Source organism: Anser cygnoides, chromosome 27 (genome assembly GCF_040182565.1).
Source record: "Anser cygnoides isolate HZ-2024a breed goose chromosome 27, Taihu_goose_T2T_genome, whole genome shotgun sequence".
NCBI classification, from domain to species: domain Eukaryota; kingdom Metazoa; phylum Chordata; class Aves; order Anseriformes; family Anatidae; genus Anser; species Anser cygnoides.
In genome coordinates, this window is record NC_089899.1 from 5,108,826 (window position 1) to 5,213,749 (window position 104,924).

The following is a 104,924-nucleotide window of genomic DNA, read 5'->3' on the forward strand; positions in this document are numbered from 1 at the left end:
TTCTTATTTCTTTGATGCGTTCAATGGGAGACATATTGAATGTTAAGGAAATGAAAGCTGGATAGTTTCACGATGAAAAAAAGAGAGAGAGAAAGAGAGAGAGAAAGAGAGAGAGAAAGATTAAAAAAGGACCCTTGGAGTTTACAGATTTCGTATTTAAACAAGTCCTTTTAAAAAAAAGAAAAAAAAAGAAAAACTAATAATGATGATGATACCTTTGCGTTCAGATGTGTTACTTTTCTCTGAGTCATGTCGTACAAGAGTATTTATTATATGTGTTCTGTGTTCAAATGTAATTTAAAGAAGACAAAAAAAAAGACAAAAAAAAAAGACAAGATGAGAATTTGATTTATGCATGAAAAAATATACTCTTTCTTGAAGTAATGTAATAACTATTCGGGGAGGGGTGGTCGGGTGGGAGCGGGAGGGGACAAACTGTGCTTTTTTTGTCCACGATTTTGGGTTGATTAGGACTTCTCTGCATGGATCACCTTTTTTTTGTTTTTTTGTTTTTTTTTTTTCCAAATCACACAATCACGGGAGAGTCGTCCTTTATCCCCTCGTTGGTTTGCTTACCTCGTTTCTTCCTTTTCCTTTCTCTGCCCATCGCGTTGCCCTGGTGGAGGGGCTCTGGGGGGATCAGGGGGACGCTGCCCTGTGCGTACCCCAATCTGGGTACAGGCGTCTGGGGCACAGGACCCCACTGTGCGCCCACCTGTCCACCTGCGCCAAACCAACCCGCCAGGTCCCCCGCCTCTCGGGGTTGGGGCTTTTTTTTGTGCTTTGTCCAGATCTGTGTGTCAAACCCCAAGTGTCTTCGTGCAGAAGAGAGACAGAGACAATCAGCCGCCGCCACCTGAGTTTGTGAAGCCCCAGGCTCCTCGTGTGCTCTGAGACAAGGGAAATGGTCCCGGCGCCCCAACGCTGCCCTCCTCCTTGTGCTGGGACCTTCTGGGCACTGGAAGCTTTTCCTGTTGATGGTGACAAGGTGCTGGATCAGGCTGCCCAGAGAAGCTGTGGATGCTCCGGCCCTGGAGGTGTTCAAGGGATGGGGCTTTGGGCAGCCCGGGCTGGTGAAGGATGTCCCTGCACATGGCAGGGGTGGGACTGGGTGATCTTCAAGGGTCCCTTCCACGCCAAACCATGCTGTGCTTCTATGATCGCCCCAAGTCGCTGTCCCTTGGAGTGGCCTTGAAGACCTGCCTCCGTCCTTGCCCTCCATGGGAAGAGGCACTGGAGGTGGTGCTGCATCAATGTCAACCTGCCCCAGAGATGGACTGGAGCGACCTGTTTCCAATGGCTTTCTACCCAAGGATGTGTTTGGGTCAGTGGCACCATCCAGCTCACGGCATCTGCCCCTGCAAGGCTCTCCCATGCCACCCGGCCTGGCCCCAGCCCTTCACAGAGACACCTTCTGCATCTGAAGAGGTACGAAGAAGATTTTGGCCAGAAGAAGTGGTCCTGGAGGACCCCATCCCACCAGCAGGTCTCAGAGGACATTGGGATGGCCCCCTGCCTGCCCTGGGGAGCTCTCCCCAAATGTCCTCCTGAATGGGCTGCATCCCCTGCTCCTCTTCTTCCTTAGAGATGGGAGGAGTCGTGTCTTTGGGGGACAGGAAGGTGATGGGACCTGGAGAAAGCAATGTTGACTGCTTGTTTCTGCTTTCCCAACATGAAAACAGCATTTACTTGAAAATGCTGATTCTTCAGTCCCCTTCTGCCTGTTCACCTCTCCATCCTTCACCTCTGTCACCAGATGCGGCTCCAAAGCTCAGCCCACTGAGAGGAATGAGATCTCAGCTTCTTCAGGCCGCACCAACATGGCCCCCAAAGGCATAGTAGGGTTTTTATCTGCATTTAAAGCAGTGTCCCTGCAGCCTTCACCTTCGTGGCTGGCACTAAGCAAGATGCTCAGTACCGGGTGGAGGGGGGACAGACAGGACTCACTGACCAAAGATCTGGGCTTTAGGAGATGTGGTTTCTTCCAGCAGCACCATCCATCTACTAAACATCCCTTCTCCTGTCCTCTGGGGAGCTCTGCATCCCCTTGAGCCCCAGCTCTTCCTGCAAGACCTCTCCCAGGGAGAGAAGCTTTGGTGTTTGGCTGCCAAGACCTTGCTTCCCCCCACAAGAAACTCTCACCAAGGCTGGCGTAACCCACAGCCACGAGTCCTCGGCCCCTGCAGAGACCGGCGGGTTTCCACCTCCGGGCAGGAACTGAGTGGCTTGGGAAACCCTGGAGGAGCTGAGCACTGAGCGTTGTCCTTGTCCTTCAGCCTACCAGGACCCACTGGACCAAAGCTCTGCCCCACACGGGATCCGGCCTTGCCTGCTGCCCACACCTACCAAAAATGCCTTGAGGAGCAACTTGCCACGATACCAAAGATTTTTTTTTTTTTCCCTGCAGGTAATGACAATCCAAACTCTGTCCTAAAGACAATTCTCTGGACCAGGGTTGCCCCAAAAGGCATTTTTGTGCTATGGGGAACAGGAGCAGAACTGGGGCCCCATGTGGCACCTTGGAGGACAACGAGAACAGCTCCTGCCCAGTGGGGACCATGGGTGAGCAAAGCCTGGGGCTCCGGCTGCTGATGGAGGGCAAGGAAGAGGAGGGAGCCCGGGACCTCCTGCCCCGCTGAGCCCCGTGGTTCAGTCCGGCCATCGTGCCCTATTCCACTTGTGGAAGTTTTCAGGGATTGGGGTCATTTCATTACTTGTGAAGCCTCAGGCTGGTTTTCCCCTTTGGTCTTCACTGTAGGCTTTCGCGCGTGCCAAAAACAAATAAATAAATCACTAAATTCACAGCAGTGCAGCAATGTCTCCAGCCTCACTGGAAGGAGCACAGGGCTTGTGGGGCCTCAAAGCTGGGCTTTAGGCATAGATATTCCATTATAACACAGCCAGAGCTGAGCTTTCCCAGCTCTAACAATGGCTCTGATGATGGGACACCAGCACAGAGTGGGCCAGCAGCTCGCACCTCTCCATGCCAAGCCTGGGAGTATCGGGGCGAGGTCCTTTTTTGCAATGCCTTTTCCTGAACAGAGCTGAAACCCATGGCCACGTCCAGCCCTGGGTCTGATCGGGAGGGCGATGGGGACAGCGTGCAGCCAAGAGCGGCCAAGCCTCGCTGGCCAATTCCCAGGTGCAAACCCCGGGCGTGCACTGGGGCCTGCTTTTGGAGAAGACTACACCAAAGCAGCCCAGGACTGTGGGAACATCAGCGCCGTGCATCCCCGGTGTTAAATTTGCTCCTTTTCCCTTGTCTCAGAGGACACCTGCAGCAAAAGAGGCGCTGGAGCTGGGGCTGGGGCTGGATGTACAGATGCTTCAGTTCCTTTTGCATATTTCTTTGTTCATGGTTTTTAAAGAGAGGAAATTAAAAATGCAAAGAAAAATCTTTTTTTTTTTTTTCCACCTCTTAAATTTCTAAAGGAAAACAAAAAGTCAAGCTGAATTAATCCTGGCCAGGAAGAACCCGCAGTGCCGGGCTTGCCAGTCCAGCCATCTCTAGAAAGCATTGCTCATTTTTCTGCATAGCAATAGGCAACGCTTGCCCCATCCTGTGTGGTCTGGGGGCTGCATCCCTGAGTTTTTAAATGACTTTTTCCTTCTAACTAAATTGGATTTTTTTATTTTTATTTTTTGCCGCTGCTTCATTGTTAATCTCATGGGATAGGTTTTACTCTACAGCAAAATGCAATTGTTACTCCTCTGTGTCTTGCAATTATATTTGTTTAAGCTATTTACAAATGCTAAAAAAGAAAAAAAAAAAGAAAAAAAAAGTCTTATGTGTCAGGCACTTTATCCAAACTGTGCTGTGTGCTCTGGAGTTTGTTCCTTGTCCTTTGCAATGACTCATGCAGGGGAAGTTATCAGGAAACTTAACTCCAGCCTGTCAACAGGTTTTAAAAGAGAAAAAAAATCTCTATTTGTTCATCCTCTACTGGTCATGACTGTGTTGTATTTCTGCAGCTTTCTGTTTCTTCAATAAATTATTTTCTAGTCATTCACTCTGGTGTGCGTGTCCCGCACTGGCATGAGGGCCCTGGCCATGCTTCCGAGGCTGCACCCACGTCCCCAGAGCATCCTCTGGGTCCCCTGGGACAATTTGCTGGAGCACTTACATGTGTCCACACTCAGAGATGAGCGGGGGGGTGAATCCTTTTTGCTTTCAGCAATTTGCACAAGGGGGAATTTTTCTACCTGCCTGGGGAGGGAAACCTGCGTTCCTTTTCTACATTCTTTTGTTGCTTTTCCTTGCACTCGGGCAGTGAAGCACGTGGGTCGGTTCCCTTCTGACTGCTCCGTGCTCCGCAGAGGAGAGGGAGCGATGTCGGCGAGGAACACAGAGCTTGGCCCAGGAGAACCCAGCCCAGTCCCATATCAGGCAGCCCAACTGCCCTCCATGAGCATCTGGGTGCAGATTTGGGGAACATCCCCAAGCAGCTGGGAGAAGTTGCTCCCTGGGATTTCCCAGCATATATCTGCAGGGGCGAGAGCTTTCCCACAGAAAGCCTCAGATGCATTTATTCCTCTCTTGGCACCACCCAGCACCGTCCTGGCCAGAGCCCAAAGGAAACACTTTAATTCTCATAAATTCAGTGCAGATGAGACCAAAGCACTTGTTAAACAAACACATCAAGTCGTGTGCTGGAGGCAGGTCCAAAACCCTAAGGCTGATATTTTTTGATATTTACTTGATTATCTCTTCCGACCATGCATTGTGCCATGGCACGAGCATTGGTGAGTGGCAAAGAGCTGCCTGCACACACCAAGGGACACCAGCAGCCCCTTACTTTGCAGCTTTCTTCCTGGGAAATATGCTGGTAGCACAGCAGAGAGTTATAGGAGAGGAGAGAAAAGCCAGAGTCCTTTTAATTAAAAAATAAGAATAAAAAACAAGGTGATCCGGTCACCAGTCAGTTGTTCACACACTTCCCCAGCAGCCGCTGCTGTCCCCGAGTGGTGGCTCTGCAGGACACGCATGCAGGTGCCTGCTCTGCAGCATCCCTTGGGCTGTGCATGGTCCCTGGCCACCCCAGCCCTGCCGGGGGGGCTTTGGAGGTTTTGCAGCAAACAGTGTGGGGCCACAGCTGTCCCCAGGATGGGGACATTGGTCCTGGGGAGCAGGATGTGGTGGGGATGGGACATGGTACAAAGGGCACAGCACTGCTGCGGGCTGGGGCACTGCTGTGTGTATCTCATGCGGAGATTGCAAAGATGTGGAGGGATAAGGAAAGGACACCTGCAACATCCACCAGCTGACGGCTGGTTTTCACAGCTTCCCAGGCTCCAGTGAAGCCACAGAGTTGGTGCAGGAGATGGAGCTGCTGGCGGGACAAGCCCCAGGGTTCTGCAGCAGACCACAGGGGCTGCCCATGCAGCAAACCCATCCAACTTGGATTAAAATGCCCCCAGGAGGAGGAAGCCCCCCTGCCCCAGCAGGACGTGGCCGGGTTGGCTATGCTGAGGGGCCGTGGCAGGAGGGTGAAGGCGGGGCTGTTCCCTGGGGATGGAGACCCCCGGTGGCACAGGTGCCCTTGGTGCGCAGGCTGTCCCCGCGGGTGATGAGGCCGGCGTAGCCCTCCTGGTGGGAGAAGGCGTAGCTGGAGCGGCGGCGGAAGGAGCCACGGTGGACATGGGTACGCAGCTCCACCGAGGGCTCCGGCTCACGCCTGGCCTTTGAGCAGATCTGCTGCAAGGAGAAAGGGGACATCAGGGCTGTGGGCACCTCCTGGGCAAGCTCTTGCCCTGAAGATGGGTACAAAGCAGGGACACCCTCCATCGAGATGCAGTTTGGCTCCCGGCTCCACCATGGCCCAAGCTTCTTGGGGGGGATCTGTAGGGTGGGAATCTTCTTGGGGGTCTCTGAAACTCACAGATCTCTGGAGCACAATCCCCTCTGTACCACCGGGAAGGGATGACACATGGATAGAGATGGACCCAAGGCTGGGGGGTGGCAGTGGGACCTGCGCCAGACCTGATGCCTCCTAACTTGGGAGTCCTGGAGGCCAATTCCTGCCTGCAGGCAGAAGCAGACCTTCTCCAGGAGCTGGAGCAGCCTGCCCACAGCCTCCTCCTCATGAACTGACTCAGGGAGAGGGCCATGGAGCCAGACTTGAGCACCAGTGTCCTGAGAGCAGGGTGTCCACCAGCTGTGGTGCCATCAAGCAGAGGTGACATAGCCCTGGTGGCTTCCCTAGGGATCCTCACCCTCCCCAGCACCAGCAACCCCCTTGCCAGCCCCAGACTGGCGCTAGTTGGAGGCACATCCTCCTCCCCGGAGCCCTCACCTGCTGGATGCTGTGTCTGCCTGTGATGGCGTGGTACGAGCGGACGGTGAGCGAGGGAACAGTGTTCACCACCAGGGACAGCAGGACCACGAGCAGGATGTAGGGATCTGTCAGGGCGTTCTGGCTGGCGTCTGTGGGCAATGGTCAAGCAGAGGAGGTGGAGAGGAGAGAGAGAACAATGGGGAGGGAACAGGCCCCCACCTACAAAGGTGCTGAGGGGTCTAAAGAGGAGATGGCTCCTAAACTAGAGTCAGAAATCAACACAGCAAGATCAAGAGCCAGCAAGTTTGTCCCCAAGAACCATGCAGCAGGAGGATCAGGCCAAGGGATGTGACCCAGGCAAGAGAAGCCGTGATCTACAAGGTGGGGGGCAGCCCCTAGCGCTGAGTCCAGGCTGGGCTGCCCTGGCTCTGGGAGGGAACGGTGTGCAGGGATGCTTGGGGTATCCCACCTGGGAAGCGGAAGATGGCAGGGGCTATCCTGAAGGCATCGATGCTCTGCGTCAGGTAGGAGAAGAGGCAGAAGAGCAGCAGGCTGGCTGTGACCATCAGGAAGGACAACACCGTCCAGTGCTTGATGTCCAGGATGATCTGCAGGGGCAACGGCAGAGCACACTGTGCCTCGTGGAGGCTGGGGGGACCCCCCCTTTCATTCGGACACTCGTCTCTAATTCCTCCCCAGTCTCCTCGGGGATTGTCCCCCAGCCACACTGGGCAATGTTGGAACATGCCTGGGGTCCATCTGTCCCACAACCCACGTGCCATTTGGCCTGGTGGCCTTCAATTCCTCGTCCTTGCCAGCAGCCTCCAGTACCACCATGTTCCACCCATCCCCAACTCGGGCACCAGGGATCAGCGTGGGGAAGGGCAGACCGGTGCTCACCTCCACGAGGACTGACAGCAAAGCCGAGGTAGCTACCGTGACCGAAAAGGACTCATAGTCACCCACGACCTTGCTGCCAACACAGTCCTTGAAGGCCCAGAACGCGATGTAGAAGCTGGCGAGCGAGGTGCTGACACCGTGCAGGAGCGTCACGCCGAAGATGCGGTAGTTGAAGAGCTCGTCTTGCTGCCCGATGGCATAGAGCTCAGGGAACTCCAGGCTCTTCTTGGCACTCACGTCCTGCTGGGACAAGGAGGGTGCTAAGCATCACCCTGCCCACCAGGATTGGGCCACACCACCCATGACACCCTTTGGGAGATTTGCGGCGTGTCCTCCGCCTGCTTGTCCCAGCGGGGTGGGGAACTGGAATCCAGCCCACTGCTGGGCTGATTTTCACCCACTGAGGATGCAGCCTCCAGGTACAGGGGCTGGTTGCAGCCCAGGGAACCCGTACCTGCTCCAGAAGGCCCACAGAAAGCACGGGGTGGGCAGTGTAGAAGACGTTGTAGAGCGCAAGGAACCAGCCCTCATACAGAGGCTAGAAGAGAGAATAAAGCGGCTGTGAGCTCAGTGCTGCTTTGGAAAGACTCGGAAAGGATGCCCAGGCACTGGGGAAGATGCAAGTCTCACATCTAAACCCCAGGGAAAGCCCTATGGACTTGTTCTGAACTCTGCATCAGCCCTGAGTTGTCCTCAGTGCTCTGCAGGTCCATGGGACTGTGCTGCAGACTCAGGGAGCTGGAGTCACACCATGGTGGTCAAGTCATGCTGATGACCCTTGTCCCTAGGTAAAAGCTTCCATTTTTTGGGAAACCAGATTAAGGCAAGTGGCATCTTTCCCTACATCTGTGTAAGGTTGAGCTGTTGCTCACAAGAGCTGCCACTGCCTCCAAGGACACCCTGAAGCTCCTCAGGGTGCTTTTCCCAATCCCACCAGCCCAAATGCAATTAACCAGCTACCCAAAAAATCCAGGGAGAAAGGAGACCAGGGAGGTGACGGGGACATGTGCCCATCAGGTGGTACCAGGCGTGAAACCTGCACCGGGTCCCCAGCAGGTGAATTGCGAACATCCACGGAATGAATGCCAATACACTCCCAGCGCACCAGCAGCAGCCCTCACCTGAGCCGTGAATCCGCTGTGGAAAGCGAACCAGACCTGGGCCATGAGACCGGCAAAAGTCTTGTAGAAGAAGTAGCGGAGGAACTTGCAAATGCGGAGATAGGCCCAGCGGCCGTGGACGAGCAGGAGGCGCTGCAGGTAGGAGAACTGCGCCAGGGCGTAGTCGCTGCACTGCACGGCTTGCATGCCCTCCAGCCCGCTGATGCCCACCCCAATGTCAGCAGCTGCGGAGGACGCGGGAGGTTTTTGGGGAGCCCCTTGCGACGTTTGGTTTCCCAGCAAGTTGCTCCCAGGCTGATGGACAGAGGGGGAATCCAGAAGCGATGGGCAAAGGGAAAAAGCCCTCCTGCGTGTCCCACAGCTGCAGGAGTGATGCCAGGCACAGCTGGGCAAGCAGCAGCCCTTTATCAGGGGCTGCTGGAGGGGCAGGGAGTTCTTTGCCAGCTGCCCAGGCTGGGGCTTGAAGAAACTTCAAGCCATCTCCACTGCCAAAGCAAGTGGTCTGCCCTGCTCCTGCCCTAGGCTGGTCCTGGCCTCGTGCCTCGCGCTCCCCCCCCAGCACAGCCACGTTGGGGACTGGGATGGGAGCTCCCCTCCCAGCTCTTCACCTCGGAGGAGTGGGTGACAGGGTGGGGACGGCAGATGGGACACCCCACCCCCATCAGAGGGCCACGCTGGCCAAAACCCGGTTCTACCACAGCCCCCCGCCTCACTTTTGATCATGTTCACATCGTTGGCGCCATCCCCGATGGCCAGCGTGGTGGCCTTCTTGTGCTTCTTCACCAGCTGTACGATGAGGGCCTTCTGCTTGGGGGTGACCCTGCAGCAGATCACAGCCTGGCAGCTGGTGGCCAGGTCCACGAAGGCCTTCTCCACCAGGCTGCCCTGCTCCTGCGAGTCCGTGGCCCCGCGGCAAGGCAGCCACTGCCACAGCCACCCCTCCTCCTTCATCAGCACTTCTCCCGTGTGGAGGATTTTGTCCTTAGGAGAGAGCACACGTGGTTGGGGCTGCCTGCCATGGCCAGCCCAGAGGGATGGGGCCCAAGGGCTCTCCCACAAGCAGGGAGGGGTGGAGCTGGTCTCAGCTCCTGCACATTCACACAAGTTTTGGGCAGGTACAAATGCGCTTCTTCATCCCCTCAGGTGTAGGGACACAAACATGGGCAAGGAGGGAGGATAACATTCAGGGCTGACTTTTTCTGAAGACCACCAGGGGTGTCACAGCATGAGGGCCCCCAGGGTCTCAGTGATGCTCTTGAAGCTCAGAAAAACAACCCGTTTGCTCCAAGTTTGTCATGCATTAGGTACTATGACCATGAGACCAGTTTGTCCCAGTAATGACCAGCAAAGCAAGATATCACCCACCAGCAGACCAGTTGGACATGTGTGGCTGAAGCCCCCCCAACATCAAGCGATCAGTGTGAGGTCATCTCCTCCTCCATCGTCCATTCCCCAGCCCAAAACAGGGTTCCTGTGGCTTTTCCCACCCACCCCGTGCAGGAGGGCTGTCACCTCCTCCAAGTGCTGGTGCCACTAGATGCTTTGATAGCCCCGGGGCAGAAACAACCATCTGCCAGCAAGGACAGGAGCAGGGGTGCCTCCCGAGTGCCACCTTACCAGGAAGTCCCCACTGACGACGAGAGCTCTCTTCTTGTGGCACGAAGTCCCTGGGTGCTGCTGGGAGAGGCGGCCGCTACCCGGGGCTTTCCTGCTGCTGCTGCGGCTGTTTCTCACCCAGTGAGCCTCGAGGATCTCGCTGCGTAGGAGGGGACATTGGGCACGCTGAGTGGCTTTGGCCAAGGAGCACAGTTGGCCTTTGCCATCTCAAAGCCAGCTCCAGAGAGAAGGGGCTGGTACCCAGTGGTGGGAACAGGGGGGACAGAGATGGGGCACCCTGATATCAGAAATCAGCCCTGGCCCATGTGGTTTGGAGGCAAGAGAACCAGGCTAAGCACTTTCTGGCCAAATCCTGCCAAGAAGAGAGCTATAGGGGCAAAAACAGATGGAGAGAACTGAGAAGGCATCAGCAGATAGTGATGGCCATGGCCATCTGGGCTGGGATGGGGAAGAATGAGTGTCTTCAGCATGGACAACCCATGCCCCCCCACCAACCTGATGTCCTGAGCCAGAAGGTCATGAAGCCTCACCTTACTTCCTTCTCCTCCAGGATCTCCATGTCATCTGTGAGCAGCTTGCACGCATAGCCGATGTTCATTGCCGTCTCTGCAACATGGGCATCAGTGGCCTGTTGTGCCCCCCCATCCCAGCCCCCTGCCCTGGGGTCCATCAGCCCTGGGTGGGCAGCAGATGCTGGGGGCTCTGCTCCAGCTCTATGCCAACATGCAGATGGCTTCCCCTGCCTCAGTTTCCCATGGGTGACATGATCTGTGGGACATGCTGTTGTTGTATATTAAAGGCAACAGCAGAGCCTGGTTGTTGCCTCCTCCCAGGGTCTCATCCACTCTCTGGCCCTGGCTAGGGGAGAAGCTGAAATGCATTGGCTGCTTCCACTGACCTTGTTTGTCTCCCGTCAGCACCCACACTTTAATGTTGCCCAGTTTCAGCAGCTGGATGGTCTCAGGAACTCCGTCTTGCAACTTGTCCTCAATGGCTGTGACCCCAAGCAGCTGGAAGGAAGGTTGGAGGGGGTGTCATGACATGGGGCAGGGTGCCAGGGCAAGAGACGGAGGTGGGAATTACCCCTGCATCCAACCAGGGGTCTTGTGTCCCTGCACACTCCTTCCCATGGGTGGACATGACCCTGCAGGTTTCCGTCTGGGTGTCTACTGGCATGTCACAAAGTCACCCCAGGGGTATCTCCACCTGCCCTCCCACCCAGGGTGTGGGTGTTGGGCTGAACACCCCATCACCCCAAATAGCTGAACCCCACCCTCCTGCCCTTCATGGGGTGTGGGGACCAGTGCAGGTGCTTCCTCCTAATCCCCAGCTTCATCCCACCTCCAGGTTCTGCTCCATCTCCTCGTACAGGCTGTCCAGCTGCCACGCGCGGTCCTGCAGCAAGATGCTGGCCTCCTGGTGCCTCCGGCTCCACTCGCAGTACTCGGCCTCGCTCACCACCTTGCTGGCCAGGCATAAAGTCCTCAGGGTCTCCTCTGCAAAGCACTGCAGGGACGAGACATCGTGGCTCCCTTGCCTTGACCGGGACGACTCAGTGTCTCCATGGGCAGAGCTGGAGACCCACCAGGGTTTGAGGGTCTTCTCTGGGTGCTGGCTGTCCCCCCACCCACTGTCATCCCCAGATGCATTGCAGGACAATGCAACCAGTCCGTGCAGAACCCCGAGGGTGGATTTGATGCCCTCTTAGCCGTTGTCCCACATGCAGGTGAAGCTCCTAGAGCAGAATGGAGCAAAGAAGAGCCAACTCCTGAAGCCAGAGTGGGAGGAGAGCAGCAGAGGATTCCAGGGCACCCAACCCAAAGCCAGCAGCAGGGACCAGCCCAACCCACCACCCCTGGCTGGCATGGGACTCACATCCAGCGCCCTCTCGGTGAAGGTCTCACTGGGCCCTCGGCTGCGCAGTCGAGCCAGAATCACGGTGTCAGCCCCCTTGGTGTAGAGCCGGATTGTGCCCTGGGGGTCTCGCACTGGGAGGAGGGGAAGGACAGAGAGCTGCCACCCCATGCTCGTCACCGTCCCCATGCAGGACCCTGGGGACACAGGCCAACCTGGCCGTGCTGCAGGAGGCACCTCGGGTGACACTGGTGGTTTTGTACCCACAGTCACAGGAAGCACAGGAATTTCTCCAGACCTACATCACCATGAGGCAGAAACAGGCCTCAAGGGCTGTCAGTTCCTTACATACCTCTGCTGGGCCCCTGCTTTACTTGCTCTCTCAGCTCTTCAAACCCTTCTCTCTTGCCTTCACCAAAGTATCAGGGCAAGCAAAACCACAGAGATGACCAGCACAATCTTTTGGGGTTCCCGTGCCAGCTGCCATCACTTGCAGACACCCTGGTGCCACCCCCTGTAGGGCTGAGAAAGGAGGGGACCCTCCGTAGGTAGGGAAGGTCCCCCTGAGACACCCCAACCCGCTCACCCAGGACAGACATCCTCTTGCGATCACTGTTGAAGTCCAGCATGGCCAGCACTTTGTAGGTCCTCTTCACCCCCAGCTCACTGATGGTGATGGTGTCTTGTGTTCGGGACAGAAAGACATACCCCAAGTCCCTGGCTGCCAGCACCAGCGCTTCTTCATCCGGTGAAGCCGCCTGGTAAACCAGCTGGCCTGTGGAAGAGGAACAAGGTTTGGGCAAGGAGAATCCCATCCGAGCATCTCTTACACACCTGAAACATCTCCTTCTTGCCCAGCACCAACATTATCTATGGAGAGCCTGAAGTCCAAGCCACCAAGCTAGGGAATCTCAGCCCCTCTTGTCTCTCTTCTTCTGCTCCCTGGGTGGGAAAAGTGTCCAGACAGGGATGGATTATCCTCCCTGTGCTTCTGCTCCAACTACGTGGCTTTAAAACAACCCCAAAATGCCCATGTCTGGGCCAGAGGCTCAGATGCTAAGACTGGCCCAAAGCATCCTCGGGCTCTTAGGGCACCTTCTCCTCACCACAGCAGAGCTTTGCCATGTGGTGGAAAAGCCACCATGCCCCACAGTGTCCTGAAGGGGAGCTGGACCCCGCACAGAACCGACAGCGCAGCCAACCCACCGCCCCTCTCCTCAACCATGATGGTGTGGCAGAGGGCCAGCAGCCGCAGGAACTCCCTCAGCAGAGGGTCGCTGTCCCGCCGGGCGGCTTCCAGGAGTGTCACATCGTTGGAGTACGACATCTTCTCCCCACGGTGGCTCCAGGTCATCCCCGACCCCTGCAAGAGACACAGGCACCTGAGACACCAAGAATGGGGCCACCCTGCAAGGCTCTGCCATGGGGGTGCTGCTAGGGTGAGATACAGCAACCCTGTGCTGGCATGGTCTGATCCAAGTCAGAGCCCATGAACCTTGCTTTCTGCTGCCGACACTAGGGGGGTGACTATTAAAAGGCTGGAAAAATCAGATCGGAGGTGTTCTATAACCCTGTTCCCTTGTCCTTTACCGGCAGCTGAGGAACAGCAAACCTGCCAGCCCGAGGAAGCACATCCCTCCATCTCACAGGATGGTACCCCAGTTGTCAGAAAGCCATGCTCCACAGCAAAAGGCTGCTCCTGCTGCTGCCGTAACCAGTAACTGCTACGGCTTTGGCCCCAGTGACAAGCAGCGTTTGGCCCTGAGTTACGCAGGAGAGGGGAATTACGCACCGATGGCTGTTTGTTCTCACGGCCCGTGCCCAAACCTGCCAAAATAAAAATAATTCAGTTACTAGAGAGCTGGCAGGGAGCATGACTAGCAAGGGCTTCAAGCAGTTATTTCTACAATGGACTGCTTCTTTTGCTGGCCAAGAAGGGACAGATTTTCAGCACCTGCTTGGTGTCTGTCCATTGTGAGCCACGCTCCATTAGGACATCCACATTTGATTTATTTGGCTCTTGGACAGTTCAGACTGTTCGAACTATATGTTTTTCCTGTTAAAAATGCAGGTCTGGCTTTCATCCACATTTCCCAGGAGACTGGAAGGATTATGGCAATGCTGCTATCAGAGGTGCAACATGATGCATCAGATGGAGAAAAACTGTTTTTATGCCTGCTTAAAAACTTTGCTAGATTTTTTTTCCCTTCTCTTTGCTTTTGTCACTATCCATTTGTCTCAAGTGGTTGATAAGTATCTCAGGAAAAAGAAGCTCCGTACTAAAGCTCTAGCTCTCACTACTTTCACTAATTAAGCACTGTGGCAGCCCCCAAAAGGCAGCCAAGAGCTCAAATAAATGGAGCAATAAGTGAAGGAAGGACTTGGAAATTCTTAGGATTCTAAGGGGGAAAAAACAGGCAAAATCATTAAAAAAAAATCATTACATGCATTCGCCATAAAGAAACAAAAGAAAGGATGACTTCTTCACCTCCTCCATAGGTCACCCGAGAGTCTCACAGTACCCAGACTTGGAGACAGTGCCTTCAGCCCACACACCAGGCCACCAAGATCCACCCACATGCCCCAAGCTTCCTAGGAAGCCAGGAGGATAGCAATGAACCAAAGCATCCTAAATTCAAGGTCTACCTCACTCAGGAGTCCCCACAAACTTGCTACCAGCAAAAGTTACCATAGACAGTCCCATTGATGCAGCATTTCTTGAAGCTCATAATATTTTGTGTCAAGGTGCCAGTCTTGTCCGAGAAGATGTATTCGATCTGGCCAAGCTGGTCATTGAGGCTGGTGCTTCTGGCCTTTGCTGGAATGTCCTTGACAGCGTAATACATCTCCAAGTCCCAGTTGATAAAGAAGCTGTTCACCAGATAGATGAATTCAAACCTATGGAGCGAGAATGGAAGAAAGCTTACACCAGGGAAGGAGATTGCGTTACTCACAGCCCAGGGGGACTTGGGGATCTGCCTCCGAGAGAAAGGGCAGAGAGGAACTGCCTGCCTGGGTCCTGCTGATCTGAGCTGGGGATAAGCAAGTTTTTGTTGGTGGCCAGATTTCCAGAAGGCACATCACACCAGACAGGGAGCCCACTGGGTCCCAGGCAGCTGGACTCCTCTGGAAATCTGGTCCTTGATGTCAAAATTCATAGATGTGGAGATCTGGTGAAGGGTCTAAAAGTTTGTCAAGGGCTTTTCCCAGCACAAATTGTGATTACCACCTGCTTGCAATGCCTGTGCCCTTCTCTTCCCCACCCCTGCTGCTGCTCCATGGGGAAACACCACCTTTATCAGTCTGTCCTCTTCAGTCTGGCCCCAATTTCCAACATCAGTACACGTCTTTACATCTCTTTTCTGGCTTTCCTCTGAGGAGACCTCAAAGCATGCTATCAATGTTTGTATTCCACCCATACCCTCTTACAGCCAACGGAACACACGGGAATGACTTGCTCAGCTGGGCCTTGCATGCATCCCCATTTTGTGGCTACAATCCAAGGCGCCAGACAAGGCCCAAGGGCAGGGAGAGGGGTGCTGAACGCTGATTGTTTGCAATCTCTGTCGTTCTTACGTTATATACATGGACATGGGTATGATGATGCTCAGGAGGATTGCGAAGCCCCAGAAGCTGAAGAAGGCCTGCTTGGCAGGAGCAGTGTGTTTGTAGAGAGCAGAGAGGTAGGTGTGCTTCTCCTGGAACGTCTTGGCCCAGAACCCGGAGGCAATGGCGAGGCACAATGACATGGCCAACAGCACCAGGAAGATCTGAGGTGGGAAGCCAGGATGAGAGCACCACGTCACACAGAGCCCACCAGGCTCTTCTAAGGCCAACCACTGCCCCTTCCAGTCTGTCTCATCTAACTGTGTGTTCGCACTGCACTTACTATGATCACCAGCTGGTCCATCATGCGGTCCAGCTTGGTTTTCTTCCGCTTGATCTTCCCACAGTTCCTCATAATTTTGGAATCAAATCCTGTGCAAGAAACATTTTAGAAGTAAAGACAAGTCCGCAGTCCCCAGAAGGTCACCTTGCACCTAAGAGATGTTGCTTTCCTCCATAACATTATCTCCCCAGCTCTGAAGGATTCAGAGGACCATGTCCCTTGATCAGTGGTTAATGCAGCCACGTCTGCACGCTCAAAGTGCTGCTTATACCAGAGCTCATCCCTCCTCTCTGTCCAGAGTTACCCATGGCCAGGCTCTCAGCTGTCTGAGCCGTCTGTGCAGGAGGCCACAAAGTGAAGTGGAGCCAGGACGTGATGCAGGTGAAATATAACCTGGAACAGGGGGATGTTTGGAACCACCACACCACCTGCCTACCAGTGAGCCCAACACCAGGAAAGCTTGGGAGAAACTTTTGGGGGTCTGTTTACTGCAGCAAGTTCTCCTCACTTTGCATCAGCAGAGAACGGGACCTCCTGACACTGAAAGCACTTGGGCAGCTTAAAATCCCTGGGGCCCTGGATGTTTCCTGTCCCCCCTGACCCGGGCACTCACCTGCATAGATAACTAAGCCGTAGCAAAAGTCAGTGTTGCGAAGCTTGCAGCCTCGCAGCAAGATCCTTTCACTGTCAAGCGCGTACGTCTCGCCCCGCCACTGCAGCGTGCCGGTAAAGCTGTGCATGCGGCTGTTGGGCTCCTCGCAGGTCACTCTCCCTTGATCAGAGGATACGATGCAGGTGTTGGCTTTGGGGGAAACACGAGGTCCTTCCTCTCCTCCCCATGCCTGTCCCCTCCAGGGAAGAGGGGAAATTGAGATTCCTCCAGTGTGGTTGTCATACGGGTGACTCAGGTTAAGGCTGGCTGAGCTGGAGCACCAACCTGCAGTACTAGGAGGGTGCTCAGCCCAGGGACCACAGTGGGCTAGAAAATTGGGCACAATCCCCTTCACTCCCAGAGCCCCTGACAGCACCCTATGGAGGACCAAAGGGGAAAAATCTGGGGTCTGAGCTCAAGTTTGGGAGCTAAGTGCTCGATTCTGGTAGGGAAAACAGAAGCCAAGGCAGGGGAAAGGCGCACAACCCCATCGCAGAGCCACGCTGCTGGGGAACGGCCTCCACGCAAGGGCCTGCAGCTAGAGCCAGCCTCCAGCCTCGTGGCAGGGACACGTGCAGCCTCCTGGTGGAGTGGTGGCACTTGGTGCCCCAGGGGACAGCGTGAGGCCAGCGGGAGCACGGAGACCTCCCGAGGCTGCACGGGTGTGATCCCGGGGGGACGGACACATCCTGGCCTGTGCGGGGGCTCACCATCAAAGGCGGCCACGCTGCCCTCGCTCGTCAGCTCCCGGTGGGTGACTGGAAGGGCCTGCCTGAACTTCAGGTTCGTTTCCCTGCGAACGAGAACCGGGGAGGGGAAACTGAAACAACCCTGCAGGGTGACAGAGCTGTTAATTGTGCTGTCAGACCCATGGGACAGAGGCTGGCATTAATTATCGGGCGATTACATGAGTGACAGTAGTGCTTGGCGATGGAGAGCGAGATAGGGACCTATCACGGCAGACATCGAGCACTCATGCAGGGAGAAAGGCCTGGCCCCGAGACCCTGTCATTAAATCACCCTGCAGACAGGCAGGGCGGACGGGCAGGCAGTGTCCCCGTGCGGCCGGGGGGAACTGGGGGATGATGAGATAGACCCAAGGTCACGAGCTGCTCGGGATTTTCCCCAGCTCTGGACAGGCCCCAAACTGTTGCCTCAGAAATTTCTTGGCCCTCCATTTTCAAAATGTGGGGCCCAAGATTAGGGTTTAATTGCATTTCTGCAGTGTCTATAGATTCAGCTTTTGGAGGAGCCCCCCCAGTGCCCTGACGTCTGCTGGACTTGGGCCTTCCCAGTATTCCACCCCCCCCCCCCCACCTCCCAGTGCTGGTGGTCCCCAAGGCTGGAGGCTTCAGCTGGGACATCTCCTGCCACCCTCCTCACCCATCGATGTCAGCGGTCTCCACGTAGCACAGGCTGCTGGGCTCAGAGCTGCACAGCAAGAGCATGTCGGCCTTGGAGAGCAAAGGGAAAAGAGCACGCAGCTGAGCCTCTCCTTGACGAAACTCTCTCCAGGCATGCTGCTGGCCCCAGGGCATCACTCACCGGGACGAAGCTTTCCTTGCGCAGGCGGACGATGTCCCCAACACAGATGTCACACCATTTCTGCCAGCGGAAGCTGAAGGAGAATTTAGGGGAAAATATGAACATTGCAGACCTGGAGGCTGCGTTTTACCTTCACGGGGCAGTGGGAACATGGATCATAGCAGGGCAAACACTGTTTCTGCCCTCTGGACCAGTGTGTCTGCCCCAGCTTCTTGCATGAACTGGGGCTGCAGACTGTTGGTTCCTCTGCCATCGTGGTGGCCTCCTATTTGTGTGACCAAAACAGCTGAGCTCTGAGAGTGGCATGGGACCCATTTGTCCATATCCCCTGTACCTATAGAAGGCAGTGACTTCCAGCCCTGGCACCTGGTGGGAAATACTGGTCCTTCCCTGGACCAGTTCTTTTGCTAGATCAGAGTTTAGCAGAAATGCAGCAATGAGTTAGCTGTGAAGACCTGGAGGAAATTCTGTGGCTGGAAAACTCTCCTCCCAGCTTATCACAGCAAACCAGTGCTTCTTAGACCTGTTGTCTGTGAAGGGATATGATCATCCCTACAGGGAAACACCTGGACCTGCAACAGATTCTGGGAAGTGGTGCTAGTTTGCAGAGTCAGGCACGGTCCCAACAAAACCCTTCATAACTGCTACACCAAAGGGTGCTCAGCACCATGATGATCCATTGTTCCACACGTCTTCACTGCAAGATGGTAAAGAAAACACAGGTAAAGCTCCCCAAAGCCCCTCACCTCTTCCCAGACAGGATTTCACATGGCCTGCTGTTGATGTTTCTGTCACTTTGGTGACGGCCCTGCACAAAGGAAAGCAAAAGAAGAGGGCAAAAGAAAGGTATGGGCCACGTCAGACTTTCTCGTTCTATGAAAACAACCCTCTTAAATGTCATAATCTCTGGGTTCCTCAGCCCTGGGACAAGATTTGATTTTTGAAGCAATTTGAAGATGTATTCTGATGAATAAAGAGGCAGAAATCCCCCAAGATATTTCTGGGGACCAAATTGGGAATACAGCCATTGGCTGGGATATTAAAGATTACAGGGTAACAGAGATGGAACTCCAAGTCTTAAAGGAAAGCAACTGTCTGGTCATGTCCTTTCAAAGGGAACAAACAAAGCACTTTGGACATGGTAGAGTTGATGGTACCTCAAATGATGGCATCTCCCAAACTTTCCAGTTCACCTCAGAGCAAAAGGGCCCTTCCTGCTGACCTGCTCCCCAGTAGCTGTGCCTGACACTTCCAGCCTCCCTCCAGCCCATACTCACAATGTCATCGATCAGGTCTCGTAGGGCCCGGATGGTGAGAAGACAGCTCAGGGGGAACAGCAGGGTGTACCAGGGCAGCGTGGAGATCTCAGGAATGGTCTGTAGAAGAAGAACACTTGCAAAACTTTCATCCCTCCTTAGGACACTTTAGGTCTCAACTCTCCTCCCTAGGCAGTGCCCAAGGATGGCTGGAACCTAAAATGAACCAAATTAGCATCTCTGTCTACACAGAACTGCTTTGTTAAATTTCTACCTCTTTTAATGTGGAATGTATGTGGATCACTGAGTGCGGAGGGTAGGAGTTTTGTTTAGGAATTGTCTATGTGATCTTAGCTTATATCCAAACCCAACCAGTTTAAAATAACCCAAAATAGCCAAATAACGAATATTTTCAGCCCCTCAGAGTTCCCAAAAGGCAATGAACACCACTGAAAAGCAGTATGTTTGACACCATTTTATACTATCAGTGCAAAAGAAGAACTGACTTCAGCTCTAGTGAAGCAAACCAGATGTACCAAAATTGTGTGAACTAACTGCAGAACAGAATCTTAAATCATGAGGCTACTATCATTGTGAAAAGCTCTCAAAGCACCGTGTAACCTCTCGAGCGATATTCCTTCAACATCTGGTTCACCTCCATGCACCAACAGGACTTTGGTCTACTGGCTTTTGCTGTGAACTGTGCTTTCTTACTCCTTTACCTGCTCTGCAGTCATACCTCAAATGCCTGGAGGGTATATGAGTTTGTCCTGGTCTCAGCAACTGATCTTGTGAGACACAGATCTTCCTTTTGCTCCTCACACAGAAGAATTGTTTCTCATAATGAATGAGGTGGTTCAGTGGATATAGTTGCATATTTTGGGGCTGCATCTAATCAGATAGAAAGCCCAGGAGAAGTAACATGTTGAGATCCCACTGTGGTCCTCTAGAAAGGTTGGAGAAGGGAACCCAAGCACCCTGCCAGGCAGCCCCCTACTCTAAACACCAGCCAACCCTCCTTTGCTGGACAGCCTCTCACACAGGAGCTTTTACCTTGGTGTCCATCTCACCTGTAAGAGGATGACAAAGACAAAGTAGACGTTGGCCATTCGGTGGAACTGCTCATAAAGGTTCAGCGGCAGGAAGGTCAGGATGTTGTACTTGGCTGTCTTAATGGCATTGCCCTTCCGGGGGAAAAAAAAAAAAAGGTTATATGACTTTATGACTTAAAAGTGAAACGAAATATTGTGCCTCTGATCGTCTGTAACTTATCTAATTGATCCCCAACAAAATGCTCATTATTTAGCTCTGAAAAAAAATGTTTTTGTTCAATCAAAACTTTTTTCATAAATCTTTCTTTTGATTTGATCATCAGATTAAAGATTGTCCTTCATACAGTTCTGTTCCTTGTCTCAGAGCCCCAGAGGGCATTTAGGGCACAGGGCAAAGAGCAGCCCTTCCTCTTCATTGCGGATTACGTTTGTGACTCTCCATCCTACTGGGGATCTCTGTGGCACCTCTGTCAGGTCACCCCCCCGACCACCACCAGCTCAGGGCATCAGGGGCTGGTAGAGAAATGGCCCAGGACTGACACAATCTGACTCACCGCATACTTCTTCTTGGTCAAGCAGAAGGCAAATTTCTTCTTGAACTGCATGTGGTAGCTTCTGTTGTTGGCCCTCACTTCCCAGGTGAAAGCTGGAAAAGCAAGCGGTCATCAGCCGGGCCCTGGCCACCAACCTCTGGCCTCCAGGGACAGGAGGACCCGTTTTGGTGTCACTGGGCTCTCGGTGACATACTTCTGCTGAGATGGGCTTTCTGTAATGCAGCAACACCTTAGGAGCAGGGTATAGGTGGGACAGAGCTGGGTCTTGGGGACAGCTGGGTTTGTGGAGTGGACAGAACAGGCAGGAGAACAGAAGTTTCCAGAGGTGTAGGACTGCTGCCCACGCTTCCCCTTGGAGCCTCAGGGTAAGCATTTGTGCTCAGGTTTTGGTTTAACAGTGAATAATCAGGCCAGGTTAATGGCGACTCCTCCAGGCACAGCTCTTGCTATTATTAAAGTTATTTGTTCCCCTCCCAATTTCATTTTTTGCTATCCCAGTGCAGATAGCACCAAGCACAGGACACCACAGCCGTGTTCCCTGGCTCCTGCACCCCAGCTGATGGCCCATCCTTCCAGACCATTTCCCCTGGACCTTTTTGCCCACCTCACATTCCCTGTCCTATACTCAACCACCTCTAAATAAAGAAAAACCCCAAGCAACACTCATTGCATGCTGACCTGGCAGCTTCTTTTTTTCATGCAGGCAGCCTGAGGCTGGGTCATGGTCATCCATGCTGGCACCTCTAGGAACAAGCTGGACCTCAGAACAAGCACAAAAATATTTGCAATGCTGAGCAAAAACAATGTGGGCCCACCAGAAGGCTCTAAAGCTGGGGGCTTCGCCCCTCCAGGGCAGGACATCACACAGAAGGGACATTTCTTCTGAGCACAGCAGGGTGACTTCCCTGAAGCTGCAAACTAACCTAGATCTTTCTACTACTCCAGATTATAACTGCACTCTCAATATTGACATGAGGTCCTCAGTGCCCACTTGAATGCCACAGAAGGGGTGGTGTCAGGCTGAATATTTGTTATGAGAAAACTTCCTTCTCTCTTTGAAGCCTGATTTCCTTTTCCTTGCCTTTTGCAGGACCAGCAACAGCTAAGATCCGAAGTGGTGTGAAGCCTCTTTCAGACCCACCTTGCCCAGTCCCAGCTGCCTGTGACAACTCAAAAATTTTCTCTCTGAGGAAGTTATGGGAAATCATTGAAGTCAACAGCACAGAGGAGAAATTCTCCCCATCCTGCCATCACACCCAAGCATCCGTCATGCCGAGGGAGCAACCACCTTCATCAACGACAAGAATTTCCCCTACACTCAGTAGCTCAGTGACCTCCCCTGCAGGGATGTTAGGGAAGATTAATTAATGTTTGTGAAGTGCTTTGTGATCCTTACATGAAAGAAGCCAGTGAGGTGTAAAGCATTAATTACCTTATTATTAAATAATCTTACACAGAAGTCTGTGCCTGCCATTATTTCTTATCTCATACCTTTGATCACGTCTTTTTCCATTCTTTCACTGAAGTGGCTACTCCTCTCCCTGTCACTCCTCCTGGTACGAGGCAAACTTGATATCAGCTGGCCCTGACACACACCGCTGCCCTGAGGTGCTCTTGGGTGACACCAGCATCTCCAGCACTGCCACCTCACCCTGGGTCAAGGAGACCCCAAACACGGGCAGCACCTCAGCCCCAGGTTTTGCCCGTGTCCAAGAGCTTGGCCAAAAAAAAGTTTTATCCACATCCTACTTTACCACTAAAGACTCTGCATTTGTACTTGAATCCTAAATTGCACCCGTGGAGTCAGGACATTTGGGTCCCGTCAACATTTTCACAGCATGATCGAGGAGGAAGATGCTGCAGAGAAGAGCTGCTGCGCGTGGTGGGACACTCGTGCAAAGTCCCACAGCTCCAACACCCTCCCGTAAGAGGGAGCAGGAAGAGCAGGGATGCCTGGAGAGATGAGATTCCTGCACAGAATGGGAACCGGGTGCCCAGCCCAGCTATTTCCACTTGGTTTGGGTAAAATAAGTTGGCGAAGGATTTGACACAGAGAAACGCAGAGCTCCCACCTTCCTCCCTGAAGCTGAACACTCATAACCACGAAGCTGTCAGCTGGGGACGTTTTCCCCTGCAAACAGCCAGTTCTGGGCTACACCTGGTTGCAAAGAGACAAAGGAGGCACAGCGAGGTCCTCACCAGCTCGAGCCCCCCCTGCGGTCCCCAGCGGACCCAGGGATGGCAGCCAGGATCAGCCCCAAGCCCAGCTCTGCAGGCAGGTGATGAGACAGGTCCACAGCCTGGGAGTCAGCAGGCAGGTCGGGGTCGGCTCTGGCCACGGCAGCCAGCTGAGGCCATTAACCCCTGTGAGTGCCCTTGGGACCCTGACCCATCGCTCACAGCATCTCCCGGCTCCTTGCTCCAGGGCATAGGCAGGAAAGCTGAGGCTGGCAGAGGTGCGTGCCGAGGTGTTTGCTTGGGCTTGCTGCCTCCAAACTAACAAAACGTGTGATTTCTTCGATCAAGAGTCTAAGTCCGTGCTGCCTTGAGTCTCACTGAAATGCACTGGAAGACCTCAGCTCCGCTGGTGGCCATCCCTGCAGAAGATGCCTCTGCGCTAAGGATCAGGCCTGAAGGTGGATGTCCACCACGTCCCCACGTGCACGAGCCCCCTGGTACCATCTAGTGATTGCTGTTAACCCTTCCATGCTTTGCTCCTTGGCTCCAGAGGACCCATGCTCCTGGATGATGCCAAATGAAGGTGCGGCTAATTAAGCACTGGCAGTCGGCGGATGTGGGGACCTCCGAGGAGCTGAGCACTGTGCACAGACAATCTGGAAAACAACCCCTGCATCCGAGCCGTGAGAGCAGGCGAAAAGCAAAAATAGGGGAAAAAAACACTGATTCAAAGCACAGCAGAAACAGTTCCAAGGAGGTACCAGCAGCGAGCTCACATTGATAACTGAAAATAAAAATTACACCTTGGGCATGTGGGAACAAGCATTAATCTGGTGCCAGGGCAGGTGGCAAACCTGAGCACGAGCTCCATCCTAGGGCAAGAAAGGGCTGGAGATGGCCAAAGGCAGAAGACAGCCTCCGGCTGCACTGACAGCGATTAACGAGCCCACGGGAAGCTCCGCCAGCTGCCGGCGCTCTGACCCGGCGGGGAACGGCCAGTCCTGCCGGTCCCCGGGGTCTCAGCAGCAAAATGCAGCTGCAAATCAGCGAGGCGAGGCTGCTTCATGCTGACAAGACACTGCACTTCGCCCTGGGCAAGAAGCAGGGCTTTCTCACCCAAAACTATACTTTTGGGCTAGTGGAGGTTTGCATGGATGAACACAAATAAACCAGATTTAAATGGGAAGAGGCACTGCACCAAATGGGACCGGCTTGGGAGAGTGTAACACATGGAGGTGACTATCGGGAGCTGAAGTGCCCTAGCTCCCTGTTACAGGGCCGTACAGCACATTTTGTGGTGGTTTTGCCTCTGAAATGACCCCATAGATGTTTGGTTGTTGCTTTGGTCAGCACGGGTGTTAGTATGAAAAGCGCTTGCTTCCCTGGGAGCATCTGTCAGACCCACGGCAGCCACCGGCCGGGACTGGGGGTTTCTAGTTGTGTTTCTTCCTTGCCTGCTCCCCCCAACAAAAAAAAAAAGCTCCGACAGTGCTTGAGGGAAAAAATGACAGCATGGTGTCAGCTTCAGCTGACCTGAATTTTCCATTTTAAAGAAATCTGTGGTTTTAAATCAAGCATCTGCTTAAGTTGTCTCCCTGACTTCCCATGTTTTGGCAACTTCACTTTTCATTGAGGGTGAGCCACCTCCTGGCCGAGATGCCGAAGGATCTCCCTGGGAACCTCACATCCCCTCGGGACAACAAGGGGGTGAGGGTCTTGGTGCCAACCCCCCAGGGACCTCACCTCTACCGGATCGTGGGCACTGCCGCAAGCAGCCTCAGCATCGCTGAGGTTGTTTACCTGACCGCCATGTCCCTGTGGGGCCCCGACTGGTGTCCTGCCCCCCGGGACCCCGACCCCACAGCCCTGGGAGGTCCTCACCTGCCCGCCAGCACCCCCAGCATCGCCCCGTTCCCGGAGCAGAGGGCACCAGGGGCTTCTCCAGCTCCATTTTTCCCACAGGCTCAAAACAGGGTGATTTATCCCAGCACACACATTCAGATTTTCACCAGAATTAATCACACTTAGGTTTCAGCTCCCGGGGGGGCTGCATTTCTGGAGGAGGCTCAGCAAAGTAGGGTGACTGTGTCAGATCAGAGCCTGCCCGCTGCTGGACATGGCCCCACTGAGCCCCATACATGGGGGCCCCTGCAGGCAATGTTTAAAAGAAAAAAATATGTATATATGAATACATAGGTTTAAAATATGCTGAATATATGTATAAATACATAGGTTTAAAATATGCTGCTGGTTAAATAGGGTTAAAACAAGCCAGAGATGCCCTGTCCCATGGGCGACGCCGTGCGATGAGCAAGTGGATGAAGATGCCTGGCAGCAGCCAGCTCATGCTTATCGCACCGGGCGGAAACGCCCCCGCACCGCAGCCAGATCCAGCCCAGCAAAGCCTCTGGGGGCTTCCCAGATGTGCCCAGGCCATAAATCTCCTTCCACACACCGCTTGCTCGCCCTATTATTCCACCTGCCTGCTGCTTTGATCCAACCCCACGGGAAAATGCAGCATCCCTGTCCCCATCCCGGTCCCTGTCCCCATCCCGGTCCAGGAGAACCCCAAATCCTCCCCTGTGCCCAGCAGCCAAGCAAGGACCAAAGTGCTGTTAGAGGGGGTCTCCCCCTTCTCCCCAGGGTCCGCAGGGACAGACACAGCCCCCAGTAGAGCACCCGCCGGCCACGAGCCCCCCGGCCCCCGCCCAGTGCAGGCAGCACCCATGGGTGCCCCAAAGGAGGCAGGATGAAGGGGGGCTCATGGGAAGAGTAATAGGGAAAAAGCAGAAGGGGTGGCTGTGCCACACTCCCCCAGGCTCCCCGTACCTGCACCGATCCTGCCCGTGGCCCTGCTGCCAGCTATGGCTGCCACCGCCCTGCCCACCGGGGCCGTGGGACAGCCCCTGCCACACCTCCGGTGCTGGCCTCCCTGGGGACCCGCCTGGCCCTGGCACGGACCCAGTCTGCACAGCTTGGCCCCAGCACCTCCTGCTCCAGTGAAGCGTCAGCACCCCCCCAAACCACAGCCAAGGATGCAAGGGGTGGGCAAAGCGTGGGGGTGTTCGGGCAGTGAGCACGCAGAGGGGGCAGGAGGGCACTGGAGTGGGGAGACTGGTTTCACTGGGAGTGCCCCAGTCCCTCCGAGACCCCAGGTTTGGCACCGGCTCCACCGCTCCACGAAGAGCAGGGAAGGAGCATGGGCCAGGCATGACCCTGGGGATGGGGGGTGGAGTTTCAGATCCCTGGAAGAGGGGAGAGGATAAAAATCAGCTCTTTGGGGCAGCTCAGTGGCACCAACCCCAGAGGGCATCCCCGAGGGGAAAGACAGCCCGGTGGATCCCATACTCCCATCCCTGCCCCACACACGTCCCCCAGTATGCTCCTCCCGCGTCACCAACGTCCTTGAAGCCTCATCGTGGGGCTGGGGCTGGTTCTCCAGCACACCAGCAGAAATGCCCCGCTGTGGTGGTCCTGCCTTAGCCATTGTTAGATTAATTGCTCGCTGCAATTAACCACAGAAACCTGGAGGTGATTAAGCAAGTGCTAGGCTAGCAGTCCATAAAGCATTTACAGCGCAGCCATGAGTAACTCATCTGAGGTCCATAAACAACGCATCCACACCGTGTCCCTGTGTCCCCATGTCCCTGCTGTGCACTGGGTGACACAGCCCAGCACCCAGCCTGCGTGGTCAGGGCTAATTTGGGTGCATCCCTATCTGGGGTGACATAAACCCATCCCGATGCTCCTTGCCTGCTGGAAAGGGAGGGGAAAAGCTCACCGAATGACTGCTGTGAGCCAAATTAACAGCTTACTGCCATTTCCCACCCAAATTTGGTGAATATCATCATACAGCATTTCGAAATAAAACCACGGGGCTGCCCCGGTGCTGCAAAAAAACAGGTCAGGCACCATAGCAGCGGGCAGGGAAGTGGCAGTGAGTGCCTGGCACCACTCCGGCACGGTGCGGGGCCGGTGATTCACACTTCCTAGGAGCTGCTCTGCTCTCAGGCCGCTTCTCCCAGCCCCTCTGTGCGGGCACAGCCTGGCCCCTTCCCGGCACCGCTGGCTGAATGCAATGAGGCAACCCCGGCGTGATTCATGCTCTGCGCTGCCGGGGTTTGCTGAGCTCGGGGGTGAAGCCATGCCGGATAAAACCACGGGTGAGCGTGCCTGGCCATGCCTTCCCGTGTTGCACGTGCAGTTTAACACACCCCAGCAGAGCAGCATCCCCCTGTCCCCCAGGGCTGCTCACTGCTCTCCCACCTGAGCGAGGCTGGCGATGGGCACGGTCCCTGAGCTCCTTGGACTGGGCCCCCTGGGGAAGGAACACAGCGGCAGCGGGCGGGAGGGGAAATTGTGGTCGGGTGTTGCAAAAAGCATCAGTGACAGGAGGATACCGAGGGGCAATCCCCATCCTTGGAGGTGCTCAGCCCTCGATGAGATGCAGCTGGCCCAGCCAGGAGAGGTTTTGGGCAGTTCTGCAGCCCTGAACATTCACCACTAGACATAACCAGCCCCTCCCCACAAACAGGAAGGAATTTCTCCCTTCCTGCCCCCCCGGGCCCATCGCTTGCCTTTGTACCCGCTCTCACCAGCAGCTCCTCCGGCATCGCAGCCATTCCTGGTGGCTCCTAAGGCCCTGGAGCAGCACCCAAGACAAAATTCAGCATTTCAGCCCTTTCCTGTAGTCCCCCATCTGCTGCCCTGTCCCTGCCACTCTCCTTTCGCCCCTGGGACTCTCCCATTTGCCCACGCGCTGGCTGCACTGCACGGCCCCACTCCGAAGCAACCTCCCTGTGACAGCTCCCTGCTCTCTTAACCCCACCAAAAAATCTGCATTTTTTTTCCCCCCATGCAGCCTCCCTTTCTCACCGGCACAAGGCTCAGAGCTGGCGCTCCCACCTGCAGCTCAGCACCAGGGCATGCACAGCTCCGGAGACTCGAAAGAGCCACTGCTGGGACAGGCCAGCGGCCACGGGGACGTGGTGGGGACAAGCCTGTCCCCAAGCCTCCACGCCCCCCCAGCTTTCACCCTTGCTTCCGGCTGAGGGGGGCAGAATCCGGAGGAAGGAAAGGGCTTCCCACATCCTGCCCCGACACCCCCCGCAGGGACACGTGGCGGGTGATTTCGGGCCACCATGGGCACCAATAACGCCGAGGGACAACGGCCGAGGTCACCCTGGTAACGGCAGCTGGCAAAGATGACATTTTTACTAATCGATCGCTCCCTGCAATTAGCTGGACCCACCCAGAAGCAATTAAACAAGTCCTGGGAGGCTGCGCACAGCGCTGTGCTGGGGTGCAGGGACACCCGTGCGCTGCGGTCACCCTCCCCCCCTCTGGGCACAGGGGACCCCCATCCCCAGGGCTGCCCCGTGGTGGCAGCAACCCGTGCCTGGGCGGAGAGGAGCTGAAGCTCAAGCCTGGTTCGTACCAGGGGAGCTGAAGTTCAAGCCTGGTTCTTACCTTCACTCGTGGGTGCCTCGGGCAGACCGAGCAACTCCGGGTGCCCTGCTCCGAACGGCCGAGCAGCTGCCGAGCCCCGTTTGCACGGAGAAAATAATTTAGGGAAGATCCCCTGCGGCACAGAGGTTGTTTCTCAGCCCGGAGCAGCCTCGAGCCAGCACCTCCCCAGGCTCTGGTTAATGCAGATCCTGCCCCAAGCTTCAGTTCTGGTTCAACCCCCAGCAGCTGTGCCCACGGGGGCCGTCACCGTGCGATGGCATCGCGGCACTGGCCCTGGGCATGGCTGCGTCCGGCCCCCGCCACGGCCCCCCAGAGGCTGCGGGCACCGGGGCTGCCCCATGCAGGGCGGTGGCAGGAGCACGCGACGCCCGCGGCACCCAGCAACCGCCTGCACCACCCAAAATCTCCCCCCCAAACCTGCACAACCAGTCGGCAGCACCCTCCTTCCGGCCCGGTGCCCGCACCCTCCTCTTCCTCCTCCTCCACTCCCGGCCACCCCGCTGCCACCCGGGGACAGCGATAGAAGGGCAGGAGGTGACACGGTTCCTCGGCCGCCACCAGCCCCTGCTCCCCCCTTCCCCTCTGTCACCGGGGAGGTGCAGAGAGACCCCGATCCCTGCAGTGACATCGGTGTCACCCTATCTGGCTCCGGATTTAGGGCTGAGAACAGGGACCCCCGTGTCTGGGCACTGCAGGGCACTTTGGGGGTCTGGGCCATCGGGGGTGTGACTGTCCCCACACAGACCTGCACCACGAGCTGTGACACCGGAGAGTTGGAGCCAGAAGAGACCTGGCAAATCCGGGCCCCAGAGCTCCCGGGGAAAGCAGGAAAATCCATTTATTGAGCTGCAGGAGAGGCTGCAGCATCGTCCCAAAGGCCCCCCAGGCCATCCCCCCCCAGCCCTTGGGGAGGGGACGCGGGGGAGCAGGACTGGGGCTGTCACCGCCCTTCCTGCCCCCACAACCCCACTTTGTCCCTGCTTGAGCCCTGGGCAGCAGCAGCCACCCCCCCTCTCCGTGCCCCCTTGCACCAAAGGCTGGATTTGGGATTTGGGTCTCTTCCTCTGCAAAGGGACTTGCAGGAGTGGCCCTGAGCAGGTGGCACTGTCACCACCCAGGCTCTCCCGTGCCTCAGTTTCCCCAGCAGCAGCACCATCCCCACCTCCTCCTCCTGGCTTCAGAGGCAAAGCTCCCCCAAAGAGCAAAAAATAGCAAGAAAGACCCTCGCTGTGGTTTCCTTGGGTAATGAACAGTTCTGGCAGCGTCCCCTGGGGCACAAGGTCTTCCAGGGAAAAATGAGGTGGTTCAGACCAACAAGACAGACATCAAACACACACCTGCACCACCAGCGTCCGTCCGTCTGTCCAACTGCACATCCATCTGCACGCCCGAGGCTGGGTGACCTGTGCTTTCCTGGGACCAGAGCTCTTGCAGCCCTAAAATCCTGCCTGGCTCCACCCTCAACCTTTGCAGTTTCCCCGAGATGAGACAGCCTCTTCCGTCCACTGGGCTCCAGAACAGCAGCTCCGGGCACCACAGGGAGTTCCCCTTGGGGCCGATGATGGGTCTCACCTCGAGGCATCCATCCCCTTCCAGCCACACCCCCCCCCCCCCAGCAGGTGACCTGCAGGAGGGGGACACCGGGGAGGGACAGAGACCACCCACCCCATATGGGATCACACCAGGGGAGGGGACGCCAGAGCTCAGCACCTCGCAGGCCCGTAGAGGTGGCTGAGAACGCAGCTGAGCCGTGACTTTGACAGCAGCCTAAGTAACCGCTGCCATCGCCAAGCCATCACCAGCACGTTAAATAAAACACATTGCCAGTGAGGTCATCTAATAGCCTATTATTTTTTTATTTGAACTTTTTACCTTCACCTCTTCCTCCGTGCTGAATCAGCTCCTTCGCTTGGCACTTTAATTCCTGCCCCATTTGTGAGATTGATAGGGGCTCTCCCGAGGAGCCTGGTCAGGCGGCGAGAGCAGCGGGGCAGGCGCCAGCTCCCCGGGCTCTCGCCCCAGCTCGGGGGCAGAGGTGGGATCCGGGACCTGCCCCGCTCGGGGCTCCATGGGCACCACCTCGTCTCGGGCACCAGCTCGCAGCCCCAGGGGCGCCCGGATTTCCGCAGCAGCCGAGGGGCAGGGATCGCTCAGAGCCACAAAGCCGGTTACAAGGCTGGCAGAGCCACGTCGGCAGGACAGGGAGGGAGTGACGGTGGCATCAAGTTCAAGGGATGCTCCAGGGAAGCCTGTCCAGGCTCCCCCACCTCTGGGCTGGCTCCAGCTCCCCTCCCCAGCCCAGCTGCAGGTAAAGCAGAGCCAGACTCAGGAGCATGCATCTAGTCAACACCCTTTTATTAAAAACAATTACAAAAAGTTACAGGTTACAATATTTATATACAACCCAAAAACCTCTCACCAACCACAAACCTATTTTACAGTGTTACAGCGCCCAGGGGTGCGGGGGTTCAGGGGCTGCCCATCATCACGCTACAGGGAGGCAGTGACAGCACGCGGGTCTGACACTTGCTCTGACCCACACCAACAGCGCACGTCTCCTTTCCCACCAACATGCCACGGAAGAGGCAACCTCCCCCCAGTTGCATCCCACCCTGAAAGCCTCATTTTAGGGCATCTCAGCTGAACCGTGGGCAGACAAAGGGGAAATGACCGAGAGCCCTCCTGCCTGCCTTCACGTGCGCTGCAGAGACACTCTGCCTTCCCCGAGCCCAGACGCTGGGATAAAGCTGGGGAAACGGCTCCCCAGCAGGACACAGAGCACGTCCTCGTCGGGAACAAGGGTGCTGGCTCTGCTGGGGAAGACAGCTGCTTGGGAAGAGGGGAGCTGGGCCTGCATGCCCAGCACCTGGGGAACCTGGAGGCTTTGAAATCAGTGGGCTGCTACAGACAGGCACCATCGCTGCAGCCAGGGGTGAAGATAAACGGGGGGATAAACTAGGGAAAGAGGCAGAAGCAGCAAAAAAGCTTCCTTCCCTGGTTAGGAAGCTCTGAACTGTCCCTTCGTCTCTCCCATGGCCTGGACAGAGACAGCATCGTTCCCTGCAACTCGCAGCTTGCAAGGGCAGGCTGCAAGGACAGCCAGGTGTGACACGGCCTGCGAAGCTCTGGGGAAGCAGCAGGGAGCTGCACGGCCCCTGCTTTGGGAAAAGAAGAGGCTGGGATGCCAAGCCGCTGCCCACCAGTGGAAACAGAGCGGGGATCACCAGCAACAGGAGCTGGAGGCATCCCACTTGTACGCAAAGGGACCACAGCAGCCAGCGCTGGGAACAGATGCTGTCCTGGGAGGGGATGGGGCGATCTCTGCTCTCACACCCGCTGTCACAGTGCTGAAAGACCTCATCTACCAGGGAAATCAGCGCTGTTGTCCACCACGAAAGCAATTAAGCCTTGGCAGAGAGAGACCGCCAGCACCTCCGAGTCTGCCCAAGCTGCTGCAAGCACAGCAGACACTCAGCAATTGCTTTTGTCCAGGGGAGCCAGACGGACAAGTGGGTCTTCTGCTCTCGTTAAAACTCCCAACATGTAAACTAGTTTAAAAGAGTATTTTCACCTATTGCTTTTGGTCTGACCTGCATCAAGTCCCTGCTATCAGGAACAGCCTGGTGAGGAGCTCTGCGTACCTGTAGATTGTTGGGGCCACGAAGTACAGTCTTAGCTGCCCCCACGTGCCCCCCAAAACTTTGATCCCTACACATGAGCTCGCGGGGGATGCTCTGGAAGCTCAGGGTGAGAGGGAGGACTGCTCATCCTGACCTGCAAAGATGCAGCGCCCGCTTTCACTGCTGTCCTCCTCTGCACAGCTCCCACCCTGGAAGGCTGCACGTCCCGCCTGGGCGCAGCGAGCCCAGCTTGTCACAGCCCCGCTGCCCCTCACCTCCCTGAGGTCCGGGCAAGGTCTGAGGCTTGTCACTTCTCCCTCATCCAGCTCCTGCAGAACCAGGACGCCAGCACTCACCGATCACTTGGGTCACAGCAGCTGGGCACGACCCTGACCCAGGCTCGTTCCTCAGGCCTGCTGCTCCACACACACTCTCAGGAACTGCTTCCCTCTCTCGCAGCTCTTTCTCCTCCACGGTGGGTCTGCATTAGGATCTCTTTCAAGATGGCTTGGTCCTCGGCTCTCTCCACACCTCGCTCGCCATTCACACACCAGCTACATAATCCACTCACTTCACAGCTTCCTGCCAAACTTTATTCCATTTCCCTCCCTCTCCAAACCCTGCAGGAAGCTAACTGCTTTGGAGTACAGAGGCAATTTAAGTTACGTTTGAAAAAAAAAATAAAAAATAAAAAAGATCTACCTTTAACTGAACCAGAAAGATCCTTCTGCATGTATCCAACCTACCTCTAAAAGCTTCTCCTACCAAACAAGGAGTTCTCTCTGGTTGTGCTACTCAAAACCACCTTGCCATGCCTACAAGGCAACTGCTGTACCACAGAGTACCCCTCGGGCAGAGTAAAGAGGATCTGAGAGCCACTACCTGGACACAGGGACCTGCAAGCAGTGAGCTGGTGCCTTTCAGCTGCACCAGCAGCAGTCCGTAAGTCCTGTAGATACCTGCAAGTGCACGGGGAGTCTGGGGTAGCATGCTGCTGCGTACAGGTGGACAGTGTTACTCTGAGCATTTATTGCACTGCTTCGAAGAGGTGGAGGAGGAACAGGAGAGAGAGAAAGCGCAAGTCATCGTTTCACTTTAGCATCTTCTTTGATCTTCCAGACCATCAGCTCCATGCAAGCTCTGGCATCCTCGCTGGAGTCGTGCCCTTCCACTGGGGACAGAAAGACAAGGACAGCAGTTACCTCCCCTGCTGCACGGGGCTGCTGGCAGCACAAAGCCCAGGGGAAGGCTTCCCCAGACCGGGTCCTGCCCGACACGGCTGGCTCTGTGGTGCATCTGCGATCACTGTGAACAACACACGGACTTGGAAGTGGAAGAGTTTTCACTAAACACACTTGTGCTGGACTTCAGCCTTGCACCATTCTTGTTTAACTAAGGGCTGAAGCGCTGCTACTCTGTAGGCCCTGAGGCTACTGGCCAGTGAGGCCTCAAGCTGCCCAGCAGCATGGTTACAGCGCGCTTGTTGAAGGCTGAAGGGAACATTCCATGCTTCAAACAGAAAGGTCAGTCCTACTTTGCCAGAGAGAGAAGAGAGACCACGACGTGGCCTTGACAGAGCTGCCTCTGGCTCTCTCACCCCTCTCCCCCGGTCCCCTCTTAGGGCAGAAAGGGAAGAAGCAAGCGCTGCTGGCCCTCAGACCAGGGTTCAAACAAACTGGCAGAGCCTTCATACGCTGGCCCTTTCACAGCTACTGGCAGGCACTACGCAGCAAGAAGTTCAGGAGCAAGAGGACGGGGCCGGGGCAGAGGAGGGAGGGAGGCAGGTCCAAGGAACCGCATCCAGGTGGGATGGGATGGCAGACCCTCACTCTCAGCCCTGCCTCAGTCTCACCGTTGTCCTGGATGATGCGCTTGAGGTAGTCTGCCATCAGCGTCCGGAGAGCCCGCTTGTAAGGTAAACCCAGCCGGTGGGGAAAGACAATCGCAGTATCCACCACTGTGCCATGGATAAGCTGGAGAGGGAACAGGAAAGAAACGTGTTTATTTTCCCTCTCCCACAGGGATGGGCGCTCCTCAGGATTAACCACGCTAACGCAATCTTCCGGTCAGCCTTTCAGGCCCTGCGCAATGCTATTGCCGAGCTCCAACCCGACCAGTTTTGCAAGAGGCTCTGGCTGAATCAAAGATGACTCCCCCTTCAAGGCTGCGTGCAAACCAGCTTCCCAGTGCTCTGCCAGCCAACGTACGTGCCCTCAAAGCCCTGCCTACCCGGCGCGTTCAAAACGGCAGAAATTCAGGGCTGCTTCAGTTCATGTAACTCAAATTCAGGACAGGTTACTCCTTACTACCCTGGCCTGGAGAAGCTGGCAGACCTCCAAGGTTGTCTTTTGCAATGAAAAACAAAGCCAAGGAACCAGTTGACCCCACAAAGCTTGTTACAGCCTTCCAACTGCTTCTCAGGATGTGAACCGAAGCAGGAAGGATGTCCAAATGGTACCCAATGGTACCCACTGCGTATCACACTGCTTCTAGAGGAAAGGCCTAACCTTCAAGGTGCACACCCGCCTGAAAATTGCCAGTCTGTCAGCAATGAAAGTCAACAGGAAGTTTTTAACCAGCACAGCTGAGCGAGGCTGTAATGGGACAAGTACATCTTGTACTCCTGGGCATACAAATATACAGTAGATGGGAGGGAGGCCCTGAGCAGCCCCATGTTCAGGTCCAACTGCCTGGGGCACGCAGGGAAGACAAGAGGCTTTCTGTCCTCCAGGGTACGAAGTGTCATCGCTCATCACGCTTCGCGAGGAACTGAGGATGCTGAACAGGCCAGCACGCTGCCTTACCCTGCGCTTAGGGTGTCTGTGGAAGGCCTAAAACCCACATCTGACAGACACCATAAACATAGGGTAAGCTGATTTTTTTTTTTAAATACAAATTTCTTACTCTCAGGCTAAGACAAGATTAATCCTCTGTTGACCAAGAATGTATGCTCAGTGACAGCTAAAGGAACCTGCATGCAAGCAGTTCCACATAACGAGCACAGGAGCAAAACACGAGGTCCAAGAGATAAATTTACATGCCTGACCAAAAGAAAGCTCTGTAAGGCTCAGCACAGCGTGACTCAGACAGGACACCGATAATCCAGTCTCCTCATCTGCCTCAACTCTTCGTAGGCACCAGCTAATGTTGCGTGACAATTTGTAACTTCGTCATTAATAGTTTCATAGCCCAGCTCCATAAATGCCTGAAAACAGCTGCAGTTTAACAGAAACAACCTGCTACGCTCTTTGGAGTGTAAAACTGCCAACATTATGGATAATCTCTCCTAGACTGCAGTCAAGTTTGGCACCCACCCAGGCACAATGATAATTACTTATGTAGATCAGGAAGACTGAGGAAACGGGATAATATAGCTTTAAATAAAAATTGAAATGCTATCACCATTTGGAGCTTGCCATGGCCATTAGCGAGATGTCGACTTTACTGCCACAGCCCTCAGACATTACGACTTGACATGCCACTGCCTGTCACGCTCTGCTATATTGCTCTCGGGTTCGTTCTCTTGGCAGCGTCTGCGACGCTAAGAGAAAATCATGCTTCTAAGAGGCCAACAGTCATCTTGTGCTGATAAAACTGTAAATAATTTTTTTTTTTTATGATGATGACGAGCTCTCTGAGAGGCTGGGATAAAGGGTACCACGGAGAGGTAAAGCGCTTTGCAGACATTAAAACCCCCTGCTTCCACACCGCTGCCGTGAGTTGGCAGCCCCAACTTCTTCATCGAAGAAGCTGCATGACAAGGAACGGCTGGAGGAAGTTCTGGCTTGTGAGCACAGACTAAAGCCTTGGCTCCTGCCAGCCGCATGCTTTCTCAGTGACCCTAGCCAAACCCCCTGGGACCCGCGTTCAGAAGGCAGCCCTCCCTCCAGGACAGCAGAGATGGCCGAGAGATGCGCAGAGCAGGCTGACGCAGGCCAGGCAGGAAACAAGACTGCTGAAAGGTCAAAATAGCTTGATCAGAGTAATGCCACAAATCACAGCAAACAAGGCAGAGAACCTCAAGGACAGTTCACAATTAGAAGAGAAAGGCAGTTATCTCCAGTGCAGAGGCAGAGAGACTTGTCCTGTTCCTACAGCAGTTACTGTGGACATCCAGAGGGCACAGGGGACTCCTGAGCCCGCCCTGCTCATGCCCTGATCCTGGCTGAGCACCCCTTCAGGCCAGTCAAAGGATGCTGACACCACTGGAGGATGCTTGACTATGTACACAGGTGAACAGCAAATGATTCGAGATCAGTCCTTCCAGCCAGCCCTGATCTACTCACCCCTCCCAGTCACCCCAGAGAGGTCTGTCCCCCAGGGCAGCACCAGTCACTAAAAGCTGGGGGGAGATCAGAAGCGATGCACACAACCCACTCCCCTACTCTTCTGTCATCCCACTGGCTCAGAGACAAGAGAGGCCCACTGTGTCCTCCAGGTTCTTCCGACAAAAACACTTCCTAAATTAAAAGATGACACGTAACAGTCACCGGGGTGGGAAAGAACCAGAGAGAGATGCAAACACAAGACATGCGAATTACCTTTAGTGCAAATAAATCGCTTTCCAAGCTGTGCCCTATCAATATGGTATCTGCACTGAACATGTTCAATAGGACGGCTTGGACATCCCGCAGGGTGATACTAGTGTTCTCCAGGTCCTCTTCTGTCACACCTGAGAATCTGCAGTGTAAGAGCAGAGAGGAGGGCTTCCTTCACCAAAGGAACACCTCAAGACCCAAAAAAAGTTCTAGCTTTTAGGAAGTAGCGCTCACTGGAGTTTCAACAAGTTCTTCCAGAAATTCCTCCTAAGTTCTTGATGCTGACCACAGAGCTCTAACCCAAGGAAGACGGTCCTTACCTGGTGTTATAGTCCACCACCTTGGTGTCCGGTTTGACGAAGGTGTCATAAACCACTTTCAGGTCAGAGTTGATCACAGTTACTCTTGTCAACTCCAGTCCTTGCTTAGTGTAGCACTGCAAGTGACAAAGCAGACATGACGACAAATGCATGCCGACCACAGCATGGTATCTACAGGACTGTTCACCAAAGCACTGCAGATCCCAAAATGCAGTTGGTCCATTGCAGCAAAGCCAGCCAACAACCACTGCTCAATACAGGCCAACTAGCTACTGCTTTTCAAGGGTAAATGTGGTCCCCAAATGAAGCACACAATGCCCCAACTAATTAAATTTATATTTCAACTAACTCTTATTAATGTAAACCTCTGTGGCTTAGAGTCCACAGCAGGAAGGAAAGAAGATGGTAGGGAAAAAGAATTTTCCTTCAGACACAGCCTTCCTCAAAAAGCCTCATTTTGCTTGTGCATTGGCCCTCTGATTAGGAACCCACCATTTCACAGTCTAATGCGTAGATTCCAGGGTAACCATCAGTCGTAGGCAACTTCTCAAAAGTCTTCACAAAGCCATCAAGGCTCTCTTTCCGCCCATCATGGACATGTTGCTTAAAGGAAAAATAAAAAAGGAAAATGATTTGTTGATGGAAGGAACAAGAAACCCAAAACTCCACTTCAACAGAACCACCCACTTAAACAAAACCATTTTTTAAATCATTTCTAACGAGAAATAAGACTTGCCTACCAGTTGGTCTGAGAAGTTCACCACAAAAGCAATGTAGTAGCCATGTGTGAACCCAATTCCAAAGCAGGATCAGAACTAGAGGCACTGTATTAACAGTTCACACAGTAGCAGTGCATCACACATCAAAGGACTAGGAGATGGCAGTCTCAGGTAGCTTCCAACTTTCAATTCAGAGTAGAATTACTCAGAAAGGCTCACTTGGTGGTCTTACATAGATCTACTCCAGCTGCTGGTTCCTGGATTAGCCTGTGACTGAGACATGCCCAGCTGCAGGATTCTAATGTCAAACATCGCTGTCTGAGCTTTAGTATCAAGCGTGTCATAGCCCACAGATGACATGAGAAGCTAGTGAAATGAAGCAGCAGAAAACGTCAGTGTGTACAGACAAATAAGAGCCACTATATTCTGAAACCAGACAGTTCACAAACATGAGCTTACTGCCTACCAGCACTTGAGGCAATAAATGGAAACCATTTCCAGCCTCTCCTCATCATCCCCAGCTAAAGCTCTAGAGTCAACAAGATTCAGCGCAGAATAGCTCCCCAAGCTAGCAGGAAAACTCAGGGAGTGTTTCCATGAGTGGCTTAAGCCAACGCAAGACTAAGCCACTGTTGCAAGAGGCACTCCCACTCTCCTCTCCTCCACAGCCACAGATCCCACCCTGCCTGCCCTGGTACTACTCAGCCTGAAAGCCTTCTTCTCTGGGGTGTTTTAAACTGGATCATTGCACTGAGCCAGTTACCTTCATCACTGTGCCTGCAAGGAAGCAGGAACACAGAGGGCAAAGCAGAGGTTGTGACTGCCCACTAGCATGGTTTTAGGTCAAATTAAATTGCTGCACCACACCCAGAGGTGACACGCTCTCTCCCTTAGTTCCCAGTGGTTTCCTTTGTTTAAGTTTTGTTTATCCCTAGATCTCAACATATTTGTGCATCATCACAGCAGCCTGCATACAGCCTCCGCCATGCTTCTGACAAATCTCACCCTACAACGGATCAGTCTGCACATGGCATCATCTCAGAACAGAAAGGCTAGAGAGGACAAACCCAGGCAGTTGTAGAACTGAAACCTGTAGGCAGAGGGATAACTGAAGTGGGGATTTACATAATTTCCTTCACTGGTCATTACTGTGGGTAATACAGTACATAATAATAAAACCAGCCAGAGTAGAGAGAACTGCATCATTTGAGGTTAACAAGGCGGCTGGGCCAACACCGGGCCTGACCTCTCCCTGCATCCAAAGCCAGCACTGCTCAAAAGGCTGCATGGTTCAATTCCCAGGAGCAAGAGGCCACACTTGTCAATTCTGCATCTATGCCCATGAATCTGATTGTTTTGCTAAAGAAATGGGTAGAACAGACTACCAGGCCGACAAATAGTAAAAATTCTCTCCCGTTCAGCTTGATCCTTTCCCTTCTCTGCTATGCAACATAACTGAGCAGTGAAGGAAAAAAAAAATGAGGTGTTTTTCTACAACAGCTGATGTTCTACAACTGTCCAATTCTTCCTCGCTGAGAAGGAAGCAGAAAAGTTGTTTCGTTTTTTCAGACCCAAGAAAGAAGCAAGCAGACTCTGCTGTCACAAAAAACAGCAGCTCGACTGGTCCGCTCCTGGGGAGCTGCAGCTCCACGCACAGCTCCATCCTGCCACCTCCTGCCACACGCGCTAACTGCACCATGATCCAAACTGCCACATCTCTAATGCGTTTGGAAGCAAAAGGCACGGCAATGCTTTTCTAACCAGCTATGCACCCAGTTACTTAGAATAGTTTATTATAAATATTTGCTATTTTCAATGCCTTCAAAGCTGAAAGACGCTGTGCTCTCCAGTAGCCCAACCATCCCCAAATCCCATTGCATATTCTCATCCTGAGCAGACTGGGGACTCTGACCTTAAATTTACCAAAGAATTCATTTGGATGAGAAAACCAAGAAAGCCAGAATGTAGTGATCTGTAGCAACACAACAACTAGGAGGCAGATGTGAAAGGATGCCTGAGCCCTGGAGCACTGACAGCATGCTTCATTGAGTAAGAGGCTATTAGAGAAATTGTGTGTTTCTTAAAAGGCCATGAGGTTTTATGGTCTACAACAACCACGTAAAAACATGCAGAGAAGTCATGTTTTTATAGCCCCATCAATTTCTCCCGACTTCCCTGCTGGATGTTTTTTGGAACACTGATTAAAAAGAGATCCTAATTTCAAATGAAAAGGAAATCGGAGAAGCAGCCGCCTGCCTGATCCCATCCGTGCTTCAGACTGGGCAGGACAGGCTTTTAGGGTTCATGTGCTGACAGTTCTGCCTATCTTGACAAGCCTTGAATTTTGCCGCAGAATTCACTTCCTAGTTCTAGCTTTTGGCCAGAACAATGATGGCACACACCTCACCAGAGCTCTGCTGGCTCTGTATCACCTGAGCACTTTCAAACAGCAAGACAAAAAGATGCCCTACAATAAATAGCTGTGGGAGCCCCTTCCACTGGACGTGACCCTCTTAGATCATTTGGTTCTGAACCATCTCTCTCCGCATGGCAGCTGCCAAATGTAAAAATGCCACTGAAACAAGTGACTAGGAGCATCCCCAGTCCTTGGGCAGAGGCCAGAGACAGATTGTTCCCTTCAGTCAATGGATTGAGAGAGCCAATGGTGCCAGGCTGTTGCATAAGGAAACAAGAAAAAGCACCTGTACAAAGGTATCCCCGACAGCATTCAGCTCGACCAAAGGGCCAAAGCTCAATTCCTGAGCAGGTTTTAGATTCTGCTTTCTACTGCTGTGATCCTTTCCCCACCCTCCTCAAGAGGAAGCAATATTTATGGGTTACAACAGGCTCCTTGGGAAGGTTCCTCCCCTTAATACAACAAAGGGCATGCAATAAATGGAAAACTAAGAAAGGATTTGGCCTACAGCAGAAGGTTACCTTAGCACAGGCATCTCAGAATAGAAAAAAAATGGGAAAAAGGTTCTGGCCACTGTTGTCAAGGCCCCAAGCCTGCTTCTTAAAAGGAATTCCCTTTTTTCTCACTTTTTCAGTGTTTCCCTAAAGAAGACTGTATCCAAGTTTTTGCTGGGCAACTTAACCCGCTGTCATTTGCTTAGAAAAAGTGCTTACGTTTTACTTAGAAAAATGTTAAAAAATTTGCATCTGCAAAATTGAAACCACTTCAACTCCAAACATTTGAGATTCTTCCTTCCTGCGAAACACCAAATTTTCTTACCTTTGCATAGCAAAAGGCATTTAAGAAGTACTTGCTTTTTCCCCCCCAGGGGAATCTACCATTCTTCTAAAGGCTCGATGATCACACAGCCACCACCATTGCAAGCAGAGGACAAATGTCATTGAGAATAAAAAGGTGTTGCTCAATAACTTACTTTAGCAACCTGGCAGCCTGGTGAACCCACAGCTCCTGAGCAGCAGCTGTAATGAGTTTCCCATCCACCTGGCACTGAAAGAGCAAGAGTTAAGAGTCAGAGAGAAGAGTCCTGTCAACAAGAGACCTAAACTTCAGCTGACAAGTGCAGAGATGTCCTGAATGAACACAGCAACAATAATTTGCAAGCAAAGGGAAAAAATAGAGATTCACAAGTCTCTCATATTCAAACTGCAGAAGCTACCTACCAGCAATGACACAGATGAGCAAAGCAGTTTGACTTATTTACCCAGCACAGCAGATTCACTGCTCATGGATGCACTGACAGAAAACTACAGGGTTCCAACCAGGCTACTGTCTTGCTGCAAACGAGTTTAACCAAGACCAATAAACTCACTCAGGCAGCAGAGGTCTTAAGTCTCCTAAAAGAACGATTTTTGAAAAGGCACAAGATGGTTTGTGCCTTTTACTTTTTTTTTTTTTTTTTTTAAGCTAAAAAGATGAACCACCTCAGCTCCAGACACATTTTCGTAATTTAGGGACTGTACCACTGCTCCCCAGCAGCTCTTTACAAGGCTATGCCACCCAGTGACAAAACTAGGAACTGCCACCATCTGTGAGCGTGACAAGTCCCAAAGCCACAAAACGTTTCACAGCAACTCCAAGCCAACACAGACTCTGTTTTCAGATCTAGAGTACGTCTAACACGTAACTGAGCCCTCTTTGAAGAGATATACCTCTCTGCTTGCGTAGCCTTCCCCAGTGATGGACACACTCCTCCTTGCGAATGCAGTTTCCAGAGGCTGAGACCATGTACTCAGTGCCACAGCGACAACAAATCCTGCAGGAGGCTTTAAGAGAAGAGAGAAGTAAGGGTCAGGCCTCTCTAAGTCCTGTACCTGCTTAATGTGTCCAAAGCACAGGTAAATCAATCTCACTTAAAGCCCCAAACACTGTTGAAATCGGCAAACAACAGTTCCTGTTAAGGGATGGTAAATTTCTTTTCAAACTCTCAAAGACAAAGCAATCCCTTTGAAAATGGCAGTCTTAATCATAGAATATCCCAAGTTGGAAGGGACCCATAACTCCTGGCTCCCCAAAGGACCACACAAGAATCAGACCATGTGCCTGAGAGCGATGTCCAAACGCTTCTTGAGCTCCAGCAGGCTCGGGGCCGTGCCCGCTGCCCTGGGCAGCCTGTCCCAGTGCCTGACCACCTCTGGGTGCAGAACCTTTCCCTAACCCCCAGCCTGACCCTCCCCTGTCCCAGCTCCGTGCCATTCCCTCGGGTCCTGTCGCTGTCCCCAGAGAGCAGAGCTCAGCGCCTGCCCCTCCGCTCCCCTCGTGAGGGAGCTGCAGGCCGCCATGAGGCCTCCCCTCGGCCTGCTCTGCTCTGGGCTTAGCAAACCAAGGGACCTCAGCTGCTCCTCATGTCTCCCCTCCAGACCCTTCACCATCTTTGTAGCCCTCTTTTGGACGCTCTCTAACAGTTTTATAACTTTCTTATACTGTGGTGCCCAAAACTGCACACAGTTGCAGCATTTACTCCAAATCACTTCTCAGAGGCAAACATAAAACTCCCTGCTGGTCTTGGTGTGTGTCTCCAACTCCGACTGTACACGTTTGCTGTGCTGTTTCTCCATCCACAGCAAATTATGTTGTACTCTAACATGGTTATTTTAAGAAACAGGATAAGTCATTCTTCGGACATGGGAGCTAATGAGGCCTGGTTTCCAGGGGGTCTGTGACTTGTCACTTCCAAGTGACATTCGGGTTCTTCCTGGGCACAGCTCTTCCGCAAGGGTTCCCTGGCATTTAAAACAGGGAACACTTACAGCACAGCCTGGCCCTCCAAGAGGCAGTCAGGGACTTCTCCGTCCTGTCCCCTGTGCCCTCAGTAACGCCCAAAATTCAGAGAAGGGCAATGCAGAAAGACACAGAAAAGGAGCTGACTGTCACACACCTGCTCTCCTAGCAATTCCCTGAGTTCCACTGTGAGCATTTGAGCTGCCAGCACATTGTCAGGTCCCTGACAGCTTGGCATACATAACACCAGCTTAGTCCATTTTCATCCACTGACCACAGTCACAGCATTAGCAGACTGGCAAGAGATTCTTTCAAACAGGAACAACCTCAAAGATCAAAAAATATCTGCAGAAAACTACAGAAGCAGAACCAGCAACACAGCCTTGGATCCCCTAACAGAGCTGGCTGGGTAACTGAAGAAAAGGGCTCTAACAAATACAGTACTTAACAGTGTTAATGCAAGAGAGCTTTCGTACAGGTTGCTTCAGCAACCACAGGACAAATGTAGACACAAGGTGTTAACATGGATGAGCACTTAACACACTTTAGCAAGGTCTCTCCAAAGAGATGCTCAGAGAAGTGTGGAAAAGCACCTTAGAAAAATACCCTAAGTACATATTTTATCCCTACTGCATCACAGTCTGCTCTATTCAGCATTTGAGAAGCATAAATCCTACCACAGGATACCAAAAAATTCAGGGAGAGGAGGACCCTACCCTGTCCAGAGGAAACCAGGGGGATTGTTTTGTCCAGCTGCAAAAAGGGCTGTTGGGAACTACTTTGCCCAATGCCATCAAGTGACCAGGCCAACATCTGTGCAGTCCAAACCAGCACAGCACCGCCCACTGCAAAACCAGCCTGGCTCTGGATCAGTCACTATCACACCATAACAGCAATTTGTATGCAGAGACCCCAAAGAAGCCTTCCCCTGGAAGAGGGGAGCATCACCAGATGCTGAACAGGAGCTTCTCTATGCATTTCCCTGCGCCGGCAGCAGCCAACCTCCTGGTTGGTGCCTGGGGTTTGTCTAAGTCCTAAAACCTGCGCTGAGTGAGCAACTGCAAAACGTGCCCTCACAGGGGGTGGCCAAAGGCAGCTTGCTGAGGGAGACAACCTCACAACTCACAGTCTTTGGCAGCAATTAGAAACCTCACTGAGCCCCACATGCCACAAACTATAAACCTTGTGGCAAAACTAACGCTCTCATGGCATGCTAACCGAAGAAACTCATCCTTCAGAAAAGCAGCAGACTCCTGCAGCCATGCTCCTCTCCTCCACAGCAGGCTGGCCTGCACAGGTCTCAGCCAAGGAGACCCATCACAACAGGAACACTGTGCCAAAACCAGTAATGTCTTTATGCAAAAAGACCGGTTGCAAGCAGGACAGGCATCTTCACCTGTAATGTCTCTAGCAAAGGCTGCAGAATGAAATAGCCAGCAGAGCTTACAGTCAGTGGTTTTCTTCTCCTCTGCTGTGAAGAGGACGGCCCGTCCTGGCTTCTCCGGGTGAGGCATTGGGTAACCATTTTCCTTTAGCTGCTCCTCAGTCATGAGATATTCCTTCAGTCGCCGGTACAAGGCAGCTCCTGCACATATCAAAGACAATGCTTAAGCCAGACCACAGAAGTGGATGCTGTTTCTCTTACTATTTTCTGCTTTGTCAAGCCACCTGGCAGAAACTCCCTCTATTTTCAACTTGCTTTCACTGCCTTTGTTCAGTATCGAGAGGGAAATAGGTATGGGGTTGCACTTTTCACATCTGGTCATCGGCGTACAAGCGTATTATTAACTTCAACAACAGCCAGAGTTAGGTTAGTAAGTCTGGAAAATGCAACTGAAACAGAATTCTTCCACAGGGCCCACCTTCAGGTCTTCTTGTTAAAATGGGAGAAGTCTCACTCTAGTAATGTTTAAAATGCTTCAACAGATCATTTGTAACACAGCCCAAAGAATACCCCTCAAAGGCCACCCACGGTGAGCTAAAAAATTTCTTATCAGAAGCTTCTTCCTGCTGTTGATTTTATTTTATTTTTTCATTCCACAGAATAATTAAACTTCTTGCACTCTGCTCAATATCTCTTCTTTCACTGCTATGCTAAACTCGTCCAATATTGCCGTGCACCCTTTGATGTTGCTTAGCTGAGCTCTACAGGCCCTTTTAAGCTTTCTTCATGTCAATTCCTTCTGCTCTGTGGCATCTCCATCTCTTCTCTGATCTCCTCAACAATTTGCCTATATCTCCTGGCAACCTGAATACCCATAACCGATTTGACCCCACGTAAATAACGCTCGTGGCACAATCCTTTGGCTGTGATATGACCTTACTATGACATTCCTCAATGTGAAAATGAGCCCCGCAGAGCAGATGGAGATATCAGCATGTTTGTCTTGGATGTGACAGGCACGTTGTAAAGTACTCCTTCAGGGCAAGAAAATTAAAGTAAAATCCAGACAGAAGAAAGCCTAAAAGTCAGCAATATCCAAAACACAAGAGGCAGTTCTGAACAGCTATTGATGCTACATCAAAGCCACATGGAGTACATCAGTGAACTCAGCCCAAAGCAGGGAAAGCAAGGAAGGTGCTAATCGGTGTGGCGTATCATTTACTGAGCAAGTCTGCAGCACCGCACCGCAGCTGGGTAATAACTCATAACGTTATCCACAGATAAATCACAGCACTTCATACATCAGCAAGATCCTGCTCTACCCAGTCAGTGTGTTATACCTCCAGCTACAATTGACAGGTTACAGCCTCGTGGGAGCAGGGTCTTACCTGTTAAATCCTCTGCTCTCAAGCTCCCTGACCGGTTTAGGGTAAAGCTGGTCTTAGCAGCAAGCTTCCCTCCCAGCACAGCTTCATGGGACACCACTTTCTTGTTACTTGTCTCTGCAGCGAGAAGAGGGAAGAAGCAAAACAGGACAGAGATCAAGTACCCAGGTGTAATCCTGGAAGAATCAGAGACTTCAGTCCTAGAGTTCGGGGCACTATACATAGGCAAAAGGAGGACTGCATTTATCTTCTTGAATTCTTGCTCTGCTCCAGAAATTGGTACACGTACAGTGGTGACCTATTCCTAGCATTTCATTCCAGCGCTACAGGGACCTTTCTTTTCGCACTGTCAGCCAACAGCAACTTTTTAAGGACATACAAGGACATTTTTACAGTTTCCCCAGAGACTTTGGGAGCTCTACCTGCTTACTCTGCACACCAAGCCCCCAAGCAAAGAGAGAACTGAGCACAGAAGCAACTCGACCCAGTCAGGTGCTGCACGGCGGGATCATCCACCCCCAGCGAGCAGCTTTGTTGTTAGGTCCCCGCAGACCAGACTCCCACACTGAATCTTTCAACTTGCTTTAGAAAGGCCTTCAGAGCTCTAGAATATGCTCAGCACATCAGATAATGGCAGATAGGTGTTTTTTACTAATCATTAACTGGCAGCCCTCTCCTAAAGGCCAGCCTCCCAAGTTCAGCCGCTCTGACTAATGGCCACAAAGGTAATGAAGACAGAGGGGAGAAAAAGGAAGAGACCAGGAAAAAAAAAATCACAAGAACAGCACAAATTGATTGTTTAATGTACCCTCTCGAGAGCCAATAATGAAATGTCTTAACCCTCTTCGTTTCTCTCTTGAAGCTTAATGTGTGTAACAGATTTCTGCGGTGATGGACGAGTCTATCACTTTGAAGGCATCATGTGAAAGTTACTCCATTAGCGGGGCTTTTCATTTTAAAGAACTTGTGCTAAAAAAAAAATCCATGTGGCATTATCTCCATTTAGGCTCAGACAGCCAACAAAGCATTGCAGGACTTGCCTCTTGAAGGCCCATTAAAGCTTGCCAGACTATAAAAAGCTAACTGGAGTTGTTTGCCTTTCAGCATAATGCTTCTGAGAAATGGGTCTGTCTTTTCAACAAGTTTCTCTCCGTGGCTTCTAATCCAAGCAGGGCTCCAATTATTAAACCACGAACGTGGTACGTACTGTTCGTACTGGACGGGGAATTGGGCACTAGGCTTCGGAGCTTCTTTAAGGTGTTCACTGCCACGTTCAGGTAGATGTTGCGACTGGTGCTGCGTTCATAAGCTACCTTCTCTTCCGCCAGAGCCTGCAAACAATGCAATTCATTACCACTCTTTCCACTGCTGCTTTTGGAGAAAAGAAGCACTTGCATCTTAAAACACAGAATCCAAGTAAAATAGCAAAAAAAAAAGTTGTCTGTCACATGATCAAGTAATAAACTGGAGCACGGTACAAATATATCCTGGTTCTTGGGCCTGCTTAGGTGAGTCAGGGAAAAAACACGTTTTGAACTAAGCACTAGAAACATTTTCACGCTAAACCTTCCCTGACAGATTAACACCGCAGTTCTGGAACTGCCTTGGAAAGGCTGTTTTCCCCACTTCATTGGCAGTACAAGGGAAAAGCAAAGCTCGGAACTGGACAAGAAAAAGATGACTGGTAAACAGCCACTCCTTGAGTGCGATAGGAACACTGTCCCTAAGGAGCTGTGAAGGTGAAATACCACAAAACGTCCTCATAGCATCTTTTTCGGTTACAAAACATGTTGTGATGTCCCATACTTAACCAATTCACATTAATGCCAACGTTTTCTAATAAAACACATGAGATTCTCAACTCTGCTTTTGGAAATCCTACTGTAACATTTCCCTATTGTTAAAAGGCTCCTTAAATGCTGCACAGCTCATAAACAGCAAGTTTTGCCAATTACATCTACCTTACACCTACTGCGTGCTCAGATTCCTGCAGGTGTTTGCTACTCTACTAGAGCAAAGGGACTTTTGTCTACCTTGAACATAACGTGCATTCCCCCTAAGCCCCTCTTCTGGGCTCATTAAAAACAGCATGCATGCTCTCCTAATAAAGAGAAAGATGTTTTTTTCTACTGGAAACCTCCACTGGAATTTTATTTTCTGTTGTCCAGTCTGGAATTATTTAGTGCCTGTCTCCTCTGACATGTGGATAGGAGAGTTTTCTGGGTTTGCTGCAATTCTGGAAGGTTTTGGCCAACGCAGAGGACTTCATACTCTACTGCAGATTTTATTCATAAGAAGCAAGCACCGGTACAGACCTTGTCAAACGCTTCCTGGGAGGAGGAACAGAATTTCAAGCACTCATCAATGAAGAGATTGAGATATCTTTGACGAATGTTTGTTGGGACTTTAGCACCAAATTCTGTGGGAATAACAGGCCTCTGTAAGCTGGCGCTCTAGAGACGAGACAGAGAGAGAGAAAGAGGCTATTCGGGGTTCAAGAAGCATGTTGCTTCAAGACTCTCACATTTTCTATTATGTTACTAACAGCAGCATGACTTTCTTTCTCAAAACCTGCTCAAAGCTGAATATAACATGCATCATTTTGGTTCTAAAAACACTGCTTGAAGCTTTTGTGCTCCCCCACCCCCCCCGTCAATATTTGAACTACTTCAAAAAGCAACCACATTTCTTTATGCAACTCATCCAGCAGCCCAGGAGTCCCAGCGGCATTAGTCACAACACAACATTTACATATACAAGCATCCCAGGCCATGAAAATGATGACATTTACATTAAGAGAGTCAAGATTAGCATAGTATGAAGCACCACAATTTGAGCTGAAGGCATGACCACACACCACCAGTTAAGTGCATGACAAACATGTTTTTTCTTGCCAGTACTCTAGTCGTAACAAGAGGATAGAGGCTCACACTTCTGGCAGGCTGGCAGCCAGCTAAGTCATCACGCTTTCTATGGGATTCCTGTAACTTTTCTGAAGTGCTTTTGTCCTCCTTTTTACTGCCAATCGTGATGTTCCTGAAAGGATTTTCCCTCGCATGACACGTTCTTTGTGTACAAAAACTGCATGTTGCAATGAGTTACGACCTACCACTGTAGTTTTCCCATTTAACACCAGTTTATCTTCCAGATTACACACTTTGACTCTTTTTTTTTGAGGAGAAACTGTATGTTCACCTCTAAAGCACCCAATTGTTTTGTCAAGTCTTTCTTCACCCCACCCAAGAGACGTACGTTAACTAAACCATCTGCTGCAATCTGCAATAAACATAGCTCTAAGGAAGATACAGGCCTGCTTGAAGGGGAGCAACAGGACCTAGCTTAGCAGGAAGAGTGCTCGTTTTCTTCATGAATCTTCTGCTTCCATCTATCTCTTTCTATTCCTTTATCTTGTTTAAACCTGTTCAAGGGGCTTGGTCCTTTTCATTATATACGTACACACATTTTCTCAGCCTCTAACATGACACTCTTAAGAACCTCTGTAACAATGGCAAGTATTTTATGCTTTCAGCTCTTTCTTTTATTTTTCTTTAGCTTCAGCTTACACGTCACTATCAAAAGTATGCTAAGGTTGGGCAGGTATCAATAAAAAGGGGAGAGAGAGAGCTTTTCCCCCAAATATTAACTGCGGCATGAAGTTTACATGATCACATTTTAACTACAGATGTTACTGTGGGACATTATTCATAAACGCCTTCCTGAGTCTGACCCACAAAGGCTGGGAAGGCCTTTAATCCAGCCATGCCATTTGAACATGAGACTCCCTGATACAAACAGCTACAAACCTAGCCAGACAGCACAACAGAAGACTCAAACTGAAAATGAGAGATCAATATTCAAAGAGATCAGAGCAGCACTTAAGTATTTCTATCTTTCTAAGCTCCTACCCCTCAAGTGTTTAATTTTTTATACTATGCTATCGAGGAAAACCACAGGAAGAGAGAAACCCATTTAATCAACCTAATCAAATCACCACTTCTCAGAGTGCTAAGTTTGGAACAGCACGGTTAAACATAGCACTCTCAATGGGGAATGACCAGAAAAGAAGCTGCAAAGGCAGATGTCACATCTCTTTTACCTGTAAGGAGGGAACGTGAGCTATCCTTTTCTGCACAGTGGTGCTGGTAGTCTTTGAAGCCATCCCAGCTAAGGTGCAAGCCTTCAGAGAAAGGGTGGGTGCTTCAGAGTCATTGGAAGGTGTGGGACTCCTGCCAGCAACAGCCTTCTTGCCGCTCACGAGGCCTGCAAGGAACAGAAAACATATTTAGGTAGAAATCCTACCACTAGGCATCAAGTTGTGAGAATGAACTTACTGTGCTGCGATTTTCAAATGGAAACCTCCCAAGGGATAAAAATTGGGTAATTTTACCACCTTCCAGGCAAGGATGAAGGAACCTTCTGCCAGGAAACATGCCTTGTTTTTTTTGTCGTTGTTGTTTTGGGGCAACTGAGTCAGTCGAGTTTAAAGAGTTAACCCTGTCACCTACAATGCACTACCTGCCCATCAGGTCAGCGCTGAGCCTTCCGACCACAAAGGGATGCTGACGAGCATGAATTAGTACTTCCCCTCTGCTTCAGCCACCTCCTCAAAAGCTTCAGTGGAAGCACGAATGAGGAGCAAACACACTCCAAAGATGAAACAGGAAAGAGATGCACACTTAGCCTGTTGCTTTTCAGAAAAGGATGGCACTTGTCAGTGGAAAGACCTTCCACTGGTCCCCAAAAGCAACGATTAAAACTGTGGCCAGTACTACACCTCTTCTGATAGCTTAGCATCTCTATCTTGGGAGAAATTTAAGCAGAAGGCAGTGTCTTTTCAACAGCGGGGAGGACAGGACAGGGATCACAAGTATTGCTGCTGGCTTACTTTGTTTGACTGCTGCGGAAATGGCTACATTTGGCACATGAGCAATCCTCCTCTTTTCTCCTGGCAAAGAAAGGGACGCCTTTTGAACTGCCACAGCCAGCTGTGCCGCCTGCTGCTGAGCCAGCTGGATCCTCTGGTAGCAGACCTCCTGAGCGGTGGGCGGACGGTACGGCCGGACTACGGGCTTGCTCGGCACCTCTGCCTGCACAGACAAAAAGGTTTCTACAGCCACCAGTCCCCACCCTTTAGCTTTCATCCACCCAAGCAAGGTCTCTATTCCCTGACCCTTCTGTGTTAGCAAATACGGGTTTTTGAGAGGAGACCCCAACCATCTCCCAGAACAACTTAGTCACCCACCAAAGCGCAGCATTAATGAGTTGCCCTCTGGCAAGACCTCTCATCGCTGTGGGATCTTCCTAAATTGGTAGGTGGCATTTGAATTGCTTGTTTAATGGCCAGGGTGCCTGTTCTCCGTCACTGTGCCTAGCCCACTTCTGGGCTCCATCGCCACTCTCAGCTCTACATCTCGCACTAGAAAACCAATCCGGCCCCGTGCTCCTGAGCATCCCTGCGTGCTTCTTTACTTTACACCGTGAGGAAAAAGCAGCCAACTGTTCTTTCCTCTTTGCTACATGATGGGGGAGGCTTGCAGCTCACTCCCTCTCCTCCTTCACTGTCTTCCCCATGCTGAATTACCAGTGTCATCTCCCCTTGCAGCAGTTCCCCACCTCCCAACAGCTTTGTTTTAACACTCTAGCTCCTGTAGCTAGCTAGAAGTTGCACATGCGCGCATTTATGGGATTAGACCATTACATAAATGGAGCTCTGAATTTTGAGCAGCCTCTGCCCCTGCCTGCTTGTGGAGGCATTTCACCGTGCAGCCGTTACCGGCACAACCACATTACACATGCATTTCCTCTGAATTTTCCAAATTCAGGTTGCAGGAAAGGTGCCAAACATTATGTCAACAAAGAGAGAAGTTTTCTAGTAGCAGAAATACAAGAGAAGCAGCAGTAGTACAAACTTCCCCACGTTACTCAATAACCTCTGGTATCTGAGAAATGGGCCTTCCCTCCTGAAACGCCTTCAGGGAACAGTGCGCTTGCTCAGCCCGCGTGTAACACGGCATTTCTGAGACCGCAAATCTGGGGCAAGCTGGCTCCTCCTGCATTCCTGGCCTCTGATGCTGACACCAGCTTCTGGAAACCAAACTGAGCGCAGCCAACCATTAAACGATAATTACAGACTTCCTAGCAGGACAGGACACTCATTTTCTGCCTCACCTTCAATTCCTTTGACCCACCATTCCCCCCCCCCGAAAATTAAACTCAAACTCACACAGAACAGAATCACAGAATAGCTTGGGTTGGAAAGGACCTCAAAGATCATGTAATTCCCACCTCCCTGCCGTGGGCAGGGACACCAGCTCGGCTCCCTCCCCTTCAGGCTGCTCAGTTTTTGAGCTATAAATCACAAGCAAGGCTGAGCAAATATTAAACTTGGAGGGACGTGGCAAAGCACGAGCCTCAACTCTGCACGCAAAAGCAGCACTTCAAGTCCTACAGCACCTCCTGAACAGACTTGGCAGCGGCAGCGCTGAGCTGAGATACTCCAGGGCAGGCACGTCCTGGGGCATGTGCACAGCAGCTGCTGCTGAGCACACCAGATCGGCTCTGTTTGCCCGTGCAATGACTGCACTGGTGCTCACATCTTTGGAAAGCATTCTGGGATCAGTTGTCACATTAAGAAAATGCATTTAAAGATTTGTACACGTCTAAAAGGCACCTATTTGCAATAAATATTTGAGTTAATGAATTTCCAACCCATTTGTTTCAGTCTCTTATCTCTTCACTTTGGAAGAAAGGGTCCTTATCAAAGCACATGGACTGGCTGAAGATATGTAGTTAAATAAACAGCATTGTATTGACCTCAGGGCTTCAAATTATTAAAAGCAAAGAAACCTTTTTCAGGCAGAGCGGAAAGGAAGAACAATTAATTTGGGTTTCCCAACTCAAATCAGCGCTTAAGCTTCCATTCTTATCCTGCTGGAACATAAAACTGACTATCTGTACTCAGCACCTGGAGGGAAACACATTAAACCCTCAGAGAAAACATGAATTAAAATCCTAGTGAGAAAGAAAGAAAAAAAAAATCAGAATATCGTTTTTTTTTTCTCCTCTCTACTTAAATTATTTTCACAATTGCAAAAGAACAGTATCAAACAAGATACTGTTGGTATCTTTCTTGAATCTGAACAGATATAAATGTAGTAAAGGTTTTCAACATCTGACAAGATTCTTACAGCTATCTTTTAGTTCCACAAGATAAGGAGAAGTACCATCAGACTCAGACTGACCTTGTGTAGATTTAATTATTTAATCTTAGTGATTGAATAAAGTTATACTACAGAAAAATGAACTCCCCACACTACCCCAATGAGTTACAAGGTGCACTTACTCTTCCTCAGCTTGTACTTGTTTTTATGAGAGCTTACTAGAGTTCTGCTGCTGTTTGTAACAGATGCCTAACCATGTTTTTCAGAAATCAGAAAGGGGAAGAAAGACATCTGATGTAAGAGGATTCCAGTGCAAACAGTTCGTGCGATACCATCACGGCAGGGGGGTGAAACTATACGATCTCTAATGTCCCTTCCAACCCAAGCTGTTCTATGAACCTGGGACTACGCCCTTTTCCAACGTCATAACAGGACAGAAAATGCTCTCTTTAGACATCTAAACTTTTGCTCCTGAGAGCTGCACTTACATTTCCTTGTTTGACAAGATGAGAGATCCTTCTTTTTTGGCCAGGAAATAAGGTAGTTAAATTATCTTCTGTTTTTTCTTCATTTACTTCCTCTTTCGACAGCTGGAAAACAAAACAACAAGCTTCCAAAATTGAACGGACTCGAAGATCCCTCCCAAAAAGAGCTGAAAAGCCTCCTTTTGGGTTAACAGAAAGTCCTTGCAGGTGGCAGGTGAAAACAACACGTGGTCGGCTGCTGAACTACAGAAATAAGACTTGTTTGGAAGCCCAGAGCCGCCAGCAAAGCCAATGAACAACAGCACCACCGTTCCCACCCGGGCAGCCGGCCGGGAGCCGTGCAGCGGGCAGCTCTGGCACCGCTCAGTACAGCCCCTACCTGCCACGGAGACGGGAGCGCCCTTCCCTGCCAGCCGCTCACACCTCACCTTTCACGGCATGCTTAAAATCCAGGATGTTTTGTTGCTTAGTTTTGGGGGTGGCTTTTTTTTTTTTTTTTTTTGGAAGAACTTCTGAGCTGACTCATTTTCCCGTGGTAAGCGTGCTTCCAGAGCAGGTCCTGAAAGGGTGCCCAGAACCAAACCACCCTGCTCTCACGCCACATTTAGGGGAACCCTTCTCTGCAGTTTTATCTGTGGCCATATCCACAGAACGGCTGCGGTGACAAATGCCCAGGTAATAGGTCTGAACGGCCAGAAAGCCGGGAGAACATAAGAGCACCTCTCCAGCTACAGCAGCTTCTGAGCTAACGTCTCAGGCTTACTGCCAGGGGGGGAAGAGAAAGAACAAACAAAAAACAAACTTTAACATCTTCTTTGGATTTGACTGGGCTGTTCATTTATATAGACATACTTCACGGGTTTATTTCTCAAAACTCTAGCTGCTCTCCCCTCAATCTCTCTTTCAGTTTTCCAGCGCAGCCTCTGGCGAGGCTCTGAGCCGAGGCAAGGCCGGCAGCCCTTCAAAAATCGGGGACAGAGCCGAGGGCGGCTTTGGGACGAGCTCAGACACCTCAGCAGAGCTGCGCTCGTCACCACGAGGGCATCCTGGAGGAGCACTTCACGCTGAATCACTTCGCTCTCGAGGAACTTGCTGGGCCTGTTAATTCAGTCGCATCCCCTAACAAACTCTCACAAAGTTATCCTTCCAAGTGGAAAAGTACCGCGCTGCTCCTAGGGACCTTCCCTCCAGACCAGCTCGTGGCTGAGACCAGGCCGCAGGGGCTCCAGCTACAAATGACTGCAGAAACAAAACCAAATCCCCAAATCCCCAGTGACCGGTGCCACCCTCCCAAAAAGCAGCAGGGAAGCAGGTAACCACCGGCAAGCACCCCCCCAAGAAAGCACCTCCCCACTGCAGCGCGTGTTCCTCCCCTCCAGAAGAGCACGGAATTAAACTTGGGTGCAGGAATATAACGGGAACTGGTGAGGAAAGGCCGGTTGCAACGGGAAACGCAGGTGGCTGCTGACAGCTGGGCATTGCCACCAGATGCCCGGAATAACTGCTCGAAGAGTACCACAGCCCCCGGGTCGGTGCTTTCTGAATCCAGCCCATTTCGAGTCTTCTCACTTTTGGAAAGCCCTAAATGAATAACTGTTTCCCCTCTATAGATGGCGGCGTAAGCCCTTAAAATATTCTCGCTTAAGCCCTTAAAATATTCTCGCTTAAGCCCTTAAAATATTCTCGCTTAAGCTGGGCAATTTGAAGAAACAAATCCAAAAATAAAGCTCTCTTTCCTAGCCGAGAATTACCCTGAACTGAAAAAAAAAAAAAAAACAAAAAAGAGCAGCTGAATTTTAAACAAGCAAAATCGAGTAACGCTAATAGTTCGGAAGAAAATCGTTATGCTGAGAACTGCTTTATACTTAGGCACTTCGTATCAGTGTAAAAAAGGTCTTTAGTAGTCAGCAGGACAGAAGAAGCGTGAATGCTCCAGCTACTCCCCTCCCCACGCCGCAGATCCCAGCTCGCTTCATCCTCCACGTACGGAGTCGTGCCTGGGAGAATTTTGTTCACGGCCACTTCACCCTCCCAAATACCAAAAGCCTCAAAACCAGCAACAGTTTCTGATGTCTTTATCAGAGAGAATAAAACTCAACAAACAAAGCCACTGGGAGAAATGGGTTTTCGACCACGCAGTCGCGAGGCTCCTGCTGCAGTCACCCTGCCCCTCTTCCAGACCAATAACCCCAAAGGGAGCCTCGCTGGGTTTGAAGGGGTCTGAACTGGAACTCACTGGAAGCCCTGGTGGAGTCCCAGTACCCCCACTACCTTTTGGATGCGGGACTGGTGCAGCTGAAGCTGCTGAGCAATTCCTTGTCACTTGGAAGCGCTCGTCCTTCCGCGCCCCCCAGCACGTCCCCTGCCTTTGCCAGCTGCCCCCGTTAAGGGAGCTCCTGGGCGACACAGCTGGCCCGGCCACCTCGGTACCTGCGGGCTGCAGGCAGATGTGCCAGCTGGGTAACACCAGAAACACATCTGGGCTCTTTGCTCGACAGAGCCAAATTTGTCACTTTTCTTTTTTTAAAGCTCTTTTCACTCCAGCTCCACGAACACCTGCTGCGAGGGCAAGCACAATCATCCCAGCCAGAAAACCCGGGCTCGACAGCAAGCCAAACAGCCCTGCCCGCGCGCTGCCAGGTCGGAGGCTTTGCTCCTGCTGCCCGGCTGAGCTCGGATGTCAGGAGATGAAGGATGAGTTTTGCCTGCTCCTACTTCCATCTCTCGGAGGCTGGCCGAGGATCGCCGCCAGCAGCTGCTTTCCAGCCTTTTTTACTTGCTCAGTTCTGTTTTAAACCTTGGCAAGTGAGGTCCCCCCTCTTCCTCTGGGGACCACCTCACAACGACAGAAACCTTTTTAGGTAAAGGCCGTCTTTTTACCTCCTTCTTCCAAAACCCCTTTCTACCTTTTGAAGCAGTTTTAAAGCTAATGTCTTACCTCCACCCCCTGTGAGGTACCCAGAGATCCCGACACAGTAACTGCAGCACGCATTTAGAACAGGGAACAGCGATGTGGGGAGTCCGAAGTGCCCGGCGCTGCCTACGCCGACTTGCTCCAACACATCATCCTTGTCCTAGCTGCCATCACGTTCCCCAAACTATGCCACAACAAGGAGGCATTACTCAGACCAGCAAACCTGAATTAGCTTTGAAATACCCAAAAAAATACTCCCCAAAGCCTCTTCTCCAGCCAGCCACAGATCTTAGGCCAAATGGAGACAGAAGTACCTGACAACCCTGAAAGGTAAAGGCCTTCCACACAAAGGGCAGTTGAATCCTTACATTTCCCAGTGGCTTCCAATCCAGCAGGTAAATTCAGGTGCAAATTCTTCAAAGCACTCAATCAGGACAAGGATGAGATTCGTCCAACATGTGGAGTCTCCCTCCGTAGCCCTCTTCAGCTACTTGAAATCAGCAACACCGCTAAACTAAACCAGAATCCTCTCACATTTAGATTTCTCTCACATTCAGATTTGAGACAACCAACCAACTCAAACAAGCATTACCTGCTTCCCCAGCCTCCCCTTGTCTTCAGTTTTCACATCTGTAGATTCATTAAAAATCCTGAGACACTCTTCCATTGGGTCTGACTCTAAGTCCAAGTCTTTCTCAAGGACGGAATAATCGATGTCATCAGATGTTGAGGAAGAAGATGACGACTTTGACAATTTAGACCGCTTCACTTTCTTTGTCCCTTCATTTTCACTCTGAGAGCTTGAACCACAGTCATCACCATCCGAATCTGAGCTCACGTCAAGTAAAGTGGATGGCATAGGTTTGCCTTTGTCATCGTCGTCCCCGCTCTCATCTCCGAACAGGTCAACGTGACTCAGGCTCTGCTGCTTCCGACTCTTCTTCGGCTCTCCTTTTTCAGCAGAGCTGACCTTTTCTTTCTTTCGTTCCAGTGCTGGGGTCTTGGTCCCTTTGTCTTTGTTTTTACGACCAGAGGTTTCCTTACCATTTTTCACATCGGCTGTTTTCAGTTTGGAATCCTTCTTGCTGCTGCCCAGCTTTTCCGTGCTAGAGCCTTTGATGACGCCCTCACCCTTGCTTTTCCCTGAACTACTGCTGGCAGACTTGGATTTTTCTTCCTTAAGCCCATCCACTTTTTCTGACTTCTGTTTTTCAGGTTTCTTTAAGTTCCCATCAGTTTTAACCTTGACACTTTTATCTTTGCAGTTTTTCTCCTCGTTCTTTGTTTTTAATTTTTCTTCCTTCTTGAGTATTTTGTCTTTTTCCATATTTTTACTTTTCTCTTTCTTACCAAGCTCACTGAGGCTAGGCACTTTACTAACATCTGATTTCCTCCTCTTTGTTTTGTCTTTCAAGTCTTTGTTTTTATTTTCAGTTTCCTGGTCATTCTTACCAGAACATGATTTCACTGCTTTTGCATTCTTGTCTGATAAGTTTTTGGCAAGGTTTTTCTGTGAACTCGAAAGGTCCTCCATGCCATACTGTGCTGCCATTTCTTTGCTATCCTGAGAAGCAAAGTCATCCAGTCTGGTGCTCCGCTCTTTGCTGGATATTCCATCGTTTGATTCACTTTCAGAACCAGCTTTTGATTGCGAACTAACAGAAGTTGGCTTATATTCTGCATCAGCCTCATCTTCAGAGGAGGAGAACCTGGCATAGACTTCATATTCATCAGGTATTTCACACAGCTTCTTTCGTGAAGGAGAGTAAGATTCCTCATAACTAGGGACCCTACCTCTTTTAGACCCCTTTGACTCCTTTGTTGAAGCTTTGCTCAGAAGCCTGGCTGAGTAATTTGAAAGTGGGTCATATTCCAAGTCTGTAGAAGGCTTAGAGTCATCAATCACGTATTTATTGTTAGTGACAGTGCTACTGTATTTTTTAGTCTGCGCCACAGCCTTGGGAACATATTCCAGTGAGCTACCTTTAGATCGCGCAGTATCCAAAGTATATTTACTTGACTGGCTAGCAGCAGCGAGAGGAGTAGGATTGTAGTCTGGGTTATTATTAAAGTTGTAGCTACCTGGATTATACTCTAAGGAGGTAAATGAATCATTTTGTGTCACAGCAGCTGACACAGGTGTTTTGGAAATGAGCGAGGAGGCCTCTGAAGCACTGAGCTCCTTTGTTGTTTCCAACAGCTCCTCATACTTTTTCTGTTCTCTCTCAACTTCATTTTTGACTGCCTCGATGGCCTTGTTGACCAGCTCTAGCTCCAGAATGCCAGGTGGCATGTCTGTAACGTCAGCCAGGGCATCATCCTCCGCCTCCAGCGAGGGCCTCGGCAGCTCTGGGTTGTAGGGATCATAGCCCCGTTCTGTAAAAGAGAAGGGAAAAAATAATTTATCTAAACTGCTGGCAGTGAAACTTTCGTTGCAGTACATTTTGAAAAGGTCTTTTCTAAGGTTTACTCTCATCAAAACCCAATCCTGACAGACAACGCAGAGAGCCGTGCTCTCCTTACTACACAATACACATTTGAGAGTGAAAGCCACCAGTGACATTCTCTGGCCAGTGGCAGGTACGTGGCTAGACTAGGTTTCCCAAACTTCCTGGGCCTTAAGGACTACAGATCTGTTAACAAAGCGCTGTTATTATTCATGGAAAAGCTCTGTAAGTGAAATATTCTTTGGGGCATTAAAGGATAATCACTGTATTAGGACCAAGAGGAACCGAGTATGCGCAGAATTATCTGCTTAATTCAATGAAGTGAGCAAAGAAGGACAGAGGATTCCAGTACGAGAACTGGGGATTAGGTTCTCATTTATCGATGCCAATGCCCAAAGCCCACTGAAAAGCCTCCAATATTCCTCGAAGCTCAGCATTTCTCACAGCAGCAGCAGGAAAACAAGCCTTGCTTGGACCGACAAATCGAGTGCTGCTACAAAGAAAAAAATGCAGGTACAGAGGGGACACCAGAACTCAGCGGCAAAGATCCGCCACCGAGATGTGCACATTGAACACTCCCGTTTCTCTTCTCACACGAGCCCTTGGGCGGCCTGCCTTACCCAGGCACCTCCCGGACTGCAAGCCGTGGGGTACCAGAGCACACATCAGCTCAGCAGTCACCGCTCATCACCAGGCCTGCAACACACCTGCTGTTTTCTCTTTTACTGATGAGCAGAGAAGAGCTGCTGAGAAAGGATCCACCCCTCGGTGTTTTGGTGTCCCTTGCAAGCTTGTTTATCGAAGTGGGAGTGACTCTGCCTTCAAAGGAAGTGCGGCAGAACCCAGCAGGTCAGAAAGTCCCCACGCAGCTTCACGAGTTCCCAATGCCTGGAGAGCAAACTGCACCCCCCTCCTCTCCGCCCCGCCAGCCGCCGCTCCCCCATCTCTTTTTCCCCTCGCCATTCTCTCCTTGCTCTCACGACTTTGCTGCCCTCCGCGGGGTGGCTAACCTCACCATCAACTGGGCTCCACTCTGGGCCTCGTGCCGAACGTCGCAACCGCTCGCAAGGAAGCTGAGCTGTCAGCTGGGACCGGCGCTGCACCCGGGGCATGCATTTCCATAGCAATTAGGTGATCAGCAAGCAACCACCGAGGGGTATTAGAGCGGTATTAGCAGAAGCTCTCGCAGGAATTCCCAATTACCACTTGATTCAGGAATATGGTACGGGCTGCTTACCCCCGTGTACCTCTAAGGAACAAATAAAAGCTCTACATCACAACGAGTCTCATGAAACCCTGACGGTCATCTGAAATACTCGATGCTTTACAGTGAAGGCAAAGTGCATTTTAGAAGGAAAACAGAAGAGCTTGCTCACGTTCAGAAAATGAGGGCACTGCAGGATGAAACCCATTCTGTTTGCATGTTGCTGGCTCAGCAAGGACAGCAAACCGGGACAGCAAAAAAAAAAAAAATAATAATAATCATCATACCACAACAGGAATTGGGGTGTGCACCAGGCATCTAAGTTTCTTCTCTGCTATGGGCTAAAACTTGGGCTGCACTATGTCCTATTGTCATAGCACAGGTTTATTGCTTACAATCAACAATAAAACACAAAATACAGACTACCCTATGGCAAGAAGCTCTAAAAGCTAAAGCTGTCACCCTAAGCTAGCAGCTTCAACTCCTCCTGTTCTGGCTGACCAAGGACCATGGAGAAAGCTCAGAAGAAAATGCTGAAGAGGGGGCTCCCCCGAAGCCCCAGAGGACAGGACACGCTCTGGCCATGCTGCATGGCCCTTCCAACCCCAGCTCCACAGCAGCGATTTTGGCAAGCAATGGCCCACCCTAGGGAGCCAGCATGAAAATGCTAAAGCAACCCATCCATGGTTACTTACGTCTGGAGGGTCTGTTAAAGCTCGTCCTGCAACGTTACTCTTGACAAGGAGATGGAAGCGGTTCACAGGTATAAATGCTCTCTATGCTCTACGACACCCTCCCAAACTTTCCCACCTACTTTTCCAACTCATGGTGAAAAGGAAGGGCCGGAGTATCTCACGTGAATGTGTAGAGCAACTGGAATCCGCCTGCCCCAGGACAGGCAGGGAAGTAACTTCACCTGGAAGGACTACGATAGTCCTGGAGGAACCCAGCAATGAAGATGTCTGCATTTAGCAAGTTACCGGCAGCTAACTACTGCTTTTTGACTTTGAACAGTTCGCAATGCTTGTTTTATCGCAGTGCCTGAATGCTAGTGTTCCAAAAGAATGTTGTGTTCCTTGCTAGGAAGATAGGAGTAAAACTGACTCACCCGACATGAATATGTAGAACTGAACAATAAACAGCCTGATAAAAGATGGGAAAAAAACCTCTCAGGTCTAACAGGGATGAGAGAATTTCTTGCAACAGCCGGAATGAGCAGTGTTTAACAGGAGTTATTTCTACCATTCTCACAAGACTGAGGTTTCTCCTGATTTATTTTTTTGGCAGCTCAGCTCCCTTTGGCAGTAAAAAAAAAAAAAAAAAAAAAAAAAAAAAAAAAAAAAAAAAAGAGAGAGAGAGAGACCCAAGAGACCCTGTCTAGCAGTTGGCAGAACTAGCCTCCAGCAAAGAGAACAGTAGAGACTGGGTTAAAATAAAGGCTCTGGTTTCATAAAACACTTTTTACCCCCTTGGGTTTGCAAAGGTTTTTTTTGCAAGCCTATTAGCTCCTGGTTGAGCAGAGACTCTGGGCAAACACCACGTGGTGATCACCTTCCAAGTGACAGCCAGAGCTGGGCTCAGGACCAGAAAGGTGGGAAAAAGGAGCAAGGCGGTGTATTTGTATAACCACCCACCGCAAAGTGCTTTACAACCAAGACACGAAGAGGATTCCCGAAGCACAGTCCTCACAGGCACCATGGACTTCAGTCCTTTCTTCCTGGCTCAGTTGTGCAGGGATCTGAAACCACCACCTCCACCCGCTCTGCGGAGGAGGAGCTGCTCCCTGCTCTCCCCATTGCAACACCCGGCACAAATCCCGCAGGAACGCGCTCACTGCCTGGGGGAGAGAGGGAGGGCCAAGGTGGCAACCCTGAACATCTCAGGGGATGGATGACACACAGCAGGCAGAGCAATACCCAGAGCCTGCTTAGGAGAAGAAGCCATGAAGAAACACGGACAAAACAGGAACAAAAGTAGATGCAAACAGCATCGTCATCAAAGCAAGTATATACAAACAGAACATCAAAGTAGTTAGGTATAAATATTAGCTGACAAAGAACTGGGAGCCCTCCAGACCCCCACTTCATTTCCCACCAGCTCTGCCGTGGTAGAAGACCAGCGCAGTGACGTCTGGAGGAGGCAGCTCTGACCCCCTCGCTCAGGGTGGGGACCTGAAGTTTAGCGAAAGAGTTGTTAGAGGAACAACAGAGAGGCTGGTAATTTGTTCAGTGTGAAGTCTTTGGTGCCCTGTGAACATAGGCGAGAACACAGTCTGGAGCTAAAGATTTGCTCACAAAAAAAAAAAAAAAGCAAAGCTACTCTATGAACAGCATTTTGTCCGCACAGAAAGGAAAAACTGTTTTAAATCTATCAGAATACAGAGAAAGTCGAAGACAATCTGACTCTGGTGCCCTGAGAGGAAAGCACGCCCAGCAGAACAGCTCTGTACATAAATGAGAATAAACACCACCAGCACAGCTGCATCCCTGCCAGGAACCATCCCAGCCAAACTAACCGTAGAGGTTAGCTGCAATTGCTTTCCTGATGTAGCCCGACATACATCAGGATATATCCCTACAGCGGGTTTTCCATACAAACTGCCCGATTCTGTCATTCATCTAGGGTATAAAACTCGCACCTCGTCTTTCAGTGGAACAACCAGGTGTAAAAACACATTACAAACTCCGAGAACGCCAGCGGGCTTTGAGATACCGTCATGAAAGAGCTCTTTTGTAGGTGTGTAGGAGGCCTGATGGATTACCCCAGCGCCGCCGATCAAAGGCTGCCTTTTCCATGAAAGCCACTTGTGTAAGGGGGCCCCGCAGCACTAAGCAGGACCGTCACCTTTGGCCACGATGCATTTGCAGATAATGTAGCGGAAACGCACGCGGAAGGAAATTTTGTATGCACGGAAAGCCACACAGACATACACGCGGGTCCTCGAAGTCAGAGGGATTAAAAACGCCATCTGAAATCAGGCCACCTTTTTAGGTGCTTAATTACACTCCTGGGAAGCCGGGAGAGGAAAGGGCTGCGGGGAGGGCTGAGCCTCGTGCCGCGCAGGCAGGCACCCCCGGCCACGCAGCCCTTCTCGCAGCCCCGCAACTCACAGGAGTTTTCACCGCCTTTTGTATTTATTGCTTTCCATTCCGAACACTAATACGAAGATCCACACGGTCACGGCAAGGAAAATTACTAAAAATTGAACTCTGTTCTTCTTGCTGTTCCGATACGCGCGATGCCCGCAGCACTTCTGCTACAGCGAAATGAGTAAGTGAGAAGCACTTCGCAAAATGACTCTTTTTGGAGGATGTAGAACTGAGAGTCTGCGCTCTCCTGAGAGTCACGAGATAATGAGCCTTGAGATGACAACTCCTTGTAGGACTGGGAACTGAACTGTGATCGGGACACTCTAAAATGCAAACTATTTTAATAAATTAACGTACCTCAGAAATATGGAATAGTCCCTCTGAGACACAGAAGGGTGAAGTTAACGTCAACACTATAAAAACCAAGTTATTAAGAATTTACATAGCACCTCGGGGAACAATTTATTTAAACCAGAAGACAGCTTTAGAAGACACCGAAACGAATCATATTAAAATCAGCCGGTTGGGCAAAGAGTACGCAGAAGCATAAAAAAAAAAGATCCTCCTAAAAACCCAAGGCCGCTTGTTTTGCCAGTTACGGCCATTTTGGTGCTAGAAAACGAGGCCTCCGCTCTGAGGTGGGGGGCTTCTTACAGACCTCCTCCAGGCCAGCGGCTCCTTGCTGCGCCCCAGCCCTTCTGGGTTTTGCAGCCGGCGAAGGCAGCCAACAAAGGCTGGAATTACAGAGGCAACGGGAGGCATCCAGTACAAGGTCACCTGTTTGACGTGAAAACTTATTTTACGGTGAATCATTCTGCAGAAGAAGATGTCTGTTTTTTGTTTTTTACCAAGCACCCTGGCAGAGCGCATATTTCAGATGCTTTAAATACACAAGAGCCCGAAAGTATGACGGGTGCCAGTCACCGCAAGCCTGCAGGTTTGGGGAGAGGAGCGAAGCTCGGCACGCACGTGGGCCGCGGACGACAACGCCTTCCCTCCGGACAGATCACCAGCCGGAGCTGCTGAGCAGCAGCGGCTGCTGCTAAACGAAACGGAGACGAAAATGAGAACCGTTCACATTGATGGCGACCCCGATCTCGAAACGGACAAACTGCAAAGACACCGGCACAGGGCAGGCAGCAACCACTGCCGATCGCCCATTCCCCTGAGTCGCTGGGAGCCGGCGACAAAAGGTGCATTCGACAGGAGATGGGGAAGGTGGAAACTGTTGGGAGACCTCTTCGGAAAAAAAAAAAACTTTTTTTTTTTATTTTAATGTTGTCAGAACAGCCTTGTTAGCTTAACAGCTTGCCTGTGTTTACCGTGCCAGTACTTAGCAAACGGCCAAGCTTTGCGATTACAGAAAAATTATCACCGTTGGAAAATTATTTAAAGCTTTTCGTCTTCAGCCTCACGGAAAAGACAGTAGTTTCACGGAACAAAATGTTTCAGAAGAGCTTTGCCAGCAGGCTGAGCTTTTGCTATTCTTCGCTATTAAGCGGTGCAAAAGAAACGGCAGTTTTTGGCGCAGACCTCATTCGCAAGTGCCCACAGCAAATTTTCAAAAATTAACAATATCCAACTACTTGGAAATAATTAACATTGAGATTTAAAATAGCACATCTCGACCACGTACTCAGAGTAAATGGGCTAGGCGGGCAGGTGAGAGGAACTAAGAGAAATGTTTATTCCACTTTCAACATAACCACGGTCCTAACGATTTCTCGCGCCGTCTCTCTAAATGCTAGCTTTAATTATTAACACTAAATAATAAAAACGTAGGTAACTTTGTACCAGCCTAAGGAGAGCAGGGTAGGAGAGGTATTACTGTCAGTCCGGTCAAAGCTGGCCTCTCCCCACGCACCCCACTCCCTGCGCCTGTTACTCCGTACGAGGGATCGGGTGCCAGAGCTTCAAAGCACGTTATGAACCCAAGCGATCATTTCTTCGGTAGAAAAAAAGGAAGCAAACACGAGAAAAGAAAGTCTTATATTAGCAAGGCCAAAAAAAGGTTGAACAGTCATCCATCACGCTGCGGTATTTTTAAACCGGCTTGTGACAGAGCCCGGGGATGGTTTCACCAGATGGTGCCAGCCTCCGAAGGGCCGTCTCGGCGCGCCGAGCTGGCCGGAGCTCCCGCGAGCAGCACCAGGACGGGTGGCTCGTGCCAGGGGCCGAGAGCGGCCGGGGACGATCGTCCCGGCACAAGCAGCAGCACGCTGCCGAGCGGAGAGGAGGCGCAGCACGGCCGTGTCAAAGCCGAGCATGCAGCGCTCGTGTCGGGAGGGACACGGCGGGGCACAGCGCGCGCGGCGGCTCGCGAGGCAGGACGCGGCTCCTGCTTTCATTCAAGAAAACGCGACTGTGCAGAGGTTTGCCTCCGGTGCAGCAGAAGAGGCACCTGGAAGGTCCTCGAGCCTACCGCGTGTGATGCTGCGCCCTCCTGACAGCCTCCCTGGAGGTCCCGGAGGGAGCCTGGGACCTCCACTGCTTCCCTCGGCGATGCCAGCTAACTCTAGGATGCAGAAGGCAGAACAGGATGGTCTGGCCCGTGCAAAAGCCATCGCTCACACTCCCCTATTGCCGCAGTGATTTACAGTCCCATCCGCACAGGTGCTACAACAGGCAAAGAGCACCAGAGGCACGTCGATATCTGTGTTAAACGGAACGTTTTCCGAAGGGGAAACAGCACGTTAGCGCGTTTTTCTCCCCTAGCCTCGGAAAGGACACGGGAAGTAACCGGTGTGTTTACCGGGGGGCGGCAGCAAGCCGAGGCTGGCACCCGAAGTATTGCGGTTCTTCCCCAGGCTGCCACCCGACCCAGCGGCACGGCACCACGCGGGCTACAAGGCGTCTCGCTGCTTTAAAACCGACGGGACACGAATCTGGACAGTCAGTGTTTGGACTCTTCGGAGAACTTTTCCATTCCCCTTCTCGTTTTAGCTTTAAAGTTAGTTCTCAGTATGCAAGAAAAGTTGGAATTCTGTTTGGAAAAGAACAAAATAACAGACTTTTTCTGTTTCCAAGAAAGACACAGACCGGAAAACATTTCCACCTCTCTTGTACAAGCACGAGGTAAAAATAAGGATCTGCTTCACAATGTAAACAGCAGAGCAACTCTCCTTTCAAAGAACGAAGAGAAAAAGAAATACCGCCAAGTATTCTGGTGACCAGCATGGCCACAAGCAGTAATTCTACCCCTGACCCTCCACTCCCTCCGTTTTCCAGCCTTTCTCTGACTTGCTCAAGATAAGTTATCTTCTCAGCACCTGTCTTACTTCTTTAACTATTTCGAGGGAAGAACTCCCATTTAAGAAAAAAAAAAAAAAGTATTTCAAAAAAAAAGTATTTCAATACAGTCACAACTGGACGCTTTGAAAAACAAAGTTAAAAACTAAAGACAAAAACCTTTTAGGCTATACAACATTGAAAAGCTTCAGCTGTGACCTACAAAGAGCTAACACCAAAATATAAACTGGTTTTAAAACCCGTCCAGCTTTAGTTACCTCAAAAGCCTAAATTAAAACTCTGCAGCTCCTTTACGACGCAGACACCTGCGGCTCCCCGGGCTCTTTTAGCCAACACACTCCCTGGTTCTCAGCACGAATCCTCTCTCGACACAAAGGCGAGCTCTCACCGTGAAACTAAAATCCTCGTGCAAGCAAACCTGCCAGAGCAGGGCTGAGTTTTTGCATAGTCTGTAGCTTTTAAACACAGGCACAACGCCGAGGACCGAGGTCTCATGTTAAATGAATGGCTAACAGGGGAAGCCTCTCTGGAGAAGCTGCCTCTCCGGCAGGTGCTTCACATCCTGCAACCCACACAAAACCCAAGTTCGCTTCCCAGGATGCCCAAAACTTCAAAGAATTACCTGAGCTCCCCGCGGTCAGTAAGTATTGCAGATACTTGTTCATGCTGTACTCGAGGCTTTGAATATCTGCTTGGCACAGCTAAGGCTCCGGCACAGGCTTATGGCACGCCACGCTGACCATGTGCTGACACAGCACTTTCTGGGCTGCAGAGATAATTAGGGCAGGACTTCCCACCCCAAAGTCCCGCCTTCACCCTCATTTGCTCCAAAGTCAGATTGGTTTTTACTCGAGTTTCTGCAGGGGCTTTTTGACTCTTTCTTTCTTTCCTAGTACCATGACTGTCACCCTGGGGACTTCTTGGCATCTCCTTCCCCCCCCCCCCCCGTACAAGTTGTTTTTTACTCCGTTTAAGCAACGCAAGGTGGCAAGCAGGGTGCTTTCCCAAGCTGCTGGCCTGGGGTAGTGCTGAGCAGCCCCACAGGACCGCCCCGAGCCCAACGCCACCCTCCTGCTCCCAGTGCTCCCAGTGCTCCCAGTGGGGAAGGAGCTGCGGGGCAGGGAGAGGGCCTGGCGCGGCTCCTCGCTGCGTGCCGGGCTGCGCCCAGCGCTGCTGCCTCTCCGGGCGCCGGCACGTCCCAGCCGCTTCGCCCACCGCGGGGCTCCCACGGAGAGGTTTGGGAGATCCCGGATTTTGAATTTGGCTTTCCCGTTTCTCCGGCGCTAAGGCAGCACGGCAGCGTTTGACTCGAGGAATGAAATCGGAGGACGAGTTTAAATGTCACGGAAGATATTTCACGCTGGAGAAAGAAATCCTTTAGGACTTCCCGTCAGCGCGCAGAGGGGAGCCCGGGGAGTTTGCAAACCTCGGTGCCTCCGGGAGGCCCCTGCACCTTTATCGTTCACCACCCTTCTGGTTTTGTGAGGGCCCTGCACCTCCAGCGTTCACCACCCTTCTGGTTCTGCGGAGAAGGGCTGCTCCCACCTCCCCACTGCTGCTTTCCACGCTGGAGCGGGGAAGAGCTGAGCACAGCTCACGGCCAAGGGGACGCCGCTGAGCGGCTCTGCCCCCTGCACCTGCCCTTCCAAGTCAGCAGCGCTCTGCCCCACAACCCCACGCAAAATCACAGCACGCAGCGCAGCTGCGCCTGCCCGCTCAGATAACCTGCCCCAAGCACGGCTCAGTTAAGGGGCGAGAAGTCTCCCGCTGCCGGAAGGTCGTTACTCTGATTTACATGAGGAGACCCGTCCTGACCTCGCCAGCATGTGGGTTTTCTCTTCTTCATTTCAAAACTCGCAGTTCGAAAACACCCACCAGCAACGATTTGGTAATTACTGTCCTAAACGCAACCGAGGAAAAAACGCGGCCCTGGCGAGGTCCCCCCACAACCCGTGAGGGGAGCACCCGGCCCTGAGCCACGCGACCTCCCCTCCCGGCACAGAAATACCGACCGCTGTCGGCGGCTTTCCCCATTTCTGCTCATTCCGTTTCCCTTCTAGCAAATGTGCCAACAAAAGCGCTTTCCTACAAGAAGCTCGCCTCGCACAGCAACCACAGGAAGGAAAACACGTTACAGGCTTGTCATCCTTCACGCGGCACCAACCCGCACAGCGCGATGCGTGGCACGAGGGCGGTCACAGAGCACAGGGGCTGCTCCCACCCAGCAGCGCTGGGTTCATCAAGCGGCCCCGCATCGCGCTGAACAACGCTCCTGACGCCTGGAGGCTCTTCCACGGCCTCGGTCCTACAGCGACGCGTGGGCTGAGGATGGTTAAAGTTCAGGTTTTAAAGCTTAAAGAGTCACTTTAGGTTTTATCGAGCATCATTTTGCACAGCATTCCGCATACAAGTCACGGCCACCCCGTGCAGTTGGTTTTTTTTGGCTGAAGGGAGAGATGAAGCGTCTTGCTGGGCCCTTGCCGCTCCGGTGGCAGGACCGACAGAACCCAGGAGACGAGCCCAAGGACTTGTCAGCGCCTGCCAGGAGCCAGACAGCACTGTTACGGCACCTCGCTCGGGGGCTGGGTGGCACAAATCACCTGGAGGGGAAAAGCTCTGCCGGACAGTGCCATAGAAACCTGCCCAGGCACCTTTCAAAGGTGCCATCCAGAGCTGCCCTGCAGAGCTTTGCCCATCCGGATGGCAAATCCGCGCGGCCAGAAAGCTTTGGGCCGTAGGGGAGGACTGCCGCGTGCTCGTCCCCACGCGCTGCTCGAGGCTCAAGTGCTTCAAGGCAGGGTGCTGAAAGCCTCGCTCCTCCACCGCCGCGATCAGAGCCGACAAAGAGGGACCGGCACCTCTAGACCCGGCTGCCGCTTTCTGCTCTGCGCTCAGAACACAGCCGCCTCTCAAGCATCTCCTGACAGCTACTTCCAAACCCACCAAATCAGGGCTGGGTTTCCTTCGGATGTTTGTGAGGAGATGCATTGTGCTTCTTTTATGTCTTTCGGCATACTCAGGACCTAGACTTTGAAGAGAGACCTATTTTTCTCCTCCACAGCTCTTGAAGAGACGCTTTTAGGACTGAAGGCAGTTCTTCCCTCCTACTTAGGCAGCACGCTTTCAAGGCACTTCACACACATTCAATAATCTTTTCATCCTGCTCTGAAGCAGGTGGGTTTCAGTCATTCGGTAGATGGAAAAAGCACTTCAGCCAAGTCAGGATTAGAATTTGCAACCCCCAGGCTCCCGGCCCCGCACAGGCTCACGGCCCATCTCTCAGCCCACCACCAGCACCGTGGAAACACCACAGCCGTGAGGCTGTCGCTCAGCACCGGCCTCAGCTTTCAGCCGGTACTGCGTTCCCACAAGCCTCGGGTAGCCGCGCAGAGCCCTGCGCCACAGACGCTGCAACAGGCTTCGCACGAAGCACTTGCGGGACTTGGCCGTGCACCATACGCGTCGCACCAGTTCCCTCCTCACCTGCCCGGTTTGCATTTACCGAGCTGCTTTCGGAGGGGAAGGAAAGCGAACGCCTGCCCCGCGCAAACAGCGGCACAAGGCGGGGAGCGAGCTCCGTCCTCCCGCTGGACATGGTCCCCGCTTCGCTGCTCTCTCGGTGGCTGGGACCACGAGAGCGCCGCCGAAGAAATGAGGATCACCCATCGCCCACACCACGCTCCTCGGGAAGTCTGCAACAGCGACAAGGAGGTGGGGGACGGCGCTGCAGCCCACTAATTCCTCTCCTCTCCGCTCCACCCGGCACATGTCCCCAGCCTCCTCCACCACGGCCTGCTCCCCTCCCCAGTTTTCAAAAGCTACTTCAAAGCCACAGAAGTCCTACTAGGAGTTTTGGGGTTGTTGCCAGTCCTAAGGTGATCCTCAAACATCAAAGTGAACACCAGCCTCGAATCAATATGCTTCGCAGGCCGGCTCTTTAGATGTTCTCTTTTTTTTTTATTTAGGCTCTATCCCAGAAAACACAGACCTACACTGGGACTCTTGGTGCAGGAACCACCTGTTCGGCAAAAAAAAAGGAAAAAAAAGTTTTTAAAGCTTATGTGTTAAGCATTGCAATTAAATAGGTGAAAAATGCCTCTTATAAGGCTGCTTTAAAACCAGACAGGCAGCTTCGCTGCCCAGGAGCAACCTGAGCTGGATCGAGAGCCTGCTTTCAAGAAGATGGTTGCCTGCTTGCAGCTGCACTACTGCACCCTCTAGTGTAAGTCTTCAACACATCCTTCCAGGCTAGGTGGCTTCAGCAGGGAGGGCAGGAGCACCGCGTCTGAAGCCATCAGCTGAAGCTAAGCCTCGGCACTGCTTAAAAATAACAGCAAAAGCATCCTCTGTTCCTACAGACGTTTGACACCTTACAGAGCACCCTTCTAAAGCTTCAGCGCTCCGCAGCAGGTTCCTCGCTTATTTTCCATTTCTCAATCTAAAGTAACACAAAAAAACGACTCAAGTCCATCCCTCGGCGGAGGCAGAATGCGCAGAGCCGTGGCTGTGAGAGCCGCGCCGAGGTGCCAAGGGGCTGGGGAGGAGGCAGAGCAGGCACCGAGAGGCAGCGGCTGCAGCCAAGCCTCGGGAGCCAGCTGCTTTGGCGAGCGGCAGACACTTGACCTGAGAAAACTAAACCCCTGCTGCAGCTTTTATTTTTCAAAAAGCCGAAGCTTCTCTAAGAGCCGTAACACAACCACCAAACCTCTCTCCCTCCCCACGACACGGACTGCTCCTGGGTCGCCAACACATCCGAGCCAGGCCCAGCAGGAGCGGGACCAGGATCACTTCTTCCAGCGACTGCCACTCACGCTCAGCTCTCACGTTAACGCTTTTAACCACCATTAGAAGCTGCACAAACTTTCCAGGTGCCCCGAGAGGTTTTGCTAGACACCAACCTTTGCTTCCCCATTTCGTAAGCAAAAACTTGAAGCTGTTCAAAAAGCAAAACCAGCACCAGGTTTATTTGGTACAGCAGCAGCTGTTTCAGGTGGGAGCCCAGAACGGGCAAACCTTGTTCTAAAACTGACGTTCTGCAGATCTTTAAAGGCGCTGAAAGGTAACTAAAATATTAAGCACACCTAAAGGGCCCTACCGAGCTTTTCAAATTCAATAGAGCACTGAAGGAAGCAGGAATTTTTGCTTTTATAACAGTGTATGTGTCTGACTGTGACTGTCTTGAACGTGCTTATTTATTTTAAATTAGACAACTGTCATGGTAAGATGACCTGGTGATCCGGGGACACAAAGAATCATTAATTTTTCAAGTTTATGAATAAGCCAACGTAAAGCAAGCACAATTTAAAAAAAAGTGATAAGCTGTGCTTTATTTTAACAACTTTGGCCTGAGGTCGTTAGACCACATGCACGAGCACGTAGGGCCTACCGGAATAACACAGCTTTAACAAGAAGAAAGCGAGCAGCAACCTTCTGGGGGGAAGAACGAAGGCTTCTCTCTGCCAGCACCATAAGCAGATCAGCAAATAATGACTAAGTAAAATGACGAGAGTTGCTGGAAGAAGCGAGCAGAACAATAGCTATCTTTTCCGTAGCCAAGCTTCTTTCTGAGAGAGCTGGCGGCGCTCCACGCCTCGCTGAAGTCCTGCTGGGGCTTCCCACGGCCCCACCGGCAGGACCGGCAGCCGCCGGCGCAGCTCCTGCATCACCTCCAGGCCCACGGGCGGCGCGGCGGGTCGGAAGGCCGCCCCGACGCCTCGCTGCCACGTGAGCTCGGCTGCCTGGGGGGACAGGGAAAGGGATGAGAACGGAGCCGTCCTCCGGCGGCCTGGCGACAGGAGGAGGCTGTCCTCGGGCGATCGGTTATTGCAGGAAGCTGCTCCCCACCGCCCGTAGGCCGGGCGGTGCCTGCGGGATCCTGCCGGTGAGCACGGGATGGTTTGGGTTGGAAGGGCTCCTCGAAGATCACAGCCTTCACCAGAGCAGGGTGCTCAGAATCACAGCACGGCCGAGGCTGGAGGGGGGGCTCTGAGGATCAGCCAGTCCAACCCCCCTGCTGGGCAGGAGCACCCAGAGCACGTCACGCAGGATGGCACCCAGGCGGGTTTGGGCTATCTCCAGAGAAGGAGACTCCACCACAGCCTCTCTGGGCAGCCTGTCCCAGTGCTCTGTCACCCTCACAGGAAAGAAGCGCCCCCTCATAGCCTGCTGGAACCTCCCGCGCTTCAGTTTGCGCCCGTTGCCTCTCGTCCTGTCGCTGGGCACAAACTCCAGAGACCGGCTCCGTCCTCTTGCACCCTCCCATACACACTGAGGAGCTCAAAGCCCTGGGCTCACCCTCTCCAAGGATCACAGAATCATTACAGCTGAAAAGGCCTCCGAGATCACCTGGTCCAACCGTCCCCCTCCCACCACTGTCACCACCGAACCCTGTCCCCAAGCACCACGTCCAGCCTCTCCTCGAACACCCCCAGGGACGGTGACGCCACCACCTCCCTGGGCAACCCGTCCCAACGCCTGACCGCTCCTTCTGACAGAAACGTCCCCTCGTTTCCAACCTGAGCCTCCCCCGGCGCAACTCGAGGCCGCTCCCTCCGCTCCTGTCACAGTTACCTGCGAGCAGAGGCCGACCCCCAGCTCCCCACAGCTCTCAGGGAGCTGCAGAGAGCAGCGAGGCCTCCCCTGAGCCTCCTCCAGACCGGGCACCCCCAGCCCCCTCAGCCGCCCCCCGCAGGACCTGTATGGAGCACCCACGCCTCGTGCGGGCCGCCCGGCAGCGCCTCACGGCCCGAGCGTGCCAAGCCCGCTCCCTTCCCCCCGGCACAACCCCTCCGTCCCGGCACCGGCCCCGCTCACAGGCCCCCGTCTCCCCCTCCGCACACCGAGCGGCCCCGGCGAGGCCCGGGGGCGCCTCCTCCGCCCGGGGCTGCCTCGGGCCGGGAGAAAGGAGGCGGGGAGGGGACGGAGGCCGCGGCCGGGGCCGTACCTGCGCCGTGACCCAAGGCGGCGGCCGCACCGGGGGCTCCGCAGCGCGCCGCCACCGGGGGGTGTCGGAAATGGCAGTAGGGCCGGCGGCAGGGGGGGCCCCCGGCCGGCCCCGACCCGCCGGAGCCGAGGAAGGGGCAGTCGATGCCGCGGAAGTAGCCGCTGGAGCGCAGCATGGCGGCGGCGCCGGGCGGCACCGGGCGGCACCGGGCACCGCGCTCCCGCCTCAGCGCCCCGGGCCCGCCGCCATCTTGGGAGCGCCGCGGCCCGGCCCGCGAGGCCCCTTCCCCCCGCCCCCCCCTCCCCCGCGACGCCGCTGCCAGCACCGGGCTGTCCGCGGCGCGCCTGAGCGGGCGGGGAGGGGAAATGGCGGGCGGGGCCGCGGGGGGGGCGGGGGGGGGCGGGGGGGGGCGGGAGGAAAATGGCGGCCGGGCGGAGCGGGGAGAGGGGGGGAACGGGAGAGCTGGGGGCTGGGCCCGGCTGAGGGCACGGGGTTGTGCGGCTCGAGGGAGGCCTCGTGGAGGTCTGCGGCTCCCTCACGAGGGGAGCGGAGCTCTGCGCTCCGGGGACGGCGACAGGAGCCGAGGGAACGGCACGGAGCTGGGACAGGGGAGGGTCAGGGAAGGGTTCTGCACCCAGAGGTGGTCGGGCGCTGGGACAGGCTGCCCAGGGCAGCGGGCACGGCCCCGAGCCTGCTGGAGCTCAAGAAGCGTTTGGACATCGCTCTCAGGCACACGGTCTGATTCTTGGGTGGTCCTCTGGGGACCCAGGAGTTGCGCCCAGCGATCCCTGCCCCTCGGGACGCTGCGTGTTGTGGTGATGCTGGGAAGGCTCGGGCCTCCCTCCTTCTCCCCACGAACACTTGGCGCGCCTGTGTTCAGCGGGGAAGCTGAGGCACGTCGCAGCGGTCATTTGTCGGCACCAGAGCAGGGGCTCGGGGCTGGCCCTGAGGGGTCGCCTGAGGTGAGGGGCACCTGCAGCTCCTGGCAGCCCCCAAAATGGCCTCAGCCTTGAGGTTTTGGAGGAGGGAGCCTGCCCTCATCCCACCCTGGGAGCGGTGCATCCCCAGCAAAGGAGGCCGGGTTGGGACAACAGGAAGAAACAAAGCCCTTCCAAGAGAAATCCCACCACGTGCAGGCAGAAGCCACAGTTCAGAGACAAGGGATGATCCAGGATAGCTTCATCCCACATGAAAGTGAGGATAGAAGACAGAGTGGAAAGTACTGGGGAGGTGCAGGGAGCCAGCTGGATGACAGAGAAAGGTACACAGCTGGTGGGAGGAGGAATTTGTGGCCCCAAGGAAGGACAAAAGAAGGATGACAGAATTCATAGTTCATAGCCATCTTAAAACAAACAAACAAAAAACCTTTATTTTCAATGATCCTTCCTGTATGTCATCCCCACCACCACCCCAGTATCCCAGCAGAACAAACCCAGCTGCTGAAAGTGAGGTAGGAACCCACCTCCTGCTCCTGGCCAAAGCACAGAGAGAATTGAGCAAGGAACCGATGCCCCAGCACTCCCAGGGCTTTGGAAAACCTGAATGATAGATGAAAAGCATCTCTAAAGCTCCTCCCAGCAGAAGGAAGCACACGTGCACCACCGCATACCTCGTTCCCTTTCAGACTCTTCAGTTATAGTCCAAAAATGCAGGATAGAGATTTTCCAAAAGTTTAACACAGATGCTTCATTTAGAAAATGATTTCTGACCCCCAAACCTGGTTATTTTTGGCAGCAAGGAATCCTTTCTGGTAATCCCCATCCCTCGCTGCTGGAGCAAGCGGCACCCATTAGGAAAAGTCACACGAGCACATGTGGGCTGAGGGCTCCTCTCAGCACCACTTCAGACAAACACGACAACTGCATATACGTATTTTTTTAAATCAGGAGGGTGGAAACACCAGGGGATAGCAGCTTTCCTCGGGCAGAAACATGCCACCAACACAAAGTGCTTTACGAGGTACCAGGCAGTGCTCACACCGAGCATCCCCACGCACACTCCTGCCAGCCAGCCTTCTGCCTCCCACAAGCACTAAAAAAGAAAGCCGTTCTTTCCCCAAAAAGAGACAGCATTTTTATTTTTATGAGAAAGAAATTTATTTTATATAACATCAGCTCTAATAGAGAAGACTATATAGAAACATCGCATATGCAGACACACTAAATAATGTTGTTTCCCTGCCTTATAATTCTTGCCCCAGGTTTACTCAACTCAGAAGCTGACAAAATAATATAAAATACTATAAGGTAAACCATTTCTGCCCAGACCTGCAGGATCCTATGTGGAATAACTACCCCAAATCGATTCAGGCTGTCTCTTCCCTCATGTGTGTACGTGATGGTGCTGGCCCAGCTCCTCTGAGCGCGCAGACGCTGCAGTCGGACCAGGTACAGGGAAACGGGCACTCGCCTTCAGGGCAGAGAGTGAGGGGGGCAAGCACCTTTCGGGGGGGCTCAGCACCCCAGATGAGTTCCTCCAACGCTGCTGAGGGACCCCCAGATCAACTACTGGGTTCCCAAGACTGACCCCATCTCCCCCACAATGCTCCCACCTCCTCACAAAATACCCTGATTTAATTTAAATAAGGAACAGGGCTGGGACAGACAGACTTATGCGTGTGCCAGCTTTTAAACTGAAAGCCTGGCTGCAAAACTAGAAGTGCTGGCTTAAAAATGACACGTGAAGGGGTTTCACACCTTTTCACCACCCTGTTTCTCAAGGAAGGTTGCTGCTTGCATTTTCCCCATCCCATTTCAACCCTCTTTTAAAAACTAGTGTACTGCAAAGCTGTGAGCACCGAGCCCTGTAGGATACGCCCTGCAGAGGAAAAAGCTGCCAAAAAGCCATCCCTGGCCCTCCAAATCCCCCCTTTTCTATCTCCCTGGCTTGGCCCAGGGGATTTGCAGGGGAGGCCAAGGCACCGGGCAGCCTCCACAGCCACCCCACCTCCAGGGAAAAGACATGGGGTGCACGGGGTGCCCACAAATGCCTCAGCACCCACTGGGATGGGGAGAGGGAACCCGGGTGCCAGAGCTGCACCCTCCAATTTGGGCTGCCCAAACTCAGTCCCAGGTTTCCATCCCGTTACAAAGCCCGGGCCGCCCCGTTGTGGGGACGGCACAGGGTCAGCACCCAAAACACCTCCCACAAGGAGAGGGTCTCTGGAACCCCAGCAGGCACTTGGTCCCCCAGTTCTCCCCTATTTCCCACCCAAAATAATCTCACTTTCAGGAGCAGAGTGAATTTTATCAAGTTTTTCAGGGGAAAAGATAAAAAAAAAAATCAAACAGAAATCTTCATATTTGGGTCACTGAATGCTTCTCGTGTTGCAAATCTCCATTTGTTGCATGTTATTGTGTGTCGCCATAAAAATGTAACTCCCAGGGCAGGTTTCTGCTCCGCACGGCAAGTTTATCACCTTTTCTCCACATCCGCATGGAAAATTTCCCGTTGTCCCAGCACAGGCCCTGACACCCAGTGAAATGTGCCACCAAAGAGTTTATAAAGTTAAAAAATAAATAAAAAGAAGAAGAAAAGGAAAAAAAGAAAAGGCGATTTCTCAGAGCTGCTAAAACTTCCTCCTGCAGGGTCATCTCTTCGCAGGGACCGGCTCTTCAGTGCGTGGGGCGATGCCTGTCCTGTTCCCCCCGTCCTGGCACCCCCTGCCCTGCATCCCCCCAACCCCAGGGGTGCTCCAGCCCCCCAAGGATGCCCCCAGCCCTACAGGAGGTGCTCCAGCCCCCCGGGTGCTCCCAGCCCCGCCGGCTCCCTGGTCCCGCATGCACCGTGTCCAGGCGTCGTCGCGGCAGGGCTGTGGCAGCCCGTGGGCCTCCCTTCACCGTCCCAGCCTCCAGGCATCGCTCAGGCATAGGATGACAAAGGGAAGCTCACAGGGGGCGAGGGGCCGCTGGCCCCGCAATCCTCTGGTGGGGACGGGACGCGCTCCTGCAGAGGGAGGAGAGAAGTGAGCTGGGAGGGAAGGAAAGCGGGCAGGAGCCTGGGGGAGCCGTGGGGTCCCCAAATCCGTGGCCATGGGAAGCGGCAACCAGCCCATGGCCAGTGCCAGCCAACGGCCCCGGCGCTGCTTCTGCCCGGGGGGCGGTTTGGGGTGTGGGCAGAGGGACGCGCACATGGGCAGCGCCGCGTGCCGGGGGGTGTGTGTCAGTGCGTGGGTGCGCACGAATGGGTGTGCAAACCGAGGGGGTGAGGAGTGTGCCACTGAAAAAGGCAGCGTGGGGACTGCGTGTGTGTGCACGTGTGCGCGTGTGCCCCCGTGGGTGTGCGTGCAGGTGTGCTCACCTGCCTGTGCACACGCGGATGCCTGTGCACACGCCTGCGGGCACACAAAGCGCACAGACGTGAGTGTGCCGAGCTGTGTGGGTACCCCCCATGGGTGCACACCTGCAGAGGCCTGGCCCAGGCACTTGCCGGGACCAACCCGCCATAGGGGGACCCCGGGGACCCCCAGGACCCCACCACCCCCTGCAGTGCGGGGTGGGGGTGCCCCGGCTGCACCCCGAGCTCCCTCCTGCCCAGGACGCGATGCTGCCGCCGCCACCGTCTCTCCCCAGGGCCGGTCTCTGCTCCAGGATGCTCACAGCAGCGTTCCTGCCCCGGGGCAGGTGGGCCCTGCTCCCCCAGCGCCACCGCTGTCCCCATCCGCTGCTGTCCCCGCCAGCCCCCAGTTCGCTGCCTCACTCACCTGGTGGGGCAGAGCCGGGTGCTGCTGCCAGAGCATCGCGTCCTCTCCTCTCCTCGTCCTTCCCTTCCCTTTCCCCTTCCCTCCATCTTAGCCGGCGCCGTGCAGAGCCCCTCGCCCCGGCTTCCCTCCTCCAACGCCCTCCTCAGTCCCCAGCCCCAGCGCGGATGGGACCCTTCCCCGCTGCCCTTTTATACTGTCTTTGTACATATGACAAGCACGTGAAAAACCAGAGCAGGGCTTGGAAAAAAGCTCCTTAAGACGCTTGAATTCAGTTTCCTGGATCCCATGACTGAGCTCGGGCTGTGAGCGGGGTCTCATGACTGTGGCACACAGGCCCCGGCCGTCAAAAGGCTCCTTTATGCCCCAAAAGCCTTAAACCCCTCTTGGCCGGTCACTCGGCGAGCCCCAGGTCCTCCGTGCCCAGCCTGGGCCGCAGCCCCATCGGCACCGGCATCGCGCCTCTGCCAGGGGCGCCCCAGCAGGGCCGTCCTTGTCCCCCGAGGAGCTCCGAGGTGTCCGGGGCGTCCCCTCCCACAGCCACTGCACGCACACGTACAGACGCACACACAAGTACAGACGTACAGACGTGTACAGACACACGCTGGTACAGACATACACACTCCCCAGCCCAGCCGTGTGCCCGTGACTGCAGCAAGGGGAGCAGGAGCCGCGTTTGCTTCCAGGCTGGGGGCTTCCAGGTGGCCCAAGGGGACCCCTGCCCTGTCCCCTCTTCTGTGCTGAGGGAACCTGGGCACTTGGAGGCCTGACTCTGCCCTTTGCCTCCTCCACGCCCTGCAGGTTTTGGCCGGGTCCCCCAGCGGCACACCCTGGACACCAGACCCTGTCCCACCCAGCCCATCTCCCTCCCCTCCCGGTGTTCCCAAACTGTGGCACCAGCAGCAGGGCGAGAAGTGACATCCCAGTGGTTCCCAGCCCAGCGCGGCCCCAATGGTGGGGGACACCGGGCCCAGGACCCCTGAGGTGGGTCTGGCTCAGGCATTTTGGGGTCTCTGCAGCTCCCTCCTTGGGCCTGTGTAAGGACCAAACCCTCTTGACCAGGACCAGCAAAGGGTCCGGCCCCAGAAAGCCCCGATCTCAAACCACTGGGGAGCCCTCACTGGGTCTAAACTTTATGGATTGAGCTGAACTTTTCTGCCTTTTTGCTTTTTTCTTCTCTTAACTGAGACGCAGCAAATACAACCGCAAGCTGCCCTCATGTCCCCCGCGAACCCCACCGCCAGCCCCGGGACGTCCCGCCAGCGATGCAGAGCCGCTCCAAAGCATCCGCAGCTCAACAGGAAACAGGCAGCAGTAAGAGGATAAAAATACACTCAGTGCAAACAAAACACCTCTGTGCCGGGATTAGGGCGCTGCGGGCTGCTCCAGCCCCGCTAATCGGGGTCGGGGCTGGCGGCAGTGCCGGGGGCCGGGGGCAGCGGGGCTGTGTGACTGCAGCGGCTTCCAGCACACGCATGAGCCCGAGGCTGTCGCAGCCGCACGGCGAAATGAAGGGAAGGCTGGGGGACGCTCAGGGAGAGCTCGGGCATCCCAGCTGCCAAAATCCCCCAGGAGAAGGGGAGACAACCTGAAGCTGCCCCCCAAATCCTCCTCTAGTGCCTGCAGAGTCCCACTGCCAAGGGTCCCCCCACCTCCATCGCACAGCAGAGGGGACGTGGCTTCGGATGCCACAGGGGCGCTGGGGGCGGCAGCTGAGGGGTGCGTGGGGAGCAGGGACCTCTGTGCCCCCCACCCAAACAATAGCGGCATTTGAGCGCTCCGAGTGCGGGGCCACAGCAAGGCCCCACCACGAGGCCCCTCTGAGTGCAGCTTAAGGAGATTATCGCTCCTCACATGAGCGATAGGAGAAGGGGACAGGAGGGTGACAGGGACACAGCGGGGAAACGGCGCCTAGGAGGCCCCCAAGTCCCCGCTGGCAGCAGGAGAGCCAGAGCGGTGCTTTGTGGTTTGGGCCAGCGACGAGGGATGTGCGGGAACACCTCAGCCACTTCCAGCAGCTCATCCCGGGGCGATCTCGGAGCAGGCTCGCACCCCAAAAGCACAAACCTGAGTGCTGTGTCCTTGTGTGGGGCAAAACAGCCCCATCCCAGGCAGGAGGGGGACATCCCACGCACCCATCCCCGTGGCCAGCGCACGCCCCCGCAGCCCCTCGCTGTACCTGGAATCAGAGGGGTCCCTGTGCAGTCAGCTGCACGGCTGGGAGCAGAGCCGGTCAAAAACAAGATTTGCCCTCGCTTTCCCTCACAGACCTGAGGGTGATCCCAGGAGGGGGGCCCACAACAGCCCCCCCGCAATGGGGACACATCCAGGCACAACCCAGGAGAGGCATCGGCTGCTGGGGGAAGGAGAGGGGCTGGAACCGTGGGGCTGGGGCAGGGGGAGCAGCCCCAGGCGGCCCCGGAAGGGTGCACGCAGGTAAAATGTTAAACCTCAGCTCTTTATTTGGTGCCCGGTTTCCTCACCCCGCTCCCCGAGGGAACCGAGAGCAAGGGGCAGGGGAGAAGTGTCAGAGGGGGAGACCTGAAGGCAGGGAGAGCTCCGAGAAGGCAGAGCGGGGCCAGAGCTGAGGGGGCGTGAGGCAGAGGGCACCCCTCCACGCATCCCCAGCCTCCCCTGGGGAGGCAGCTCTGTCCAGCCAGAGCCGAGCACCGGGCACCCTGCTGCCATCACCAGTCCCAGAAGGCCCCTCGGGAACAGGAGCTGCCACCTCCTCCGTCCTGCAGCGGGGCACACAGCACGCAGCGACGCTGGGGCAGGGGGGAGGACAGGCTCCCGCCCTGCTGCTGCCCCCGGCCCAGCCCCTCTCCAACTCGCCTTATTGCTATAGTCAGAGCAGCGGAGCAGCCAGGAGTAATCGGAGAGTTTGTTCTTTTAGGAGAGGGGACAAGGACGTGTCCGAAGCCGAGGATTCGCCATCAGGAGGGTGGGCTCTCGTCTGTCCGGGGAGGGGGGGAAGGAGCGAGCTGCCGTCTCTTGCCAGCCCGGCCGGTGGTACCGGCAGCGCCGAGGCTGACGCAGGGAGGGAGGAGAGCTGCGCCCACGTCCCGCAGGAAACGCGCCGTCTGCTCAAGCCGTCTCCCGAGGCTGAGGCTGTACAAACTCACTGTACCTCCAGCAGAAGGGACCGGGGGGCGCTGGGAGAACGGACGTGCACGCAGAAACCCCCGTCCCGCCCCGCTCCCCGCCCCGCGGCTAGTTGCGTTGGCTGGCCAGCTCCTGGGAGATGAATTTCCGAAGGCGCTCGAGGTACTGGCTGTACAGTTCAATGTCATTGTGCCCGGCCCCATCCACCCACAGCGGCTCCACGGCCTTGGGGCAGCGTTCAAAGAGTGCCAGGCCATGGGAGAAGTCGATGACTTCGTCCTCCGTGCCGTGGATGATGAGGACGGGAGAGGTGATTTTGGAGATCTTCTCAATGCTGTCAAGAAGGTGGGTGGGGAAGAGACGAGAGAGGGGGTGAGCACAAGGACCGAGGCACCCCGGTTCCTTCTGCCCCCTGAAACAGCCCCTCAGGTAAAGGCACCAGGAAATGCTCTCTGATCACAGCAGAGCGCAGGGATGTGGAGCTGCTGCTAGCGCTGAGCTCCGGGACAAGATCCCCGCCAGCGTGACAGACGAGGACCAGACAACAGTGACAACGGCCCCACGGGACCCAGGCAGGGCCGAGGGAAACCGCTCCAGGACAGCGTGATCCTGCATGGGGATCAGCCGTGCCGCGCTGCGGGGCAGGGAAGCGCGGCTGTTCTCAGCCCGGCCCCCGAGGCCCCGGACACAAAGGCCGAGCGAGGCCGTCGGGACGCGGAGCGTGGGCTGGGGGCTCCCAGCCACGGCTTCCAGCTCGGGGAGCGTCCCTCGGGCCCCGCTGGCCTGGCTGCAAGGGAGAGGCAAAGCAGGAGCTCGTCCTGCCTGGAGACACCGCCCCAGCCCTCCTCAGAGTGGGGGGAAGGAGCCCAAAATCCTGCCCTTGAGGGAGAAACAGGTCCCAGAGACCCCCCCAGGGACTTGAGATACGCAGTGAGGGGCCGGGGGGATGGCCCCAGTGCTGACAGGCAAAAGGGAGAGGGTGGCTGGGAGGTGATGCCACCAGGGGATGTGGGGTGGACACACGGCATGGCCCTCAGGAGGCGGCACAGCAACCGCAGGAAGGGTTACCGATCCCCCTCGTGGGCCTCAATGCAAGGCAGGAGGATCCTGAGGGGCACGTTTAAGGCTACCATAGGACACGGGTCCCCCATTTCCCCATAACCCCTCTTTGCGGTCAGGGCTGGTGGTGAGGACAGAGCCGGTCCGGGCACTGCCCCTCCAGAGGTGAGCCGCGCCCCAGTCCCTCGTCCTCAGGCCACCTACTTGGGGAAGGCATCGAACCAGTAGGTCTTCTTGGTCTCGGGGAAGGCGACTCTCATGCCAGAGGTGAGCGGGGAGTGGAGCACGATGGCAGCGCACTCGTAGCGGGAAGCCAGATCAACCGTGGGCACCGTGCCGATGCTTTGTCCGTACAAAATGATGTTCTCCGGGCTGATCCCGTACCTAGGAGAGGAGAGGGCGGGTCGGTGCCCACGCGTCGGGCAGCGGAGTCACGTCGCCAGGAGACGCCTGCTCTGGCCACGGCACAGGCAGGGTGGAAAACGAGGGAAGGCAGCGGGGACAGCCCCAACTCCTCCAGGCTGTGCCCAAAGCAGCTGCCCTGCATCCCCAGCCGCCTGCTAACGCTGTAGCAATTAGCGCTAATTAAGAGCCGCACACAGCTTCCCCAGCTGGAGCGCCAAGCCCCGGGATAATCGTGTCTGGGAGGCGGAGGGGCTGTCCCCACCACGGACCCGGGAGCCGCCTGGGCTGAGCGGCCGGGTGAGCTGTGGGGGTGTCAGGGCCCAGCCTCGCTGGCAGCGGGGTCCGGGGGGGGGGGTCACAGCCCCCCGGGGCAGCAGCCAGACCTCGGGCAAGCTGCGAGCCAGGCCCGGCTCCCACCAGGGCTCGGCGCGGGCACGACGGAGCACAGCTTGTGCCAGCCGTGGGGACCACCGCGTCCCCGTGAGCCTCGAAGCGGCCACCCCGAGCAAGGCCAGACCCCGCAGCATCCCCACAGCTCCGGGTCCCCCCCGCCCGCAGGCTTTCCGGCCCCCCCCCCGTCCCGTTCCGAGCAGCCTGGGCCCCTCTCGGGGAGATTTCCTGTTTTCCAGAGCTCCGGCCCGCAGGGTTTTCCCGGCGGCCTCGGCAGCTGCACGCGCCCCCGCCAGGGACACCTCAGCGCTCGTCACCGCAACGCGGCGGTGGCAGACAGCGATCACACGCCGCCCCCGCGCACCGGGGAGCCTGGAGCCACGGCGCAAGCACGGTGCTGCACCCGGCACCCCGCGCTGCCTCCCGACCCGAGCCCGCTTCGTCCTGCCCTCCCCGGCCCCGCTCACCGCGTCCGCAGCGCCTGCCACGCGGCGTCGATGTCAGAGTAGAGGTTCCTCTCCGAGGGCTTGCCCGTGCTGGCGCCGTAGCCCGAGTAGTCGTAGGAGAAGATGTTGCAGTTGATGCGGGTGCCCAGCCCGATGTAGAAGCTGCTCATCTGCCCCAGGTCCACGGCGTTGCCGTGCGAGAAGAGCACCGTGTACCTGCAGCGCCGGGGCGAGACGGGCACGGAGGGTTAATGGGGGACGCTGCCGGGGTGCCCGGGACGTCCCTTGTGGAGACCGAAAGCCAAAGCCCAGCACCCAGAGGGCCACAAGAAGGTCCCCGCGACAGCCCCGGCCCGAGCCCAGAGCTGCCCCCGACCTCCCTCACCGCCCGGGGCTCGCTACCAGTGGAAACAGGCAGCCCATGGGCAGGATGCTTTTGTTGGAAGTTTTTGAGTCTATTTTTGGTAGAAAGCTCAGGATTTGGGGCCATTCGCCCAATGGGGATTTAAAGTACGGATTCTGACAGCAGCTTTTTTTTCTCTCCTGAGCCTGGCAAGATACCAGACCTTGGGAGAGAAGTGAATTGTGGGAGTGACAAGACGCAAAAAATTTCCACCATAAGGGGAAAAACAATGTTAATCATAAAAATTAACACTAATAGCGCGCTGATGGAAGCTTGGCTCTCTCCTGCTGGGGGGGGGAGACTCGTTGCTGAGCCCTTGCAGCCAGCAGCAGATGCCCGCGGCCAGGTCAGGCCCTCAGATCCCAGCCCAGCCACCCCGGTTTGGCTCCTCTGAGCAACGCCCGATGGCCGGTGACCTTGCCAGGGCAGGAGCAGGGGGACAAAGAGCACGACGGCACGGAGAGGAGAGCGAGGGCAGGACCCAAGGCCTCTCTTCTGCTTCTGGATAACTGAGCAACAACGAGCTCCGGTTTGGCTTTTGCACCCTCCAGGCCGGGCTGTTAGCGCTTAGACTTCGCGGCCTCACGTCGGGGGGCGGCACACCTCGGCGCTGCCACGCCAGCAGCCAAGGCTCCCCAGGGAATGCAACCCCTCCATCCAGGAATGGAAGTTAAAAATAAACGCTTGAAATCCAGCAGAGCTAAACCATGGCAACAGAGGGCTCGGGGAGCCCCGGGAACCGGGCGTGCTGCTCAACCCGAGCCACTGGGTGCCGGAGGAGCGGCCCCGACGCGGGGACGAAGCCGGCCCCGGTCCCCAGCCCCTTCCTTGCAGCCCCGCAGCCCGCGCCGAGCGCCGCTTCTGCAGGCGGGCTGGGGGGACGGCGCCAGAGCCCGCGGGCGCAGGACGCAGGCAGGCGGATGCGCAGGCAGGGCAATCCTGCCGCCGGTTTCCTCCCTCTGGGGACCTGCGAGATGACGGGGCCGGAGCCTGGAGCAGACATCCCCGCGAGGCAGCCACCCCACCTGAACCCGCCCTGGGGCGCCGCCAGCTCGGGGAGCAGCTGCCACGCGCCCAGCCCGGCCGGGGGGGCTCCATCTCCACCCCATGCCCGCGCTGCCCCCCTGCCAGCTGTCCAAGCGGATCCCAGGAAGCTGCCATGAATTCCTGGAGGCTCTGCCCGAGGCGTTTGGCTCCGCTGCCCGCGGGGAGACCCCCAGCCCCTCGGCAGCTCCATGAGGGGCATGCGCGGGGGCTGACCCCAGGCCACCAGAAACGGCCACTGCGCACGGTCACATCCTCCCTCCCCAACGGAGCAACTGCACATCAAGCTCTTCCCAGCTCACGGACGCGCAGGGCGACGCGGGGCAGGTTGTGCCTAAATCCCTCCTGGCTTTCACCCCTATTGCTCCTCTCCTTGCAGAATCAAACATGCCCAGCCAATTAGACCAAACGCGCAAACGCAGCCTGCGAGGGCTCACGCTGCCGCCCGGCGCTCAGTGCAATCCTCACGCCGAGGCTGGGCACGCACCCAGAGCGTTGTGTCACCGGCGTGACACCAGAAGGACACCTCTCGGGCGGCCCAGGGGACGCCGAGGTCCCGGTGGCCTTCGGCTGCGCCTCGACTCGCTCCCTCGACCTGCTCGCTGCCGTTCCCAGTTCAGCCACAAGCCAAACAGGTTCTGAGAGCTGAGCTCACCCGCGCCGCCAGATGCCTCCGAAGCCCCGCGGCAGGGCCAGCTCCTTCGGCGAGGCGCCGGGTCATGCTGGGGCGGGGAGGTTGCCGCCTGAGCAGGACGGCCTCGAGCCCTCCAGCACCTCCGCAGCCCGACGTCCACCAGGCCGGGGTCAGACTGGCGGCAGCGCCAGGCCGGCACGTCCGCCGCCACTCACCTGGCGCCCGGCACGCAGCGGACGTACATGCAGCCGATGCGGTTCCCTCGGCTGCTCTTGGTGACAAACACCTCGATGTTGTCCAGCTCCCGCTGGGAGTACTGGAAATCCGCCCGGTCCTTCAAGTGCAGCTTCCACCGCCCCGCGGCACCGCCTCGCAGGGAGCCGGTGCTGGTGCTGCCGACAGGCTCCGGCTCGGGGACCACGGCGTAGGTGGGCTCCGGGGGCAGGAAGGCTAGCTTGGCGGCGATGCGGCTGGGGCACGGGGGGCAGCAGAAGAGGCAGCAGAGCTGGCTGATCGACAGCCCGTTCATGACAGCGGCTTGGAAGCCGGGCGCGGGCGCACCGGCAGCGAGGGAGGATCCGAGCTGGACAGAGGCTGGCGGCAGCCGGCGGAGGCCCCGTCCTCGTCACAGCTGCCAGCGGCGGCGCGGGGCGGCCGGCAGTCCCTGGAGGGCCGTGGGTCTGGGGGGGGTGGCCGCCATCCGTCCGTCCGCTGGCAGCCTGCGGGAGGGACAGATGGACAGCAGTGAGGGGCTCGCAGTGCGCGCACGTCGCGGCGCTTTGTCGCAAGCGCAACCCGCGGCCACAACCAAACCCGGCCCCCACGAGCCCCTCGCCCACGTGTAACACCCTCCCGCCCCGCGCTGGTGCTGAGCCCCCAAAACCATCCCACCCACCTCCCCGGTGCTTTCTGAGCATCCCCCATCGCAACCCCCGCAGGGATCTGCGGCGTCCTCACGCCAGCCCACGCCGGGGAGGCGAGGACAGCGGCGGGGGATCGCACGCGCGCTCCGCGGCAGCCGCACGCTCGGTGCCACAAAGGATGCAGCCCCTTGGTGCCCCCCCCCCCATCCCTCGGGGTGCTGGCACGCGTGTGTGGCTGGAGGGCAAAACTCCTGAATAAAACAGTGAAAGGAGGGGGGGTGAAAAAAAAAAAAAAGCAACTATTTTCTGCAAGTTTGGGCACAGGCTCGCGGCTGAGGAATGTCAAAGCAGCCCACACCCCAAGGAATTCGCTCCATCTGCTTCCGAAGGGCTGGGAAAGAGGAGGAAAGGGTGGAGGGGGCGGCTGCAGCCTGGGGGGGAGGCACGCACGGAAATATTTGGAGCAGAAGGACGCTGCCCGGGCCCCGCGCTGGGAGCTGGACTCAGGTCCCCCCCCCGGGACCGGTGTGGCCACGGGGTTGCATCCTGCACACAGCAGTGCTGCGCTGGGCGAGCCGGGGCAGAGGGGGGGAGTGCTGAGCACCCCGGTGGCCACCGATGCGGGGTGACCGGTGGCCACGCCGGGCGAGCGGCCACGCAGGCAGGCGGCGGTGCCCACGGCTGTGCCGTGCCCTCACCTGTGTCACCGCAGTGGGGGGGGGGGGACACACATGCACCCCGGTGTGCCCGGGCCGTGAGGGGGGGGGGGGGGGGGGGGGGGGGGGGGGGGCGTGAGCTGGCCGCACACGCAGCCGGACCCCCCCCCGCACCCCCTGGATGGTGCTGGGGGCACATCCAGGGACACACTCCGGGGGGGGGGCTGGGAAGGCACCGAGCAGTGCAGGGCACTGACCCCCCCCCCCCCGCCCCACAGCAGGACGCGGCCTGGCACCCCCAGCCCCCCCCCAACCCCCGGGCTGAGGGGGGAAAATATGGGGGGGGGCGCCTGTCACTGCCCCCCCCCCCCGGCTTCTCCTGGAGCACGCAGCGGCCCCAGGCCCCCCCAGTAGTCCCCAGGACCCCCCCCCAACACCAGGCCCAGCCCCCCCTCAGCCTCAGGACCCCCCCTTCAGCCGCAGAGCCCCCCTCAGCTCCAGGCCCCCCCTTCAGCCCCACGAACCCCCTTCAGCCCCAGAACCCCCCCACCTTCAATCCCAGCCCCCCCACTTCAACCCCAGGCCCCCCCTCAAGCCCCCCTCAGCCCCATCCTCCCCCCCCCGCTACCTGCACATGCCGGGGCTCCGCCGCAGCGCAGGCCGGGCTCCGGGCTCCCCTCAGCCCAGCTCGGGGCTCCCCCCGGGGCTGCCTCCTCCGGGCCGGGCGGGCTCGGGCCGGGCCGGCCGCTGCGGGCCGCCGAGGCGGGGGCGGCGCTGCATGGCGGCCCCCCCCCTTCCCCGGCCCCGCCCGCCGCCGCCGCCGCCGCCACCGCCGCCGCCGCGCGGCGGAAGTGACGCCCACGCCCCGCCCGCGCCGCGCGCCGCCCGCGCGCCCGTTGCCAGGGCAACGCCGCGCGCCCGCGCTGCGACTGCGGCGTGCACCAGGGCTGCGTGCAACTGAGCTGCGGTGCAACCGGGCCGCGCGCAAACGGTTCCCGCAACCGCTGCGTGCAAGCGGGCTGCGTGCGACCAGGCTGCAGTGCAGCAGGGCTGCGGTGCAACCGGGCTGCGTGCAAACGCTGCATGCAGCTGAGCTGCGGTGCAACCAGGGTGTGTGCAACCACCGCGTGCGACTGCTGCGCTCCTCCCTGCAGAGCTCGCACCTTCCCAGCGCTGCACGGCTGCTCCCCCGCAGCAGTTGCAGGGCCCCCCAGGACGTTGCACTGTCCTGCCCCTCGTGGGCTGCAGGAGGCAGGCTCTGGCGAGACGGGGTCGCACCCCGCAGACCATGCAGCGAGGGGTCCTGCCCTTCCTGGGCACCAGGGAGGTGAAGGGTGGTCTTGGGGCCAGGAAACCAACGCTGGGGGTTCCCTCGCAGCGCGTGGCCTTGTCCGCAGGCTGCAGCATCGCCCAGGACCCCGTCTGCAAGCCCCACAGCACGAGGCCCTGCACAGCCCCGCTGCTTCTACCAGGGCTGTTGCTTGCACCACACCCCACTTGCTGCTGGAGGTGGGGAAACTGAGGCACGGCGTGTCAAGGGCAGGCACACGGCCATGGTGCCCCCACCGCCCCAAGGAGCCCCCCCGAGCTGCCCCTGAGCGGAACACCCTGCCCATGGAGAACCTCGCCCAGCATCCAAGCAAATGAGGCCGTATTCGTATTCACATATCCGGGCTCGTACTTTCTACAAGGAAGGAAATAAAAAAAAGGGAGGTGGAGGGAAGCTGGTGGCTGCCCCGCTGCCCCGGGGCCTTCCCTGTCCCCTCCACAGCCGCGTTCCCTCCACAGGGGCTCACAAACTTTGTGCAAATGGCGATACCTGGTGCTTGGTGCAGGCAGGGGAGCCAAGCTGTGCTTCCCCCCGCCCGCTGGCAGGCCCTTCTGGAACCTCCGCACCGCACTTACAAATGGAGCAGGATTCCCACGGGGCTCGCTCAGCGCCAAGGCTCGTTCCCAACCAGCACGACACCGAACCCCGGGACGCGGAGCCGCGCTGGCAGCCCCGGCACGTCCCAGCAGTAAAACGTGCCGCCGCTCACGCGCCCTGGATGACACCTCCCAGAAGTAAAACCTGAGGAAAACGTTGGCGAAGGGCAGCTGAAGCGGGGCAGAGGCTGCTGTTGCCCCCTGGGACCCGTCGGGATGTCAGTGCTGGTGAGACTGCCAGAAGCCGGTGGTCCCAGCCCCGCTTTCCCCAGAAGCGGAGCCCTGGTGTCCCCCGTGCCCCTTCCCTTCCCTCCCAGAACCCTCTGTGTGCGTTTTGGTGTTCCCCAGATGCTGCCACGTGTGGTTCTGAGCTCCCCAGAGCGCCCTGGGTGCCCTTCTGTGTTCCCCAGGGCTCTCCACGTACTTTCTGGAGAGCCCCGGAGCCTCTCTATGCACTTCTGGGCACCCCAGACCCCTTCCTGTGACTTTGTGCCTGCCCCGGAGCCCTCTGCATGCCCTTCCCCACGTGGAGCAGTGCTTGATTCCAGGTCCTGACCTGTGGCCGGAGGGTGTCTGTGTCACGGCAAGCCACAAAATAACTTTACTGTGCCACACGCTGCAGCTTAAGGATGCAGTTGCTTCAACAACAGCTTCTCAAAGGGAAGGGAGGGGTTTAGGAGGCATTAAAACTACAGAATCCGCTTTTCTGCGTCCGAGACCGAACACCGCTCGGCGGGCAGGGGTGGGACTGCTGCTGGGAACCCTCAGCTTCCCCTTCTGCGTCCCGCAAGAGGAGACGGTGGGGCAGAGGGAGGGAAGTCTGGGGGCAGCTCAGGGCTCCAGCCACGAGCCCCAGGCAGTTTGCAGGGCCTGGAGCTGCGGGATGAAGGGACGGGCTGGCGGTCCGAGAGCTGCTGCCCGCGCCCACGCGCTGCCCCGGCAGAAGACGAGTGCCAAGGTGGCACGTGGAGCGTGTGAGGGCCGTCATCCTCGTGGGAGCTGGACAGAAATGGATCGGCTGAGCCCTGTAGGACTGCAGGGAGAGGAGGAACACCATGCTTCTGCCAAGGAGGTGCAAGGAGCCACCCTGTCCAGGTGCTGGTTTGCGTGTGCTGCTGGATCCCCATATCCACTGGTGGGGCTGGGAGGAGGAGGGAGGCTGGGAGGACGGGGGGAGCACCAGGCCACCAGGCTGTAGTTCGCGCCGCTCAGCCCCGTTCACAGCTTCTGGATCTTCTCAGCTACGACGACGGGGTTCTCCTTCCGGATCTTCTCAGCGGCTTCTGCCTTGTAGTCATAGGGGCAGGCGTGCATGTCTGAGTACCGGTGAATGGCACAGAACAGGTTCCCGCAGCGGCAGTCAAAGCCTGGGGGGAAGAAGAGCAGAGACAAAACCACGTCAGTCACCATCCAGCAGGGCCCGGCCCTCTCCTGCTACACCGTGAAGCTCCACAAACGCAGAAAGAGGAGGCTGAGCCAGTGAGGGGGGGTCTGTGCCCTCGCTGGGCGAAAGGGAGCTGGGGTAGGGCGCGATCTTGGGCCGCAGTTTTGGTCTCCTCTGGCCGAGCCGCTCTCAGGGCTGCTGTGAGCACACACGTGCTCCGGGCAGGCCCGGCTGTCACAGCGGTGGGAAAAGCTCCCCAAGCAGCTGCTCTCCTCCTTCCCCAGGGCCAAGGGATACGCTGGGGACCGCAGAGAGCCAGATTTCTAACCCAGGCCGTGAGCAGGCAGCCCGAGCTGCAGCCGAGCCCTCCAGAGCATCACGGCAGCAGCACCTGGACTGGCCAGCAGTGAGGTGGCGAGCAGCAAAACCTTGACCTCATCAGCGTCACTTTCAAGCTGTTTAGGCCTTAAAAGTCTGTAATTTAGTCACTTAGACACAGTGCTGTCCAGAAGTGCGACCGTTACCACAGCACACAGGGAAACTGAGGCACGGAGAAGGGAAGGGATTTGCCGCAGCACAGATCAGCTCCCCGTTGCGCTGGCAGCGAACCACGCTCTCCCTTGCAGCACCTACAGGCTGTACAGATCCCAGACGCAAGGCTCTGAGGTGCCAGTTTGCACCTATTTGAGAAAACCCGTTTTATCCTAAATGCCTTGAATTCTCAGGAGTTCCCTGCATGTTGATTCCTACAGGAGAAGTGACTTCTGAGTCTGAAGCTCTTAAGGAAACACCCATCCAGGAAATCTATCCTCCCTGCAGATCTGAAGGCTAGGCACAGCCACGAAATAACTTTACTGTGCCGTACTCCGCAGCTTAAGGATGCTTCAACAACAGCTTCTCAAAAGGAAGGAAAGGGTTTAGGGGGCATTAAAACTACCGAATCCACTTTCCTACATCTAAGACCAAACACTGCCTTCCCTGCAGCCCCAGCCTTATAAACGTGCATTTATTCTATGACAGTGCCCTCAAATCTCCAGGCTCTGAAGTGCCAGGTGCTGGACAAACCTTCTGGGCCAGACTCTGCCAAAGCAGCTTACATCGATGAAAGCAGAAGTGCAAGTGCAGCTGCTGACTGCTGAACGCACTAAGGAGGCTAAAGAGGAGAGAGCTCTGCGTGAACAGCGTGACCCGCGCGGCGCTAGGGTTAACTTCTGCCAGGGAAAACTAAACGCCAAGAGTCAGTTTAGGGGAATGCTGCTTTTATTAACAAATTGCAGGCAAGTTAACTGCTTCACGAATTTCCTTTCCATGGCCAGTTTTCCCAGTGATTCTACAACTGATACCAGCCACCCGACACCACTGCAGCACCTCTCGCTATTTGGCTTCACAGGCTCACCGCTGAGCGCCACCCTGCTCTCAGAAAGCTAACGGCACAAGTCAAGCAACTTGAACAAACAGGATGAGTCCTGGAGTGGGATTTTCAGTTTGAGTCTAACTCCCTTCATATCAGTATCACCAAGGTTTTGCTGCTGATTTGAATAGGAGCAGAATTAGATCGACAGCGAGCACTGCCTGCCTTTGCTTCTGCAAACAGCTTTTGCCAAGCAGCAGAAATAACCCCACAGGCACTGCTCCATCCAGTTCTGCAACCCGGAATTCAAGGGCTGGCAGGGAAACTGTGACGAGCGTCAGATCCCCCACGCTACTGCCAGGGACAGCTCTGTTTGCAGATCAGAGTCCTCTTCCCACCTCCCCTATGGCACCATGTCTTGCAGATGTGAAATACTTTGGGGAGGGGTACCTCCAAGCACTGACCCACGCCAGCCCTCTGAACTCGGGCAGCATCACAGCACGAGGTGATCTGTTTGCAGGGCTACGAAACCCGACTGCTGAGGCTGCAGGCAGGTTTCCTCGCAGTCAGGGTCTTACCAGTCAGCCCTATCTTCTTCCGGCATGTGAAGCAGCGGTTCTTTTTCTGTTTCGGTTTTTCCGAAGATGTCTTGCTCTCAGCTGTGTTCTGGGATGTTTCGAGGAGAGCACCTGAAACAAAGACCAGGGTTTTGTTACCTGTCTCGATGAACTAAGCAACACGTTCATTTTATTCCTGTAGCCGCTTGATTCTGGGCCTGTGCCAGACAAACACCTCCACCTGCACGCTCTGGCCCCGACAGTTAACAGCCTGCAGACATCGAACCCCTAACTGAGGTTTGTCGTCTTCCACAGACAGAGATCTGTGTGCCTCACGCAGCTTCACGTTCTGTTTCAGTTCCCTAAGTCCAAGACTCAGAAACACCACCAAGATATTAAGGTTTAGCTAAGGCATACATAAGGCAACGTGACGCTGTTTAGCTCACGCTGAGAAAAGGTAATGCTAAGAATTACCCGGTGCTTGCTGTAGGTTAAGAATGCACACAGACAGTCAGCTTAGCTGATGTACAGTAATACAAGTGCACATCTGAGCCTGGAGTTAATCTTTGTTTAAAAAAAAAAAAAATTAACCCCTTGTAAGTACTAGTAATTATTTTTGTTGACTCTTATGTAAGTGTTCCTCGTATGTAGGTCTCCGAATGCTTTGCACAGATACTCATCGCTGTCTCTAATCTACCAAAAGGAAAACTGAGCTCTGAAAGCCAGATTGTTAAAGGTCACTGATGCTTAGCAGGATTTCCTACAGCACCTAAGCAGGCTAGAGTCAACAGGAGGGAGGAGCTCCAACTGCTAGAAGATACACACCTGCAGCGCACACGGCGCTGAAAACCAGGCTAAGGAGACCAACAGAGGCAGAGACAGCTTTGTGGATCTGACCCTAAACAACTTTCTAGTAACCCCACAACCAGACGAGAGGGGCAGGCTCTTTCAAGTCTCTCTTTGACTGAACAGTCTCTCACCTGCCTGTTGTAAACTGCCTCCTGGGCTTGCGAGCAAGGGATTACCAAACAAAAAACGCACAATCACACGCAGCGACTGGAGCCTTTGCTGCTTTTTTTTAAACAACCAACAACCCTGTGTTTGTTTTTTTTCTTAGCTTTGTACACAAGCAAACTGTCAGTTTTAGCTAAAGGTGGGTGCCTCCAATGCAATGTCACTTGGTCACAGCCCTGCTGCAGCGTGAAGTCTTGCCTTGTAACAGATCAACCAGAGGATGTGTCCTGCTGGCCAGTGACACCCATACTGCTCTATCACTTCGCCGTATCCTCTCTGCAAACAAACTGACAGCGTTACGTCCCTCTGAGGAGCAGGGATGCCTCCGATCACACAGGACGACGCCTGGGCCACCAGCTGCCCTTGGCCACCATCACAAACACTGCTCCAGGGTCTCAGCTCCTCTCCCAGCACGACGCTGGATCCATCTCTGTTCCTCCCTCGAGAGCTGGCACAGACCTGCAGCGTGCAGCTGACAACAGCCATGCAGCAGGCTGTGGGACGCTCTGGGCTTCCTGCCATTCACTAAGATAGGCGTCATGGAAGATTATCCTCCTGCCAGCGAGCTGAGGGCTGGCAGACACTCAGCGCTCAGCCCACGAAGCAATCTCTATCGGCCTGCCTTCGGGGACAGTGTTTTCTCTCCCTGTTACCTTCACTGCCAGTGGCTAACAACTGTCCCCTGGACTTACTGGCCAATGTTGTGCTTGCTGCTGAAACTGACTTGCTACATTGGTGTCATCTTGACTTGTGCAAGGCCAAACCAATCAGCCTACCTGATGAGGAAGATGCTGATGTGCCTTCTTCTGTCTTGATGAACCCTTCCGTCTCGCTGCTGTTTTCTTCTCTGGATATGCTCATGGCCGTCATCTGATGGGTCACAGGAGTCTGAGCGCTGGGAGCATTTGCAACAGACAAACCACAGAGCAAACACAAATATTTTCCTTGATGAACAGTGAGGTGGGAGAGATCTTCAGCTCATAAACTTAGATGCATTATACTTGGAGGGAGCTCAGGAGTACAGTAGGCCAAATGCCCTTAAGACTTGGGATCAAAGTTCTTTATAGGCACAAATGTGTGATAATCGCAGTTTCCTTTTCTACCCAACTATATCTCAAAGCCAAGGCAGCAGCCCAACAAACAAGACCAAGGCCAGGGAAACACAGTTATGAGTCATGACTGTAATGTAATGGGAGAGCTCAAGAAAGTAGTAGTAGCGTCTTCCTTCCTACCAAATATGACTGAGGTCCCTAATTCCGCTCTCGCAGCTTCCAGACTGGATCACCACCAGGTGCTTTCACTTAGGACTGGGTTGAAACCGAGCGGTTTACCATAGCTAGCGACGGACACGGTGCACTGGCTGTAAGAGAACCAGGCTGCAGGAGAACCAGTTTACTACGGGGTGTTAATTTACTACCAACCTCTGGTACCTGACTCTGAACCAGTAATCATCGTCAGGAACATCTCAGTCCTCCAGTTAAACCAGGGTCACAGTGAACTGTGTTTGATCCAGCCTGTTTTACAGATTTCCTTGGCCATGCACAGGATGAGAGCCTACCCCTTGTGTCCCAGCGCCAGTTGGTAGCACGGCTGTAGGGAACCCCCCAGACTACGCCCCTACCTGGCTTTCACATCCTCAGGCGTGGAGTCTCCCTCTGCATGCTGCCCTGCAATTGAGTCTGATGCCATGGGGCTGCTGTTGGGACCACTGGCTGCTAAGAAACAAGATCACAATCTCAGAAAAGTTTTAGAAAGGTTAGCAAGTTCCTCAGGTGCTAGGAGAAAGCAGGATGGAGCATTTCCAGCAGGCTCCTGCTCCCTACCAGGAGCTGGCAGGGTGCAGGCAGGCTGGGATCACTCCCAGCTCCCCTGTTCTTACACTCTCCCCTCCAAATTTGTGTGTAGGTCTCTGTGGGGACAGAACATCAGGCCAAATAGACCTTGCCATGACCCGGTGCAGCTATTCTTACACTAGATCAGGAATGGCTCCTTAATCAGGATCAGAGCAACCTTCTGAAACGAGGTGCTCATCTTCCTGAGAGCCAAAGACCTCATTTATGGAGATCTGCTCAGCTCCTCGGGATCTGTTAGCTCCTTTTTGAGGGACGAGTGTTTATTCACAGCAGTTGTGCTGTGTACCTTCCACTACTGTGTTTTTTTAAACATCTGGCACAATCTGACTTCAGCCACCCATGACACCTCTGGCACTCTTTGATCTCCCTTCTTTTCCTTCAGCATTGCAAAATAAATGCCACATCAGCACAAGTATTCTCCTATCAGTATAAATTAAAGAGCTGTAGTACCAACATCCCTCCAATCCAGTGTTATTTTGCAGCTTCTCTTAAGTATAAGAACCAGATCCCCCTCTGCTGAAAAGAACTGGCTTGAATAGAAACGTGCTGTTTTATGTCATTCAAGGATCTGAACCAGGGTGTTTAGAAAAACCCTTTGCGATTAATCCTTTGTCAGCAAGAGCTGCTATACATTTTGGGTGGCTAATTCAAGCAACGCCATTCTTACGCTCAGGAACAAAACTAGAGAAGATCTCCAGAAGGCGTTTCTCACTGGTGTTATACAGTCAGTACAGGGGGCATCTGCACAGACTCTCAGCAAGAGAAAACCCTGCTGCTGATGCTAAGAGCACCCCTTCCGTGTGCCTAGTTTCTTCCCAGCTCACTGATACGTCAGCTGTGCTTAGCTGCGAGAAACAAAGCTTTTATTTCATTGGTTTTGCCTATCAAGCTTGTTGAGAAAATTACGCAAACTCAAAAGGCCAAAATCTTCCCAAATAAAATTCTATCTGTTTGGAGGGATCTGTCATGGTTTCCAGCAGTCGCCACGGAGCTCAGGGAGAAGGTTAGAGCTATAAATCTGGGCCAATGTTAGAGCAAGTGAAGTTTTACAGTTTACTGGAAGGTGCTGACTGAGATGGGGTTTCACAAACAGCTGGGACTGGGAAGAGAACAACCAAGAGAACAACCAACCCTCTTACAGGGAACAGAGGTGGTTTTTTTGGGGGCGGTGGGGGTGTAAATCTGCTGGTGGCCAATACCAGTATCATGCTCTAACCCAGTTTGCATCCAGGCACTTATTTAAGATAGATTTCTTGGACAAAAATCCTCTACCTGATGGGCTTATCCGGTCACTGCTCTGTTGCCTCTGCAGAAATTCCTTATAGCAAATGGAGCACATCCCATTGGTTCGGGGGCTGCCATAAAATCCACAGCCAGTGGTACACAGCAGAGGCACCTGGGTTTGGTTCGTCTCTTGAGCCATTCTTTCTCCCTCAAGACACCAAGCTAAAAACAGGAATAAAAATGAGACAGCTGTTACGGTCAAAGAACTACTTCATTGTATGCTGCAGCTGATCAGGAAGGAGCACAAAGGATCCCAAGAGCCTGGTTCCTGCATGCACACAACAATGCAACCCGAGCCCCTTGAGCTAAAGATACAGAGGGCTTGTAAGCAGCGACAGAATACACGACTCAGCTGCCACAAAGCCTGAAAAGTCAACAGGAGTCCCTCCACACCACAGAGCTTGCCAAACTCTCTGTAAGATACGCACGTAAGGCCTGAACGATCCGCTCTCAAACGTAGCAAGTGCCATCGCAGCATGACTAATGACTCCTGCAAACACCGGAGCAACAAATACAGGTCAAACGGCCAGCATCCAGGTTAATTAGTTACAATCTGCGCTCAGCAGCGTTCATTTTCACTACCAGACAGTTTTAGTTTTTTAATTCTCTGGAAGACGATGCAAGTGATTCAAAAGGAACCTACTGACTCCCAATTCTGACATATTAAAGCATTTCCTGACATATGCTGGTGGATACGGAGAACCGAAGGTTTCTATATTTAGGCTGGAAATAAGAATAAGGCTTCTTTCCATCAATAAGGTGCGGTTCTGGAACACCTCCCTAAGAGGAACAATAGAAACAGCGATCCTACTTTCAAACTGAATCTTACTCTCTGGATCCCACGCTGTCACCTACATACCCAGGAGCTGACCCCTTCCAGCCACATGCATTTACACGGCCAGACTACACTGCACCCTCTAAACCATAAGCAGTAACTCCCGGCAACAAAAAAAAAAAAAAAAACAAATTCCGACGGAACAAAGAGATACAAAACATAAAACACCATCAGTAGCTGGAATTATGCACTGTTCTGCAGGCAAGATCCTGCTTCCAGGGTAGCACCGACCAGTGCCCCAGCACTACAGACAAACACCAGACAAAAAGGAGCGTAGCACCCAGCCCCGAGTGGCAGGACGCGTTCTTTCAGCTGTGACGGAGCCCTGCAGCAAGGATTTCCCCCTTCCCTCATCCGCGTTTCCTCAGGAAGCAGAGCAGAGCCAGCTTCCCCGGCCTGGTCCCTTTGTGTGAATAACGTGGCCGCGGCCTGTCCAGCCTTGGCACATGGATGTTCACAGGTGGCTCTCGCTTGGAAGTGCCCTAGCAAACACGAGGCGCTGCTCCGGGGAGCTCCCAGCAGCGTGCCTCCTTCCCCCAGCATGGCAGACACACAAAGCATCCACGGCTTCACAACTAACTCCACCACTTTCTTTCATGCACCCACAAAACTTGCTCTGCAAAGGGAATAAGGTGACGGGATCATGAAATAATAACCCCCAGGAGAGCTCCTGTGGGAAGGAAGTGAATCAGCTCTGGTTTGATCCTCCTTGTCCTCAGCTGTGCGATAGGAATCTCAGCTCTGCAGCTGGGGTTTCCTTTGCAGAGCTCGGACCAGTGTTCCCGTTACCAGACCTGGAGTTCCTCAATCCAGATCAACCTCTCCTTCAGCACAAGCAGCCGCAGGAGCCTCCTCCGCATTCAGTTCCCCTGTCCGGGCTGTACAAAGGCTGTGGTTAGCACAGAGCAAACCTGAAAGGCTGAATCCCCATGACTGCAACCAGGTGTCAACCACCGCCACTCACAGAATGATTTTCGTAAGTTGTTTCTAATTTTGAGTGACCCTAGAGACAGAAATAGAGGATTGCTGCTACATTTGACAAGTTTAGCTATCCCTCAGCAAGCTGCCTTACCTAGCCACCCACGGGCAGCCCGCAGATGGTCACAAGCGCCAAGCAGCACGTAGCCTTACTGCAAAACCCACTGAAATACAGAACCTGAGGGGAGATCTGACCTCTTCCCCTTTTGCTGCTCCGTCCATGAGCCAGCCCCCGGCGCAGAGGCAGCCTGGAGGCGGCACCAGCGCAGGGCTGTCGGAAGCCAGGGCTAACACCACTTCTCGGCCACCCAAAGCCCCAGTCCACTCACCCAACGGGCCTCCTGTCCGCCGCTCCGCTCAGAGACGTGTCCACGCTCGGGGCAGTGGAGCCCCGAGGAAGCCACCCCGCAGCTGAGCCGCTCCCTGTTCGAAGGCCAAGGCCACCCCGAGCTGCCCGTGACCGAGGAGGCCGCTGCGAGCGGGCTGAGACCCCCAACCTGAAAAAGAAACCCCAAACCCAAGTCACGGCCACGGTGCGCAGGACCCCTCCGGGCCCCCACCAGCTGCCAGCAGCGCAGGGCCCGCAGCGGGGAGGCCTCGCAGGGCGCTGTGGAGCCCGTCCCGAGCCCTCCGCGGCCTCGCTGGCCCCGGGGGTGGGCACGGCGGGGGGCCCTCCCCGGGCCTCGCCCCCAGCCGCGGCCGGGCGCCCGCTCCCCGCTCGCTGCAGAAATCGAGGCCGAGGCTTTGCGGCCTACGCGGAGGCGGCGGGCAGGGCCGCGGCCGGGCCGAGCCGGGCCGGGCCGGGCCGCACTCACCGGCGGAGGCGGGCGGCCGCCGGGCCGGGCCGGGCCGGGCAGGGCCGGGCCGGGCCGGGGGCGGCCGCCGGGAGGCTCAAGCGGGCGACGGGCAGGGCGGGCGACCGGGAAACATGGCGGGCGCGGCGGAGGGACCGCGGCCCCCGAGCGCCCTCCCCCGGGGAGGGCCCGACCGGGCGGGACGGGACGGGACGGGGAGACGGGGCCGGAGGGGAGGGCTGGGGACCCCCGGGCACCGGGCTGGGGACCCCCGGTTATCAGTTTGGGGACCCCCCCCCCGCCACCGGTTTGGGGACCTCCGGGCAGCGGGCCGGGCACCATCGTGCTGGGCGTAGGTGTGCCCGCTATAGGGAAGGGCCCTGGGGCCACCCCATCGCCACCCCCTTGCTCTGGCTATAAGGGTTGTGGCACGGCCAGATCTATAGGGGGAGGGATCTGGGAACCCCTCTCGTAGGGGCTGGTAGCAGGGTGATGGTTGGACCAGGTGATCTTGGAGGTCTTTTCCAGCCCTAAAGATTCCGTGATTCTGTGATGCAGTTGGCCACAGGCTATAGGAGAAGGGACCGGGACCTCCGTGCCCTAAAGCTATAGGGGCCAGGGCATAGCTGATGGAGCCCCGGCTGTAGGGGGAGAGCTGGGAGTGGGGTGCCCGCTGCACATTTACATTGTTAACACAAAGTTAATTCAGAGATCGTTTAGTCCCAGGCAGGCTGTGTCGCTGCTGCTTCACAGACAGAAAGGGATGTCGGGGTGCTCTGAGGCCCAGCATGATGCTGCAGAGCCACGCTTCCATCGCACAAGGAGGCACAGGCCATGGACCTGCCAGCCCCAGCAGCGGCTGCGATCGACCCCTCTGAGTTTGCCAGCCGCCACCTCCCAGGTTTTGTTCTGCTTCGTCAGCAGAATGAAAAAACAGCGGAGTAGGTGAGCTCTTCCCTCTGCAGGCACTGGGAAACAGTGGTCGAACTGCTCCGTAATGAGCTGTGCAGAGCCGAGTTCTGGAGGTTTCCAGCTGGAAGGCAGGCTGTGCAGGCTGCAGATCATCCCTGCTGCTCTTCTCTGAACCTTTTTTTTTTTTTTCCTAAACTATGCCTGGGTATTGTCACAACATCTCACTACAAGGCTGGTCCATCTGTGAGGTGGTACCCAAAGTGCAGCCTCCTCCCTAGCCATGCTCTTGTGTTCGTGACTTTGTGGGTGCCTCCTGCAAGTGACTGGACTTGGAAAAAGTGCCTGGCAGGGGGTTTGGGCAAGCAGCGGGGAGCAAAACTCCTGAGAAACCACCATTAAGGTCAGCTGCTGCCCAAAGGGCTGGTTGTCTTCCCTGTCCCAGGGGCTACAAAAATGTTTGTGGGTTATCCCTAACCAGGGCACTGGCACAGTGTTACTGCATTTCTTCAGCTAACCAAAGCCAGGCTTTGCCCTGGGGATGCTCACGGGGCTCTGGGCACCCGGGACACCTTAAGGGGCTGTTTCCTGCATATGTGGGTACAGTTTGATTTTTTTTTTTTTTTTTTTTTTTTGAGGGGCTGAGCAAGTCCCCAGCAGCTGGGGGACCTGGGGAAGAGGCCTCGGTAGAGGCAGAGCCCACGGCCAGGGCGTGCTGGCCACCAGGTGGCACCAGGCTCCCACGGAAAGGTGGGCACCCGAGTACCGACGCAGCCCTCACCCTCGCACCCCCTCCATCTCCCTTCCTGCCCTCAACCAGCCCCCCCAGCACCCTGCTTCCAGCCTGGGGTGGGAGCAGGGGCCCCAAGGAGGGTGTAGGGGCGCCTAGCCAGAGGGACAAGGGCAGAGAGCAAGGGGCACAGTGAACGGAGCTGTTACATATTTCCCCGTGATGTTATTTTCGTATTCAAGGCCGCGGGGGGCTCCTGGTTGACCCAGCCTGGACCTGTCCCCTCCCTGCCCCGCTCTCCCCTCGTCCCCTGACCCGCTGTGGTCACCGCTGTGGCACCAACAGCACGGGGACACGCTGCTGGAGCATCACCCCCTGCCCGGCACTGCTGCTGTCTCTGCCCGCTGTCGGGCGGCATCAGCCCCCTCCACGGCCAGTCTCGGGGTTACCTAATGGCTGCGCAGAGCACATAAATGTCACTCCACCTAAGGGAGCGAGGCGTCCCGGGAGGGGAGGGCTGGGAGAGACGGGGTGGCTGAATCTAGGAGCAAAACAGTATCGATTTCTAGCCAATTATCACTGGTATCAAAGCAGCACAATTAAAGGACGAGGACAAATTTCCAATACCCAGCCTGCCTCTCTGAGGCCAGAAGCTCGGCTGCGCAGCACACATAAGCACGCACGCAAGCACTTACGTCTGCACATGTACGTGCTTGTAGCACACGCATGTGCGTGCGCGCACACACACACACACACACTCTGCGCACGCATCCTCTGCTCGGCAGCATCTGCTGAGCTTGTTTTCCCAGCAGAGTTAATCTCCCCAGCCTGCTCCGCTGCCTTGGCTTTTGGTGCTGCCAGGATGTGCCTCCATCTGGCTCCTGCGGAGCCCGGGGAGGGCGCGGGGCCCTGGGGACGGTGGCAAAACCCTGCCCCGAGAGGAGCCAGGGCCGTGGGACTGTGCCCCTTCCGCATCCCCAGGCTGCTCTGTGCAGCTTTCTCCCTCCTCCTCCCCGCTGCCCACAGCTGGGTGCAGCCCTGCTGCACCCCGGGGCTCTCCCAGGCTGTCAGCTGAATGCTCGCCCTGCGGAGGTTTGGTTTCTCATCCCCTAGCAGGATGGTCGTGGGGGTAACACAGCTCTGAATTATGTTGCTCTCATCTTGTTGGTGGCAGGCGGTGTTTGGGAGCACTGGAGATGCCTGAGGGGGCCAGACCCTGGCTCAAAAAGCATGCAAGAGACCGGTGCAGCACCACGTACTGCACAGGAGAATCCATACAGCGTGTGCTTGCAGACCTGCTGGGGATGCTGCGTGTTCCTTTCCGGCACTGCTGCTTCCCAAAGCGAGGAGCAGGACCCAAACCTTTGCCACCCGCCCCAGACACTGCCACCACCTCCTCCGCAGCCCCGCTGCCCGGGCGCTGATCTTGCACAGCTAACACATTGACCCAGAGCTGTGCTAGCCCCTCACCGCAACGTCCCGCACTCCCTGCCAGCATGACACACATCTGGGGAAGAAGAAAGGCGTGGGGGGCGTAAAAATCCTTTTAATAGGCTCAGTGGGTTAGAAACCCCCTTGCAATTACCACCTTCTCCTTGTCCGGTGCGTACAAAGGACTCGCCGGGGTGCCGGGCATGTTCCTGACAAACCCAGCGCAGTGGCAGGAGCTGGGAGGAAAGAGCAGACGCGGGAGCCCTTTCAGACTCCGCTATTTGGTTGCAAACTGCTTAATTTCCTGAACAGAATGATATTTTTGTTGTTGTTGTTGTTTTGATGGAAGGACGGCACTTTTTTGGCATGTTACAATCCCAGGGCTATTCATCCGTCGCCACAGCAACGAGCTCCATCAATGGCCATCCGAGATTGCGGATGATTAGAGACAACATGTAAAAGGTGGAAGATGCTGGGCACCTCGCAAACCTCATCTTCCCAAATGACTCGAATTATCCTCATTATTTCTCCCCGGCCAATTCTCTCCCCAGTCCACAGGAGACATCGCCGTTATATAAACACGGGAAGAGCAGCGTTACGAGGGCCGGTGGAGGAGCAGGGAACGGTCTCTTCTGGTGGGGGCTGACCTGGAAAACTTGTGGCATGGAGAATGAGACCCAACAAGATGCTCAGGGAGCTGCGAGCAGCTTCTTGTGCCCAGGGTGGGCATTGTTGGGGGCTATGGAGGAGCAAGGCTGCTCCCAGAGCGTTACAGGGAGCCACAGCCCTCACTGCATCACCACTGCCTATTTTGGGGATAAAGCAGGGGGAAATGGGTCGCCGGAGTCTGGAGCATCCCGGCAGAGGGGCTTCCCGCGGTAGTGGTGTCCGTGGGGCTGCGCCAAAGCGCTGCAGCCATGAAACTTTAATGCAGCCTGAAATATTCATGGAGCTTTCAACGCCGACACAGAAATCGCACTAAATGGCCTGAATATTTCATGGGTGGCTCCGCGTTGGGATGCCGGGGGGGTTCCTCCGCAGGGGACACCAGGGGCCTGCCCGCACCCCTGCACAGCCGTGGCAGGGCTGTGTCCCACGCTGGCACTTGGCACCTCCCTTGGGTGGCAGGAGGGTGCCTGGCACCCACACGTGGGGGGTGCAGCCCGGACACGCTTCGCCCTCCCCAAAGAATCTTTCACAACCTCCCCGTCCCAACACTGGCAGGTGCAGCTGGCCCCGACCCCACATGGGGACACGTGGTGGCCCGGGAGGTGACCGCAGGTGAAGCCGGGGGGGTGGCTGAGATCCAGGTCAGATCTCCATCGCCTCTGGGAGCCTGGGAGCTCCCAGCCCGCGTCACCCGATACCTGCTCCCAACCGCATCGCTCGGGTCGCCCGAGGTCCCCAAACCCCGCAGCCACGGGGGGCAGCGAGGACACGGGGCTCTGGCTGTCATGGGAGGACGGGGCACGGGTGGGATCCCGATCCCTATGCAGGGACAGCCCCCGAGCCCCGAGCCCACTGCAGGGCAAGGCAGGAGCCGCGTCCTCCTGCTCTGACCCCCTCTCTGGAAGGCTGCTGGGGCCCGAAGGCTGCTGTCACCTCCAGGGGCACGAGGGACGCCTTGGGGGCAGGGGCTGAGGGGGGCATTCCTGCTCCCGGAGAGTGGATCCTGCACCGCGCGTCCACCCCACGGGCTGCGGACCCAGCTGCTGCCGCAGCGCTGCCACCGCCATCCCCCCAGCACGGTGTCACATTGGATGTGAGAGGCTGACACCTCCGGGCTGTGACACCCGTGACATTGTGGGCACGTCCGCAGCCGATCGATCCCCGCCACGTCCTGGAGCCCCCCGCTCGGGGAGCAGCACCCAGTCAGAACCCCCGGCCGGGACGCTCACCCTGAGCCCCCGCCGTGCTCCGTATTTTGGGTGACATCGGCTCGCTGGGGGCACCCCTTTGGCACTGCAGTCCCCTGTGTCCCCCTCCCGTGTTTAGGGCTTGATGGCGCAGGCCAGCATCCGGTGCCTGCCTTCATCCCGCGTCCTCGGAGGAGGAGGATGGGGACACACTTGCGAGGGCAGAGCCGAGTGACGGGGACGGAGAGGATGCTCGCCCTGCAGTGCGGGGTGGGAGAAGGAGTTAATTCCTACACCGAAAAGCTCTTTGCCGGCATCTCGTCTCTAATGGAAGAGTCATGTCGGATTAGCGGGCGGCAGGCGAAGTGCCGCACGAGCGCCCTGCTTGCCGCAGCCGGCGCGGGGAGAGGCCGGGGAAGCCATGCGGAATGGCAGATCTGGGCCACTGTGCCAGCGCCGGCGGGGCCGCGCCGCGCCGGGGACCTCCCGCTCCTCCCGTCCCCCCCGGCTGGCTGCAAGGGTGTGGGGCTTGGGCGAGCTTTTGTTCCCCATTTCGCTCCCGGGTTTGGTTGCTGCTGCCTCCCATCCTTCTGCAGCACCCGTCCTTCTGCAGCATCCATCCTTTCCTGGCACCCATCCTTCCACAACACCCATCTTTCTGCAGCACCTACCCTTCCCCAGCACCCATCCTTCTGCTGTACCCATCCGTCCCCAGCACACCAACTTGCAGTGTCCCTGCAGAGACCAAGGCTGGTTTTCCTCTCTTCCTTCCAGCCTGAACAAAAACAGGGTTCACAGAAAAGGAAACCCCAAGCTCTGGCGGCCCCAGGGGCTGTCTCCGCATCTCTCTCCGCGGTTCGGCGTGCCGCTCGCCACTGCAATCCAATAGCAGTGCCCGGGTGGCAGAAAGTGGGTCAGGCACATTGGACACCATGTGCTTTGCCTCCCCGTTCACACTCCTTATCGCAGCCCTGACGGTAAATAAACCGGCCGGTCTCCCCAGCAACCCGCGCCGTGCCGGGAGCGGAGTCCAAGGCGAGCGCAGCCAGCCGGGACCAAACGGATGAGCAGGGACAATCGCGGGGCAAAAACCCCGAGCCCTTTGGCACGGCGTGGGGATTGGGCTCTGCACCACAGCCAGGAGTCCCCGCGGCCGCCCCAGTGCCCACATCCCTCCGTCCGGCCCCCACCACCGGGTCTCAGCGGGGCTGGAGGGCTTTGAGACCCATTTCTGGGTGCGAGGCAGCCTCTGCAAAGGGCGCTGCGTTCCCCAGAGCCGCTCGCTGGTTCAGGTAAAGACCGAGA

General features: G+C 54.9%; 4 protein-coding genes across 13 annotated transcripts; all 4 read right to left on the reverse strand.

The window, feature by feature from the left end:
- Positions 1-411: 411 nt before the first annotated feature.
- Positions 412-30,543, reverse strand: ATP8B3 (ATPase phospholipid transporting 8B3). 5 transcript variants are annotated; one of them, XM_066984013.1, is made up of 28 exons: positions 29,700-30,543; positions 21,394-21,469; positions 20,716-20,807; positions 20,180-20,293; positions 19,131-19,229; positions 18,600-18,661; positions 17,854-17,926; positions 17,692-17,762; positions 17,019-17,101; positions 16,270-16,428; positions 15,657-15,745; positions 15,344-15,537; positions 14,457-14,665; positions 13,560-13,594; positions 12,974-13,130; positions 12,354-12,542; positions 11,789-11,901; positions 11,255-11,419; positions 10,812-10,923; positions 10,444-10,519; positions 9,914-10,052; positions 9,010-9,277; positions 8,297-8,520; positions 7,630-7,713; positions 7,176-7,415; positions 6,745-6,883; positions 6,294-6,424; positions 412-5,692 (listed from the first exon to the last, which is right to left on the reverse strand). In XM_066984013.1, the coding sequence occupies exons 1-28, from the start codon at positions 29,736-29,738 to the stop codon at positions 5,462-5,464; spliced, it is 3,663 nt and encodes a 1,220-aa protein (XP_066840114.1). In that variant the 5' UTR covers positions 29,739-30,543; the 3' UTR covers positions 412-5,461. The 5 variants fall into 5 exon arrangements, with proteins under 5 accessions (XP_066840114.1, XP_066840113.1, XP_066840115.1 ...); XM_066984012.1 differs by having other exon boundaries at positions 413-5,695; XM_066984014.1 differs by lacking the exon at positions 29,700-30,543 and adding an exon at positions 28,363-28,787 and having other exon boundaries at positions 413-5,695.
- A 157-nt stretch (positions 30,544-30,700) lies between these two features.
- Positions 30,701-73,296, reverse strand: REXO1 (RNA exonuclease 1 homolog). Of its 4 annotated transcripts, none has more exons than XM_048077698.2 (16): positions 73,014-73,296; positions 56,674-58,457; positions 53,171-53,272; positions 50,408-50,609; positions 49,619-49,782; positions 47,838-47,975; positions 46,730-46,853; positions 45,526-45,639; positions 44,201-44,338; positions 41,685-41,798; positions 40,949-41,022; positions 37,333-37,443; positions 36,841-36,956; positions 36,524-36,662; positions 33,835-33,955; positions 30,701-33,153 (listed from the first exon to the last, which is right to left on the reverse strand). In XM_048077698.2, the coding sequence occupies exons 1-16, from the start codon at positions 73,186-73,188 to the stop codon at positions 33,065-33,067; spliced, it is 3,705 nt and encodes a 1,234-aa protein (XP_047933655.2). In that variant the 5' UTR covers positions 73,189-73,296; the 3' UTR covers positions 30,701-33,064. The 4 variants fall into 4 exon arrangements, with proteins under 4 accessions (XP_047933655.2, XP_013051738.3, XP_066840112.1 ...); XM_013196284.3 differs by lacking the exon at positions 73,014-73,296 and adding an exon at positions 66,693-66,882; XM_066984011.1 differs by lacking the exon at positions 73,014-73,296 and adding an exon at positions 60,428-61,002.
- Positions 73,297-80,151: 6,855 nt separating this feature from the next.
- Positions 80,152-87,524, reverse strand: ABHD17A (abhydrolase domain containing 17A, depalmitoylase). Its single transcript, XM_066983725.1, has 5 exons — positions 87,346-87,524; positions 85,414-85,917; positions 83,139-83,333; positions 82,081-82,260; positions 80,152-81,151 (listed from the first exon to the last, which is right to left on the reverse strand). The coding sequence occupies exons 2-5, from the start codon at positions 85,725-85,727 to the stop codon at positions 80,926-80,928; spliced, it is 915 nt and encodes a 304-aa protein (XP_066839826.1). The 5' UTR covers positions 85,728-85,917; positions 87,346-87,524; the 3' UTR covers positions 80,152-80,925.
- A 1,697-nt stretch (positions 87,525-89,221) lies between these two features.
- On the reverse strand, positions 89,222-98,852 carry LOC106045701 (AN1-type zinc finger protein 5-like). 3 transcript variants are annotated; one of them, XM_066983727.1, is made up of 8 exons: positions 98,715-98,852; positions 98,229-98,396; positions 96,515-96,576; positions 96,075-96,248; positions 94,571-94,664; positions 93,726-93,844; positions 91,957-92,067; positions 89,222-90,010 (listed from the first exon to the last, which is right to left on the reverse strand). In XM_066983727.1, exons 4-8 carry the CDS (start codon positions 96,223-96,225, stop codon positions 89,862-89,864), a joined length of 624 nt encoding a protein of 207 aa, XP_066839828.1. In that variant the 5' UTR covers positions 96,226-96,248; positions 96,515-96,576; positions 98,229-98,396; positions 98,715-98,852; the 3' UTR covers positions 89,222-89,861. The 3 variants fall into 3 exon arrangements, with proteins under 3 accessions (XP_066839828.1, XP_066839829.1, XP_066839827.1); XM_066983728.1 differs by lacking the exon at positions 96,515-96,576 and having other exon boundaries at positions 94,571-94,661; XM_066983726.1 differs by lacking the exon at positions 96,515-96,576.
- Between the last annotated feature and the right edge of the window lie 6,072 nt (positions 98,853-104,924).

Excerpts from the sequence above, each read along its gene's own strand:
- ATP8B3 (XM_066984012.1), bottom strand. The coding sequence starts at position 29,738 with ATGTGCAGTTGGACAGACGGACGGACGCTGGTGGTGCAG. Across the intron at positions 7,416-7,629 it reads CTGTGGGCCTTCTGGAGCAG|GACGTGAGTGCCAAGAAGAG; the intron begins GTACGGGTTCCC and ends TTGTCCCAGCAG. Across the intron at positions 6,884-7,175 it reads TGCTGTCAGTCCTCGTGGAG|ATCATCCTGGACATCAAGCA; the intron begins GTGAGCACCGGT and ends TTGCCCCTGCAG.
- REXO1 (XM_048077698.2), bottom strand. The coding sequence starts at position 73,188 with ATGCTGCGCTCCAGCGGCTACTTCCGCGGCATCGACTGCCCCTTCCTC. Across the intron at positions 49,783-50,407 it reads TTCCGCAGCAGTCAAACAAA|GCCTCGTGAGCGGCAAGAAG; the intron begins GTAAGCCAGCAG and ends TGTTCCTTGCAG. Across the intron at positions 41,799-44,200 it reads GGAGAAGAAAACCACTGACT|CCTCCTGCAGGATTTGTTGT; the intron begins GTAAGCTCTGCT and ends CTTCTCTTAAAG.
- ABHD17A (XM_066983725.1), bottom strand. The coding sequence starts at position 85,727 with ATGAACGGGCTGTCGATCAGCCAGCTCTGCTGCCTCTTCTGCTGCCCC. Across the intron at positions 82,261-83,138 it reads TGGCAGGCGCTGCGGACGCG|GTACGGGATCAGCCCGGAGA; the intron begins GTGAGCGGGGCC and ends CTCCTCTCCTAG. Across the intron at positions 81,152-82,080 it reads TGGTTCGATGCCTTCCCCAA|CATTGAGAAGATCTCCAAAA; the intron begins GTAGGTGGCCTG and ends CCTTCTTGACAG.
- LOC106045701 (XM_066983726.1), bottom strand. The coding sequence starts at position 96,225 with ATGGCTCAAGAGACGAACCAAACCCAGGTGCCTCTGCTGTGTACCACT. Across the intron at positions 94,665-96,074 it reads TGACCGGATAAGCCCATCAG|CAGCCAGTGGTCCCAACAGC; the intron begins GTAGAGGATTTT and ends CTTGTTTCTTAG. Across the intron at positions 92,068-93,725 it reads ATCAGCATCTTCCTCATCAG|GTGCTCTCCTCGAAACATCC; the intron begins GTAGGCTGATTG and ends TCTTTGTTTCAG.